Raw genomic sequence first — 141,630 nt, 5'->3', positions numbered from 1 at the left:
GAGATTATGTGGGCTGTGGAAGGGTTGCTCAAGGTTGCAGATAGTGATGGGTGCCTGTTTTCTGACTTTACTTTCTCCTGAGCACCCTGCCTGTTTCCTCCTCTGGGGCACGTGCAGACGTTAGGACATTGGAACCACTTGAACTGCCCAACTTCAACCACTTGGTCCAGGCCAGAAGCTCACGTGGGGCTCCGCTCTTGGAGCAAGCTACTTTATATGCATACTGAGTCTGCTGTTTGGTGGTCCCAGCCCTGTCAAACAACCTTGAGCTCCTTACAATTTACATGACCCCCAAAAGCTCAGCATAAAGCTAACTACCCTCCCTGATGCCATGCTCAGGCTCTAGGTTTTTCCGTTTGGGAGTTCCCTGGACACTGAAGCATTAGCTCTTAAATGCTCTGAAAGGCACCTCGCTCCCAGCCGTCTCCCCAGAGAGGACCAGTCTCTGCATGCCTAATGCTCTGCCTACACTGGTTACATTCAGTCTGAAGCTTGGCAGCAAGAGTTGGTGACAGCAGCATCCCCTTTCTATGCAGTCACCTGCTGGTTAGAGGGCAGGAGGGATTCCTGGCCCTTCTTTTTAGTTGGAAAACCATATCTTTGGGGCAGCTTTCAAATGCTGAAACTACCAGCTTCCTTATATATCTCCTGCTGAAGCTAAAGTACCACAGAGCAGGGTTTATCAGGCAAGGAGATGTTCAAAGCACAGGCAGGAGGGAGCCTGCCTCCCCTCAGCCAGGGATTTCCTCCCAGAGGGCTGGAGGCTGCGGCCCTGGAGCAATGACAGCCACACAGAGACGGTGAGACAGGCCGTGCAGCACCATCCAGGTGCTCTCCCTGGCCACTCTTCTGGGGGCAAGAGCTGGGCACCATAAGCCCACATGAGAGCAGGGGAGGGTGTCTGGTCATGTGTGGATGGCAAGATGACTCCGCTTTGCTGTGGCTCCATGTACCCTGTCTCCTGAGATGGCAGGCAATGACCTGTGCATGCTCCTTGAGTGCTAGGAGTGTCCAGATCCAGGGGCAGCAGAGGGCGGAGGCTGCCTGGTACTGGTGTGTGCCCCATGCCACGTGGTGATACTGAGGAGGAGGGCACCAGCATCCCATCCTCTGATTCCCAGTAAATCCCTTCCTGAATGCCCAGAGAAAGCCCTGCATGGTGTCAGGGTGGAAGATGTGGTAGCCCTCTCTCCTTGGATGGCTGGACTGGGATAGAGGCTACCTGTCTTCCCTCTCTCCAAGAAGACTTAGGAGCAGATCAGTTCTGGATGAACGTGTGACATCCAGGGAAATATAACCCTCCCTGAAGAGTGAGCCCTGCTCAGGCAGTGCAGGACAGGAACCAGTACCTTTTCCCACCCCAGCCTGCCTCCCGGGATCTGGCCAAGTGAAGGCTGGGCTGTGAAGTGGCACCAGGGCACAAGGCCAGGGTCTTGCTCAGATCTCAAGTGCTGGACAGCCCTTTGATATCTAAAGGCTCATTTGCAATGCCATTGCCTGGGGCCAGACCAGGGCAGTGGGCACCCAGGCTGCTCCATGCAGAGGGTTCAGACTGCAGTCATGCCTCACAGGACTCCTCCAGCCACTGCTCGGTATGCTGGGCAGGCAGTGGCAGCCTTGGCAATCCAACTGAGCCAAGGACCCTGAGCTGCTCAAATGCCACCAGGGCCATTGTTATCTGGATGTTTCCCCATGGTGACAGGAGCAAATGAGGGAGAGAACAGAAAAATGTGCAGAAGCTTTTGACAGGACTGTCAGAGCACCGAGTGAGCGCTAACAAGGACAAGTGTGGGCTCTTTAAACAAATCACTGTCATGTTGCAGGCATATCATTGTTTAACACAGGCTCCACAAGTCACCAGAAAAGGTTAAAGCAAGAATGGAAGACTTAGTCCTAGGAAATGTGTCACAGTCAGGCTGTCTCAGGAATGATTGCTTCCTCCTCATGCCCAGGCTGGCTTAGCTCTGGAGTCAGTCCTTGGAGCATCCTTGCAGTGCCCAGGGGCAGATCTGCTACAGAGCTCAATGTTGGAAAGGCTCCCCAGTACAAACAACAATGATCACAGTACGCACAGTAGCTACACCCCCTCCATCTGTTCTGTGCTGGTGAAGGGCTGGGGAGGAGGCTTGACCCTATGCAGACAGCCACAGGCAAGTGTGTACCTGCAAGAACACCCCTGGAATGGTCCAGGGAGGTGACCCAGACAGCTCTGGGAAGCACACAGTGCCTGTAGGCTCTGAGCATCCACAGTTCAGCTGAAGAGGCCTCTCTGGCTATGTTTGACTTGCAGTTGTCCAGGATCCATCACTCAGGAAGGCTCAGCCGGCTTCCACATCAGGGGCTCACTGGCTTCTCCATGGGGATGGGAGCCCTGCACACACCTGTGCACAGCTCTGCAGGACTAAGAGCTCGACTATGTGAAAACATAGACATCTTGCAGCTGGCCACGGTCCTGCTCCAGCCACCCCATCTGTGGGGAAAGGCTGTGGAGACATGTGCCAAACGGGCAGAAGGCTCCCAGGTGAGTTGACCTGCTGCAAATGCAGTCCAAGTTCTGCTGCCTGTCCGGGTGTGCCCCCCCTCCCAACTGTTCACTGAGAGATATGATAGTGTGTCTGTCCTTGGAGATTTTCAAGACTCAGCTAGACACAGCCACGGCCTGATCTGGTGCTGGAGTCCTGGTGATGGACCAGGGACCTCCAATGGCCTTCTCATTAATCCTTGTAGGATTCCGGGCAAAGAAAATATCCCCATGATATGAACCATTATTCCTTTTAAATTAAAAGAAATGAAATAACAGAGGTTGCTCGCTGACACCTAGGGTCACTGTGTGCGATTCATGAGAAACTGTTCACTGCACAGAACCAAATGTTCCTCCCTATGAAAATCGTATGCCAAGGTCACATAAGCAATCCTGACTCCGACCTTAACACTCTGCTCACGCACAAACCATTAGGCAAGGAAATATGTAACAAATAGCCCCAAAGATCCTAAAGGCCCTACACAGCTCCTACAATGCCTAGCAAGTCTTCTCTATCCATCACGTAGTGTCTCCCAGTGCAGTGCATCAAACTTTAATATCTTACTCTTAGTCACACAAAGGCTGTAACAAGCCTGGCCTTTCATGCTACACAATCCACCAAATCAAAGGCTCTCTGACAGAACAGAGCACCTGAATATAATCTCTTTCTCGCATCTAAATCTCATCTGTTTCAGGGCTCTGCATACCCCTCATCACTGTGATATACATCAGCATTGCCAAACAGCCTGCTTTCCTACTGTGTGAAACAATTGGGCATGTTTCTAATTAGACAAATATCATTAGACATGAGGCTATTGTAGGAGAGATGAAGGAAACCCCTATGTGAAATCAGAGCAAAGCCCACTGTGCTCCAACAGCAATCACTTATTCCTCCATCTCTCTTCAAATGTGATGCTATGGGGCTTTGCCTATATTTTCAAGGGTAAAAAGCACATGGAGCCCAGTCCAGTGGGGAAAAAAGCTACAGAAGATTCCAGGCTTAAAAAAAAAAGGCATTTAGAAGGATGCCAAGTAAATGCCTTCAAAATGGCTGCAAGACAATGATGCTAAGACAAGTTCCTGGCAGGCAGGAATTTCGCAGCTTAGAGCAAATTTGAGATGAAATTATGGGAAAATGACAGTGACAAGCATGTTTCCACAGCAGAGGCATGGTGTGGGGTTCTGTGTGCCCCCACCAGCAGTGACCTGCAGCCAGGGACTGCCCAGCAGTACTAGGTGGCTGGGAACCGCCAGCTCTCCACATGCCACATGAGAGACTTGGGCTAACAACCTGACCCTCAATGTCAGGATTTTCCCTGGGAACCCCAGGGGCAAAGTGATCAGAGAGGGAAGAACTGACTCAGAATAGCTACGAACTAGACAGGGGCTTTCCAAAATGTCATCAGCTTATGTGCAAAGACATGGCATGAGCAGAGAAGGGAATGGGGTAGGATTTGTGCGTTGGTTGGGATCAGGGTATACCTCTGCAGAAGGTATGTGCCTACGTCTCAGTGTGGACCAACTCTGCTGAGAGGCTGCAGGAGGGCCTCGTATCCTGTACTGGCCCCAGGAGGATGTCCAGGCTCTGTGCTTCGCCACAGGAGCATAAGATATGGCTGTCTCTGCCCATGCATTGCTTTGCTTTCCATGATGGTTTAAGGTCAGCCCCTGCTTCCCAAGTGACCCTAGCACAGGGTTGGTGGGGCTTTAAGATCCACAGCAGAGAACCAGAGGACTAGGGCCACAGTGGAGAGCGGGGAGATGTCTTTAAGATTCACCACCTGCATCCATTCCCATCTGGGTTCCTGTGCAGCAGCTAAGCATCTGGATTTGTGCAGTTGGCAGAGCAATCCCATGATCCTGCTGAATCTGAGATTATCAAGGTGGGGAAACTCAGGGCTTAGGTGGGATCAGGAGGAAGAGAGCAGGATTTGGAGCTGGTCCGATGGGTTAAGTCACTTGTACTGGCTGAGATTAGGCAGAGAATGAGTCTGATTTAGATGTGAAATCTCCTGATGCCTCTTCTCTGAGTCCTGCCCATGTACTCTGGTGTCTCACAGTGCAGGAGGGCCCCAACCTGGCCCACAACAGCCTCAAAGGGCAGGAGTGGGGGCTGGAGGATGGTCATCGGAGTCTTCCTTTCCTCCACCAGTGCTCCTGTAAGTAGTTGGAAGTGTTCCTCCCTGTACTGCCATGCACAGTGGTCCCTCCTCCAGTACAGCATCATTCTCAATGTCTGCCAGTCAGATTCTGCTCCCCGCTCTGATCTGCCTCTTTCCCCTCTGAACAAGCCCTTTGCTAAGCCTGCCGCTGAAGACAAACGCAAATAATGGGTGTTTACTGCCTTCCCTTTCCTGCAGGAATCCACCAGCAGTAATGCTACTACTTTCTTGTTCATTTCTCGAGTCCCATGCCTGGTCCAAGTAAAGGTTCAAGAGGTTCTCTAAAGGTTCTGTATGCCTGCTCTCCTCTTGTCCAGGATGTTTCCTTACTCCAGTCGGACCCAGTTAATAAGGTCTAGCATCTACCTGGAAGTACTGCCTGCTTTTGGAGACAGGCAGCATTGAATCCAACTGGGAGTGCTGGGTCTTGCAGGAGGTGCTCATCTGTTCGGGGTTGTGACTGTTTGCAACATGCAAGGACCTCTGGTCTCCTCCTGCCTGCTTCCATAGCCAGAATTTGCTTCTGAAGCTCCCCCTCTAGGAGGATTGGCCTTGCCCTGCCATGCGATCTCTGCTGGGACCCTGGGTGCTGCTGCATGGCCCTCTCGGTGTGCCAGGTCTTCTATGCCTTAGCACCCAGTGATGGCAAACTCCCTAGGAGACAAGCTCTGACACGCTGCTCTTGGCATGAAGCTGGGCCAGGATCATGGTTTTTTGAAGAGCTTTTTGAAGCAGAGCTGAGTCTGGCAGGTTCCCTCTATGCTGATAAGTGGCAGGACCCTGGCATCTTTCAAGGGTGGGGGGAGGATGAAGGAAAAGTAAAAAGAGCTAGCAATATGAAACAGAGTTGCTGGAGGCAAAAAGAGCAGTCAGTAATGGCAACACCTCCTGGCATTCTCATTTCCATGGTGCTTCCAGAGGGTTACCCCCCCTAGGCTGGCGTGCAGACACTTCTAGGAGTGAGGCCCAGGCACTAGCAACTGAACACCCACAGTGTTCCTGTGAGTGCTGGGATAGGAAAGCGAAAGGGACCCTGGGTAGCTGCAAAAGGCAGCCTGGAAAGCAGATGCAAAATTGATCCCTGCAAGCAGTCCCCATGTCTGGCCGTGGCCAAAGCTGGGAAAACACCCCTGCTCATGGTCCTCCATCTTTGGTCACTGATAAGCACAGCCGGAAGATAGCCTGGACCGTGGAGTCATCCCTGTAAACTGTCTGGAGAGGCAAGAATGAACAGAGAAGAGCCTGGTATGCTGGTGTAGGAGACTCTGGGTGTCAAATCTCCAGGTGCAGCCTTTGGCCTCCTTTTGGTCTCACTGTGGCCCCAAGAGGGTGGTGTGGACCTTCCCCTAATGCATTGGCACCGCCTGGCTGCAGAGCTCACATGAATGTGTGCAGGAGTGCAAAGAGAGCCAGATGAAGTAAAGAATCCATTTATAGTTGTAATGAAGTCCCAGAGTGCAAGATCAAAATGCCAACAGCCCTGCATGTGCCACGAGTTTCCTCGCAGCATGTGGGACTGCATGGACAAAGCACAGCAGGTGACAGTCAGGGACTAATACTGCTCCTAACTGAAGGCAGATGCCTGCCGCACCCCATCACGCAGCGGTGCGCTTACACCATGCTTGCTCCATCTGTGTGCCCCAACAAAGGGAGCTCAGGGCTTCAGGGTGCTTGAGTAGGACTGCAGTGGAATAAATACCATCTAGGCACAAGTAACAGCCCCAGAGCAGCACCCTGCTGGTGCCATCTCCAGCCATCAACTGCCTCCTGAGAAGAAAATGAATGTCTCCTTATGGGGAGCAAGAGCACTAGACCTGCAAAAGCCTGTAGCAGGAGCTGCACACTCATATAGGAAGGAGACCTAATGAGGTGCTTTATTAATTGCATTGTGAACTTTCCCTTTAATGATTCTCCCTGCAACTCCCTCTAGTTAAAGCTAATGGCCTGTAGCATGTTCAGCAGATGTATTACCCGTAGGTGCCCAGACAGCTGGGCCCAGCTGGTAGAGGAGTGCATGGGGCCCACTAGTGAGGCAGACATCCCCCCAACTGCTACCTGGTGTCCCAAGACCCCACAGTACCACTGGGGCTTTGCTGGGCCCCAGAGATGGAGGGGCTGCAGGGGCATTTTCTCCCTGCCTGTGCACCCAGCGCAGCAGCATGTAGCCCCAATGGTGGTGCAAGGATCTCTCAAGAGCCCTTGATGACTGCAAGAGCAAGCAGCAAAAGGGGCATCCCCATTGCTGGGTGTCAGGATGTAGAAGATTCCTAGAAGCCCTGGGCCACAAGCGTGGCTCTGGACCAGCTGGGTCCACGTTGCAGCCTATCCTTCTTTGCTTCTGTTCTTTGCAACATCAGTGCAGGTGCACAGGGCAGAGCTTGGCCTGGAGATGAAGAAGGTGCCTGGGAAGAGGCCCAGCTGGGTGCCCTGCTCTGTGATGGGTGTGCAGGCACTATCTGAGCAGTGGAGCAGGAGCAGCAGTCAGCAGGCATTGCTTGCAAAAGCGCACTGCACTGGGGCAGTGTGGCTGTGCTCACTTCCAGTGGCAGGGCTACCTCTTTACGGATCTCATGGTGCTTGTTTGTGAACTTTGCAAAGTCCATTAGAGTTTGAAGCAGTAATTCAGTCCTCTTTATTTAAATTAAACTATAATGGGTGCTCTCGAAAATGACCACATGCCACCAACCCGCTGCCACTGATGCTGATGCCCCCCAGCCCCTTGAGAACAGTGAGGGCAAATGGTTTGTGCTGCCCTGTCCTAGGCTGACCTTAGCAGAGCATGCTGGCCTTTCCGGTAAGTCAGTGGAGCACATGCTATCACAGAGATTATACAGTGTGTTGTGAGAAGGTATTGATTTCCATCGCCTACAGACCGTAGGGGTCACAGCGACCAGCTGCATTAAGCAGCCTGCATTAATGAAACATGCCCAGCCAGCTGTTTGCTGCAAGAGCAGAGCTGCATTCCATAAAAACTTCCATAGGTACCACGGCCGAGTTCATGATCCAGGAAAGGCTGGGGCCGCAGAGGAGCAACTTGGCCCCATATATCCACCCAAGCCCTGCATGGTTTGGCCAAGGTCTGTTCTTTCAAGGGCCTTCTCCAAGCACCTCTCCTTCAGATAACCTTGCTCCAGCTGGAGTGGCTCAGAGCATCATGGTTTGGCACTGCTGTGGTCAGCTGGGTCAGTGGAGTTGCACAGGGACGGAACAGGATTGCCTTGCTGCTGCCCATCAGAGGACAGACACCCAAAGTGGGCCGCTCAAATACAGGCATCCTGTGGAAAGTCAGAAGCTGACTGCTTCATCCTCACAGTAGCAGAGGTAGGGCCTGGCTGAAAGATGAGCAGCAGCATCTCAGGCTCAGATCCAACGCCAAAGAGAGGTGCTTTACTGGCATATGCTCCTGGAAGCCAGAAGAGGCTGCAGGCATTAGAGAAATGTCACTCTGACAGGACACCTCAGTCATCACCTGAGTGAGCACCCCTGGATCCAGCCCCCACAGCACCACAGGTCTGGTCCCCCTAAGAGGGCTTGTACGCCAGAGAAGGCACCTTGCACTCTGCCATGGGGTGCTGTGAAGGTGCATGACAGTTCCTGTCCATCACTCTGGCCTATGCCAGAGCCCTCCACTGCTGCTATTTGGCTTGGGGAAGATGCCTCATCAGGGCTGGGGGTGTTTGCTTGGAAGATGCCCATCTCACCTGCTCATCCCTCACTCTTGCACCTTTTCCCTTTGAGCAGATGGTATCTTAGAGCTGCAGCCTACCCTGTGTCTCGTCAAAGTCCTTAAATTCTTTCCATGCCCTCCCTGGTTCCCCTGCCCCTTCAGAAAAGGTCATTCCTCACTCTCCTAGCATCAGAGCAGCTCTGACTGCTCTTTCCCTTGCACAGAGCAGAGTGAGGGTGAGCATGGCAGCTCCAGAGCCGGCTGCTGGGGCTCATCACACATGCCGGGGCATGCCTGCAGGCTGAGCAGCAAGAAGGGGAATAAATTAGCAGCTTCAAGTGGAGCTGGAGGTTTCCACGTGGGAGTTTGCTTCATTCTTATAGCAAGTGCTGGTGAAGGCTCTGCATTTCAGCCTGTCCCCATCCCATTAGTGAGTAACGTGGATGTATTTGTATTTAGTGCTGGCATTAATTAGTGGCGGAAGATGGGGTGAGTGTGAGTTTCAGGTCTCCACAGGCAAGGTGACTCATCCATCACCTCTTCTTTTCCACAGACTTTCTGCTGTAGCTCTGTTAGCCTCAGCTGCCCCCTTGTACACGGGGAATCTCTGCAGACCAGCATGCATGTGCTTGCCGCTCCCCTGTGGACAATGCTACGGTGAGTGCCTGATGCAAATTCTTTCTCAGCTCTAGCCGCTACCATATGATAAGCTAAGCCTGTTGCTTTGCTGCCTGTGCAAACTGAGTGAGCCTGCACTGAAAGGTGAGAATATTTTTAGCCCTAGACCAATTTTCTGCAAAGGCACCAATCTATGCCGTGTCTCCCATGTGGCACCATGACACTGAAGAACGCTCATTCTCCTCTGGCTGTGTTGTGGTGCTGAGGACACAGACATACCCACAGCGGCACCACCTCTGAGCCAGAAGCCCTGCACCAGCAGAAGCCTGTCACATTCCTCCTCCCCAGGCGGTGAAAGGTTTGCCGCCAAGTCTCTACACCAAGTCTCCATGCTCACTGTGGTGCTCTGTGGGGACGTGTGGAACAAGGCATTGTGCACGTGCCTGCTGGGTGACTGGGGGAGGTCTGGGCACTGCTAGCATCACCACCAGGGTCACACCAACCCTTCTGTAACGATCCACACTGCAGCAGCCCATAGCCTTGGTTGAGCACCCAGACTGTGAAGATGGACTAGGCACAGGGAAGGCTGCTGGGTGCTCTGCACGTGGGAGAGTCGAGATGCTGTTGTGGAGGTGGAAAACAGGACATAGGGTATTTGGCTTCTTGTAGCTTCTTGTGTGCTAACTGTTGTGCGTGGTTCACAGTGCTGCTGCTCCTTGTGCTGGTGCTCCCCATGGGATAAGCTAACCTTTCCCCAAAGGAGAGGAGACTGTTCCAGGGAGAAAAGTTTCTGGAGGGCAGGAGGAGTTGAGGGGGAAGGAATGGGGCAGGAGAGCTCCCTCTCTGAGAACCTGCAGCTCGGTGGGGTTGGGGGATGCTCAGAAGGACAGGGAGCTGGCCTGCAGGTAGGATGCTGCAGGCAGACCTGCTCTGGTGGCAGGGAAGCAGTGTTTCAGCGTTTGCTGAGGTGGAGGTTCAGGGCCACAGTGGATAGGAGGTGGCCTTATAAACCACTCTTATCTCTGTTCTGCCTCTCCCTGAGTTCTCTGTGCCTGAAGCCAATCTCATTGCTGTTGAAATAAAGTCTTTCTTGGTCATGGAGGTGGCCAGACCCATTGCCTGGGTCCCGCCAGGCTGGAAAGGGCTAAAGGTGAGGAGCAGCAGAAGTAGGCCTGGCCAGGCTGAGAGCATGGTCTGGCATCCACACTGCTATCCCCAGAGGAACGAGCCAGGATCACGCTGAAAGCTGGGCCTGGAGAACCAGGAGTGCCTTGTGTGAGAACTACCACATGGGGCCTTGACCAGGTCTGCTATGGCAGCTAACCAGTGCCTACATGTTTGAGGAACCCCTAAACTCCTCACCAGGTTCTCAGAGACACTCGCAGCCTCCTTCTTGCCTATGCACACATGTTCTCTGTGGCTCTCCACTACCCCTGCATAGCATCAGGGGGCTGAAGGACAGCCTGATGGCTCCAGGTGGCTGCGGCCATTCCCTCCAACATTAAGGGCTGTGATGATGCTGCCCATCTCCTACACTAATGAGCCTCAGCAGACTGGTTTAGTTGACCCTACACAGTAATGAGCTAGCCAGCAGGTGAATGACACACACACTGCTCTACAGACGGGCTCCTGGGACACCTGCTGCACTTGGCTTGGGTTGTGGTCCCGCTGCTCCCTGCTGGGCACAGCCATTTGTCTGAGGCTCCCAGCACCTCCATCGTGTTGCCTCTTACTTGTCAAAGCTAACCCACTGGGCTCATTTCACTTCCCAAGTGCTGTTAGAGTAGCCATGGGTGACAACGCTACTCACCGTTGAGGACAGCTTCTGAAACAAAGACCAGCAGCAGATGTCTGGAAGTAGCAGGGTTTAAACCCATTTGAGAATTCACCCTCTCAGCCTTAGAATCATTCACAGCTCACTGGAGCTTGAAATGATAACCCCAGATATGAGCACATAGAAAAGCAGCAATGCAGTTACCTACCATCAGCCCAGTGCCACCTCAGATATGGACTGGAGAGCTCTTTTGGTGTCCCTTCACACCTTCATCCTGACCTCTCTGATGTGGTCATTGCAGAGCACTTCCCCAGACCAATTTTCTACTTGGGTGATATCCTCAGAAGAAGTCACCAAGTACTCCCTTAGTGAAACATAACTCATCTGACACAAGGATCTCCAAGACAACACTCCCTTGCCCACAGTCACCAATATCATGTTCTCTGGTGTGAAGATCCTCCATGGCAGAAAGCTCAGACTTAAACTTCCACCAGTCAGCAAATGCAGAGTTGCAGTGCAGGCCACTGCATGCTTCACATACCCTGCCAAGGATGGCCACAGGCCCAGAGGAACTCTCTGCTGGTGGCCTGAATGGATTTGGCCTTGGAAGTGTACTGCATTGTGGAAGGATCAGCCAGTGCCACCTTCAGGACACCAGGAGGCCCAGGAAAGCCAGATGCCCCAGGCTGAGCAGTTAGTGGCAGAGCAATACAGCTCTGCACAATTATTTCAGTACAAGGGCAGAGAGAAAGCAAGGTCTCGGGCTCCATCCCAAAGAGTGCAAGAGACAACCCATTCACATGCATGCAACCCATAAGGCTCTATTTCCTGCTTCTTGAATACAAAACAGCTGGGATTTTTTTTCTCCTGTCGTTGGAATTGTTTTGAATTTCATGTCCTGGATCAGCTGAAAATAATTCCAGTCAATCTTAACAATCAATTAGCTCAGTTTTGTCAGGAAGGTGTTGTTGCTGTTACTTCCACAGAAGAAGAATGGCTCCAGTGGAGGAAGAGCACTGTGTCTGCTGCCAAGAGCTTCCCTACAGACTGTTGCTCACTGGGTCCTATCTTCAAAAGCAATTTCCACAGGCTGCACTTGCCTGACCCCAGTCTGGCATTTATTATGTGCTCGTTTGATACGATGGAATCCAAGACAATTAGCTCACCTATTATCCTAGCTTCCTGTTTGAATACGGGAATGGCAGTTTCCCAGCTTGTGCAGAGGTGCTTTTCCTGGGAGACTCTTTCCATGGGAAGGCAGTCCAACACTCTGGTCAGGGTTCTTAGCATGGTGCTTTTTTGTTTTGTTTCTTTTTGTTGTTGTTTTTTTTTCTTTTTTAAGCATCTTGGTCTAATGCCATCAATTCAGAATGGGAATGAGCTAGCCCAGCACACACTTTGCTTCTGGCCTTCCATTATCATTGTTCAGCTTTGCATCCTGAATGAGCACAGCCATAGCTGATATCTTCGTATCTTCAGGTCTATGTCTCCCCATTTCCCACATGGGGAGCAGGGGTTTCGTTATCAGCAATGTCATCTCCTGCCTGCCCTTATATTTATGGCAGTACTTTTTTATAGCCAATTTTGTAGAGTGCCCAGCAGTTAGCTGAACTGCTTCCTTTCATTTCTGCATTATTGCCAATTTCCTGTTCCACAGACTAAATTTATCACATCTTTAATTGTTTGATAACTCCTACAACCAGATTAGAGTCATCCTTCCCTACACCAGCCCCATTGTCTTTGCACAGGCTTCATGCTCCTATCTCTACATGTGCCTTAGTCTCCTCCTAGCAGATAGCTGCAAGGCAAATTCCAGTTTCAGAGCCAGTTTCATCATCTCTTGGGTATTTTTGGCCTCCTTTCTCTCAATTTAATTTTCCACTCCCAGACTAGGGGACTCATGGTTTGGTCCATCTCCAGTTCATCCTGGTATTCATGGTTTGGTCCATCTCCAGTTTATCGTGGGAGTCCTTGAGGTATACATAGCCAGCAAAGTCAGGGTGATCCCGCAGGCTTTTTCTCTGACCTGTGCCCTTGTCAGCTCAGGCCAGAGGCTGTCTCCAAACTCGAAGTCAACACACTTCGACTCAGCTAACAGAGGCAGCGAACAGATGCAGCAGTTTGTGCAGTAGTGTCTGGGATCTGCTTAGAACTTCTGAGAACCTTGTTGGAAGTTGTGGGGGCTTTCTGGGGACCCTCTGAGGAACTAGAGGGTGCTGGCTGCTGACAGGAAAGGAGAGCTAGGCAAGGACAACTACAGGAGGCCTTAACTTCTCCAGGGGAGCTCTAGCTAGGTGTTGCTGCTGCTAACGAGCTCTCTTGGTTGCCCCTAGTCAGAGGGAGCTGGAGCCTTTTTTCCAGTCAGCTCTTGATTAGGGTGGGTCAAGTATCCTGCTACTTGCCAGCAGTGTTAGGCAGAGGCCTATATAAGAGCCAGGCCCAGAGTGCAGCAAATAGAGGCAGCAGTTTGTGCAGAAGGGTGCAAGAAGGCCCCTTCGTCTTCAGTCTTAGTTGTATATGCTCCCTCAGGTATGGTTTTGACACATTGCAGAGCTCATTCCCCAGTAGCTGTTGGAGTTGCTGTGTCAGAGGCGTCTATGCAGACTGACCCTCTGACAGTGGATGTAGTTCTGCGGGTCTCAGGTTGCAGAGAGCACCTGAGGCTTCTCTGTGGGGCTGGGAATGTCAGTCATCTTCTCTGCAGAAGGTGTGCTGTTGTTGATGAGTTGCGTCTCCAGGTCAAGGAGTTATGGGAGGAAGTAAGCAGGCTATGTAGCATCTGTGAAGGTGTGCAAGAGATAGATAGGATATTCTCAGAGACCCTACAGCTTTAGGAGTCTCAACCCCCCACAGCAGTGGTGATGCGGGTGGGCTCTGTGCCCTGTGAAACAGTAAATCATATGTCTGTAGAAAATGAAGACTGGAAACTGGTCACTCCTCATATGAGGAGAAAGGCTCTTGCTCCTCCTGAAGACTTGCAGTTGACTAATCGGTTTAGTGCCCTTCAAGATGAGGAGGAACTGGGCATGGCTTCAAGTGAAGCAACTGAGCCGGTGAACTCTATGCCACGCAGAATCACCAGGAAGAAGTAGTGAGTGATTGTTGTGGGTGACTCCCTGCTGCAGCGGACAGAGGCACCCACCTACTGACCTGACTACTTGTCTAGAGAGGTTTGTTGCCTGCCAGGGGCTCAAATCTGAGGTGTTACGGAAAGACTGCTGAGGCTTGTCCATGCGTCAGACTATTATATTACCCTCTGCTGCTTTCCCACATGGGCACCAGTGATACCAAGGGCAACTTGAAAACTATCAGATGGTATTTCAGAGCTCTGGGGATGGTGGTCAAGGGTCTGGGGGCCCAGATCATTTTCTCCTTGATCCTGCCAGTTAGCAGGAAGGATGAGAGGAGGAGTAGACAGATTCTCCAAGTAAGCAAATGTCTGTGTCGCTGGTGTTGGCAAGAGGGTTTTGGCTTCTATAACCATGGGACCCGATTTGAAGACTGACAACTGATGGGGAGAGATAGGATCCACCTCACTACATGGGGCACATGTGTCTCTGCCAATAGACTGGACAACCTGATAAGGAGGGCTTTAAACTAGGAAAGGTGTGAGAAGGGGAGAGTTACAGAGACCACCAGACAGCAAAAAAGGGCTCAAGTGGGGATACCTCCAGCAAATGCATGCAGCCAAGAAAATGCCTACAAGACATGACTATGGAGTACCCTCTTGCACCCCTCCTGGGAAATCGGCAGGTTCGAATACCTCTCTGAAGTGCCTGTACACCAGTGCATGCAGCGTGGGGAATAAACAGGAAGCATTAGAGATCTGTGTGTGGTTGCAGGGCTATGATCTCACTGCAGTTGCAGAGACTTGGTGGGATAGCTCGCATGACTGGAATGTTGACATGAATGGCTATATGCTTTTTAGGAAACATGGGCCAGGAAGGCGAGGTGGTGGAGTTGTCCTTTATGTGAGAGGACACCTAGAGTGTATGGAGCTCTGCCTTGGGGTGGATGATGAGCTGGTTAAGAGCTTACAGGTAAGGACTGAAGAGCAGACTAACATAGGTGACACTGTTGTGGGTGTTTGCTGCAGGCCACCTGACCAGGAGGAGGAAGTAGATGAGGCCTTTTATAGACAGCTGGAAGTAGCCTCACAATCACAGGCCCTGGTTCTCATGGGGGACTTCAACCACCCTGGCATCTGCTGGAGAAACAACACAGCAAGCCACAAACAATCCAGGAGGTTCCTGGGAAGCACTAATGGTAAGTTTCTGACACAGGTGATGGAGAAGCCAACAAGAAGTGTGCTGTTGGACCTTGTACTAGCAAACTACGAAGGACTAGTTGGAGACGTGAAGGTTGGGGGCAGCCTTGGCTGCAGTGACCACGAGATCATGGAGTTCAGGATCCTGGGAGGAGAAAGCAGGGCAATAAGTAGGATCGCAACCCTGCACTTCAGGAGAGCTAACTTTGGCCTCTTCAGGCACCTTCTGGGAGGAATCCCGTGGGATTGGGCCCTAGAAGGAAGAGGGGTCCAAGAGAGCTGTTAATATTCAAGGATCACTTCCTCCAGGCTCAAGAACAGTGCATCCCCATGAGCAAGAAGCTGAGTAAAGGGGGCATGAGACCTGCATGGATGAACAAGGAGCTCCTGACAAAACTCAAACATAAGCAGGAGGTGGAAGCGGGGACAGACCACTTAGGATGAATATAGGGATGTTGTCAGAGTATGCAGAGATGTGAAAAGGAAGGCCAAAGCCAATTTGGAATTAAATCTGGCTAGGGAAGTCAAGGACAACAAGAAGGGCTTCTTCAAATACGTCATTAACAAAAGGAAAACCAGAGAAAATGTGGGCCTGCTACTGAATGGGGCAGGGACCCTGGCTACAGAGGACCTAGAGAAGGCAGAGATACTGAATTCCTTCTTTGCTACAGTTTTTGCTGCTAAGGCCAGCCCTCAGGAATGCCTAACCCATGAGACCAAGGAGAAAGTCTGGAGAAAGGAAGACTTTCCCTTGGTGGAGAAGAATTGGTTTAGAGATCATTTAGGCAAATTTGACACCCACAAGTCCATGGGCCCTGATGGGATGCACCCATGAGTGCTGAGGGAGCTGGTGGACATCATTGCTAGGCCACTCTCCATCATCTTTGAAAGATCATGGCGAACAGGAGAGGTGCCTGAGGACTGGAAGAAAGCCAACGTCACCCCAGTCTTCAAAAAGGGCAAGAAGGAGGAGCCAAAGAACTACAGACCACTTGGCCTTGCCTCCATCCCTGGAAAGGTGATGGAACAGCTCATCCTGGAGGCCAGCATGTAGTGGACAAGAAGGTGATCAGGAGTAGTCAGCATGGATTCACCAAAGGGAAATCATGCTTAACCAACCTGATAGCCTTCTGTGATGGGACAACTGGCTGGGGAGATGAGGGTAGAGCAGTGGATGTTGTTTACCTGGACTTCAGCAAGGCTTTTGACACTGCCTCCCATCACATCCTCCTAGGTAGGCTCAGGAAGTGCGGGCTGGAGGAGTGGACGGTGAGGTGGATTGAGAACTGGCTCAATGGCAGGGCTCAGAGTTGTGGTCAGTGGCACAGAGTCTAGTTGGAGGTCTGTAGCTAGCGGTGTCCCCCAGGGGTCAGTACTGGGTCCAGTCTTGTTTAACTTGTTCATTGATGACTTGGATGAAGGGACGGAGTGCCCCCTCAGCAAGTTTGCTGATGATACAAAACTGGGAGGAGTGGCTGATACCCCAGAAGGCTGTGGTGCCATTCAGAGGGACCTGGACAGGCTGGAGAGATAGGCCTCGTGGAGAGAGGAACCTCCTGAAGTTCAACAAAGGCAAGTGCGAGGTCCTGCACCTGGGGAAGAATAACCCCATAGAGGCACCAGTTCAGGCTGGGGCTGAGCTGCTGGAAAGTCGCTCTGCAGAGAAGGACCTGGGGGTCCTGGTGGACAACAAGTTGACCATGAGCCAGCAGTGTGCCCTTGTGGCCACGAAGGCCAATGGTATCCTGGGGTGCATTAGGGAGGGTGTTGCCAGCAGGTGGAGGGAGGTAATCCTTCCCCTCTCCTCAGCCCTGGTGAGGCCACACCTGGAGTACTGTGCCCAGTTTTGGGCTCCTCAATATAGGAGAGACGTGGAGAACTTGGAGTGAATCCAACAGAGGGCTACTGGATGAAGGGACTGGAGCATCTCTCCTATGAAGAAAAACTGAGGGAGCTGGGCCTGTTGAGCCTGGAAAAGAAAAGGCTGAACAGGGATCTTATCAATGTGTATAGGTATGGGAAGGCATAGTGTCAAGAGGACGGGGCCAGGCTCTTCTCCGTGGTGCCCAGTGATAGGATGAGAGGCGATGGGCACAAATGGAAACGCAGGAAGTTCCATCTGAACGTGAAGAAAAACTTCACTGTGAGGGTGACTGAGCACTGGGCGAGGTTGCCCAGAGAGGCTGTGGAGCCTCCTTCCCTGGAGATATTCAAAAGCCATCTGGACGTGATCCTGGGTAATGTGTTCTAGGTGACTCTGAGCAGGGGAGTTGGACCAGATGATCTCCAGGCGTTCCTTCCAACCTCAACCATTTTGTGATTCGGTGATTTATGCCAGTTGTGGAGAAAAGTCTCTGGTGGGGCTAGGTCTGTTACACCCATGTGGCTGGGCTGCTGTAGCTTCCACCTGCTTCCATGTTTGGGCTGTGAGGTAAAGTGAGTAATAGAGAGGAGGAGGGGTGCTATTGAGCTGGGACAGCCTGGTCCTTCTCCTCTGGTCTCCGGTGAGGTCCAGTAAAGAAGAGTAATCCAGTCTATGCTCTGCAGCTGACAATTACTTGGTCTTGGGACCATACAGCCACTCACAGAGATGATTTTCTTATTTTAGCTCTCAAAGTCCTTGTGCTTGCTCATTTATGTGAGCAATTCTTAAGTCTCTGCTAACTGTTTTCATGCCTGCTGTCCTATGTCACTGTGCCAACGGCATCCTGGCTGCTGGTTGCATCTTCGATCTGGCCCAGCAGGGAGATTTGCGGACTGGCTGCTTGGGCTGCCTTGTGGCACATTCTGCTCCAGGAAAGCTTTCCCTTCTGACTGCAGGACGCTTTGCAAGCTTTTCTGGGAAGCGTTCACTTTTTCTTCTAGATTCAATTTTAGTTGGACTTGTAATATCTCTAGTTACTGCTTTAGTTTTGTTTCAGTTCCTTCAGCCTTCTGGCTGTTAGTGATTTATGTGACTGGTCTCGGTTGCCCACTCCCTCTCCGTGTCTCAGCACCAGTGTCTAGAGCATGGCTGGAGCTGGAGATGTGCAGCCCCTGATCCGTGCAGTCCCAAACCTCCTTCAGGCACAGTGCAAGCATCTTGGGGCAGGACACACTCCAGCCCTGCTCCCTAGTGCCACTGCCTTTTCCTAAAGACTACAGCAAGCCCTCCATTCAAGGGCTGCATGGGCTGGGGCTGGCCTGAATCCCCTCCACGTCTGAGCCCCAAAGCTTTCCGGTGGCCTGGCATCGGGGTTGTGTCTCTGCCTTGAAGAGAACTCATGAGGACCCCAGAAAGGCCAGGGATAGTTTGAAGAGCATCATCCTGAAGAGAGGCATGGGAGCAGATGCGCACAGGCCCCTGGCCCATCTTGTATTGTGCTAGCCATTTCAGGGGCTCCACCCTATCTCTATGCCTGGCAAAAGCTCAGTGATGCCAAGCAAATGCAGTGCTAGGACTTTGTGCTTGAGACATTTGGATGTTATTCAGTAGACGCTCCGTTGCCCACTTACACATCTGAAGAAAAAGCCCTCACAAGTCTGGATATACTATCGGAGAGGAGGAACAACACATCAGGATCAAATATCAGCCTCTGTGCAGAGCCACAGACAGCACTGCACCATTGCAGACAGGGTCTCTGTCCCTTACAGCACATGTAAAGAAGCCCTTCGCCTCTTTGGGACCATTTTGCTGTGTGCATCCCTGTCCAGGGAAGGAACATGTTTAAGGTTGTTGTCCGTGTGCGAGTTAGATGTCCCTCAGAGCTATGACCCATTTACACCTCATTTCACGAAATTCTGAAAGTCCATGATGAGCAACCAGCCCTGCAGAGAGGTCTAGGCCCAGTCTTTACATCTCCTGTGAAGCAGGCTCAGTCCTGCCGTGCTGGAGGTAACAGCCACCTTTTAAGGGTACTTTTGAGCCACAGAAGTACCAGGGGGCCTTCACACCTTGGGCTGTTAGTCCTTGTCAAATATTCATGAAAAAACAATCTGGAGATAATTAATTCAGCAATGATGGCAAAGCCTGACAGACATTTATATGTCAGATATGATTGGAGCATGGACAGAGCTGTGCCAAAGTCCACGAAACTATATCATCAATAATAGATTTGTCAATAGATGAAAACATCATCAGATAAACTGGCCTTGAATGCCACCTGGCCAGCACATCCCTACAATTGTCCCCAGGTGGCGGCTGAGAGATGGGTTCCAACCTGCCCGGGCAAAACAGCTGTCACCACAGCTACCAGTGCCACCCTTGTGGACTGGAGTTCTGGCGGCTGTGGCATGAACAGTGACGGGGGCAACAAGGGGACCAGGAAGAGCATCTCCAAGGTCACTCTGCAGAGCTGGCATTGGACCTGCAAATCCCCACCTTGGTGCCCTGTGCCTGGAGGGGAAGAAATGCAGAAAGCAATGTAGGGCTATCCCTGCCCACATGGGGCAACGCAGATATCCCCAGAGATGGTCACTGCTCTCCAGTACACAGCTGGAGGAGGCCAGATGGCCACAGTGGGAAGGGGAGGTGGAGTCCCAGAGGAGGGAAAGGGCAGGCATGGCCTTCGGTTTGGGGGGTGTGATGCAACAGTGGGGAGAAGATATGGGGAAACGGCCCTGGTGCTGGCTGTGTGCCATCATTCCTCTGTTTGGTGTCACCGCTGTCCTCAGGAGAGCCTCTGCCCTGGAACCAGGGCACAAAGGCGACCTTGAGCACTGGGAGGGCTGTGCTCTTTCCTTGAATAGCTGCCCCACTGCACCAGGCCCTCAGGGTATTCCTGACCCCGGCCCTGCTGCTCAGCAGCCCTGCTCGGCTGGCTGATCTGGGACTGCTGGGCCTTGCCGGGGGGACACACACACTGAGCCCATTCTTCTGCAGAGAAAGGGGCTGTTGTTCCCCGCAGACAGGCTGCAGGGGCTGGAGCCAGCTGCAGCCGCCGCGGCACACAGGCTGTGCCACCCCGGACACTGCTGGCCCCGGGTGCCTCACAGCTCGACTGGCTCCAGCAGGGCTGGCCAGTGGCCACCCGCTGTTTCCCATTCCCGGGCAGCTATGGGCAGATGTGCAGGTAGGGCCCCTGCAGCCTCCAGCACCCACTCTTCTCCCAAGCCTGAGGTAGGCTGTGCTAGGATGTACTGGCACTTTCCCCATGCACCCTCCTGCTGCTGCACCCATTAAATCCAGGCACTGAGGAGACCGCCACCTTCCCCTGGCACGTGCCATGCTGAGCAGACATAGGAGCAGCATGGCTAGGAAGTGCTGCTGGCTGACTCAGGTGGGAGCAGGATGGGTGCTCCAGGTTGTGAGGACCCCATTCAGCCTCCACGCTTAGACCCCTGCCCCACACAGCTTCCCCCACACCATTCTTGCTGTAACAAATTCTCCTCATCCCCCAGCTGTGTGGGACCCTGCCACACGCAGCAGGAGATGCATGTTCCCTTTCCTTCAGTGGGGCAGGGAGGCAAGTCTCAACTCATCGTATTGCAGCCACAAGGGTGCTGGGGAGCTGTGCAGCCAGACACCATGGCTCTGCCCTGTGTGCTCTTCCTGCACAACTGATCCTGACTCCACAGCAAGTCCTAAATCCACTCAAATGCATGGCAGGGGTATCTCCTGGGGAGATGAGAGGCTCCTGGCACCCCAGACTTCCCCAGGATGTTGCCAACTGCTCCCTGCCCACACCAGTGCTGCCAGGCTCCTCACCTCTCCTTGCCCATCTCCTGTGGGGGCAGGTGGGCAGCCCCTGCTCTGCTGGGCTCTGCCTTGCTGAGGGCAGCTGTGCCGGAGAGCAGGCAGCAGGCTGCCCCATGGCACTCAGTGACATGGCTCAGGCAGGCTGGCACAAGGCAGCCAGTGGCCACTATCCTGATGCAGCATGGATGGCTGCTCTAGGGCTGATGGGAGAGGCAGGAGGGCCTCTTGGTGCCTGGCCATTTCAGGCACTCAGTTTGCAGGCAAGGAAGATTAGAACTTGCCTTACAGCTTCGAGACAATTTCCTGGTGGTGTTAGATATGTCTCTCCTCCTGGGGTTGCTGCTTTCTGGGCAGCAGGAGTCAAGGCAGCTCAGAGGGTGCTGAGGAATGCGTGTGAAGCAGCCACTGTAATAACACTAGAGCCTGCCAGGGATGCAGGTGAGCAAGGAGAGAGCAGCAGCGCTCTGCTCCCCCTGTGCTGGGGTGTTTGGGACACATCCAGGCTAGCCACAGCAACCTGGCGCTTGCCTGGGGACGCAGCCAGGCTCAGCCATTCAGTGTATGTTCATCACCACTCCCAAAGGCCAGGCAGGTTCTCGCCCTCTCTCCCTCTCCATCTCATTGCTCAGGGCAAGAAGCAGAGCTTGAAGCAGCAGAGAAGAGAACAAGGGCAGGTAGGATGGACACCCCAGCCCCAGGGAGTCCCAGCACCCTGCTCTCAGCCCCCTGCAGCTCCTGGCACTCTGAGCCATGAATGGGGCATCTTCTGTGGGCCAGCACCAGTGCAGGAGCCGTTAGGGCTGGGCTGGATTGGGCAGCCAGAGGGTCCATGCCACCCTGGGCAAGGATGCCCCTGCTCCTGGCAGGCAGCAAAGCTCTCAAGCCGCCTGGGTCACTGGCTCAGGCTGCTTCTCATCCATCTGCTCTCCTGTCACATCCTCGTCTCCCTGATTATTTTAATGAGGATAATGATTCACACCTGGGCAATTCAAACTCGCTAACAATAACAATTTTAATTAGTTTCCACTACAAATCTGAAACGTCGTCATTAACATTTAAAATGCCTGCGACTGGCAACTCCATATAAAGACGGGCCTGGGAGGGCTGGAGATGGAGGAGAGACTGCTGTTGGGGGCAGGGGCACACACCATAGCTCTGAAACTTTCCTTTCTGCCTCCATCCCTTACAGCCAACTCCCAGGCCCTTAAGCTGGGTGAATGGCAGTGAAATGTGTCACCCAGGCACTTCAGTGAGTGCAGGAGGGGACCAGCACCAGGTACTTCATGGCCTCTTGAGCTCTTTGATGTCCCACAGGGATCAATAACAACCCAGCAAGTCACACGCTCTGTGGACATAGCAGAGGCCCATAGGTCTGGGTGCTATTTAAGGAGTCTGAATGTGCCTGTCAGCACGGTTTGGATTTTGCAGAACTCTCTCTTTGGATGCAGTGGAAGGGTTGGGGGCAAGGGGCAAGGTGGTGTGTGAGCTGCAGGCTTTAGAGACCTGCACAGTTAGGCAGACCTGCTGGCAGAGGACACTCCCCATCACCTTGGCAGCGATGTGTCCCTAGGCGGCGACATCCGTGCACAGAGCGTGTCACCGGGCCCTGCGCCATGCATGCATGGCACTGGAAGAAGGAGTGGGCTCGGTCTGACTTGTCCCGGGAGCTCAGCTCGCTTCCCCAAGGCTCTCTTGAACCTCAGAAAGCCTCTGCTCCCCCGCAAAGATTTGCTTCAAACTTCCCACTGTACCAGGGGGGTTCCAAAGGCCATGAGCACTGAGGTCAGGCCTGACTCAGTGATTACTGAGTGCCCCACACCAGCCCCTGGTGCCTCTTCCCCCTAGGACAGCACTTATCATTTTGGCCCCAGGCAGACCTGTCTAGCCTGGCATAGCTCTGCTCAAGCACCCCTGTGAAAGATGAGGGAGAGCTTGAAGGGGAGCTGGCAAGCATGTAGACATGTCCCTCTCTCAAATGAGGCTTAAGCCTCGCTTGTGGCAGCAGTAACAGTGTCCTGAAGGCAGAGAAAGGGACTTTTTTTAAGGTGGTAGGAAGAAACAGTGCCCTGGAGCACAGAGGAGGGCCTGTGTGCAGTTTATCACCTATGGGCACCCATGAGGAGGGCTCTCCAAGACCAGCAAGCCTTTCTAATTCAGACCCTCCAAGCTCATGCCATGGTATTTCTCCTGATCTCCCAGCAGGAAGAGCGTGGGGCAGGAGAGAGGGCTTTCCGCACCGAGGCTCAAGCCGTGTGCAGCGCTCTGTTCTCAGCCGAGCTGTCGTAACTGGTGGCAGGCTGCAGGGAACGCCATCGACTTTGCTCCCAGCCAAAAGGTCAGCACTGGTGGGTGCTTTGATTCTGCCGCCCTCCTCCTAGCTGCTGGCCTTTGCAATTGCCTCCTGGTAGGATGCAGAAAGCTCCCCACCAGCCAGACCGACAAGGGCCAATCTCATCTGTGGCAAAACACAGCGGAGGAAGAAGATCAGGGCCCTGAACAGACTCCTGCAGTGTCTGCAGTGCAGGCAGCTCTGGAGGCTCTGGGAGAAGTGCGCAGTTAAAAACGGATGCTAGGGAGACCTGCTGCCTTGGCAGGGTTGCACTGCCTGTTGGCCCCTTGCCCCCTCTCTGTTTCCTCTCTACACCGGGAGGACTGCCTGCTTGCCCCAGGCTTCTCTGCAGCCTGACTTGAGCTCAAGTTCATCCTTGCAGGCTAACCCAACCCCAAATTCCCGCTGCTCTTACATCTGCCTGCAGTCATTCCTCCACTGGAGGCATCTGTGGCCCTGTTACTGGGCTTTATCCTTGCTTTTGATTGCTCAGACATGTGCAGCAGGGGACCAGACTCCAAGAAGTTGCTCCAGGCACTAATGGGAATAAGGGGAGAAGCCAGCTCCAACGATGCTTTGGTTCAGCTGCTGTCTCTGGGACACAGGGCCAGGAGCCCCCTGCTCTGGGTGCATGTGCCCTAGGATCCTGGGCTTAGCTTTCTCCCTGCTAGAAGCCTCAGCACCAGGTCTGCCTTTGCAAAGCAAAGCCCTTTGCAGGCTGCTCCTGCAGCTCCCCGTGCTGATGCTCGCCTGTCCCTGGAGGAAGCTGTAGGAAGAAACACTTCCACAGTGCCCAGCTCAGAAAACCTGTCAGCGATTACATCAATCATTCAGCCAAGCCTGGCCTCGCGGGACATGTTTAGCAGGAGGATCTGGAATAATGCTGGGCAAAGATGCTGAGCGGCACATGTGAGGCCCGCGTGTGTGTCGCCCCAGTGGCAAGGCAGCGAGATGCTTTCCTGAAGGCAGCAGAAATGAGCAGCACAGCTAAAGCTGCAGTTTCAGAGTAAGGGGAGCTCACCAGCCCCTCGAGGCTGCCCCAGCTGTAGGGAAGCAGGCAGGGATCTTTGGGCCTGAGACATCTGGGAAGCTGGAGCGGCACAAGTTATGGGGGCTTGCAGGGTACCAGATAGAGACTTTGGGGACTGCCGTCAGCAGGCGATGTAGCAGCCCCCTGGTGAAGGGTCACCCACAACCTGAGCAGTGACAGGGGCAGAAACCTTGGGGTCAGGCTCGGGAAAGGACTGTAGTCCTGAGGCTGTTCAAGGCCCCTGAAGCTGTTGCCCTCCAGCCACCTCTGGCTACTTGCATGCTGAAGGGCAGTGATGGAGAGAGTTGCCTGTGTCCTGCCCTGCTGAGAGCATCCCGCCAACCTGGCAAGCCTGGAGTGGAGCCCAAACTGACGCTATTTCTTCGGTGCCTGCCCTGCCGGCTGTCATGCAAGGACCAAGGGGATTTCCTGGGGTGTGAAGGGGCCCATGGGCCTGGGGCCCATTGTAGTAGCAATGCAATGACGGGGACTTCTCTGCATTTCTGGCTGGGAAAGGGGTGGTGGCTGTGTCTCCACTCAGTCATCACAGTTCTAGGCCACCATCAGCCAGGACAGACCCTGCAGCCTCCCAGCTCCAGGACCCTCACACTGGCAGGGAAGGACCAGCCTGTGCTAGGAATTTCCCAACTCTAGCTAGGTCCTGGTGCCAGCACTCTTCCTCCTGGCATGGTTGGACCCTGCCTGTCTCATGCTCAGGGTGCAGGGTGACCCCTTTGGGGTTCAGAGGTCTCTGGCCCTAGGGCACAGGGAAGTGAAGGGCTGTGCACTTTGCCTGCATCTCTGTAAGCTAGAGGTGCTGGGTAGTGGGGCTGTGCCTTCTTGGGACACTGTTGTAGCCAGATCTCCTTGTGCGCGGGGAGTCCTGTTGTGGCCCTGATCCTGCATCCGTCTCCTGAGGAGAAATTCCCCTCTACCACTTCCTCCAGGACAATCTGCTGCCTGGAGTGTGATGACCACAAAGAATGGTGGCAGGACACATGCTGGAGGGTTTTTTTTTTACCTATTCCTCCGTGCCCTTGGAGCAGATGAGACCAGTTCTTTGGCACGGGGGATGCTGTTAAGCTTGGGGCAGGAGGGGCAGCTGAGTTCCCTGTTCTCTTGGCTGCAGGGCCAGACCACTCTCTCACTATGAGAAAGCCCTGGGCAGGGCTCTGCAGAGCATCCTCTCCTTGTCTGCCACATGTCCCACACACAGCTGGGCTTTAGGGCAGTACCTCCATTCATGGAGAAAGTCCTCGGCAGAGTCGGGATGATGAAGCCGACATGCAGGGCCAGGACAGGCTGAGACAGGGCTGTAGCACCACTAACGAGACCTCTGGACCACCTCTCCAGCCACTCCCTCTGCCTTCATGAGGGGCTGGCAGGCAGCATGCTGCAGGGGCAGAGACCGTGAGTGCAGATTGCAGCCACCTCCTCTCCCTCCCCTAGCTACACCGGCTGTTGTCTTAGTGTAAACAAGCTATTTAATATGCAGAAGCACTCATTAGCATCTCCTGGTTTCAGCAGTGCCGTGTCTGCAGCTGGACTCACGGGACATGTCACAGGAAATCTCTACACACAACTTTTAATTACAGACAAATGGGTGGACACGTTGTCATTACCAGCTCCCGGTGCTTCCTGCCAGTCCAGCTCTGCCTCACCTAAAGAAGAACAAGCAGCGAGGCCTGTGCTGCCTGAGTCACGCTGGGTGCTTCTCAGGCAGCTGCAGAAAGGAGGGATGCCTGGGGCACGTAGGCCTGGGGTGTGTGGGCTCCTGGTCCTTGGGAGCAAAGCAGGCGCCTTGCAGCAGCAGAGCTCCAGCCTGAGCACCGCTGACTTGCTGTAAAGCAGAGCATCCACAGGATTATAGGATCCATAGGATCACCCAACACGTTGGGTGGTCCTGAATCACCCACACTCTTCCTGCAAACTTCTGCCATTTTATGGCTACCCTCACCATTCAATAAAATTTGAAACGTACAAAGAAATCCCAGGGCTGCTGATGTGACCACAGACCACAGCTGTCCCTGAGCCCCTGTCGCCACTCCTCAGGTCCTGTGGTTGGGACGGGGAAGCATTCAGCCCTTTGCCAGGCCCCTGCTACAGAATCCCACGTCCCAGGACAGGCATCGTTCTTCCTGGTGTGCCGAGAGAGAGGCAGCTCTTGGATGGGCTTGAAGACCGTATTGCAGATGGATGGCCACCACTTATCCATCTTACCCAGAATCAGAGAAACTGGCCCAAATCAGACACTCTAGCATCCCAGTGACTGTGTTTCCTGGGCCCAGAGCTGCACAGACACGGCAAGATGGGCAGCCAGGGCCCTGCTGGCTGCACTGTGGGAGATGGCTGCGAGCGTGGGAGTGGTGGAGGGCAGGAGGAGCAGGGAGAGGGCAGCTGTGCGGAAAGCTTATGGTTGTATAATCCTCGTTACAGACCCATATCAGGTGGAGGAGCGTGCAGGCAGGTGTCAGGAACGGGTCACCGCTGAGTCACCTCACACAGTGAGGATGGCAGCATGTTAGGCTGGCCCCGAGCCAGCAGCCTGATCTGCAGCAAGGCCTCTCATGGGGGGAAAGCCCGGGAAGCACCCCCACAGCCAGGCTCTTTGCTCAGCTCTCCAGAGCCAGCACAGATCTCTCCTTATCTGATACTGGTGTCAAATACATTCCCAAGGCAGCGGTTTGGCCTGAGGCACGGGCAGATGTGTCGATTGCTCTTTCCATCACACAAGGAAACTGTCTGAGCTCCAGGCCTGGTTTCTAATGCTGGGGTGGTTCAGAAAGCAGCTATTGTCCTCCCAGATTCACCTCTGAGCTCTGGGCCATTAGCCAACTTGTCAGCCCCTGTTCAGGCAGGATCTGGCTGCTCTGGAGCAACCTTTGTGCAAGCCGCTGGGCAGCTGTGTAAAGCATTGCAAGGACAAGAAAACTAAGAGTGACTCCCACTTGTCGGGTGCTAGTAAAGATGGGGGCATGACACTGTTCGCCACACTGCACCTACGCGGACACCCACGCTGCCCAGATTAACATGGGGCGAACAATGCCGGTGGGGCGCCTGCGTGCCCCTCACCTCTGCCATTCATTCCCAAGGGGCATTACAATCCCAATGCTCACTCAAACCTTCTTGAAGGCATGTCTTGCACAGGTTTGCTTTTGCAAGCAACTAACAGTTAATGACTTCTCCCTTGTTTTCCCCTGGGGCTGTTTCTGTACTTGAGGGAGGGTGGAGAGGGGTTTGCAAGCAAACAACCTTTGGATGTTTTGAAGGCTGTAGTAAAAGGTGCTCAGCCAGTATAGCCACAGCAGGCTGGAAGGTAAGATGCACTGACACAGGGTGCAGCAGGCAGCTGGCACCAAAGACCCGCAGCTGCAGCAGGGCCATTCCCTGAACAGGCTGCTGCTCCCAGATGGGTACCTCCCTGGTGAGGCAGCTGAGAAACAGCAGGTTATAATATCTCTTCCTATAAAGCTGCTTATTAAAAGCTGTTTGTTGGCCATGGGAGTTTTATACTATACTGCTGTGAAATGCCCCTCCTGAGGTGGACAACACAGAGCAAACAGCGGCCCTGCCAGGTAGCTGGTGTCACATGTATAGGAGATGCCCAGCTAGCTCTGATACCAGCCCTCCCTCCTAGTTCTTTACCAGGCAGCTAATGCCAGCCAGGATGCGGGATGCAGAAGGCAGACTAGGATCAGTGGAGCACTGCAAGGAAGGAGCAGCTCATTCACAGGTGGTTTGGGCTTTTCTGTGTCACACGACACGGAGGCAGCTCTGCCTTCCACTTTGTAGCTGTGTGGCCACATGGTAGGGACCAAACTTGGGGCCACAGAAGGACCAAAATCTTAGGGCTGGGCTGGATTTTAGGAGTCTGCACTCCATACAAGCACACTAATCACCAGATCTGTAAGCTGTTAGGCAAGGAGGGAGATAGGATAATTTCTCAGTGGTGCAGCCACACACCAGAGAGAGGGGAGAAGTGAGCATCTGTAGCTGAAGTGAGGGTTCTGGACACTGAGCTTTGAGGAAGGGAGCAGGGCAGGGCTGTCACCTCCCTTGGAAGAGCCATTTGGTGAGCCCTGCAAGTGGCAGGGCTTGTGTCATCCCCCTGGGAAGCCTGGTTTGTGGATGGCGACAACCCGCTGAACCCTGCACAGCTGCAGTCTCTGGGCATGGGCAGGAGCAAATCCAGGGGCAATTCCAGGAGAGTGGGGAAATAAGGACTGGAATTTTGGATTTGACTACCCCCGTCCTGTGGGCAGTTTTGGAAACACTCTGAGCATTTGCCTTGCCATTAACACTGTGGTGAGATGGAGAGGGCCCTGTGGGGTTGCACAAGTTGCTGCAACTCCCACGGGGACCGCTCTGCAAACGGGGACTGCTGGGGTGCAGGAGCCCAGCTTAGGGCAGGCTGGCCTGGCCTGGCCTGCCATCCCTCAGCTCATCTCTCGAGAATGAGGCCTGGCTAACACAGGACTCAGATCCCACGGCACACCCTGAAACACCCGCTGTGCCAAATGGTGCCGAGTCTGTGATGGTAAAAGCCACATTTGTCCTGGGTTGTCCTCGGTGCACACACCCAAGCCCTCTGAGGGCATCTCCCTCGCTTCATCAGGGCTGAGCACACTGCCGGCACAGCTTTGGTGTGTTCTCCCTGGGGACTGCCAGGCAAAGTGCAGGCAGAGCTGTTGTGCAGCCTGGGGGTCACTGGGGGTCACTGAAGGTGAGCAAAAAGGTGATGTGCAGGCATGTTTCCTCTCCTCTTGACACAGACTGGGTGCCCTGTTCTTGCCAGCTCCCCTCTCCCAACTGCAAAGAAACCTGGGATCCCCTAAAAACATCAGAGATGCCAGAAGAAAGGACTCTGTCCTTCTGTCTGCTTCTTCCCCTCCCCAAACTGCAATTTGCTGTCCCCTAAATTGCAGTGGCCCTGGGCATTCTCACTGCAAGCCAGATCCCAAAATCAGCTGTCTTAAAAATAACTCTCCAAAAACCTCAGCTTGGTTTGGCACAAATGCAGCACAGGGGTGGGAGGGAGAGGAAGGAGCTGGGATGTAACTCAGCGAGGAGCGGCAGCTTCTGAGCCCCTGTGCCTTCTTGGCCGTACACGTGCACGCCCAGATGGGTGTGCACACTCAACCATACAACTATGTATTTATATATAGCCTGGGCTTTCTCTACTGCCACGGTCCAAAGCTGCTATTTCCTTCCCAAAATGCTGGCACTGGGGCTGTGTAGCTGAGGATGTGTCACATCAGTGCCTGGGTGACACCACCACGGGCCACAACAGGATGCACCTCTCCCTGGGGTCCATGGTCCCCATCCCAGGGGAAAGCCAGGGATGGAAGCAGCAAGGGCATGGGCCTGCGCAGAAGGAGGTGATGATACAAAGACAGGCTGTGGCTCTGATGCAGGTCTACTAGAGAGCCTGAGGAGGGATTTGGGGGCAGTGACATGGGTGTCCGTGCAGGGGAGGGAAAGGAGGACTGGGAAGCGTGAGGGCTGGCTGTGGGTGCTGTGGGTGTGAAGGGTGACTGAGCATCGTGATGGGAGCAGACAGTTGAGGCCTGTCCCAGCGAGCAAGAAGCGAGGTGGATGATGAAAACCAGGCTGAGAATGAGTGAGGGCATTTACAGTGATGCTGCACTGGGTAAAACAGCAGGACTTACAGCTGAAACAGGAAAACTGAGGGAGAGAGAGAGAGAGAAAGAGAGAGAGAGAGAGAGAGAGAGACACGGGTGGAGGATATCATCCGGAGTGGGGGGTGAGAAGCAACGCTCTATGGTGCTTTCCATGGCAACTGCGGGAGATGGAGGAGGGAGGGATGGGAGGAGGATTAAGGGCTGTGTTTTGGCCATGCTGATCCTAAGCTATTGCCTAAATGTCTGTGAAGAGCTGCAGCCAGCGGCTATCCTGCTGCTGCTTAGCAGGGGGTCCCACCACCATCTGAACTGACAGCAGAGCTAGGGATGATTCTGGGGAAAAGACACCTAGCCCATCTTGAAAGCCCAACAGCAGAACATGTCCTGCATCCTCAGGTCCATTGCCCCCAGGGTAGTCCCTGTCCTGATGGGGAATAAGCCTCCTTCTCCCTTAAATCCTTCTCAGCCACTTCTTGGGCCTAGCCTCTGCCTGATGAACTCTGCAATGAGAAGGCTCCTCTCTAGGGAGGTATTTTTTAGGCCTGGCTCCTGCAATTTCCTGCTGCTAGCAGACTTTCAGCGTCACTGCTTTCCAAAAGCACAGGCCCCTTCCAGTAAGCATGTCCCGCACGGTCAGTTCCTAGATGTGCAACCTTGTGCTGTGTGCACTAAAACGTGAGCTGTGGTCACGTGGACTCAAGTGCAAAGGGAGAGATGTCTTAGCTCGACTAAGAACCAAACAGGGAGCGTCTCCCTCGCCCCACATCACTGCCACTAGCGACCTGGATTCCTCCCTGAGACATGAGCCAGTGACCTCAACAATAAACAAAGAAGTGGAATAGAACCCGGGCAAGAGAGAGGCCCATTTTATAGGCTTTTTAAAAGCTTTTGACTCATTCTGGCAGTCAGAACTAACCTTAAATTGCTATGTGATGGAACTGGTAGAAAATCATCTGGCAGCATTGACTCTGTGCACCAATCCATCAAGTGCAGGATAAAAATAGCCAGCATGCAAAGACACCCTGGAGGTGGCAGGAGGGGTAGGACCCCAGCCTTATCCTCTGCACTCCGACACCAGTACCCTCTGTTACCCCTTGTGGCCAGGACTCACTGCTTCACAGGGCTGAGCATCCTCAGACCCCTTATGTACAGAAGCACCCAGCCTTTTGCAAGATTGAGCCCAAAGGCTGACCTCTCTCCCCCAAAAAGAGATTCTCCAGTGAAAATGTGGTTGGGTGGGAGCCCAATTCTGTGCCTTGGCCTCTGCATTGCCCTGGTTTTATTCCAGAGTTAGAATGTCTTCTCTGGAAAGGGAGGGTGCCGCTCAACTGACTCCGTCTCTACCAGGGCAAATGCAATGAGGAACATTGCTTGTCATCCTCCACTAAGCATCTGGCTGGAAGAGCTGGGCTGTAGAGACCAACTCAGCAAAGGTGGGTTCCACACACCACTCGTGCAAGAAAATCAGACAGAAATCTGACCCCGTGAGCAAGCCACATTGCACCTCTAGAGCTAGCACCAGCCGTTCAGGGCGGACACTGGCCCTGGTAGCAACAGCTCCTGCCAGCTCCCCATCAGGTTCCTGCCACCCTGCCACCAGCTTCCCCAGGCGAACTGATGCACTCCCAGCTGCAGTCGCAGGTCACGAACGCTGTGATTCCCAGATCTGGCCTAAGCCCAGTCCCCAGGGATGACTTACCGGGAGCTCCCCAGGAGCTTTCGGAGCTTGCCTTGTATCCATGTCAGAGCTGTATCCAAGCAAACATGGCAGCAGAGGCCAGGACCTGCGAGTGGCAACTGGAAAACAGGGATCCTGTAAGGAGCTGGGTGCAAAAGTGGGTGTGAGCCCCCCAGCAGTCGGCCTGGCAATCATAGCTCTTACCCAGGGTATGAGAGTTGTGCCAGGGTGCCTGGACCAGGGTGGATGAACAGTACCAGTACCTGGACAGACAGCACAGTGGCCAGAGGGCACATGTCACCCCGGGGACACGGAGCTGGGAGTGTCTGTGTGACTGCCTGTTTTGTCTGCCTTTCACCAGAGTGCATTTGCGGCATCAGATGCACTGCTCTGATCCAGAGGGCTTTGAAGCCGCTTCTAATGCATTTCTAATTCCTGCTTATCACTGGAGCCTGTCAGAGCTTGTCTCGCTGGCCCCCTCAGTGCTGTGCTCTGAGCTCAGCCTCTTTACAGGAAGACCTCAGCTTCAGACTTCTGTTTCTTGCCTGGAAAATCTCCTCACAAACCCTTACCTCAGGTCCTTCAGGGAGGGAAGCCTTGTTCTGCACTAGCTCCTGGCCTGTCCTTTGACCACTCCTTGCACCCCTGGGCACTGTGAGCATCTCTGGGCTGGCAGTGCCCCTCTGCACAGCTCCTCACACCTATGGCACTCGTATAACCCTCTCTGTCCCCAGGCCAAGTCACCTCCTGGAGCTGGAGGATGTCCTCGCATGACCCAAGCAAGAGAAACTGTGCACCCCATCTCCAACCCCAGAGTCCCTAAGAGGGCTTCCCAGAGTGACAGAAGGCCCCCAGGGGACAGGACAGGTGAAGTGCCACCCTTCCCAGCGCTGTGACATGGCCATGTGGCAGGGAACCGGGGCCCCAGAGCTGCGTGCTCCCATTTCAGCCCCTTGCAGAACCGGGGAGGCCCAGTCCTGGACATCCTGCTCCCTGCAGCGAGTGCTCTCAGGTAAGGTGTTTCTGCTCTTGTGTTTCATGTGATGGGGAAATAGGTCTGTGCAAAGTGCTCTGAGGCTGCGGATGGGAAGTGCCCTTTGCACCATGCTGAAAGCTGTTATTAGCACTAATGGCTCTTTTGCTGGGGATATTCAAATAACAACCACTCCATTTCCATTGCAAATCTTCCGCCCTCTCCCCCACACGGAAGACAAAGGCTCTTCACTGCAGAGTCCCAGCAAAGCCACTCCCCCGAGGAAGGCTCCCAAACCACCACCATCAGCCAGCGCCCTGCCAAGGGCTGAGCGCTGCCAGAGCAGGTTGCAGGCGCATGGCCTGGATGTTTGGAAAGGAAAGGTCTAAAGCAGCTGCTAACCTAGCACTGGGGGAGCAAACAAAGCTCCCTTGTGCAAGGAGCAGATGTACCCATACATGCCAGGCTGGGAGCACGAGAAAGTGGGGATGGGGAGCGTACACGCTGTCCGACGGGGGCACAGGCACTGGCGAGCACAAGAAGCAGGCAACGGCAGTGCAAAACTGCACCGCATCTTCCCTCCGTCCCCCCCTAGCCCAAGGGCCAGGGTCAGCCCTGGGCTGGCTCAGCGGTCAGTAGCAGCCTTGGGGCAGATGGCGGCTAAATGCGCGTGGCCTGCCTGGCAGTGACTGCTGTATTTGCATTTCTGGGTTTCACGGAAAACAAGAGTGATTTTTTTACTTAGTAAGCACGCAGTTTATGCTAGTTGAAAATTGAGTCAATAAATATTTCAGCCAGTATTTTAACTGCGTCCACAGGCTTCGGAGGCTATTAGGGGAACAGATTTATACAAACAGGCACTGAATCACACTGGCCAGAGCAAATTATGGACTGAGGTATGAAGACTGCTCCCAGGGGAGCTGTTCTTGCCTCTTCCCCTTGGATAATGTAAGCCCTCCTGCAAACTGCCAAGGAAAGGGACCCAGGCCTTGCAACCCCAAAACACCATCAGACACCCCTCCGAGGATGCTGGGCTGGGGCTTTGCAACATGGGGTGCTTGTCACCGTGCTGCCACTGCGTGACCCCAGAGAGAGCGGCTTCCCTGCGTTGGGAAAGAGGTTGATGCTACCGATCTCTTTGCAGCCCGCTTTGGGAGCTACTGCCAAGTGCAAGGGTGACCTGGGGTGCTGCTACATGCAGCCATCAGCTTGTGGGACTGGTGGGGCCGAGGCACCTGGAGAGCAAGGACTGGCTGCTGCCTGGGAGCTCCCAGGAAGCTGCCCATGGGTGAGGGGAGGCTGCAGAAATGAGCTGAGCAGCCACAGGGGAGGACGCGGAGCCCTGGGGGAATCATCTTCCTCCTGCCTGGTGGGGAGATGGAGGCAATTACTGCTTGCAGAGCCCTCCCTGTTCGCCTGTGCACTGAAATGGCCCCGCAGGCAGGCTGCCAGGCGTGCGTGGCCTGGCCAGCTCAGGCTCTGCAGCTCCCGGCATCGCGCTCGCAGCCTGGGCTGCGCTGAGCTGCCTCCTCCCAGCAGCCTGCAGCCAGCCAGGCAGCGCAAGCAGGGAGCTGGGTCGGGGCACCCTGCCTCCTCCTGGGTCTGGGCACCCTGCCGCCGCGGACCCTGCCTCCTGCCCACCTCGCTGCCAGGGCCAGGCAGGCCCCTGGTGCGGGCGCAAGTGCAGGAACCGAGCAGACCAGAAAATGCTCACAGCCAGCCAGACAAGTGGAAACCACTCCTCTCCATTTGGAAATTAAACGGGAACTTTAAATATTGCTTAAGCCAATCGATGGATGGGATGGACAGGAGCCCAGCACGGCCTTTGCCAAGAGCCTTTCTGCATGACGGGGAGAGGGCTCAGGTGCCAGACGGCCTCAGGCGCTATCCAAGCAGTAAATAACCCCGTGTCCCCTCGGCTGCCCCCCGTCCGATTCCTCTCAGCAAGAGCCCCAGCACAGCTCGCTGCAGGTCAGCTCGGGGCTGCCCTGCACGCGCACGCGCAGCAGCCGGCCGTCGTTTCCCCAGCCGTGCTCCGGCGGGTCAGCGCGGTGTGGGCACGTGCTCCCCAACCCTCCCTCGGGGCCACGGCGTGGGCAGGGTGGCTGTTGCCCCCCCGGGGGGTGCGCTGCCTCCCCCAGGCCAGGGGCCTGCTGCCGGTGGCCCTAGGTGCCCCCGAGCGGCCTCCTTGCCCCGTGGCGGCGACCCAGGGTGCAGATCGCTTACAGATCTGCGGGCAGGCGGGGGGCAGGGAGCGCGCCACCCGGATTAGAGCAGTTTGTTCTGGGATTAGAGCACTGTTTAGCAATAGCACGGCGAAGTTAACCCCGCTCTGCTTTACTGAGCTCCGCAGGATTAATACTTTGTTTCAAAGGATTAGGGCGATTATGGATGTCGTTGGCGGGGGGGGGGGGGGGGGGGGGGGGAGGGGGATAGGGCTTTGCAGGATGCAGGATTGCTTGCTGGTGGTACACACCAAACAAGAGCAGTGAGCCAAGATGGCTCGATCCCTCAGCCGGCAGGAAGGGCTCTGGGCACCCCCTGAGCTCATGCTCCCGTCCCTGAGGGCTGCTGGTCCCTCACGGGCTGGAAAGCACCCACCCCGGCCATCAGGGCTACGCGCAGCGCTGCAGGAGACAGCACCCTGCCTAGCCCAGGTGGTGGGGCAGGAGGATCAGTCCTGCAAACACCCCCCCTTCCTGTGCCAGCCCAGCCCAAGTCTGGCTTGACCCCATCTTCCCCATCCATGCAACTCAGCTGCCTTTTACTTCATTCCTGCACAACCTTGGTGTCACGGGCAAGTAGCAGAGGCACCGTGCGTGCTGTTCCTGGGAAGCCCTCGGAGAGCAGGGAGATGTGAAAACCAATGTCATGAGCTGTCTCCTGACGCCTGTGCCCAGCAGGGGGTCTCTCACCCCTGACTCATTGCTGTCGACTCCTGACCATTTTACCCTCCCTGCCACTCCAAAGCCATAAGCCAGCAGACCTGCCCGGGGAGGTAGCCTGCGGCAAAGGGGTTATGGCAGTGTGGCGGCTCCTTGCCGGCCCCCTGCAGCCCTGCATGGCAACGTTGCCCCCTTGGGCTGCATCCCCACGCATACCTGCCCCTGCTCACTGGGGTGCAGCAGCCGAGTCTGCTAGTCTGCTGGATGCACTGGCGAAGATGCTCTCTTTCCCCAGTTCCCCGAAGGTGCTCTTACGAGACCCTTGTTCCGCAAGCTGTCCCAGGGATCCCAGCTTCCTCTTTGAAAGGCCACTTCTGCCTAGTCCCTGGGCAGTGCAGAGGGGCAGGAACTGCTGGAGACCAACGCAAGGAGCTTGGCATGGCTAGGAGGAGCAGCCAGCCTCATCCCAGGGTAGCAGGGACAGAAATGCACACGTGCTCCTGGCTGCAGGCACTGCCGCTGATGCCCCCACAGCAACAGAAGTGAGGCGATTTGGAGTTGCTCCTTGGACAGTGCTGCTGAGGGACAGGGAGTTGTGCTGCCCATCCAGAAAACACCCTGTTCCTGCTGGAGCGCCTAGAAAGTGAGGCAGATTTCCTCGTAGGGCCTCCTGAAGCAGTGTCAGCTGAGAGCCCGGCTCGGAGCTGGACAACGGATCACCTCCCTTAACCTGTTGGCAACACTCTGCCTAATACAGTCCTTAAGTCTATCAGTGAATGAGTGAAGCTAAAATTCAAAGGTTAGAAGATGGAAAAGCCAAGGAACAGCGGCTGGAGACTTCAGCTCTGGCAGGATGAGATGTTACGTGTAACTGGGTGTGACGGCAGGCTGCTGCACGTGGCAGCAAGGCTGGGAGCTGCTTTTTGGGCTCCCACCTCCCAGCCCTCAGGCTGTGCCAATATCTCTGCTTTGCCGCGTTATGCTGCAGCCCAGATCACTGAATTGATCTAGCTTCAGAAAGCTTGGCTCCATTCCTGGCACAGCCCCACAAGCGGTGCAGCTGAGGGCACAGAAGAGGCTGCGGCAAGCAAGCGAGGGTACGATGGGATCCCCAATGCATCTCCAGCCTCCTCCGCCTCCTGCCAGCCTGTGGTCCTAGGATGACAGCAACGGAGGGAGAGCCCCCAGAGCCAGTGCTGCCTAGCGAGCCTGGACACAGCTGTGCAGCCTGGGAACCCCTCCCATCCCAGATCCTGCTGCTTAGGGGTTTCTTTCACAGCCCTGGCACTGTGTGCTGCAGAGTTTGGGGGCTGCAGGGAGCAGAGCAGCCCCCAGATCTTCCCACGTGGTGCAGTTCCTTGCCTCTGGTAAACTTTATGGATCACAAGTCCACACAAGAAAAGCCACTTTCTATCTTCTCCTTACTATGTTGGATGGACACGGAGCTCTCTGCTTTGGTCTCAACACCCTCTTCTATCCCCTCACTGCCTCACAGGTAACCACTGGAACTTTTTTGTAACCAGGTCCCCCAGGGAGCTTTCTAGATAAAAGTTCTTACTGGTCCATGACACAGAACCACAGAATTACAGAGAAGCTGGGGTTAGAAGAGACTCAAAGATCACCTGGTCCAACCCTCCTACTCAAGCAGGGTCAGCTACAGCTCGTTGCCCAGAACCCTATCCAAGATGGCTTTTGAATATCTCCAGGGAAGGAGACTCCACAACCTCTCTGCACAAGCTATACCAGTGCTCAGCAATCCTCACGGGAAAATACTGTTTTCTTGTATCCAAGTGGAATTTCCTGTGTTTCAGTTTGTGGCCATTGCCTCTCATCCTGTCAACGGGCACCACTGAGAAGAGTCTGGCCCCATCTTCTTTATATTCCCCCATCAAGTATTTATACACATTGATAAGACCCTCCCTGAGCCTTCTCTTCTCCAGGCTGACCAGTCACAGTGCTCTCAGCCTCTCCTCATGAGAGAGATGTTCCAGTCGCTTAATGATCTTTGTGGCTCTTTGCTGGACTCTCTTTAGTATGCCCATGTCTTTCTTTTCCTGGGGAGCCCAGAACTAGGCACAGTACTGCAGGTGTGGCCTCACCAGTGCTGAGTAGAGGGGAAGGATCACCTTTCGTGATCTTCTGGCAACGTTCTTCCCAGTGTAGCCCGGAATGCCGTTGGTCTTCTTCGCCGCAAGGACACATGGCTGGCTCATGTTGAACTTGCTGTCCGCCAGGACCCTCAGGTCCTTCTCTGCAAAGTTCTTTTTGGGCTGTTTGGACCTCAGGCTGTATTGATGCATTTAGTTATTCCTCCCTAGATGTAGGACTTTGCACTTCCCTCTATTGAACCTCATGAGGTTCCTCTCTGCCCATTATGACATATCAGGAGAGGCTGAGGGAGTTGGTCTGATTAACCTCACCAGGAGGAAGCCAACAGGTGATCTAACAGCAGTATACAACTGCCTTAAGAGAAGTGGCAAAGATGATGGAGCCAAAGTTTTCTCCGTGATGGCAGATGATACCGCAAGTGACAGTTGCCAGATATTGCACTTTGGGAAGTTGTGTTGGATGTAAGGCAAAGCTTCTTCTGCCCAGGAGGGGGGTCGGCCCTGGAGCAGGTCGCAAGAGAGGATGGAAGATGTCCCTCCTCAGAGGTTTTTGCCAGGCAGCGCCAGGGCTGACCTTACCTAGCACTGGCAATAGTGTGGCTCCAATGGGAGGTCAGCCTGGAGGCCTTGGGGATCCCTTCTCATTCCTGCTTCTAGGATGTCACAGCTCCATGCCTGTGCTCACATACACACACACACACAGGGCCAGCCTGGCCCATGAGTGTGCGTACACAGAGATGTGAGACAAAGACACAAACATGTGGGCACAAACCCAAGCAAGAGGCGCACACGAGCACACACATGCCTGGAAGCACACAGGTGCAACTGCCAATGTGTCACTTTACTGTGAGTCTCTCAGTTAATGGCATTTTGTGGGAGGCGGAGCTACATTCAGAGCAATTCTCTCATTTGCACGGGAGAACCTGTAAACGCTACTTTGGGCACAGCCACACTCAGATCCCAAGGCAGACCCAGCAAACCATGACTTCAGACTCCCTCTGGCCACATGTCAGTGCCCAGCTCCTGCTGAGGACCTCCCCTTTCTCAGTCACTTCTTTGGGAGGGGGCCAGGCTGTGCTGGGGGCAGGCCATGCCTAGAGGAGATGTGGGGGTCTGAGGTGGAGCTGGAGAGGATCTGCAGGGGCGGGGAGAATTGGATGGGCTGTGGGAAGATGGCTATTGCCTGCGCCCTGGGAGAATTGGGATAGTTTTCGTGCCTTCCCCTCCCCCAGCCTGTAAGGAGAGCTTTATTTTAAATCTTGTTCCGCTGCTCACTCCCCCCAGAGCTCGCACTGTGGTGGAGCGGTTTAATATTGGTGAGAGACAAACGAGTGACTCACTCACACTTGCAGAGGATAAAAATACTTAGGCCCTATGCGTCCCATGGCACAGCCCGTGTGGGGCACACAGAGCAGGGCGGCCAGGCATGCCTGAGGTGCCCAGCCTGCCCTGTTCCAGGGCAGAGGGCTCCCAAGAGTGCACCTGAGCAGGGAGTGAGACCACGCACTTTGCCGGCCCTGTCTGAGTGCTGCTGATGCTGCCTTGGCATTCAGCTAATGCTGATCCAGCATAGCTACAAGTGGCTCCAGCTCTGCTGATCATGACTGGAGGGGATTTGCGAGCCATATACCATAGAGAACTGTCTGGAGCTTGTCCCTGTCCTGTGGCTGGAGGGACCGTGCACCCATGGGCCTAGGGTCCAGGCCTTGTGGACTTCATGGCCTTCATCAAATGGAGGAAGATGCAGCTTTTGGCAATAGTTCTGCATCCCATTGCTGTGGGAGCACCAATCCAGGTGATACACCACCTAACAAAGCAGGCAGCACGTACACACAGCTTAACAGCAATGGTGTGCCACAAAGCTGTTTCTGCTGGCCTTTGGAGAGATGACACAGCCCTTCCATGCTAATCTTAGCAAGGTTTGTGGTCTGGGACTGTACCCAAATTGTGATATCACCCTGTCTTGTTAGTGGTAAATCAGCCTGGCACATATCAGGGCAGGGTCAGGCCAGAGCAGCTTACACTAACTCTGGTTTTCTAATTTCCAAGGAGAGGAATGAGACTGGAAAGCAGAGTCTTAACTTTGCATTTCTTGTCTTTTCCACACTTGTTTCTTAAAACGGGATATTTTACAATGCTTTTTGTTTTATAATAAAAGGCTTCAATGTCGGTGAGCAGATGCACTCCTGTTAAAGCCCTAAGGATCTTTCTCACCCGTCCCTCCTACAGCTTTGCCCTTGGTGCAGAATTAGACACAGATGAGTCCAATGGGTGACAGATGTGTCATGTCCACACAGAACCTGCTGACAGGTGGGTCAGTTGCAGGCAGTGGCAGGTTTGGGAGGGTACCTCATCCAAATAGCCCCATGTTGCCATCGCTCCTCACTGCTCCATCCGACGCTGGCTGGGCCTGGGAGCAGCAGTTCTCCCAGGAGAAGCACTTATTAATTAATTAATTAATATTCACAGTTATTGTGAGCAGTAGCATCCCTGTTGTGCCTCTGTGTGTAAACTCTGGTCAGGATGAGGGCCACCACTGTGCTACATGGATGAGCACATGGCAGTCCTCATACAGGAGGGGCTGATGTTCCTGCAGACCAGTCAAGCCTTGCTAAGCCACATAGTATGGCGGTACTGCCCAGAGAGCAGGAACCCAGCAAGCACAGAGGTTTGCCTGTGGACTGTTTTGTGCAGGTCTGTGCACCTGGGAATGGACAGAGAAGCATCCTGGGAACCTGAGGCATGACTCAAGTCATTGGCAGGCTGGTCCTTGGCAGGCAGCGATCAGCACTAGCTTGTGGGAGAGTAGAGGAAAAAGGAGTCAAACAAGAAATGGGAAGCTCGAGGTAAAAATAGGCAAAAAAGAAAAGCCCTTGGCATAGCATGGTTTGTGATGTGGTAATACCAGAAGTGCCCTGTGGATGAACTCTGAGACAGCCTGTGTGAGTGGCACTTGGGACAAAAGAGAGACTGGGGGGAGGATAAGGCTGTGCTGTGCCTCTTGCGGCTGCTTTTTGCAGAAGAGCTGTTTGGCTCCCACTCGGCTCTTACTTTCTTTGGCCAGAGGAGCTGTGTGGAAGACAGCTACAGTCAGGCAGGGTTCCATGACAAAGCCTGCCCTGCCAGAGTGCGGCCAGCAGGGACTGGTCCTCTGCTTCCTGCTGTCGTCTCTTCCCTGTTGGCTAAGGAAGAGGATACTGTTGAGATGAGCAGGTATCCTCACCTTGCCCTATGCCAGGCGGGCTGCAGTGGGTGTGCGGGTGCTGTGGGAGCAGGGTGTGGTGAGAGGTTGCTGGCGACACTGTGCTTCATCCCTAGCACTGCACAGCACCAGTTCCCTATTTGGTTCACTCAGGCTGCTGTCCTGGAGGTGATGTGGAGGGGCAGCGGGTGCCTTTGTCAGGACTGGGTCTGAGCACCCCTCAGTGACTGTGTCCCACAGGCCCAGACAAGTTGCCCAGATTTTGGAAATAACTTTTCCAGCTGGTGATTTTCCAAGAAGGGAGAGGACAACCTGAGTCTTGGGGTGGCAATCAGTTTGCTTGGGTCCAGAGAAGGTTTAGACAAGGAGCAGAATGAGACCTGAACTTTGATCCCCCCAAGAGATGTCTGTCAACGTAGCTATGCCAGTGGGGAAGGCTCTGTAGGCTTCCTGCCAACATGGCTTACACCAAAAAAATGCTTTTTCTATTTGGACTATTCTCATTTCCTCAGGATTTTGTGGCATTGAATGCTGATCAGGCTCATGGTTGCCACAGCCTGTCCCCCAGCCTCAGTTCTGTCCTGAGCTGGTCCAGGAGATGAGACATCAGAAAATCGGGCTTTTTTTTTTTTTATGTAGTTTTTATTTTCTGCCTGATCAGCTCCCTGAAGCACTCTGAAGGAGTGGGATATGCAATCATGTTTATGGTGGAGTGTGAGGCAACCAGTTAGTTTGCCCATCGCAACCTTTTAAAAGCACAATCTGGTGGATAAATCCATCCAAAATGGCATTAGTACTACTGCATGTACTTCCACAGTGCTGCTTCTCCTCCTCCAAGGCCCTGACTCTGCCAGATGTTCAGCACAGATCCAGCTGCCATATCTCATACCCCCGGGCTGCCACATGGCTGGAGCAAGAAGTGTGCGTGTGCTGTATGAGGTGGAGTCTCTCATGGCCAGCTGGGATGGGGTTAACTGCTTGGAGAGCATTCTGGGCCTCGGGACTTCACAGAGCTCTCTCTTCTCGTTGCCTCTCATGTAGCCTGGTTTTAATGTGACCTGGTCCTTTGTCAATAGAAAGGGCCCATGGCCTGGTCTTGATCTCAGCTCTCTTCAGGCTATTTAGGGTCCTGCCTTCTTTCTCCCAATGCTTCCGAAATGTGGGCTGCCTCTGTGTGCATCCCAGCTCCTGGTGCCTGCAGAGGTTTCCTAGGACCTTGAAGGTGGCTCTGAAACTCACAGGGCTCTGGTGGGTTTTGGTTCGCCAGACAGTTTGCAGACAGAGGAAAGAGCGGAGGCCTAGGTGTTCATGCCAGTGGGATGACTGCAGATGCACAAACATGGCGCAGGCCTGAGCTGTCGTGTGCACACCAGCCTGTAGCTGGGGATGCTGGCACGGGCCGGAGAGAGGACATGTTCCTCCCTGCAAACTGGCAGACTCCAGAGATCACATTTCTGGAATTTAGCTGCACACTGAAACTCAGAGATGGTGCTCTGGCAGAGATCTCAGCACTCTCCGCTTTACTGGTAGCAGGGCGGGGAGATGCTGTGACCCTCGGCTCCGTGGGAGGCTGGGGTGCAGGGAGAAGGATGGGGTGGCTGAGGTCTGTGGCACTCCTGCAGGCAAGAGCACAGCCCTGGGAGCCAGCAGGAGGGAAGGAGAGCAGAAAGCATGAGTAGGCAGGAAAGCAGACTGGAAAAGCCAAGAAAGAAGCATGAATTGTAAAAGGTGTGTGCACGCTGGGAGAGACAGGTAAGCTGGGGAACCCTGCTCCGCATAGGGCTGCTGTCTGCCTTGAGAAGGTGCGCAGAGCTCAGGCACATTAGCAGACGCAAATTGCTCCAGCCCTTCTCACCCACTCTGTTTAGCCGTCCTACATGGCTCTGTGCACACACCTGCTCTCCCAAAGGCAAATGTAAGTAATTAGAGGCTGTTTGTCACCCTCTTTAAACCTGTGTCCAAGTGAGCATGGGGACATGCTTCTGGGCTGAACGTAGGTCACCCCCATCACAGAGCACTGACTTGGGGAGCTTGGGGAACTGACAATAAGGGGGCTTTTTACTTTGGTGTCACTAGCTTCATGACCTGGTAGGTGTCCTGTGTTAGAGGGGTTCTTCCCTGCTGCCCACCTCGTTCACCTCACTGACAGTGGAGCCAGGGATGTCATTTCCCAACCGGACTGATCTGGAGCAGGTAGGAACCATGCAGTGGTGGGGCACTATTGTGCCCTCCTGCTCGTGGCTGTGCATTCCTGGAGCGTGCCGACCCTCTTGGCTGGGAGGCTTTGCAGAGAATCAGTTCACAGAACTGAGCCAGGTTAAAATAAATGTATATATGGCAAAAGAAAGAGCTGTTGTTAGCCAGAATTAGTTCCTGCCTCTGGATCTGACCCCTCCAAGCAGTCTGCATAGCTGCACCGGAAGTGCTGCATGGTATTGGGGCAGGAGCAAGGGGACGTGGGACAGGGATACCCCTGAGCTGGCACTGCTGCCAATACACCCGTCCGACCAGGTACACCTAGGATACAGGGCTACAGTCATCTCTCAGAATGGGCACGTACATCAACCTTCAGCCTGCCAAAATGGGGGTGCCAAAAGGGGTAGAGCTGCTTTCCTACATCATCTTCACTGCATGGTCCTGTTGCCCCAACTCGCAGTCATGCAGGGAGACAGACAGGAGTTGGTCTGGCAAAAAATGCTCCTTTTTTTTTCTTTGCTGTATTAATTCCTACCTGGATAGCTTGCTGACCTGTCTTCTCCACAGCCTCCCCATGACCAGTGCCAGCAGAAGGATGGAGTGAGACTGTCTGCTGGCAGGGTGAGATGGGCACTGCCCTGGAGATGGGAGTATCAGCCCATGGTATATTATTTCTGCATCCATTTCCCTAAGGCGGTATGCAGCAGCAACACCCCCTCACTGCTCCCATTGCTTTTTTTGCCCTTCAGGAGACATTTACTGCGTCCCACATCATGGGAACATAAACCCATCTTGGGAGTTATGATCTGGCTGGCATCCTAGCCTCAGAAATGGCAGGGAGGCTCAAGCCCAAAGGCTCCTCTTACACTGCGCCAACAGGAGGGCAGGACCCCCTTGCCTTCATGAGGCCCTTGCTGACTCCGGGATGGGCCTGCCCAGCTGGACCCCAAGGAAGATGCCAGGGAGCTGACAGTGAATTCTGTGGTCTGTTTGAAGACACTGCTTCTTGTAGCAGCTGATTGGCATCATCTATGCCCCTGCCTCTCTGTCTCACCCCATGCCCTGTTCATTCATAGCTGCCATCAACCGGTAGCTGGACTGCACATTTCCTTCAGCCAGGGCAGTGTTGCCAAGGCAGAAGCTCCTGTAAACATGCACATTGTCTTTCCCTATGACTTAAATATTTCCTCTCTGTGTGGTCCCCAAGCAGTGGGTTTGATTGGTCTGGAGCTGGATGTTGCCCTTGGGAAAGCAAGAGTTATTACTGAGAACCTCACATGCCACCTCAAGCAGGAGCTGAGGCTCAGTATTTCATTGCATATGCACAGGGGCCACCCACAGTCCTCACTCCTCTCCATCACACAGCGGGCTGGCCAGGTGAGGATGAGCTGTACCAGGTTAGGTACCAGTGCCGATGCTGTCTGCTGCTGTGCTACATAGCCCGTTGCTGAGGTGAGCCAGGGAGGCTGTGCCTGCTGGTGGCGGAGCCATAACTGCTCCTCACCTCCTCTGCTCAGAACCTCAGCTGCCCTCTTCCGAATACTTGCAGGGACTCCAACACTCGCCTCCTATGGTTCCTACATGTTTCTTCCCAAAACACCAACCCCAGTTCATCAGAAACAGCCTGAATTGCTTGTTCCTAGTTATAACTCTCTGCTGGCTGTATTAAATAGGATGATTGGATCAGCCTGTGCTGGTCTGAAGATTGCCATCTTCATCACTATTTACTGCTCTGCCAGTCTCTTGTGTCAGCTGCAAATGTTAGCAGCAAGATTTTAGATTTATTTCCAGACCACTGATGAAAATGGTGAATAGCAATGAACAGCACCCTTGCTGGGCTCCACATCCTCTTGCATAAGCTTCAGCCGTGAGCATTTCAAGGATATAGGGGTGGATTCACAAGTGGAGAGGATTATCTCGGGCTGGTGGTAGCGACTCCCTCTGCCGTGACCGTCCTGCTTGGTCTTGTGGCAGCTCCCAGTCATGCTGCAGGGTCACCCAGCTGCCTGCGTGCAGCCACTGCATGGCCATAAATCACTGCCTGGCATGCAGAGGAAACCTGAAATCTGTTTGCGGTGGCTACCTTCTGCTGAGCTATAGCCCGCAGAGGTTCAGTGCCTGCTTTACAAGTAGCATAACCAGTTTGGCAGGGGAAGCAGAAACCCTCCAAGAGCAGATAGAACAGAGAGCAAGGATAGGAAACATTGCCTTCAAATTAGCCCACTTGGGGGGTGAATCAGACCTTGGCCATTTAGCTACTAGCTGATTAAATAAACAGATGCCATCATATCAGGTCATAATCTTTGCCACTGTGGGCAGCAATCCTGATCCCAGGGCTAGACACCTGCAGAGAGCCGCTCCCTTGTTCTGTACCTGGCAAGGAAACCCTGGGCAGGTGAAGAAGCCTCTAGACAGCAAGGTGACAGTAGAGTTTGTCCCGCTCATACGGAGTTTCATAGGTTTTGCAGAGTTGAGCCTTGCCCCAGGAAAAAGCAGCCTGATTCCCACTGTGCCATCAGTTGTCTCTGCGCGTGCTTCATCACCATCATTGTGTGAAAGGCTGCATTTGAAAACCTAACCATGGCTTTTCTGTTTCATGCAGTAGCATTATATTGAGCATGAGACAGCAAGAAAGACTTTGCATGAGTCAGTTCTTTGCAATGTAGCTAATCTGTTGCTTCCTGTTTCTAGAATACTGCCACCAACTGAGGGTCGCTAGTTGATTTTGTTCTTCCCTCTTCCATGGGAACTGTAGGGTCCTTCAGGCTTGGCTTCTCCTGGACTAATTATCTGTCCTACTGGAGGAGGGTGTGAGCTTATGTGGGCCCCCAGGTCTCACAAATGTGGGCTGGGAAGGGGTGTCAGAGATGTTTAGGCTTGGTGTCATGTCTTGCAGCAAGACATCAAGGTATGCATCCATGGGTCAGCAGGGTGGATGTATGGGGGTAGATGGATCATATTGGAGGAGCAAAATGCAGTCCAAGCAAAGCCTTCCCAAACAGGAGTCTGCCTGCTCATGAGAGCCAAATGAGAACCTTTTTGGAGTGAGCCAGTGTCTCATAGAAAGAGTTCATAAAGTTGGGGAACATCCAGGGAGGGCTCTGTCTGCTCCCTGAGTTACATAGTGCTGCAGCAGCTTTCTGAAGGGCTCTGCAGTCCATTCATCTTACAGTGTGTGGTTGCTGCAGGAAGTCATGGGCTTTCTGGTGCTGATGAGACACAAGCTGCTCGCTGGGGCTTGTTTGTGTTTTCTGTGTGGCCATTCAGAACAGGTTTGCTCCATGGGTCTGGTGTGAAATGTGGCAGGCATTTTCATGCACTGATAATCCGTAACAATAGGGTGAAAATATCTCTTGCATTGTTGACAAGTTTCACATCTCCAGTGTGCTGGAATAGAGCCACAGCTCTTCTGGTCTTCTACTTTTTCATCCCTCATCATTAGGTCTGAGTGGGCAGGTCTCTCCAGAGTTAGGCAGCCAAGGAGTTGCAAGAAGATGTTTTCTGGTTTCACGGTCTTTACACTCTGAAGGGTCCTCCAGGACCTCTTGTTTTCATTTTGTCGGATGAGGCACAATGAAAGGCGGCGTCTGGCCCATCTGTTCCCCTTTATATCCATTCCCTGAGATCCTAGGTGATTACCTGAGTGAGGGACAACCAAAGGGAGCAGCTATGACTTACCCAGCCCCAAGGGAAGTTGCGCTATGTGCAGCTCCTGAGATGCTGCGTATTCAGAGATCAGTAGAACTGCAGTCTGTATAAGCCACCTCTGAGAGTCCAGGAGCTTTCAAAGAGGGCAGTGAACCTTGTTGTTATGGATGTGGTGGCTTTGTTAAGTGCTGATCAGAGGAGGTGAGGAAGGGTCAAGTTTGCAGGCTGTTTCTGGGGGATGGAGGTGCCACAGTCTGCCTCCAGACTGAAGAGGAGGTGATTGCCTGAGGAGTGCGTTTCCAGTGCAGTCAGCGAAGGGGAGAGGTTTAAGTCCTCCTGAGGCACTACATTCCAACCTGCATGCTATGAGCTCATAGGGTAATGCATCAGTGCCCAACCATGGCATCTGGCACCTACAGTGACCCAAAATCTAGCTGGCACCTAGATCCAGAACACAGGGAGGGGATAAAAATCACTGAAAGATGAGAGCAAATCCCTCTGGGCAAGGAGCCACACAGAGGTACAGAATGAGTCTGGACTAGAGGCCAGATCTTCATGCTCTGGCCTGGGGCCAGCAGTGGTGCAAGGAAATGCAAGATCCCAAAGAGCTCCCTGTTGTTCCACCACAGACAGTGCAATACTATGACTGACCCTACGTGTCTCTTCATAAGCCTGGCTCCTTCCTTCAGGCATCAGGTTCAGCCTGCGCAATTTTCCCAAGGCCCTGGAGTGACTCAGGGCTGGAACGCAGCAGCTCCTGCTCCATCTCCACATCCATGTTTCTCTGTGTCACACCCATGCTGCCCATGTCTTTGTGGGACTCTGTAGGCCACCAGTGTCTTTCCCTACATCTTCTGACGGGAAGGCCCCATCTCTACCATCTAGAACAGGTGATACTTCGGCCAAAAGTGTCGCAGTACTCTACAGATCCTGGGGTCTCCCCACTGCCCTCATCCTTATGCTTCCACCACTGTTGTCGCTGTATTTTTCTGCCTCCAGAGCCGAACAGGCTGCACCTGCAGAGCAAACAGAATGCTCTGGGGCCCACCTTCCCAAGCAGGCCTGAGTCCTGCTGACATCCTGCTTCTGCCAAGTTGTGCTGATGAGTCGGATGCTTCCCTTCATCCCACCCATCTCATCCCAAGCCTTACAATAATGTCCCTAGCCCCGCAGCAATGCCTCTACTCTAGGCCCCACAGCAATACTCCTATCCCCCCAGCGATGTCCTTCCCCCTACAGTAGTATCCCCACAGCTCGCCAGCCCCTCTGCTATCACTCCCTTTTTCTTGCTGATGCATTTCCCTCTGGCTCGGTGGTTCTTCCCTGCCACCCTTGGGGAGGAGGCAGGGAAGGATATAACCCCCCCTGGTATTTTTCAAGCCTGTTTCCTCATGAGCTGCTTCTCCTGCTGTGTCTGGAGACAGTGAGGGGACCTGCCTTCCGGGCTGAGTTGTCTGGGACCACATCGTTGTGAAGGCCACACTCAAAGCGCATGCTGGCAGCACCAGGTCATGCTGCAAGGCTCATTTATATTCCTTAGCATGTGGTTGGTGCCTGCCTCTGCTCTGGGTGGTTCTGGTTTTCCACTAGCAGTTAGCCTGCTGGGGTTTGCTGGCAGCCGTAAGGGGAGGGTATTTTTAGCTTTCCACTCCCTCTTGCTGTGGGCGGTATGTGGCATTTATTTGTCATTAAAGTATTTGTAGTTGGGGTGGCAGGCTGCTTACATGGCAGGAGTGATGGAGCTGAGCTAAACAGTGCTAAAGGTACCATTGCTAACCCCAGCAGCCCCTACCACTGCCTGGGCGCTGGGCACTGGGAAAGCAGTGCTGCAGGCTCTCTCCATTCCCATGTCTAGTGGTTCAACTGTCTCTCCTCACATCAGAGCAGAGCTGAGTGACTTGGTTAGAAATACAAAAGATTCAAACCTGCTGGTCCTGAGCTGTATGTAGAAGCACCGGTGAACTTCCAGGGTCTCAAATACATCTTCCTTTAGCACAGGCACCACCTCTGAGGCTGTTCTCAGGTTCTATATGAAAGCATCTGGGTGATCTGCCCCTCTACATCTTGTGGATATGCCATCCACAACCAGGCAGGAGCTGCCTCCTCTTTTCTAGTTTCAATGTGTGCATGCCCAGTTTGGACCCATTTCTCCTCAAGCCAGCCCCTGAGTTTATGCAAAGTTCCTCGTATTCCCAGGCATGCATCCAAGCTCCTTACCTACCTCTCCTGCTACTCCCTGCCTGCCTGCACACCTCCTGCACGCATGTTTCTGGGGAGAAAACACCTTGCAGTTGGGAAATGGTGCCCTGCAGGAAAATCCTATCAATCAGCCCTGCCAGGGCAGCTATCCTCAGGGAACCAGGTGCAGCAAAGCCTTTCCTAAAACCTCTGCAGGCTGCTGGAGCCTCCCTTGTGCATGAAGTCCTCACTGTAAGGATCACACATTCCCTGGCACGGAGGAGAGCCCTGCTGGGGGCAACTCCAAGGCATGGGGCCAGACGTGGCGTCATGCTTGCTGGGAACCCAGGTGAGGAGCACTGTGCTCACACCTGGAGCACCAGCTTCCAGCAGCACCAGCCCATGCTGGTGCAGGGCCAGGCTGCTGGGTTGCCAGCAGAGCCCTGTGGTGTGCAGCGCGATGGGGAGGGCGAGTCCAGCCTCTCTTCTGGCCGTGACTCCTTCTTACAGAGGATCTCACACCTTGGACTCCACTGACCAAATCAACATATGCTTCTTCCTCTCCGACCCCTTCTCTCCAGCCTGATTGCAGAGGCAAGTGCTTTGCTAATTCCCCGTGAGCGCTCTGAAGTATAGTATGTCAGAGCTAGACTTTCAAAAGCTGGCACCAGCCCAGGTTTGCTGCTGCAGCTCCTAGTGCTGGCATTAGAAACACAGATCAGAGGCAAGGGGAGCATTAACTGGCATTTGTGAGAGTAGTGGTTGTGGGAACTGTGTGGCAACTGAATACAGAGCAGAAAACAGAGGATGGGAAAGCATATGCCAAAATGAACCTTGGAGACATCATCCAGAGCTGGACAGGAGGGTGTCCTGGCTGTTTTGCTGCCCTGGATACACTACCATTTACCTTAGGATAAGATGTGTGCATGCACATATTTTGTGCATGTGTGTGCCTGCGCTTGCAAGCTCACGTGCTACGTGCAGTAACATAGCTCTGGGGAGTGTCCAGGCATGGGTAACTGTCTTAGAAAGAACCTGCTGAAGCACCTCCCCAGTGCCTTCTTTGCAGAGAGCAGACAGAAGGGGTCTGACTCACTGCAGGTCCCAGACACCGTGGGAGGGCTAGTTTCAAGCCTTGGCTCCAGCAGGCTCTCATTGCAAGCAGTGCTGGGATCCTGGCTTGTGTCTGCACCACCAGCCATTGTGGGAACAGGTTCAAACGTGCTGAGCTCAGTGACCCGCTGCCTAACACAGACACTGCCCATATCTGGCTCCCTCTGAGAGCGTCCACATTGCCTAGGAAAAACTGAGGGCAAAAATCTCTGCCAAACCATAGTGCATTTGGTCCCAGTACACCCCTACTGCATTTCCACATGGACGAGAGCTTGTACCTTCACGTGGATGCATGTGTGTGTTTCCTCTGAAGCTCAGCCAACACCAATGCCTCAGTGCTCATCTGCCTATACACAGTGAAGGGGCACAAGCACAGGCAGGGTCAGAGCATACAGTCCAAAAGCCAGTGCTCAGATGCTATGGGAACCACACCAGCCATTGCTGCTTTTGAGCTCCCCTTTTTATCCATAAGGCAGGGATCCAGCTTTTTCCTTTCTTACAGAGGCTCAGGGGTTGATATCTGTGGCACTGGGGTACCTCTAGACATAGTGTGCCTAGGGAAGCCGGGGGGGCAAATGCCTGCATGTTCTCAGCAAGCCAAACTGCATCTCAGGATAGTCAGGTACCAAGGGCAACCAAGGAAGAACCTCTCCCTGGGTCCCTCAAGCCTCCTGCTCTTGATGCAACTGGGTGTCTGCATCACTTGGTCCAGAGCATTGCCCCACAGGTGCAGGCTGAAAGATCAACAGCCAGAGACCTTCCTGTTGCAGGATGATGCAGTAACAGTGGATACCAGAAAAGTAACTAGTTGGAAAAGAAAAATCTGTAAAAGGCATCTGCTGCTGAATTCAGCCATCATGAAGCTCTTTGAGGTAGCTGCACATTTACACATCAAAGGAAGAAGCTGAGAAAAGCCTGCCCAAAGGTTGCGGCTAAACTATGCTCAGCTCCCCAGCCAGACAGCTACTAGCCTGAGCGGGTGGGGTAGGATCCATTTCACCTAAGTCAAACTGCTTCCCCACAGAATCTGCTCTTAGTTGTTCTTTTTTAAGTCATGGGGAAGGACAGATACCTCTTGTAGACAGTTTGTCCCATTCTAAGGCAGGGCACCCAGACAGGTCTCTAAAGTGTTTTGGAGAAGCCCATGAACTCAGATCCCAGGGCCCACAGGGTCTGACTATGTGAGGGAACGCCTAGCTGACTGAAAAGTACTGCTGAAAGGTTTTCATGGCCATGGATCCCACACGTGTGCAGCTAGACAGCCACAATCTCTGATGCCATTGCTGCAGCAGTAGGGACTGTTTTCCATTATCTTTTGTCTTGTGCTTTGCACTGTGGCCTTGTCCTCACAGTGTAAGGAGGGAAAGGCAGTAGAAGGGGCATTCCCCATCAAAGAGTCATACTAAGAAAATCCTGTGGTTCTTCTCTTGCCATCCCATCATCAAATGTTTTCAAGGGAGCTGGCAAAATCTGCACGCACCTAGCAGATCAGGATGGAGGGGGTTGCTTTCTGTGACATGGAAAAAAATTATTTTTGAAGACTTGGCTAGAACCAGCCCAATTTTGCCACCAGAGGCCATACTTTTGCAAGCCAAAGTCTCTACTTTCAAACTGAGCAGCAGATTTCGGATCATCAGCAGGAACTCCGGTTTCAGCTTTTGCTCATGGAGTTGGGCCTGGAGGAGAACAAGAACAGGGTGCAAAAGGAGAAGGTTGAGACGCTATTTCACAAGGAACCTCTTATTGGACCAGCTTTATTCGGTGCTACGTTGCTGGGCTGATAAGAGGAGAGGGAGCGGAGGCCCAGGTGCAGGCCTGGGCCCACAGCTTCGGCTGCAGTGCTCCAGGATGACAACAGCAGTTTCCACGAGGATTGTGAGGGAGGTTTGCCCAAGGTGCAGACCACATCTACAGAGAAGAGAGCACCCGTCAGCTGCTGTATACCCCAGACCTAGCTGCCACGTCATGATTTTTGTATAACCTCTCAATGAGGCAGATTGGCTGTTGGGGTTCTGCTGAAGGAGATAGGCATTGCATAGTCCCTGCGTGCTGTTAATCTTGTCTCTCTGGCTCCTGCCTTGTGTTGCTTCACTATTAGTCTCTAGACACACACACAGCTTTGAACTTGCAGCCCTGCCTTCACTGGGCTCTCAGGGGCCTGTTTTCTACCAGCGATCTGCACCGTTCTTTTCCAAAAAACAGCTCCCAGGTACAGACAGACAATAGCTTTTCTGGCACAAGGGATGAAGCCAGGAGTAAATCCCCATGAGGCCTTTGCAAGAAATGTACCTTTCCATGCTGACCCAGTGACCCCTCTCAGTCCAGACCATGGCATTTCTGGCCAGCAGGAACCAAGGAGGTTGTTTGCCAAGTGCAATAAAAACAGCCATACCCTATTATACTAGCTCAGCTTATCCTCAGGGATGTGCGAGTGAGAAATAAATGTTCCATGTCCAGCACAAAGTGCCTGGCTGTGTCACGGTGTGGGCAACCACACCGTGGGTACCCTGTAATGCCTGGCACTGCCACAGGCCTTGTCTGGCAGAAGACTATGGCAGGCTGCCCTAGCACAGATGTCAGATTTACTTTTGGTGGCAATAGAAGATGATGGAGTTGGCACTTCTGGATGCTGAGTTTTGTCCTCTTCTGCAGCCCTCTGGGCTTCTGTTCTGCCAGTCCGGCTGTGCAGAGACGTTCTGTGGGTCCTGTAGAACCATTGTTATGTGGAGGGCAGCAAAGCTGGGTCCTGACTCTAGTGAGAGCACTGAGGTGATCCCATAATCTCTGGTAGCAGCAGTGCCTTGAAGACTGCACGCCTACTCCCTAGCTGCAGCAAAGCCCTGTACCATGGGATGGCTACTGTGTTCACAAGCGCTATGCTAGCACTCACAGGGTTGTGCTGGTGTCTGGCTATTGCTTGCAGAGTTGGCAAGGCCTGAACATCAGACTCGGGGGGTGATAAATGGACAGCTGAAGCTGAGCAAGTCTATTGCAAGAGCAGGAGTGAGCTGAGACTGAGGGGCATCTGGGGTGCCAGAGACAAAGTGAGCAGAGCTACTAGGAGGGCCTACTCCTGGCAAGAGGCAGGCTGCAAACAGCGTGGTTCTTGGCTCTCGGGTCTCTCTCCTCTCCCCTTTGACAGCCCATGCCAGTCTGGACCACGGCCCTAGTTATCACTTAAAAAGGTGGATCTGCAAGTGATTCACACACCCTGAGCCAGAGACAGCCTGAGGAGCTACAGCCAGAGAGATGCAAAACCTGGCTTGCTCTGAGAGCAGCAGACTGTGATCTTTGGCCCTGTGTTTTTCCTTCTGGTGGTTGTAGGTACCCCAAGACCTACCATAACTGGCCAGAGCCAGGAGCCCCACTGAGAAACCAGGGCCAGCCTGGAAGTCTCAGCTGCTGTCAGGGAACACAGGGAACAAAGCCCTGGTCATGCAAGGCAGAAACAGTGCATGGCCGGCTGGCCCTGGCCTCACATGCAGCCCACATTAACAGCCTGCCTAGAATCTGTGTATTAGCCGTGAATTAATGTCCTGCAGAGACTGGGAACTGGGATCATGTGGGGATTAAAGAGGCATTACCCCTTTGTTAAAGCTGATGTTTTTGGGATAATCTGGAAGCTTTAGCTAATACATTATTACAGAAACTCCTTCAATCACAGCGGCAGACAGTAAGCAGATTTGGATATTACTGCATAACTGTGTGCAGGCCTGCTGCTGCTATTCTTCTTTTCCTGGGTGGCATGATGGCACAATCATGTGTGTCTTGCCCTGGAAGCTCTGGAGAGACTATGTGGTGTCCTGGCCTTGTCTTCCCAGCACAGCCATAGAAGAGATGTCTGCCAAAGGCTGCGCCCTGGCCAGGGTGCTCATGGCTCCTCTGGGGAAATTAGCAGTTTTGGAGCCACTCAAGAGACATTTGTGTCTGCTATGGTCTGTAGAGGAGAGCACTGGGAGCTAAGTTTTCTCCCGTCTAGGTAGCTTGTTCCAGCCCATTCAAGCTTTCATCAACAATGTCTTTCAGGTCATAACCAGAAGGTACTTCAGGTGGTTGGGATAGAAACTGTATATATTATATATAGACATCAGTTCCCACAACAGATGGTGCCCAAGAACAGCACAGAGCTGGGAGAAGCTCCCAGGGTGTCATACCTGGCAGCACTGGGAAGCTACTCTGGCCTGATCCCTCCTCCTGCCTCCCAGATCAGCACAGCTCGGGGATGAGCCTTGCAGCATGGAGGAAACTGAACAGCAGGGCACTGTTGAGAAAAGGCCAGAGAGGCCTTAGATCCTGGGCCAAGGCCCCAGGCTGGCCCAGCTGGTGGAGCACAGTGAAACTGCTGTTTATGCTTGCTGTACAGAATTCCCCTTAGTCCTCACATGGACTCACATGGACAACAGCACTGGGGCTTGGGGTTCAGGGCCAGCTATTCAGAAGACACTTACCTGTGCTCCCAGCGGTCCCAAATGTGCAGGACTTCATAGCTGGCTTCTCTTGCAACACATCCCCAAGCCTAATCAGGACTTTGGTGGAGACACATCTCCAGTGCTCTGTTACTCCAGCAGATCTTGTGTCTCCTTGAGCACCTCCTCCATCCTTCAGAGCCTAGGGACTGACGGCAATGCTCTCCTAATTCCAGATGGTCTGGGAAGACGCAGGAGGCTCATGTGCTCAGCAGCTCATCATTGACCTAGGTTGTGCAGGTGGTGCTGGAAACCTCAGTTGCTCACTCACTAGAGGTCACAGCAAGACACTGACACTCAGTGATGTTGCTTTCTTCTGGCCTGAGACACTGTTCAATGGCAACCTCACCTATGGCCTGGAACTGTGCAGTGAGTGCATGAGCCATTGATGGCTAGGGAAAGAGTCTGGATGGCTGAAAGCAAGCTATTTGCGAGCCCTGAGCCACCATTCCTTGTTAGCCTGCTGCTGTGTGAGCTGGTGGGAAGAGCATCCCAAAACCTGGGAGTGGGAACTAGGGGCCTCCTCCAGAGTACAGATTCAACAGATGCTTGGACTGCGTTGAACAAGTATTGTTGCCAGAAAACCACCACTACTGTGAAACTTTTGCTCTGAAAGCAATCTGTCTCTGCTGAATGCAGTCAGCCTTCCTTCCTGGGAGCCATCCTCCCTGGCTAGGCGCTTTCCTTGCAGTTTCCTGCTGCGCAGAGCTGCTGACAGACTGTCCTGAAGCTCAGCACTTCCCATCCCTCCACAAAGGCATATGAGAATGGAGAAGTCATGGGGAAGTGTCTCAAAATCCTGCTGGGACCAGTCCCTAGGCTCGCTGCACACTTTCTGCAGAGGGGCATGTGGAACAGGAGGCAGGCAGGCTTTGGCAGTGCCTGCAGAATGAGAGGGTGCTGCAGGTGGGGGTGGGAGGAAATAGCAGTTGCATGAGCTGTGGCTGCCAGGCTATCAGCTTGCTGCTCCATTACTGTCTGTGCTGGGCCTGGTGCCACCTTCTCCACCAGTGAACCCCTGCACACCAACGTCCTAGGCGTGGCCTTGCCATACCGCTTCATCTGGAAGGCCACACAGGGCGCATCATTCATACTTCTCCAAAGTTCACCCCCCAGTATTTTGCCCTGGCATCAGAAGGAGGCAAGCCCTTTCCTTTCCCATGGAGGTTCCCAGTTAGGGTATTCTCCCCTGTAGCTCTGGCACAGACCAGGGTAAGGTTTAATCTCAGTCCTTGCTCAGGACTTTGGTTCTGATTCTGACTCTCAGGGATGCTGTGACTCCCAAAGGGTGATTACAGAAACATGGAGGTGGATGATTAGAGCTGCAATGCCTGAGATTGAAGGAAGGTTAGTTCTCATTGTGACACATCCCATAGAGGAGCTGGGTGGAGATGAAGGATGCTCAAACCTGGCCCAGCAGAGCTGTGGGAAAGGCAGAGACACAAATGTACCAGTGTGCAAGGTGACAAGATGCCTGCTTAGGAGTACTATTGGGACAACTGGGAAGAGCAAAAAGGAAAATTCGTATTGCTCATGTGGCAGATACAAGGCAAGAAACTGTTTGAGCCAAATGCTGTTGAGAAAATAGATATTAACCTCCAGAGAGCTGATAGAAAGAATGAAAAAATGCAAGGGAGAAAACATGGAATGGAAATTAGGAGGCAGAGATGCCTGAGAGTACACACAGCCAATGCAATATGCACACACACAGGAGAGCCTGCTGGGGGCTGAGGCCTGAAGGGAAAATAGTGGAGCTGCAGGATAAACCGCTAAATGGGGGAGCATCCTGAAATGAATTCCCCATGCAAGAGCAGGGAGCCACGTTCCCAAACTCATCTTCCTCAGGCAGGAAAGTTGAAAGGCAAAGATCAAGATTTCAAAAGCAGTAATGCTGGGACGCACAAAAGGTAGCAGGTCCCTGAGCCCCGATGACACATCTGGAGTCCTCAAAGAGCTAAAAACCAAGTGACTAAGCTCTTCGCAATAACACACAAATTCACATCCTCCAACTATTGGACCGGGGGCAGTAAATGCTGGGCCTACATTTTAAAGAAGGCCCCGGGGTATGCTAGGAAGTATAAACCAATAAGCTTTGCTTCAGCGCGAGGAAACGGTTGAAACAATTATACAGAAACATAATTAGAAATCTTGTAGAGCAGGGGTTCCTGAGCTGCCATATCCTGCCACTTCAAACAAGTACGCATTGCCTTAGCAGCTTCTCTTTTCTAGGCCAGGTTATTCATTGATCTGGTCCCCTCATGCTATACAAGCAGTTGTGCCAGCGCAGTGGGAGGCACAATTTGGGGCCAGGATGGACCAGTTGGCAGCAGGCGGAGCCCAGGGTCTCAGAATGAGCAGGGCCTATATCAGCCACTAGAGGAGAGAGGCTCTGAGGGATTTAGTTAGACTCTGTTAGGTTGCTGGCACTGGCTCTAACAACAGCAGATCTGACCCTGAACAGCCCAGGGCACATGGCTTTCCATCCATGCTCCTGAGAGGTGCTGCTCTCTCCATTTTCACCATAGCACTTCCCTTCCCCAAGATGCTCTGCACAACATGGATGCTGCGTGCAAACAAGGGACTGTTTGCCGGGAGGAGGGAAAACAGATAACCATGGAAGGGAACATGCTGTTCGTGCATAGATGAGGAAGACGCTATGGGAGCAGTGAACAGCTCCTTCCCCAATGTTTCTGCAGGTCTGTGCATACGTTCAAGGGATCCAGCTCCCAGCTGAGAACTGGCCCCCTCAGCCTGCGCTGCAGGTCAGAGGTATTGCAGCGTGGGGAAGATGCTGGTTTGCCCTGCTGCCCTCTCCTACTGGAGCCCTGTAGGAATCAGCAATCACCTGGGCAGCAGCATCTCTGTGAATCATCTGCAAAACCCCATAAAGGCAAGCAGCAGAGCCGATGGAGCCTGGTTCCTGTAGTGCTTTTGTCCTATGCTGCTCCTTTGACATCCATGGCCTGTCCTCTGGGACCACGCTCCATGTTTCTGTCCTGTCTACATGCAATGGACAATCATATATGATACCACAGAAGTGCTTACCATCTGGGTGAATTTGTAGCCAAATACTACCCAAATTATTTCTTATTTGCAGGAGAATATGCTGCCCTCTTCTCAGAACTACCCGATCCGCTGTTCCTGTGGTGCAGCTTGACTCTCTTCTCCGACTGTGCTCCCAGCTCCTCTTGTTCAGACAGTCGATAATGTGGTCCTTGAGGGTGTCACAAGCAGCATTGGAAAGGAATCAGTTGGCACCAGCTCTTGACCATCTCTACACAACACACTCAGAGTGTTGATCCTCCTCACCATTCCTACATCCCCTCCCCCCCAGTCCCATGATTGCTGTCCATGTTTCCTAACCTTGCACTCTGCTCCCTGTCCCACAACTTTCCGCAGTGTTCTCGCTTTGTTTCATGTCTCCTCAAGCCTTGGCAGGAGGTGACTTGTGCTGTGGCTGGCCCTTTGTCTGTGTGCTCTGAGGCAATGTTGGTTAACAGGGATCCCTATGCTCCTGCCCTTGACCACTGGCTCTCTTGCACTGCTGAGCAGCACTTTCTCCATTGCAGAGTGAGGCCAGGACTGAGCAAGTGATCTGGGGAGGTCACTGCCAGCAAATGGCTCATACCATGGGGCTGGTTTGGCCAGCCACACAGGAGGCTGCCATTGGCTCATGTTGTCTTTTCCCCCTTGAAGGCATATTATGGTATCTCCCCGTATCCAGCCACTGATTTTGGTGACACTTTTAAGATGGTAAATCCTGTAGAGCTCACCCTAATTGATAGAATCAGAGTTAATGTTACCACATTTCCTTCGGAAACTGAGCTGAAATATAAAGAATAAAATCTAAAACACCCAAATGGGTAAGTAGCCATCAGCCCCCTGCAATGAGCCAGGATTTCTCAGGCTGTGCTAGTTTCACCAGCAGGGGTTGAGAATCTTGCCTTTCACTGATAGGATTTTGAATTATATTTTTTCAATGCTAACAATAGGATTGCAAAGTGAAAAACGTATTGCGGAATCTGTTTTATCACTTCCTCCTCCCTCCCTTTCCTAAATAGGTGGAGGGGTATGAAAGGGTCCTTGGGGTTTAAAGAGGCAGGCTGCAGGCTCTTAGACTGAAAAAAAAAAAAAAGCTGAGAAAGACTTTTCTGTAGCTGTTCCTGTGACAAAGTCCCCATGCAGGGAACCTTAGATCTTCAGGACCCATCAGCAGAGGTCTTGATGCTTGGAGAGTAGCTCTTTGCCTGTTCCAGTCCCCTAGGAGCATACTGTGCCCCCAGACCAGCCCCACTGAGCCCCCGTTGTCATGAGGTGGGGTTACAAGCAGATTAACTTGCACAAATGAATGTTTCTGGCCTGGATTTTTCCCAGCAAAAAGAAGAGCGAGTACCTCCCCCAAAGGACCTCCTCTGCCTGCCTTATGCCCTGGGGTGTTCGTGCACCTTCCTCTAGAGTATTTGCACAGGGCACCATGGAGACTGTAGATTGGTCTGGAGAGACGCTGGTCTGTAAATCCCCACTGCAGCTTCCCACAGCATATGCCAAGGGGCCTGAGGAAAAGAAATTAGGAGAGACCCCTTGCTCTTAAATGCTGTAAAAGTAGGACAGGTCTCCCAGGCTCCTGTCTGCTTCTTCCATCACTCCCAGCATCTTGCCAGTTCACTCCCTTCTAACCCTGCCTCTCTTGTCACGTCTTGCTCTGAGTACCTCTCTGGGGCCCAGATAAGCAAAGCTGTCCTGGCAAAGATGTATTTAGCTGCCCTACCTTGGAGAGGCAGCAAATTCAAAGATTTTGTCTGGTGGGAGACTTTCCTGGTCATGGAGGTGATCTCCATTCCTCTGCCCTGATACAAGATGCCAGGGCTTCCAAGGACCACTGTACAGACAAAGTGGAAACACTCAAGTCAGCCATCTCTTACCTCAAACTCTATACTGTGCCTGATTTAACTGCACCTCCTTTGAGCAGGGCCTGTCTAGCCATTACTCTGGACCAGGACAAACCTGGAGGACAAGGACAGGGCTCTGGCAACAGAAAGCATTATAGGAAGGATGTATACTCCTGTGGTGGTGCCATTCCCTGCAGGTAGAGGCACTGTCCCAAGAGCTTTTTCCCCCATTTTCTCCAGTCTCCATGTGGGTCTTTACACCTCTGTCACTCCCTGTTCTCAGCCCATTCCCAGTCATCTTGTATCTCCTGCACATTCTCATTTCACAGCTCTTAAATCCTGATGCATTAAATTCGTTTTCAAAACCGGTCCCTTGGCAGCTGAGCCTAGAGCTCTGACCCAGCACCTGGGGCTCTGTCCAGTCATCCCTGCAAGATGCCACTCCACGTGGGCTGTTTGCCTCTGTCTCAGGCTTCGGTAAGGAGATAGCTCCCCATCAGCCCTCGCAAGGAGCCTCTTTCTCTGGGTCATTCCACCACTGGCCCTGAGAGACGGCAGAGTCCAATACCAGGCCAGCAGCTGTGCATGCTGTAGGCAATGTCCCCAGGGACTTTGGCACCTATCCTGATCTCTCACCCCCTTGCTTGCCGGGGGAGTGCCAGGCTCACATGCACATGGGCTGTGGTGACTCTCAGGTGCTCTTGCACATTGCAAGAGAGCTTTTCTTGTCTTCACAGGAGAGAAAAACCTTTCTCAGATCAAAGTCCTTGGGTGACTTTGAAGAGTTTTCTCTGGAGATGAAACAATGCTGTTTGCCAGTATGAGTGATCCCTGCTGAAGCTGGAGCTCCTAGTGGGAGAACAGCTGAGCTGCTGCTAAGCACTGGCTCAGGTCAGTGTGTGCTCCCAACCTTAGGTCCTGGGGCTGCCTCAAGCTGCATCCGAGAGAAGCTGGGTGCTTTAGTGTCCTCAGCAGGCTTCAAATACCTCCTCGTGAGGCCAAAGAAGCCATGTTCCAGGCTGCAGTCTCCCCCATCAGACACCCACTGACACAGGGATTTTCTGATGTATTTCTAATGGTGGCACACTGACAATGGTGTGGCATGAAAGACAACCAATACAGGAACTTTGGAGAGGATTATGCCGAGATGCTATAGATGCAGATGTCCAAAGAGTATTTGTCCCTGTTCACTAGGTACTGCACAAATCCATGAGTGCCCAATACCCACAGGGCCTGTCTGGAAGGGAAAAATGAATGCACGTCCCTGTGCAACAAAGGATTCACAAGCACACACTGTACCTGCCAGGATGTCCTGGGGAGCGGAGAATGCCTAGGAAGCCAGCATGCATGTAGATTATTTGTTATTTTATATTTTCCCTTTAATGCTTTTGTCCTAAAATAAATATACAAAAGTTCAGGGCCCTGCAAGTTGCGTCTGTTTGTTAGCAAGAGAAACAGATGACTGAGTCAGTTATTGCTTTGGAGCAATCGATGCAATTTGTTTACAAAGACGGGCAAAGTCTAATCTCCCTGGACACATTTTCTTGCTCACGGCTCCACATGAACCCACCCCAACGCTGTCTCGCCACCTTGCCCACACACCCCTGCCACTTCTCCATTTCTTTGGCCTTTCTGCTTGTAGGGAAGGCACCATGCACCAGCATGACACAAAGCAACATGTCTGACACACTCCTGTATGGGCTACGGGGTCTGCTGGTCTTTGGGGACAGAGGTCCTTGTAAAGAGGCAGCAGGAGAGAAGACCCACGCTTGAACCCAGCCTTAGGTGTTTTGCTGCTTAAGGCCCAGGGGAGACAGGAAAGGGAGGTGCCATGTGCTCTGTGTCAGTGGCCTGTCCATTACCCTGGCACAAGCAGTGAATGCATCACCACCTCTGCTCTGCAGAGTCTGTGAAACCTGAGCTTTGGGGGCTGGAAGGGTTAGGCTGGGACTCCTGGCCAGGGAAGACTGAGTTTTTCCTTCTCATTCACTCTCCTGAGTTCATCCATCCCTTTTACAACATGTAGCTCAGCTTTGCCCTGAGCCCTCAATAGCCACCCTTACGAGGCAGTCAGGGCCAGCCTAGTCCACCCTGCTAAAGTGAATGCTGGTCATTAGGACATGCTTATGGGGCATAAAGAAGGTCCTTCCCAGCAGCAGAGGTGTATACCAGGGTCTTTCACTAGCATGGCCAAGCAGAGCTCAGGGGTGCAGCTCTAGTGCAGCCTGAGAGGTAGGAGGGCCAAAGCCACACAGTCACTTTGTTTCGTCTCACAGCAAGCTCCACTCACAGAGTACAGGACAGCCTCCTGTAGCCCAGTACACGGGGGAGCAGGTCTACAGCACTATGGTCACTGTCCTGGAAGGGGAAACTGTGGGATTTGTATCTGCTGCTAACCAGGCAGCTTCTCCATGCGCGAGCACAGCAGAATTGTCTGTCCATATACCCACATATTGGGGTAAATGGTGGGCCCTGGTACAGAGCACAGCAGAGCTCACTGTACATATCCCATACTCAGTACATCCCAGTTCCTGCAAATCCCAACACCAGCACAGGGATCCTGGCACATTCCAGCCCTGGTGGAGGATCCCTATGTGTCCCAGCCCTGGCATGAGGATCCCAGCACAAGGACCCCACACTCCAGGCCTGCAGACCTCCTAGTTCAGGGTTGTTCTGTCACCAGGAATGTGCCGTTTCTGCACAGAGCCAGCTCAGGCCCACTGTGGCCAGCCCTGCTTTTTAGGGCTTCCACTGCTGGCAACTGCATCCCTTGTGAGAAGATCTTGGTCAGACTCTTGCAGTGGAGCCTAGCTTGTTTGCCACTCACTTAGCGCTGTTTTTTGCTTGGAGTCTCACCCAAGCGTCTCTGGATTTTGCCCCAGAAGACTGTTGGCTCTGGTGACATTGCAAAGCAAAGAGCAGAGATAAAGGGAGCTGACAGCATTGTCCTAGCAGAGCAAACAAAGCTCCAACCTCCATCCCGACAACTGCAAAGGCCACCTAGGTCTGTGGCACTCCTTGCTCTGTCCTGCTGCCCTCACCTCCTGTCCCAACCCATTGCTGGCCTCAAGACTCTGCTTGTGCTGTTGTCTCATGGTACTGGGAGGCCACATGCCTGCCCCAGCAGGCTGCTCTTTGCACATCCTGCCCACTAACCAGATACTGTCCTCTTGGCCTTGGGGTTTCTCCATCCCCAGGTAGTGCTGCCCTGGTCTCCCTTGCCCACCAAGCTCAGATATCCCTTGCTCCCAGCACCAGGGCTCCCTCTTTCTGCCTCCATGCCCACAAAGATCTCATCTCTACCCTGCTGATGCTTATGGCATCCTGGGGTCCCTGTCTTCCACCCCCCACTTCTCCTCTGATCTCTCCTTACCGTAGGTTCCCAGGCCTTCATACCTAATCAGCCTCCCCATCTCTCAGTCTGTCGCTGGGCTGAAGGTTGCCCCAGTCTATCTCCTACCAAGTCCATGCTCTCCCTGATATCTCTGTCTTCTGGTGTCCAAGTGCATGGTGTGTCTGCCTCCACCTCATTCCCTGCCCTGCTTTCTCTACCAGCGTCCTTCCTGCTCTGCTGTGTGTCCTCTGTGCCCATGCAACCCTAAGCCCTATACAAGCATGCATCACAGCATGACTGGCAGGAGTCCTGCTGCTCCCAGCTGGTTCACTTTGTTAGAGCAGGGAGCAAGGTCTGAACCCCTGGGACTAAAGGCAACAGCTTGTCCTTTTCCCCTGCTCTCTTTCCGTCCCACCTTATTTTTAACTACTTTTTTAAAAAGCAGAGGTAAGAGTGGAGCAATGTGCTCCCATGCCCTTGCCAAGGCATCACAATGTCTGCTCAGGTGTAGCACTGGGTGATCCCCTGGCCCAGGACTCCTGAGAGCACCCTGCTAATGCAGAGGCCAGGGCAAGATGTCTCCGCCCTGCCAGGAGCAAGGGGTGCAGGGAGCCCAGCCTCTCCTTTCCTCCTTATGCAGAGCAGCTCCTCTTCTGCCCTGCCCAGTCTCACTGGGCAAGTCAGAGCGTGAGCTGACTTTTCTGCTATTGTGTCTCCCATCCCCTGTGTAAGTCATGCTGGTCAGGGCAGGTCTGATCTGGTGTCTTCTCCCCGAGTTTCCTTCTGCCTCCCTTAGATTGCAGCAAAAAGGCAGGATTTTGTGGGGAGAGGCCACAGCTGCCCTGACAGCCATTAACTCCTGTTCTGAGGACATGGAAACCTACTTCCACCAGTGTCTGTTCACACAGAAACTATCTCCAGGGCGGAACAGTCTCCCAGCCACTGTTGCAGGACAGGCCGGCTGAGGGCGGCTTGCAAGGACATCTCTGCAGACCCACAGGGGACTATCAGACCCTAACAAAAGCTGGAAATGGGTGTAATTCTCCTTGTGAAGGAGGTGTGAAAAGCAGATCCCCCGGAGGAGGCCAGGCCAGCTTAGCAAGTGCCAGGGACTTGATGGACTCAGCTGAATTCCTGCAAAGGTGTGCCTCCAAATAGCTTCCCCCTTTCTGCCCCTCTCCAATCTCTCCTTCTTTTGGGCCAGCACTGCCAGACACTTACCTGGGCCAGCTGAGGCCACTGCACCCGCAGGACATGAACCCACCAGTGTTCTGGCCAAAGCGCGGCTGAGGGCCAGTACAGACAGTAAAAGAAACCTCTGGGATGCCTGTTCCTAGGCCTCCAGCCCTGCCAGGCACAGACGTATAGAGGCAGTGAGGCAGGGAAGGGGCAGAAGGACCACACATACCTCCTGTCTGGCCTTGTGCACAGCACAGCCCATTGCTTTCTGTCTGGGTACCTGTGTTGAGCCCCATGGGCAAGAATTCATGTTTGTAGAGGACTACAGAGAGTGCCAGAGGAAGAGGATGAGAAGGATGCCACCACAGGCCAAGGCGCTGGCATGGGCATGGTATTGGGAAAAATGAGCTCTGCCTCTTCTCTGGGCTGTCCAGCCCTTGGAGGCAGCTTACAGCCCAGGTTGTAGGGGAAATTGATCATCTCCTCAGGCTGCTGATAATCTGATCTTGGGAAGTCCCTCTCAAGTCCAATACCAAAATCAGTTGTGCCTTTGAGCCCCGAACATGAATTGTCAGCCACGGTTTCAGACCAGAAGATTTTTGGTGCTCTGCTATTTCTGCTTGAAGAAATCTCTGGTGGCACAGAGGATGGGTGGATATCGGAGAAACCCTCCTGTTCTCTGCAGAAGTCTGCCTAACCCCGAAGCAAGAGATTGATTAATCATTGCCTGAATAACTTCAGGGCATTACAGACAAACCGTTCCCAATGGACTGTGAAGGGAAGGGATGAAGTGGAAGATTCACCACCTGTGAGGCCAGAGGAGGTCACTCACCCTGGCCCATTCACACATCAGCCTCAGATAGCTCCCAGAAGCTGGATTAAATGATTTCTTTTTAAAAAGAGATCTAATCTTTTTACAAAGGTTTGAGCAATGCTCAGCCCATCATCTCCCTGAGAAAAGCTCTTCCAATGTTCAAATGTTTTCACCACTAGGAAACTGGCTTTCAATTCAAGCCTCTCTTCAGCTCTAGCCCTGCTCTTGTTACACCTTGCTGTGGGATTCCACAGTTCTCCACTATATTTTCCATGTGAGAGGGCCTAGGCTGGGTCAACCGAGCACCTGAGAATGCAATTTTTAATAAGCATCACATCATCAGGCCTGGCTTTCCAGTCTGCGGTCCCATCTGTGACGCTTCAAGCTCTTCTGGTCCCATCTGTGGCACTTCAAGCTCTTCTGGTATTTCCCTACCTTCCTCCAAGTGCAGGTGCCAGATGCGGCACTCCAGGAATGACTCTACTAGTGCTCTCCTTTCTGGACATCCAGTGACCACAGCAGGGTACACTAAGTTCATACTGGGGTAACTATCTACACTCATACCTATTTCCTCTTCCGCGTGCAAGTCTTTATTGCTAGATGAAGCAGATACACCTGTGAGGGCTTCAAATGGGCTACTTGGTTACTAGTTCAAAGCTGCTGTTCATATCTCCACCCTGCATAGGCATGCCTATAGTCACTGCTTTCCAAGATCTAGCCTGCAGGCTTAACTTGCAGGCTTTGTTTTCAGATATATTCCTGTGTTTATCTGTATTCAAATGCACCCTGGCCATTTAACCAGGTGATTCAACATGAAACCCTCCCTGTTCCTCTCTGTCTCATCACTCGTTGTGTCATTTTCAAGTTTTACCAGGAGAGATTTCATATCTTCATCTACATCATTGATAAAAATATTTAATAGTAGTGGACAAAGAACTGATCCCTGGAGGGAGGGAGGTAGAAATAGCACTACTTACTGATATCTACCCATTAGCAACTACCTCTGAGATCTGCCAGTGAAGCAGTTTTAATCCATCTAATATGTGCCCTGTTAATTCCTTATAATGCAAGTTTTAATCAAAGCGTCAGGTGGAAGTAAGTCAAATGCCTTGGAGAAATCCAAGTGTACTATATCAACACAACTGCCTTTCTCAACCAGACCTGTAAGCCTGTCAGAAAAAGACAACAGGTTTGTATGACAAGCCCTGCTGTCCATGCTGCCGTGCTGACTGCTGCTCCTTCTCTAGCTCCTGATTTTGGAGACCTACAAATCATTGTTTATTCTTCGGCCCAGGAATCCATGCGAGGGGCGAGAACCCACTGGAGCCCAGCAAAATTCCCTTAGCAGCCCTTATCCCTTTTCTTCTGGCTCTTGCCCATGTTTCCTCCTGACTTGCATTTATGTTTTGGGGAAGGTGATCCTCAAGGAAGGGAAAGAGCTTTCCAGGCCAGACAAAGAGATCTGTGGTGCTCAGTCCCAGGCATCTGTCCCAGGACATCTTTCTAGTGTGGCAATGGTGGAACATAAGCAGCTCCAAGATGAGAGGTGGGCTGAGCGTTGTGGGAAGATGAGAGCTCAGGGGCTTCCCCAGTTTGCAGGATTTTTCATCCTCCGTCACCACAAAGCTGGGCCAGATCTGCATTTGCAGCAGCCTACAGAAGCTGCTTCTGTTGTCTTATTTTTGTTATTTTTTGAGAGGATATTTTAGTGCTGAGCACATTCCCTCCTGTTGCCATGGCAGCCGTGACAGGGGTTATATACCGTGAGAAAAATACCAAAATTAATGAGTGAGTGAAAGTGCAGCCGAGAGAAAAACAAGGTTAAAAAAAAAAGAGTTAAAACAGTAATAAAAACAATCTCTCAGTAATCTGGCAGCAGGCATCCCACAGGCAAGAGAGAGACAGACCATACCAAGTCGCTCAGCCCCTCCATCGATCCCGGTGTGGGGGTCTGCCACTTGCATCTTGTGGCCAACATGTCTCCCCAGCTACACCCGCTCACCAGGGCAGCACAGTCCAAGTGATGTGCCAGGCAGTGCCTCTCCCACAGCATCCCACTTACGCGCAGGATCAGGCTGAAATCTCCAAGCCCCTGCCCCCGCAAATCTGCACCCCTTCATTATGAAGAGCAGTGGTAGGCATGCGGAGGAGAAGTTCTTTAATGTGCTCATTTCCTTGCATTCGGGTGTTGAGGATCTTTTGTTTTTAATTGTAGAAACAAGTGAATTGTCAGAACATCTGTGTTATTAGCATTTGCTGCCCAATCCATGCCGCTGCTTCTCCTGTGGAGCCCAGAACTGATGAGAGAGAGAACAGAAGAGCCTTTGAACTCCTTGCAGCAGACAGCAGCCAGGTTGCTGCTTGTGTGTGTTGGGGAGGGGGTATTTATTCTCTTGTAAGGTTCATTTGCTCTCTGTGTTTCCCTTTCTTCTTGCTTTCCCAGAGATTTATCTGGATGCTCTTCCCTCGCAGGCTTTGTTCTTCTGACAAGGCCCAACTGGCCCCAAGAAGCAGCTATCACTGTGCGATGCCAGAGCAGCCTGGCCTAGGGTATCCGCTGTGCTAGGCAGGTGAGAGCCTCCAGCAGCGTCTTGAGGCTGACGGCACCAGGAACCCCAGGAGCAGGTGGGTGGGAAGGAGCTGGTTATTCTCATGAAACACCCCTGGCCAGGGAGCTGGAGCCAGAGCTGCGGTTTGATAGTTCCCCGTTGTTCAGATTGGCTCTGCTTTTCTGGGAACAGGAGAGCCAAGGCATGGGCCAGTGACTCATGTTAACACCCAAGCAAAAGAACGGGATACTGCAATGCTAGCAACTAGCTCGCTTTATTGTCAGAGGACAAGGGGCACTTTGGGAGGTGCCTGGACACTTTCAAAGGCTGGCTGGCAGAGCAGGAAGGTAGAGACAGTAATATCACTCTTAGGATGCTGGTCCCTCATTGGCACCTGATTTACGTCTCTCCTCAAGACATCTTTCCCCCATGGTCTTACAGCCCAGACCTGCCTCTCAGAAATGTGCCTGAGGAAAGATCGAAAATGGCAGACCCCAGCCCTCTACAGATGGCAGACCAGTTGGTGGCATCTAATAAACAGTGTGCATGGTGTAGTTTCCCCGGCACAGCAAGGAGCAAAGTGCACGCATATCACCTACCCATGTCCTATGTGAAATGGAAACGCACACCGTGAATGGATCGCTCACAAGCGATATCTTAAGTTCCTTCCCGACTCTACAGATTGCTCTGGATCCACAGGGGTCAGCTGGGGCAGTTCCCACCTTTACTATATCTCTCTGTTACTCTTAGGAGAACTACCAGTGCAATAATACAAGTTACTGATAAATTAAATCTCAGATTGTCTCCAAACAGTTTAATTCTCTCTCTCTCGTCCCCAGCTCATGCTGTATCAGCAGGGTAAACCCTGACAAACCCTGCATCTCCTTTCCCTGCCTCTCTATGGGTGGACTTGGATCTTCCTCGGGTTTCCATGTTGTATCTTATGCTAAATTGGCTTCATGAGAATTGATACCTAGAAAAAAAAAGAAAAAAACAAACAAACAAAAAACCAAAAAAAAACAGATGCAGAGAAGCCTACCACTGTCGAGCAGGAGCAGAGGTGGCACTGCTATATATAGGAAGGCTCAGAGGAGCTTTCTACACAGAGAGGGTCAATTCCTGTTAACTCCCCAGCCCCTTTTTCCTGTCCAGCAGGAAGAAGCCCTGCCAGGGGCTGAGTCCCCTTCTTGCAGGGGAAATGCAGGATGAGTCAGGCTGAACGGAGCTTCCGAGCAGGCCGGCGCAGCCTCTAGATGGTGCAGTGGGTCATTGCAGCCGAGCTGAGCATGTGTGCAGAGAAGGGAGGTGTGCAACAGGTTGGCGTCGCTGCGCGGAGAAGCGCTGCTCCCGTCGCTGTGTTTCTCTCCCTCATGCTGCGGAGAAGCAAAAAGGACTTTCCAGCATCCTGGCTATAAATCTGCAGTGCAATCGGCTCTTGGAGTCCAAGTGCAGGAGCAGGCTGGTTCCCCCTTGCTGAGGAGCACTGCAGCTTCACACGGTGCCTGGCCTTGGCAGGGTGCAGCAGGCGACCTGCCTGGACACAGACATCCAGGAGAGCCACCCCAGCAGCTCCATCTGGGAGTGCTTGGCTTCATGTTGAGAGCACTGAGGCCTTTAGCAGGGAAACGGGGCCAGGCTGCAGATCCAGGCAGTTGGTAGGGAGCATTGGCTTTCCTTGCAGGAACAGGGAGGCCAGTGGAGCTCAGGATACCAAGGGAAGGGAGACCCCTGGAGCACGCTGTTTCCAGGCACCAGCTTGCCCATTCGAGGTCTCACGGGGGCCAGCAGGTGAGTGAGGGCCTGGCTCAGGTAGCACAGGCCATGCCCTGCTTGCAAAGGCATTGCAAGGGCAGCCAGGAGCTTACAGGTGCTTTTGGGAGCTTGCAGGTGCTCTTTGCTCAGGAGTCCTGACACCGTGTAATAAAAGCATGATTCACTAAGGTGTAATGGGAGGGGACAGCTCCTTTTCCCGGTCCCACCGCCTCACCTGGGCAGGACTGCAGGAGCCATTGCTTACTGCCTGCCTAGAGCCTATGTTGCCCATGCTGGGGGGGCTCCGAGCAGTGGCAGCTCAGGGCCCGGGAGGAGTGGGTGCAGTCTCCAGTGGGTGCGCTCCCACGGGTGAGCCGTTCCCTTAGCACAGCGGGGCGCGGGGCCAGCCGGGCCCCCCTTTCCCTTCACAGGGGAGGCAGAAGATCCGCGGTGGGGCTGCGGCGTGGCAAAAAAACCCAAAAGCACCGGGAGGGGAGCGAAAAGGGAGACTCATCCTTCAAGTGTGCGAGCGAGGAGCGGAGGGTCCCCGGGGCGAGGCGGGGGGAAGGAGACGGTTCGCAGGCCGCCACCTCCGGCCCGGGGGTCCCGGGGGGCGGCAGCGAGCCCCTCGCCCCGGCCGGGGGGGGCCTGGCGCCGCGCCCGGTTCGCGGAGCCAGGAGGAGCCGGGCCGGGCCGCGGTGTCACGGGCGGGCGGCTCGGCCCGGCTGCCGGTGCCGCTCGCTCCGGCTCGGCTCGGGATCTGATAAGGAGCCGGAGCTCCACCTCCCCGTGGTGGCGGCGAGAGGCGGAGGCAGCGGGGGGGGGGAGGTGGGAGAAGGGGCCGTGCCTGCGCTGCGCTTCCCTTGCACATCCTCACACACACCGAGGGACGGAGGCGGGCACGGACGGAGCTGCCCACCGGGGCTGCCGCCAGCCCTGCGCGCCGCCGCTCCGCCGGAGGAACCGCAGCCCCGGCCCGGGGGAGGGGGGCGGTTCCCGACGGGAATTTTTTTTTTTATTCCCCCCCCCTCCCTCTTTTTTCTTTTTTTAAATTTGATTTTATCTGTGGATAACGATCGAGAGAAGCCGGGGGGTGGGGGGAGCCCGGTCCCGGCGGGGAGGAGGCGATGCAGACGCCCGTGGATCACCGCGCAAGGGGCCGGCACGGAGCGCAGCGCCGTCCGCATCCAAGTAAGAGCTGCGGCAGAGCCGGGAGCCCCCGCCCGGGGCCGGCGCGGTGCGGGCTACCCCGGGCGGGAGGCAGCCGGTGTGCGGGAATGCGGGGCCGGGCGGGAGCGGCGCTGGCGAGCCGCCCGCACCGGGCCGGCCGGGCTGCCCGGGCGGCGGCGGCGGCGGCGGCGGGAGGGTGCGGAGCTCCGTCGGGGCGGGCGGCGGGAGGGGGCGGGCGGCTGCCGGCGTTGCTCGCCCCGGCCCCGGCTCCGGCCCCGGCCCCGGCCCCGGCCGGAGCGCAGCGCCCGGCGCTGCCACTTGTTGTGCGGCGGGGAGCGGGGCAGTCCGCAGCCTGCCCGGTGCGCGGCGCGCCGAGCGGGGCCGGAGGGGCTCTGTGTGTGTGTGTGTGTGTGTCTGTGTGTGTGTGTGTGTCTGTGTGTGTGTCTGTGTGTCCGTCCCATCCGGGGTGGCTCTGTGCATGTGGGTGTTTCTGCGCAGGGGTGTTGGTGCGGGTGCGGGTGTGCGTGTGCCCGTCTCGGGTACGGGTCTGTGTGTGAGTATGTTTCTGTGCAGGGGTGTTGGTGTGTGTCTTCCTCCCGGTCGGGGGTGACGCTGGCTGTGTGTGAATCCGGGTGTGTCAGCGCTGCTCGGGGTGCGTTGGTGTGCGGGAGCGAGAGAAGTTGTGGGTGAGCAGCGGCGCGCTGAGAGCTCTGCAAATCTGTGCGAGCGAGGGAAGCGCTGTGTGTTAGGAGCGGGGTTTTGTGTGCTTGCCCGTGCCTGTTAGAGAGGAGCGGGGTGAGCGGCTACGGTAGGGGTGTATGGCAGCACGGTGTGTGTCACTGGGGTGTGCGTTGGAGGAACGGTGCGAGTGTGTGTGTGTATTTTAGGAGCGCTGTGCGTATTAGAGTGTGTATGTGAGGGGAGCGAGGTGTGTGTTTGTGTGTGTACGTGTGTTACAGGAGCAGCGTGTGTTGCGCGAATGGGGCGTTAGAAGAGTGGGGGGGGTGTGTGCGTCTCCCTTAGAAAAATCTGTGTTTTCCTGCGGGTACGCGAAGCTGAGTGTGAAGCCGGTGCCGGGAGAGCAGCTCCTGTGCATTATCCGTGTGTGCGTGTGTGTGTCACGGAGGGAGCCAGCCAGCCGGGCGCGGGGCGCATCTCCCCGGCCATCCCAGCGCGGCTTTTCTCGCCTGCCGAGCGCAGCCGAGGTTTGTGCAGAGAAGCCCGGCGAGCCGGGCGCGAGTGTCGGTGGTGGGTCTGGAGGCAGGCGCCCCGTTCAGCCGCGAGGCTCCTCGGGCTCGGGGCAGCTGCCGGCGGCGGAGCCGGGGCGGCGGCTGTCCGGGAGCCGCTGCGGGGCGGCGGCGGCGGCGGAGCGGGGCGCTGCGTACCCGGAGCCGGCGCCGCCGGGGCTCCGCCGCCCGGCTCCCCCGGCCGCGGCCCGGGCAGCGCCGCGGTGTGCCCGGGCGGCCCGGCGCCCCCGGCCGCGGCGGAGCGGAGCCCGCAGCCAGCCGCTGTGCTCCGGCCGGCGGGGTGGCGGGGGGCGAGAGTGGAGATGGCAGCGGGACCCTGCGAGGGATCTGCTCTCCCCGGGTCCACCCTCAAGGCCCATCCGCCTCTCCGGGCTCCAGTCTTGGAGGCGAGCTGCTTCCGCTGCTGCCAGCTTCCTGCGGCCCTGCCGGGGTGTTTCAGGCCCGTGACATTTTTGCCTTTGGGAAATCGAGCGGGCTAATGCCAGGGAGGACGGGAGCCCCACATGATCAGGGAAGGGCAGTGGCGGGGCCCCTGGGTGGGAGGATGGGGGCTGCTGCCCCGGGGAGGCTCTGACAGGTCTCTGCCTCCCCGGCTGCTGGAGTTGGAAGGGATGTGGAGAAGGAGAAAGGGGGAGGGAGGGGGGGAGGGCCCCGGCTTTGTGCTCTTTTCTTCACTGTGGACCTTTAAAGAAATGGTCTGGGGGTAGAACTGTTTACAAGTGGTGCTGTTCCTCATCGCAGGGTGCTCCAGCTTAGGGTGCTTGGGCCCAGTCTGCGTAAATGCCGAGCAGCCGCAGTGGTAGTCGGAGCCTAAAGAAACCATATATTAAGGGTGGGATGTGCTACCTAATGCCAAGGATTCAGCCCATCCATGTCTTCAATGTGAGACTGGACATTAGTGGATGGTTTTTGGACAGTATTGTCCTCAGTCTCAGCCCTTTGCATGGAGGGGAGCTAGTGGAGCCATGATTAGCATTTACTGTTTGCTCCAGTATTGCTGTAGCTCTGAGCGTCACAGCAGAGCTTGGAGGGGGTGTGTGGGGGGATTAGTACTTGTGTGCTCAGTGCAGGCTTTGGATAGACTTGTAAGCACAGCTTCAAGCCATGCAGTCAGCCGTTGGGAGGAATAAGAGGGTGGACTTTGCCTATTTCAGGAGCAGCGCTGGCTTTTTGCGAAACTGGGCCGAGGTGGCTGTGGGGAAACACAGGGAGCAAAGGGCTGTTCAAGCAGTTGTTTAAAGTCTCATCATGTTGTAACCTTTCCTTCATTAGGGGTTGTTTTGGGGGGAATGACTGAATTCTGTAGGATTTTGCATGCCACTGTCCTCTGAGAGCTTCTCAGTCATGCATTAAGCAGCGTGACTAACGCTTCTCTCATGTGGTTCAATCTCTCTCACACTCTCCCCATAGGGAGAATTGTATATGCAGAGGAGTAGTTGTTTTGGGAGGGGTTTTTATTTTTAAGTGCTCTGTGTTCTGCCAGCAGGTCGGAAAAAGGTGCCTGGCACCAGAAAAGAAAGCGTGGGATGGTCCTTAGATCCCATGGGAAAATAGTCCGATGTCTTGGACTGGCCCCTGGGAAGCCTCTGTCTCCTGCACAGACGTGCTTTTGCCTGGTGGTAGAGACTTGCACCTCAGCCTCGCGCCCTGTTTTGGGCTCTCACGTCTGCACTGTGTCATTCACATCCCTAAATACCAAGCAAGATTTGTTACCCTCGTGACCCCAGGGCATTTCATGCCTGCTCTACATTCCCCTTAGGCAGTCCCTTGTGGGGTGAAAATGCTGTGATGATCCCACTCAGGTTTCCAGCCCTTTCTTTTCCTGAAGCCTTTCTGCTTTGGAGGTTTCCTTTGCCTGCAGAGGCAAGGCATGGATGAGACACGTTGCTCTGTGGGTTCATGTGCCAGCCCCTTTTTCGAAGCAGAAAACATGGGTGCTGTCTCCTTTGGGTAACTCCCTTCCTCCTTCAGATGCCTGGATGGGACAGGCCTCCTTGCATGTCCAGCTCCTGGAGCCCAGCGCCACAGCTGACTCAGGGCCGTGTGATGGGCAGAGGTATTGCCCTGCTTTGGGACTTTCACCTTTACCTGAGATCCTTTACCCTGTACTCAGACTTAGTCAGAACGGCGCTACGTCATCGGTAGTCATGGCCCAGCCCAGTGCAAACAGGCTTGGGCAAACAGTCTCGCAGTGGGAGGCAGACGTGGGCGCCTCTTCCGGCCAGGGCTGTAGAAATAGCTTCTCCCAGGAGGCCTCTTCCAGTGCACTGGGTTACCTCTGTTCTCCTCCTGTTAGTCTGCCCCTGCTGCACAGCCATTTCCAAAGGGAGTACAAAGCAATGGGGCGATGAAACCCAGTTCTGGTGCACACACACACACACAGGCCCGTGAAGGCCTTCCTGCTGTGGACAGCGCAGGCAGTGTGAGTACGTATATGTGCTGTGGGTAGACCCATGCATGATCCTTGTGGGAGTACTCTTCATACCAGGGGTATGCACGCACATTAACACAGCGCACACACACACACACACACACACAGTGCAAATACCCCCACACATGGAGAGATCACACACACAGGCACACACAGTGGCAACACTGGCATGCACACACTCTGCCGGTGCAGATGCACACCTTGCTCAGTGCACGTGGATGTGTGCTCCATACATGAATGCATACTCATATGTAGTGGACATATTCTCCTCATGCAGATAAAGATGTGCTTCTCATAGTGTATACATATGTGTGGTCCATACACACTGCCTGTACACATGCTTGCGCAAGTACCCTGTCTCCTAGCAGAAACACACAATTGTGCTCAGTGCAGGTGCACACACACTCAGAGTGCACACACAGACATATGCACACATTCTCTTAGTGTAGACGCACACATGTGCACGTGTATTCACTGCTAGCTTTTGCCTGTATTGTTGCAGAGACACAGTATGTTTATACTTTGCTTCTTACCAGCTCCACTCCTGGCCCTGTGGAGGGGTGGAGGAAGACCAGGTTTCCTTTTCCTTTCCATCTGGCAAAAGGAAGGTCTCAGAAGTATCTGTGCATAGCGTGCTTTCCCCTACCCTGGTCTGAACAGTTGTGCTGGCCCATGCACATCTGGCTGGGCAGCGATGGTAACACCACTCGCCTTCTACCATCTGTGCCCTTTCCCTCAGCAGGGCCGGGAATGTTTCTTCTGCGTGTGAAGGCTGCAGAATAAGGGAGCAGCTCCAGAGGCATGGGGCAGAGCGTGAGCTGGGCTTTGGGGCCATAGCTTTGCCTCCAGGAGCAGAGATGTGTTTTCACTTGTTGGGGAGGGACAGCTCTCTTGCGTGCCCACCGAGGAGGGCTGGGTGGCACTCGTCCATCAAGGGAGCACAGGAGCGGATGGCCTGGGAGCTGCTGGCTTGACGGAGGTACCAGGATGGACAGTGCAGGGTGTTCCATTTGTTGAGGAGAGCTACGGATGCCAGTGACCAAGAGTTAGGGACTTGCTATGTGGCACTGCAGAGCAGAGGTGGTAGAGGACAGCTTGCCTGTCCCATAGAGGCTCCCAAGATGGGTGAAGAGTATGGGGAGAGGGAATGATGGGGTAGCAAGAAAGGGTTGCTGTGGGGCCATCACAGGTACTGGGGGCTGTGCTTGTGGTTGTTGATTTTTAGGGCATATGGTGAAGCCACTGGGCTTTCTGAGAGCTGGTGAGCTGGACTGTGTCCCTTCATGGCCCACAGTGGTGCCCATGGCTCAGCTCAAGCCGTGTGGATGTGCTTGGAAGAAGGTGTGTTCCCAGAATGGACTGGGGAGGACAGGAAAGCTGGTGGCTGGGCACAGCACCAGGCAGGGTGTTGGTCCAGAAGTGGAGAGTCTCTGTGGGGCTAGTGGTTATTATGCCTGGCTCTGCCTCTGCAATGTGCGCATACTGGAAGGAGGTATCCAGTGGCTGTGTGCCTGCAGTGCCTGCAGTGCAGCATGTGCAGTGTGTGTCTCTGCAATGCAGGGGGGCAGTATTTCTGTCACTATCTCTGCAGCGTGCAGGGTGGGCATCAGCACTGGGCATGCAACATGGGGCCGTCTCTGCAGGGCAGGATGGGCACTCGCGGGATGTGCAGTGTCCCAGTCTGAAGTGGGAGGGAGTGGGAAGGAACAGTGTATCTGCAGCGAGTGAAAGGAACATAATATCTGCTGGTGCAGGGTGTGGGGTTGCCTAGTGACTGTGTAGCGGAGGGGAGATGGTGTGCCTATCATTGCAGTGTGCAGGGGCTGTGCAGTGTAGCTGCTCTGCGGGGAGGCACAGGGTCTGCAGTGTGAGGTGTATGTCTGCAGTGCCTGTGATTGTAATGCTGGGTGGGCAGTGACTCTGTGTCCCTCTGGTAAAGGGGTGCACAGTGCCCCTCTTTCTGTGAGGAGTGCAGATAGATGGCAGTGCCCCTGCCTACAGTGCGTGATGGATGATGCACGGTACCCCTGCATCCCTGCCGTGCAGGATGGGTGGCGCCCTCCTCGCACCCTCCAGTGCGAGGCTGGCAGTGCTGCTGTGGTTGGCAGTGCAAGGAAGGCACTACCGCTGTGTGCCTGCCATGGCAGTGCCCCATGTCCCCGCACTGATGAATAGGTGGTACCCCCACATCCCTGCAGTGCAGGCAATGCCCTGTGTCCCTGCAGTGCTGGATGGCAGTGCATCCCTGTAGTACAGACAGAGCCCCTGTGTCCCTTTGGTGCTTCTGTTTCTGCAGCGCAGGCAGATGAGTGCAGTGCCTGTGTGTCCCTGCAGTGCATGGCAGGCAGTGCCCCTGCAGTGCATGGCACACAATGTCCCTGTGTTTCTGTGGTGAGAAGCTGTCTCTAAGCCTAGCTGGCTCACATCGGGTTGCTGGCAGAAGGCTGTGTGCAGTCCACCCTGTTTGTGTGCCTCACTGGGTCTAATTACAGTTTGTGTGGTGACAAAAAGGGTGGACAGTGGCAGGAGTGGCTTCCTGCAAGTGAGAGGAAGCCAGGGCTGGGGTTTCAATGACTGGGTTGCTCACTCCAGCAGGGTGTTGCAGGAACTTTGCAAGCTGGGACCAGTCCTCCTGGGCATTTTCTTGCTGGAGGCTGCCAGGAGACAACAGCTGGGGCCAAATCTGCTAGAAAAATCACTGAAGTCCCTGCCCTTCAGGGAGATGTTTTGGGACCATGTCCAATCCTGCCAGACACAGGATGTGCACCCAAAAGGATATGCCACAGCAGTGCGAAGGTGGGCTGGGGTGGAGCAGACCCAGGGGCCTGGGGATCGCACTCCCTAACCTCCAGTGTCTGTGTCTCCTTCCAGCTCCCCTGCAGTGCGGGATGAAACCACTAGCATCCTGCCTGGGCGTGTGGCTCCTCTTCCAGCTCCCTGCCCTGGTCTCTGGGACGCGTGTGGTCTACAAAGTGCAGGAGGAACAACCACCCAACACACTTATAGGAAGCCTGGCCTCTGACTACGGCTTCCCAGACATGGGGCACCTCTACAAGCTGGAAGTGGGGGCCCCCTATCTACGTGTAGATGGCAAGACTGGGGACATCTACACCACAGAGACCTCCATTGACAGGGAGAGCTTGCATGAGTGCCAGCACCTCCTACCTGGACACCCCTGCTTGCTGGAGTTTGAAGTGTCCATCACTGACCTGATGATGAACAGCAGCCCACGTCTCCTTGAGGGGGAGATAGAGGTGCTCGATATCAATGACAACACCCCCAACTTTGCCTCCCCTGTTATCCCCCTGTCCATCCATGAGAACACCAACATTGGGGCACTCTTCTCCATCCCCCTGGCCATGGACCGGGACTCGGGTCCCAATGGCGTTGCCTCCTATGAGCTAGTGGCTGGTCCTGAGGCACAGGAGCTCTTTGGGCTGCAGGTGGCTGAGGATCAGGATGAGAAGCAGCCACAGCTGATTGTCATGGGGAACCTGGACCGGGAGCAGTGGGACTCCTATGACCTGACCATCAAAGTGCAGGACGGAGGCAACCCACCACGGGCAAGCAGCGCCCTGCTACGCATCACCATCCTGGACATGAATGACAATGCGCCCAAGTTTGAGAAGGCCCTGTATGAGGCGGAGCTCTCCGAAAACAGCCCTGTGGGGCACTCTGTCCTCCAGGTGAGTGCATGCAGGAGCACGGACTTTCTTCTCCTCCTCTGCTCCCCTCCAGCCTGGCTTTGACAGGAACAACCCAGGGAGCATTTATACAGCCACTAGCTGCCACAGTGCCTTGAGGAAGGAAAGACCCTAGAGGGGTTGCTAGCTGTAAGAACCCATCGTCTTATCCCAGGGCCAAGGGGTGGGCAACATCCCTGGGATGTCACATCTCCTAAAATGAGACTGGGAAGGATGTGAGGGAAGCTGTAGCCGGGGCAGGGGCTGCAGGCCATGTCTGAGGGGCAGCAGCAGAGCTTATGGATATTAAAGAGCAAGGCTCCAGGTCTCAGGGGAGGGCTGGGACCTGAGGGCCAAGGGGAGCCTGGCTTTCTGCCAGGCTGCTTTAAATGTTGCCTGCAGGCAAGACATGGACCCTTTCGTAAATTACATTCCCTTGGCTGTTTTGTGGAAACTCAGGCTCGCTCAGGAGATGGAGGACAGGCAGCTTCCCTGGTGCCTACCTGGGGCTCTGCCCGTGGCTCCAGGGGTGTCCTGCTGTGCCCAGGGCTCTGCTGCGGCTGAGGCTCTGTCCCGTCACAGGCAGCAGCGAGAATTGGCCGAGGAAGCCCAAGGGGATGGATCTCCATGGATTTGGCTTAGAGGGGGCATTGAGATGATAGTAGCCGACATCTGTTTATCTGCAGCTGCCATCTTAATAAGCGGAGCGCGGCCAGCTCTCATCTGCTTGCTAATTCTGATGTGAATTTTAAGAATTCATTTTTCACTGTTAAGAGAATGGAAGTTGGAAGCAGATAAGGGAGCTGCATGGCCGGGAGGAGAATGGGCTGAGATGCCGCTGCTGCCATTGCTCAGCTTTTATCTTTCAGGGGGAAAATGACTTCCGCCTTTTTTGTGAGTGGAGGTAAAAGGTGGAATTTACATTTAACAACTTTCGTTCTCCATCCAAATCTGCTGAGCAAGATAACGGCAGAGCAGCAAATGGTGCAGAGAAGAGGCCGCTTGGAGAGCCGATCAGGGAGGCAAAAGTTAGACAAACCTCATCTTCTTTAGAAAGCAAATAATAGGTGTAGAAGCAGGTTTTTGTGAACACAGAGCTCCTGACAGGAGGGCAGAGAAGGCTGGTGCCATGCACTGTGTAGATGGCCCCAGCCCCTATTGGGCTGCACCCCTTAAAGCCAGGTTGGAGCTGCTGCAGCCTTGCTTGGCCTGATCTGACGTCCTGGCCACCTCCACTGGCAGATGTCAGCCTCACAGGTCACACAGGGCAGGCAGCTGCTGCCCGTGCTGTGCGAGGCAGGCCACGGCCCCTCCAGGGCTGGTCAACCTTTCGAGCCCCCCTTCCAATCTGGTTGCTGAGTTGACGGCCGGGGTAAAAGTAGAGCAGGGCTGCCAGTAATGGGAAGAGAGGGCTTAGCCACTAGAGGGAAGAGAGGGTGTGAGGTGGGCCTGCAGCCCTGCAGTCCCTCCCTACTGCTGCCTGGGCTGCCGCCCTGGCTCCTGGAGGATTCCCTGCATGCCAGAGCCGGCCGGGAGAGGAGCACTGCCTGACCGGCCCAGCCGGTTTCGCTGGAAGAGTGAGGAAAAGTCTCCCTGCCAGAGGGCCGCTCCCAGCTGCCCTTCCAGTCCCAGGCTCTTTGCCCCATAGGCCTTGGCCCCAGAAGAGGAAATCCTGGTTTTTCCCCCCAGCCTGCCTGAAAGGAGGGCTTCATGGGCAGCGCAGCGGCTTGTGGAGGGGCTCGTGCAGCTTGCCCTCCCGCTCACCATTTCTCCTTTCATCCCTCAGGTGAAAGCCAATGACTCAGATCAGGGCGCCAATGCCGAAATTGACTACTCCTTCCACCAGGCCTCAGACATAGTGCGTCGTCTGCTGCGCCTCGATCGCACCACGGGGCTCATCACTGTGCAGGGGCCCATCGACCGGGAGGACGTCAGCATCCTCAAGTTCTCCGTCATGGCCAAGGATAAGGGGGCCAACCCCAAGAGCGCCCGCACCCAGGTGGTGGTCACCATCAAAGACATGAATGACAACGCTCCCTCCATAGAGATCCGGGGCATTGGGCTTGTCACCCACCAGGATGGCATGGCGAACATCTCAGAGGATGTGCCGGTAGAGACAGCTGTGGCTCTGGTGCAGGTATCTGACCGAGATGAAGGTGAAAATGCCGTTGTTACCTGTGTGGTAGCTGGTGATGTCCCATTCCAGCTGCGGCAGGCCAGTGAAACAGGAAGTGATAGCAAGAAGAAATACTTCTTGCAGACCACCACACCGCTGGACTACGAGTCAGTGAAGGAATACACAATTGAGATTGTTGCAGTGGACTCGGGGAACCCACCCCTCTCCAGTACCAACTCCCTGAAGGTGCAGGTGGTCGATGTGAATGACAATGCACCCGTCTTCAGCCAGAGCTTCACCGAGGTGGCTTTCCCTGAGAACAATGAGCCCGATGACCTAGTGATGGAGGTGAGCGCCAGTGATGCTGACAGTGGCTCCAATGCCGAGCTGGTTTACTCCCTGGTGATGGACCCCTCCTCTAAGGGCTCTTTCACCATTGACCCCGACTCTGGGGAGATCCGAGTGAAGGCAATGCTGGACCGAGAACAGAGGGAGCGCTATGAATTCTTGGTGGTGGCAGCAGACAAGGGCAGCCCCAGCCTCAAGGGCACAGCGTCTGTGGCCATCAACGTCATGGACAGGAATGACAATGACCCCAAGTTCATGCTGAGTGGCTACAACTTCTCAGTGATGGAGAACATGCCGCCCCTCAGCCCTGTGGGCATGGTGACGGTGATCGATGCTGACAAAGGAGAAAATGCCCGCATCCAGCTGTCGGTGGAGCAAGACAATGGGGATTTTGTGATTCAGAATGGCACTGGCACCATCCTATCCAGCATCTCCTTTGACCGGGAACAGCAGAGTACGTACACTTTCCGACTCAAGGCCGTGGATGGTGGGGACCCTCCTAGGTCTGCCTATGTGGGGGTGACCATCAATGTGTTGGACGAGAATGATAATGCCCCCTTCATCACTTCACCTTCCAATGCCACCTACAAACACATCCTGCCCCACACCAGCCCTGGTCAGCAGGTTAGCAAGGTCAAGGCAGAAGACATTGATTCTGGTGTCAATGCGGAGCTGACCTACAGCATCACGGGAGGCAACCCCTTTGAGCTCTTCCAGATCTCCCCACACAGTGGAGACATCACCCTGGAGAAGGAGATCCTGCGCAAGCACCACGGCCTGCACCGCTTGGTGGTGCGCGTCAACGACAAGGGCAAGCCCTCACGGCATGGCACGGCACTGGTGCACTTCTACGTCAATGAGACACTGGCCAACCGCACACTGCTGGACACCCTGGTGGGGCACAGCCTGGACACACCTCTCGACATAGACATTGCTGGTGACCCCGAATATGAGCGCAGCAAGCAACGAAGCAACATTCTCTTTGGAGTCATTGCTGGCATTGTGGCTGTCACCCTCGTCATCGTGCTGGTTGTCCTGGTGCGCTACTGTCGGCAGCGGGAGGCCAAGAGTGGCTACCAGGCAGGCAAGAAGGAGACCAAGGACCTGTATGCACCTAAGCAAGCCAGCAAGAGTGGTAAGAGCAAGAACAAAGTGAAGAAGAGCAAGTCCCCAAAGCCACCTAAGCCCACAGAGGATGAGGAGGAGACAGGGCTGCAGAAATCACTCAAGTTCAACCTCATGAATGACTCCGTCAGCGATAGCCCCCGCATCCACCTGCCCCTCAACTACCCACCGGGGAGCCCGGACCTGGGGCGCCACTACCGCTCCAACTCGCCTCTGCCCTCTATCCAGCTGCAGCCTCAGTCACCCTCTGCTTCCAAGAAGCACCAGGTGGTGCAGGACCTGCCAGCCACCAACACCTTTGTTGGCACCGGGGACAACAACTCGACAGGCTCCGAGCAGTACTCGGACTACAGCTACCGCACCAATCCCCAGAAATACACCAACAAGCAGGTAGGCGAGCTTATCCTGAGGCCGGCCGTGGCCCCCCCTCTACACCGGGGAGCCATCTGGACAGAGGTGTGGGAGTGAGCATGGACTGGCCCTGAGCTCTGCATGCATGGCCTGGGGGGCTGGCAGAGGACTACCACAGAGTCTAGCCACGGAGCCTAATCGTGGGACAGGGAGGGTAAGGGGAGGGGGGCGAAACTATTGGAACCCTTGTCAGAGCGCCTGGGGCTGGGTCCTGGTGGCGCTATCTGGATCACAGTGACGTGAAGGGCCCTGCATGTATGTCCCTCTGCATGCAGAGCCCCAGGGAAGAAATCTGACCCTCCTGGATCCCTGTTTGGGGACTAGCTTTGAGAGCACTGAGAAGCACAGTGCTCACCCCTCTCCACCACTGAGCAAGTGCCTTGAGCTGATTCATGGGGAGGAGAAACTGGTCCTGCTCCCTGCTGAAGCTCCAAGCAACCAGTTTCCAGTCCTGCCTAGGGCTGGAGAGCACAGAGGAAGGCGATAACGTTGCTTTGCCAGCCTGGCTCTCGGTATGGCTGAGCCTTTTACAATCCCTGTGTGAAGCAGCCTGAAAGGGAATTTTGCACTCACTGTGGCTCCCTGGGCTAGGTGGGGGAGCAAAGCTCTGCCTTTTTCCCAGGCTCAGGTTCTGGCTTCCCTGAGGCTTGGGCCCTTTGCCATAGCAGAAGCGGTGAAAATCAGGCTTCCTTTAGTGCGAGCATCAGGCCTGGAGCTATGGCTCTGCGGGAGCCATGCTGCAGCTTCTGCCGAGGCCGCTGCAGAGGAGAGTGGATCCAGGTTGTCAGTGCTTTCTCCATGCGGTGCTCTTCCCTGGCAGCGTGGGGCCAGCAGACTTGGGGGGTCACTGCTGTCTGCCAGGGCTGGGGCTGGGTCAGTGTTGTGTGGGGCTGGGAGTGGAGGTCGGCCGAGGTGCAGGGTATTGGGGTCTCTGCTGTGTGCTGTGGCTGGGTCACTGCTCTTTATCTAGCTGGGGATTTCTGCTGTGTGCGGGGCAGGGCAGAGGTAGTCTTGGCTGTGTACTGGGAGGGGCTGCTCGCTGGTGTGCACTGGAGCTTGGAGCTGTCTCAGGAGGTCGTGGGGTGACTGGAGGGGTCTGGAACTTGCAGAACCCTCTTTCCTTGGGCTGTCTGGCCAGTTCAGCTTGCACGATATTTCTGCTTTGGCACCTGTCGGGCCTATCCTTAATTAGCTGGGGAGGGAGAGGGGGAATGAGTGCTGGTGGCTTTACCTACTTCCTGTAGCCTGTGGGTGAGGACCACCTGCTCCCCCAATGTACTGTATCCTCTGTGCCCCTGTGGAGACCCCCTGCTCCACTCTTTGTACCCTGGTGAGCGGCAGGCTGGGCTCCTGCCGTAGGGCTGAGCTCTGCTGCCCTGTTGGATTTAACTTCAATAAAGTTTTCTATTTTTGACCGGTTGTGCCTTATTTTCCATCATGCCCCTGAGGCTACTCTTGCTGCCTGCAGTTTCCCAGGTGTGTCTTCCATGTCCCAAGCTGCCACAGCCCCCAGGTCCTGGAGTGCCAGAAGTGATGCTCCTGTGGGCCAGCCATCACAAACCCTCCACTGTGCCCCAGCAGGGCCACTCCAGATGCCTTGCAATATTGACTCTCCCTTGACATCTACCATCTCTAGTTACTGGCTGGCTCTCTGAGGAGAAAACTTCCTCCAGGACACGGTTCACAACACACTCATGTACATATACATGCACCTGGACATGTGTAGACATGGAGTGAAACAGTCCGAGCCATAGACCAGCCAGCCCAGCTATCTTCAACCCCAGTATCCCCCTGCAGTGACTTCTGGTTCATCCCTGTGCCGTTTGGAGAACTTCCTGTCTTCCAAGGCCAGCGCATGGAGGAACAGAGCCCTGTCTCACTGTGCCTGGCTAGCATGACCCAGATCTTGCTGGTGAGGACTGAAAGATGCTTAGCTCTCACCAGCTGAATTGCTGGAATCAGGACGCTGTTGCACGTGGAGTTTCAGTGCATCAGCAGCGCTGGGGAAAGCACCTGAAGCTAGATGCTCACCTTCCCCACCCCTGCAGCCCTGGAATGCAATGGGCACCCTTGCAGTGAAGGAGAAGTCTTCCCAGGCAGGTTTCCTGGTGGCAGCAGGGCTGCGGGAGGGCAACGGAAAAAGGTGGCCACGCTCTCCAATGAGACTGTCTGCTTCTGGATGGGCATTCTGCCACTCCCTGCAGGCAGGTCGGGAGTGACACGGCTGCCATGAGGCTTCCTCAGGCTCTTATCTCCAAAGGGGTTGGAGAGAATTCCTGGTAAGCAGATGCAGCATAGCACCCCTTTCCTGGTCTCTGAATAGCCTGGATGAGGCTGTCCTACAGCAACCCTCTCTCCAGAGGTGCAGCGTGGGGCAGATCTCAGGCCTCCCCTTCCTAGCTGCCCCTCCTCCTCAGGATTCTTGTTGTAAACTGAGGCAGACATCCCTGCTCCAGTCACACCAGATTCACCTCTTCTCCAAGGGCTCCAACTGGCTGCACCAGACTTCTGGAGAAGAAGACATCTGGTACTTGGAGAGATTAGATAATGTGGGGAAACCAGCGATTCTGGCTTTGGTTGTTTCAGCCATGTGCCAGCGTTGGCTCCCACAGCTTTCTAATTTGTTTTGCTAACAGCATAAGTTTTTATCGTGAACTCTTCAGGAAGTGTCTGGGCCTCCTAGGCAGGCTGGGTCAGGGCCTGCGGGGAGGAATGTTGACTAGAAAAGAGAAAAGGAGACACCAGCAGCCACCTAAATAGCTAGTTGCTGCAGGGCTGGGCTGGGCAGTCTGGGGGCCTGGCTCAGCATTACTATCTGCTTCCCTTTGTGAACCTTCTGAAAGAAATTTCCCTTCCTTTCTTGTCCTCAGCACCTCTTTGATGAATCTGGAGTGAGAACACAACCTCTCAGACATTGCAGTGGGGAGTGTCTCCTCTTCTGCCCTTCTCCCAGGCTCCATGCTTTAAGACTTTTTTGTACTGGGGGGCTACCCAGCATCCTTTCCTCATTGCACAAATCCAGCACTGCTCAGACTTATTACAGCACCCACACCATCTGAGAAGCTGACTTGAGTGGTGGTAACTTCAGTGTGCTACAGTGAGCTGAGCAGAGGCACTTGGATCTGCCCACAGGCTCAGGGGCACAGTGCGATATTAATTACTCTCTACAGCATGGGCAAGAGGAATATTGTAACTGTAATGGACAGAAAGAAATTGTCTTATTTTAGAATTTAGCTTAGAGTGTCCATAAATTGCAGGCTTAGGTGTTGCCAGATAACTGGGAAAGTGTCCTACTGTCCTGGGTCAGTGGATTTTTTTCGAGGTCATTTATGTGGAAAGAGCTGGTAAATGGATTGGGCATTTACCCAATGCAGGTGAAGCTGAGGGTTCATGGGGGATCTGCTCTGTTTTCCCTGTTTCAGAAAGACACTGTTTTGGGAGCAGTTCCCAGACAGTGCAAATCACTGTCTTACTCTCTAATATCCAGATCAATTACAGCTAGTTCAGATTTGGCGTTGGCATGCAGCGAACAACTGAGGGAACATGCCTGTAAGGCCCCTGAGACGATGATGCAGGAGCTGAGCCCCAGATGTGCTGAGGAGAGTAACTGGGATCGGCAAAACTCCTGTGAATGTGCAGTGAGACTGAGTGCCAGCAGGGAGCTAATAGAAACTGGGGAAGTGCAAGAGGGGGTGAGGAGCAGGCCAGACACTGTGTTGGCCACTGGGGAGGTGGTGAAGCAGATGAAAGTCCCACGAACAAGACAGGAACACGTGGTGGCTCCTGGCAGTGCTGTCTGTGTTGGGAGGGCCTTGGGTTTATGGAAGGGAGCGCTCTGGGGTGTCTGTGCCTGGGATGGTACTGGAGGGTGTTTGGGACCTCAGAAGAAAGAGCCTAGGCCACAGGGTGGGGAGAAGCCCTGAGATACAGCCTGACCTGTGGAACCTGAGACAGCATGGGTGTGGAAAGACTGTGCTGCAGGGGAGGTGATGGTGTGGTGTACTCAGCCTGTACTCCAAAGAGCAGTAATACAGAGGTGTGCACAGTCTACATGGCAGGGGTGACAGCAGCATGAGTACAGAGTGTAAGTTGGGGTAGGTGGTGTATGTAAGGGGTGTGGAGTCTGTATCTTATCCAGGAGGAAATGGCACAGCGATGGGTACAAGCCTTGTGAGGTGGCAGTGGGGTATGTACAGCCTGTCCTACAGTGGGAGGAGGCACAAGGGCATACAGAGCTTGGACTGCAGGAGTAGGTGGTATGTGGTGTGCACAGCCAGTACCAGAGAAAGAGGTGAGACAGGATTGTATGTAGACTGTATGGCATGGAGAGGCGACAGTGGGGTGTACACAGCCTGTAGCCTCAGACAGGTAATGGCTCTTCTGTAAGCAGAATGTCTGCAAGGACGTAGAAGCACTTGCTGTCCCTGTCCCGTCAAGGAGAGCATCAGGTCTCTCCTCCCTGACAGTCCCTGTCTCCACTAGCACTTGGGACCTCATCCTTTGCTCCCTTGGAAGGTTTACCCAGCCTGCCTGCCCTGCATGGGGCTGCCTGGATGGCTTGCAGCTCCTTGAGCCCTTCAGCTCTGGACAGGTCCTCCTTACCACCTTGTTGAGACAGGGCCCATTCCTCCCTGCCTCCCCTTGCTTCTCAAACCTTCAAGCTCTTTCTCGCCTGTTGTCCTGGGAGCCGGTGTTGGTCTGTAGTGAACATGGGCTTTTCTAGCTTGGATCTGGAGGGCTTCTCCTTTTTTTCCCCCCAGCTTTCCCTCTTTCTTTTCAGAATTGTATCTACTTTCTTCTGTCCCTCCCTCCTGATCTGATCTCCCCCTTTTCCTCTTGCTCTGCTTGGACAATGACCTTCCCCCTTCCCTTGCTCTTTTCCCTCCCCATCAGTCTCTCCTTGAAGCACACACAGGCCCCAGCATGGCCGGCTGTCTGCTGGCCCCTCTACAGAGGGATGCTGAGCCCTCTGCAGCACAGGGCTGAGTCCCTGGGCTGGCTCCGGCAGCCGAGCTGTGGATTCTCTGTGCTATGAAAGCTCTGGCTGTGTGAGTAGCTGCCTGGTCCAAGGCATGCTGATTGATATTCCCAGCACTGCTCTGCCCGCTCGGCCAGGCTCTCAGCTGCAGTGCTGTTCTCTACGCTCGCAAACCAGCCTGGAACGAGGCCCAGCCCTGCAGCCTGGTTAATCAGTCACCCAAATCCTGGGGCAAAACCCGATTCTGTGACTCTGCTCTCTGCCAGGGTGTGTCCCCAGGCCCTTTGTCATCCATACGCATGGGTGGAAAGATAGATAGCAAGGAGGCTGCTGATGGGGTGAAGGGCAGAGGGTGGTGTCTGGAGCCCATGCCACTCTGAGATGGGAAGCAGGAGGAGGAGGAGGAATGGAGCAGAAAGGGGTGGAGGGTTGGAACCTCCTCGGTGAGGACAGAGCCAGGATGTTCTGGGGCAGGACGGGGTGGAGGCTAGGGTAATGAGAAGGCAGCGTGCTGTAAGGCAGGACAGCGTAGGGTACTCTGGGGGAGAACAGAGGAGCCTGGAGCAAAGGGATACATGGCAGCTCTGTTTCTGGGAACGGGCTCAGCTCAGGATGAGGAAGACAGCCCAGAGAGAGCATGGGGCAGCAGCAAGGAGGAGAATACCGTGTGCTGGTGTCTAAGATGCTTCTCAGCCCCTGCAACATCCTACCAAATCCCCTTAACCTCATGTTCTTTTGAAATCGGCCTCTGGACCTCAGCCCTATGCCAAGCCCAAAGCACCTTCCTCCCTATCCACCCTCCGTTCTCACACATTCTTGTCATGTGAACACACCTGCCCATTAATCCTCAGGCACAACATGTCTCCATGGGAAAGTCATGATCCTACATACTGCTCTGCAAATTGCACAGCCAAGCTGCTTGATGGAAATTACTCCAAAAAGGACTCTTCCCACAGTCTCCTGCTCCTTTAGTGCCCCAATAAGCATACACTCTGCTAAGCTGAGTTAATGTCTTGTTCAGATAGTGTTTTCCAGCCCTCTGCACCAAACTTCAGCTCTACTTTCATCACACAGAGGCAGAGCAGAGCTGAGCTCAAATGGGGTGCATGCTATTGGCCACTAAAGAGGAAAAAATCCCGAGAAGTCGAGAGCCTTCTGCTTCCTCTGTGCTACAAGGCCTGGCCTCCCTGCAAAGGTGAGGAGAAGCCCAGCTGCAGGGGCACAGGCCATCTTTGGTACCTTGATCCTGCTCTTGTTATCACCTCTGGCTCTGGCTGAGATGTTCATCAGGCAAATCTGAAAGAAGCTGAGTCTCAGTTTTACCCCTGGGAGCCAGGGTCACCTGCAAATCGGACCCACCCAGCCTCCCCCGAGTAGATCTCCCTTTGACCTTGTGTTCTCTCTGATTTTCTGGAGAGTTTTTTCTGATTTTTTTCACCCTGAGGGCCTGTTCCCCATTCCCACCAAGAGTACAAGTGTCTTTTCTTTTGAGGATTCTGTACTCAACCTTGTGGAAGAGAGTACATGAGGAAGAGGAGGTCACGCAAAGGAACAGAAAGAAAACAACTCTCCAGGATTTGTTAAAAAATCTTCCTAGCTGTTTTACACTGATGGTTTCCCACAGTGAGAGCTATTTACTGTTACAGTCCCTCAGATGCTCACAGGAAGTAGTGGGTAGGGAGTAGATTTGTGGCAGTGACCTGCTAAAAGGGCAAGAGAAAGCATATTTGTTATCTCATAATTTACATTTGCTTGGGCAGTCAGTTGTGCCAGTCACATCCGTTCCTTGTGGATCCACTGTAAATATATCTAAAGATGCCCCTGCCGCAAGAAGAAAATATCCTGCTGAGCACCTCTTCACAAAATGCCTGCCTCCTGGTCCACCATCTAAACATGGCAAGATTAGGCAGTTGCTGATCTTGGCAGGATTCATCAAAGGTGTCTTTAGAGTCGTCATTTTGGAAGGACAGCAAATTACCACCTCTCCCTTGGGACTGATCCTGTTCCTTAGAAAAGAAATGTGAAAAGAGTGCCCTGATCCAGCTCCTCTGAGACATCTCTAAAGGCCCAAGCAACTTGAAACCCTGGAGCTATTTAGCTCCCGCATGGTCTGGTTTTCACATACTCCAAAATCCCTGGTGCTCTTGAGCACCTGCAAAGCTGCTGCTAGGAAGAATCTGGAAGATATCAGTCTGTACCTGTTGTGGTGGGGAACTTCTTGTCTAAACTCACAGCTGAAATCCTGCTCTAAATGTCTTGCTAATTTGAAGTCTGATGTTCCTCCTACACTAATCAGTTCACCTCTCTGTTTTCTTCATCAAAGGCACTCAAGCCCAGTAGAAAGCAAAATCAGTATTTCAGAAGTCTGAAGAGCCCTTATTTAATATTCAGCCTGGGCAAGACCTTTAGGGTGTTGTGACATTGATTTAAGGCACTGGGAGTGACTAGAGGAGCTTGGGCTGCTTTTCCAAAGCATTTCAATAGATCAACGTTTATTAGAGACTAGCAGGATGTCTCTTGCCCAGAGAGCAGAACTCAGGAACCTCTGCTAGTGCCCAGGGAATTTTGCTTGGATCAGGATCTGCAAGGTCTGGCCCAGGACTTGACAACTTACCCAGGATTTGAAAACTGGGTAAGAGATTAAATTTAGGACAGCAGATCTTGGCAACAGAATTTGTAGCCCACTAGAGATTCATGCTGAGAGATCCTGATGCTTGATGAGGCACACACATTTCACGAGGGGTGTTCACACAGCTAACAGACTGTTGTTCTTGAAGGCTCTTGTGAGAGTCTCCATACTCTTCTTACCAGTCATGTTGGAGACAACATTGCACCAGGCTTTGTACCTTCCACTGGGTCAATTTCTTCCCTCTTCAATGGCTTACTTCAAAATATTATTGCTTTTAATGGGCCAGGCTCCAGCCTCGTCAAACAATACCTCCATCTTTCACATAGTGCTTGTGTCCTGGATTCGTTCCTGGGGCTTTGTGGTATCTCTCTTGGGCAGCTCTTCTTTCTAGAATACGGGACAGATGATGCAGAAAGAGCATCACGGGCTCTTGGTAGGGGTCTGCCTGCCGAGGTAGCCCCACAGACCCTGGGGACATACGGCAAGATGTTCTGGGAGGACATGAGACTTGATTTTTCTTGCACTCATTCTGGTTTAACACGATGTACTCGGTGAATGTTGGTGCTGCCCATGGTAAGAAGGGTAGATAGGAACAGTGGTGGTTCTTCAAGGCGTTGAGTAGGACATAGGGACAGCTATACCCCGAACCAGGAAGGCTATTCCTCTTGAACAGATCGTACTGAGCGAGGAGGAGGATTTTTCAGGATGTTGTACAGAAAGGTAATGATCAGTCACACTGGGATGAGTGGATGGGATATGGCAGAATAGGATGCACTCTACAAGAAGGGACAGAGACCTGCTTCTGGGCCACAGCAGGCTGGCAGCCCTGAAATAAGTGCTCAGGCCAGCCATGTGTCTACTGGGGACCAGGGCAGCTTGACTTTCCACGGAATTATTGCAGAGAACTGGGCAGTGCCCTGACCCATCAGTCAGGCAGATTCGGGAGTAGCTTGTAACCTGGAGCACAGCGCACAAAGGAGAGTGCTTCCCTTCATCAGACCCTTCAGCCCACACTCCTCAGGTTGCAGTCTCCTTCGTGCCCCACATCTTCCTGCATTTCTGCATTCCCTGCAGGGCCCTGATGCTCCTGCACCTCCCTGCCCTTAAACTCTCACTGCTCAACCCTACAATCGCCATTGCTTCTGCATCCCCACTTCCCAGACACCCTAGACCCTGGACCTCGCCTTACACTTCTTCACCCCCAGTTATTTCACCTACTAAAACCTGAAGAGCAGTTTGCTGGTCCCCGGTCTCGTCATTTGGAGCAAGAAGAAGGAAGACCAACCTCTTGGCAAATCTACGCCCCGTGTTCTGCCATGAGGCACAGATTTCTGTGGCCTTCTCTATCAAATCGTGGCCCAAGCCAGGGTTCATCTGATCCCTCAGCATCATGCATGTGGACCCTGAGACAAAGAACCTTCTCAGTTCATGCATACCAGAGTTCCTGTGCTAGGAGGAATGCCGGTGCCAGATCAGTGCAGGCAAGTGGACTTTACAAACCTGACAATATTACTTGTCTTACTTATTTGACTTTCCCCATCAGGGGAAGATTTTACATTTAAAACAAACAAGCAAGAATTGACAATCTTTTTTTTTTTTCAATTTGGCTCAAGTCAATCTCTCTCTCTCTCTCTGTATGTTTGCATGTATGTATGTATGTATAAGTATGTATGTGTATGTACTGTATTTCTAAGAATTTCTAAAGGCACCATTCTAACTTTGACATTTTTAATTAAACTACATAATGAGTATTTGTCTTGAATTTTGAAGTGCAAATTAGCTTTGCAAGAACATCGCTTTTTCATTTTTACATAGCAGCTAAGATACTGAATTTTGAAACAAGGCATTGACTTGATGAAAGATCTGATTTCAAAAAAAAAGATATTTTTTCCGCGCAAAGCTTTCTATTGAAATATTTCTGGTTATCTCTCTTTAAGAGGCCTGAGTCTACTGCTTGGGACCCCCTGCTCTCTCCGGAGTGCTGAATAGTCTGTCAGCTCCATTGGGTGCAACTGGCAGCCAGATTAGCTCATTATTTGCCCAACATTATTTTCCCACTCTACAGCTGTTAGATTCCTTGAGGGCTTTATTCAAGTATTTCTCCCATTCCTGGAACCTTTTTCTCCCCAGGATCATCATATGGTTTTACTGCGATTATGAGACCTCTTTCTGTGTCCCGAGCAATTTCCACTCTATAGCAACTATCTACAGAAATGGCTCTATTATCAGCTTGAAGGTGATAGACATTTCAGGAGACCACGGTCAGTTCAATTATTCCATAAAGTTTATGACCCCTTTAGATTTTACGAGTCACCCTTCAGAAGATTCATTTCCATATTTTCCTTTCCAGCCTTCATTTCAACCAAAGAAACGCCAAATTGAACATCCTTGATGGGCTTAAAGTTCTGATAGGCTGAGAGGTTAGGCAATCTTCATCCTGAGGCTGTCTAAATGGGTTTCTAATTGTGTTAAATTTTGCTATAAGTTAGATAAATTCAATTTGACCAGGCAGGCTGGCACTAGGCTTTGGCAGCTTCTTTGAGCAGCATGCAAATTTCAGGAGGCTTCAGGGCACCTGTGTGGAGTCAGCCCACATTTTCACCCAGACTTATTCATTAAAGAGTGCCTTGGGATCTAATGTCCATTTTAGGACGGCTGTTCTGCTATCATTATTTCAACAGGACTTGCAGCACCTCTCTTCTGACTGCAAGGTCAGTACTTGCTAATTGTCAGAAGTGAAGCCCACATGAGCAGTCACTCCGAAAAGTGAGTAGTTGCTTTTCTAATAATATCTGGTTTCGAGAAGTGCTATCCACATGGATTCCTTGATGTCTTTCCTGCAAATATGGATTCCTCCTGTAGCTTCATTTGTTGACAATGAAAGAGCTAAAGAGTTTTGGGGAACAACTCTCCCTTTAGAGTCTTGGAAGGGATGGATGCAAGGACCTGACAGGCAGGGTGCAGCCATCAAACAAGACCTCATGAACATGAGATGAGCCAGAACTGGCAGCTCTGCTGCTAACGTGCCTTGTGCAACCATAGTACCTATGATGGAGGCAACCTTGGCAAAATAGCTGACCTGAGTCCTGGAGGAAACCATACTGATAGATTTGAAAATTAGACTTTAAGGTCTGTTAGTCCTTTCCAGCATTGTCAGTGCTCATTTGGAGACACCACCTTCAATGTCAAAATTTTGGGAGGGGTTAAACAATTTTTTTAAAGCAAGAGGGAGCTTACAGGGGTGTGACCTTTGCTTACAGCAGGGTCCTTACACCTTCCTTTGAGTTATTTGTGCTGGCTGGAGCATGGGTCTGCTGCAGGTAGGTAGTTGTTATGCCTAATTGCCCTGTTCCCTCCTTTGCCACAGAGCAGGCGGAACCCCAGGGACCAGTTCCCTTGCTCTGCACCGTCGCTTTCCTCAGTTTCTTTGTGTGGCGCTTAAACTGAGCAATTCAGTACCGCTGGAAACTGCAGCAGCTCTGGCTTGGTCTGGTGTTCACTTTGGGATGTGATAGTTCGTCTTGTGCCTAAGAAAATCTGGGAATGAAGATGCTGGGGGCAGGGCAGGGAGGAATCTTTGGGACAGATAGGATCTGTAGGGGATCAGAGGGGCACAGGAGGGAGAAGCGTAGGTGCCACGAGGGTAAGACCAAGCCAAGGCAGTATATGCCTTTGCTGCTCATATTCAAACAACCTCCCTAATCATGCTGCTCTATCTGGTACCACATGTCATTGTGAATTCGTCATGTCGCGTGTGGACACCACAGCCCTGGGTGTGAGGGTGGGTCTGCAGTGTTGCAGGAGGAGTGGTGATGCTCATGGGGGGATTCTTCTTGAAAAGCCTGTGCAGCTGCTGGACAGTGTGCTGTCAAGGAATAACAAAGGGATCGATGGGAAAGGCTATCTGTGCTGATTCTGTCCTCATCCCAAAATGGTAACAGAAGCACGTACTACTGGAGATGCTGTTGCTCAGATGAGCTGTAAAACGGTTGATTACTCATGCCCATGAGCTGAGCTTGTATCTGGTTTCCTAGAGCGAGAGTATTACCCTGGATAGTTTTGGGCAATTCTGGTCCTGCCTTCCTAGATGCTCGCTCTGATTTCCGCTGGGGATAAGATTCTCCTCAGCTGCCTGCTCTGAAGCCTGCATTGCATTGCACAGGAGCTGTGTTCCTCTCCAGCCATGACACTAACAAGTAAAATAATTCCCACGTGCAGTAAAACTTCCATATAGGAAAAGTTGGATCCGTGTAGTTTTGCACTTTTTATCTTCTTCTTTTTTTTTTTTTTTTCCAGTAACTAGGGGCGTTTCAAAGTTCCAGGTTGATTTTAAAAGAAAGGGTTCATGAATTAATCTGAAGTTAACTAACTCGTGCTACAATGGCTCCCTTGTCAGTTATTTTTATATTCTGGGCATTGGGTCTGACATTGCCTTTCACTTTCAGCCCTGTGAGTTGCTGCATTGTGGTAGCTGTTGGGGAAGCAAGCTCCTTTGGCAGCTGGCTAAAAGGCTGTTGAGGTTTCTGGCATGTGGGGAGGCACAGGAGCAATTGGAGGCTGCCAGATAAGCACATTAGCTGTGAATCCTGCTTTCAGATCAGCACCGAGGTAGTTAATAATTTTGACATTTCTACTGCTGTAACTGCTTCAGAATTAATGCAGGTTTTGGGGAAGCAGCCCTTGACAGGTTCTGTGACACTGGAAGGGAATAGAGCAAGGAGCAATTACTCGTGCTTTCTGATAACCCTGCAGGTAGGGGAAGTTCAAGGAAATTACAAGGCAGCACATGCAAAGCCAAAAGGAAATGCTTTTCCACATAAAATATTCCCCCATGTAGGGATTTCATTGCTACAGAATGTTGTGGAGGCCAGAAGTAGATATGGATTCAAAAAGGTGTGAGACCACTTCACAGAGAACAGCCTTCCTTAAACATAAGGAGCTGGAAGTGATTCCTTTTTCAGGAAAAAAACTGAGCTGCTGCACAACAGAAACTGTGAGGATTTACCAGGAGAAGAATCTCTTCATCAGAACATCAGCCGCTGCTTGAGGCAGCAGCCAGTGTCCGTGGCCTCAAGAGAAAGCAGAAGAGTGCGGTTCAGTTTCCTCTGCAGATGTACTGGCTGGCACATGCAGGTTCCCCCATTATCATTTCCAAATGAAGATGGCAAAATTATTAATTATGTAGAATATGCAAAAGTATTCAATAAGCAGTTCTAGCAATCAGGTTTGACACAGAGCAATGTAGGACGCAGTACCTGCCAGTGCACTGCTAACTGACAAGGACGTTAGAAATAATCTCTTTGAAACAGAGATATTTGAAATAATCAAGTCAGATCACTTGCACCAAATGGTCTTCAAAGGTCTAAAGTAGGAACTTTCTGGTTCCTACTTTAGAGGAGCAGGAGAGTACTGATGTCATGGTGCCAGCTGAAATAGCAGGTGGGGTGCTGTGTGTGACTGCACTTTGTTCTTCCCTTCCCCTGGGAACAGCAGGGTTAATAGCTAAGGCAGGAAACGAAATGATGAGAATAAAATTGAGCCCAGTCAACACGGTTTGATGGAAAAGGATACTGGGCAGTGTCATTATATGGCAGCTCATGCTCCTAAACCTTTCCTCAGGCATCTGATCTTGGCCGCTGTGAGGAACAGGATCTGTGCTAGACATACCCAGAGGTCTGAAGCATCAGAACTGGTTTTAGGTTATTGTAGGATTACAGTGTGCAGCTGGTCAACTTAGAGTTTCATAAAGATGCTGAGTTGATAATTCACTATTTTTATTATTATTTTGAATTAAGAGTATACATTATAAGTAAGGCATTATTAGACAGATGAAGAGCTGGTTTATTGACAGCTTAGAAAAGAATAGCAGTTGTTAGTTGGGAATCCTCATGGAACAAGGTTCTCCTAGAGGAGCTCTTCAGCAGCAGTACTGTGCCTGCTGCCATTCAACATTGTAATCAATGATCTGGAAGTAAATATAAAATCACTGCTGATAAAATTTGCAGCTGACACAGAGATTGGTGAAGTGGGAGATCATGATGAAGATAGAGCAATCATGCGGAGCAATCCAGATTGCTTGGTAAACTGAGCCCATTTAAACAAAGTACATTTTAACACAGCCAAATACATAGCTGTACATCTAGAAATAAGGAATGCTAGTTTATATCCTGGAAAGCACTGACTCTAAAATGGATTTAAGGGTCACACTGGACGAGTAGCTCAGCGTGATGCTCTGGCCAAAGGGCTAATGCAGTCCTGAGATTAATAAACGTGAGTTAGGAATACAAATAAGACTCTGCAGAAAGCCCTAGTGAGACAGCTCCAGGAGTTCTGCTCATGGTTCCACGGATCACTTCTGATAAGGAATGGAGAAAAACTGGAGCAAGTAAAAATGAGAGTCACAAAACTGACTTGCTGGCTCAAGAAATTCCCTTGTAGGTTGAGCCTTAAGGAACTTAGTTTGTTTTACTTCTCAAAAAGAAGATCGAGGGGTACCTTAATTACAGTATGTAAGCAGCAGCTTGTATAGAAAACATTGTTTGCTGAAAGGCTCTTTAACCTAATAGAGAAAGGTCAAACAAAACCCAATTTTCTGTAACTCAGAGCCAGACAAATGCATTCACTGTCTCTTGTTGACTCCAAAACAAGGCTCTCTGGGCAGAGAGCTTCAGCCAAGCACAAGCTACTGTTATTTTTGAAGCGTATTTGTCACGACACAGGGGTAACTGTTAGGGAGGACATCAGCCTCTGTCAGTGCCATGCCGCCATGGAGGGTCAGAGGGGAGCAGGGGTGAGTGTAGATTGCCTTTGTTCTGCAGTGAAGAGCAGAGTCCTTACGAGGGCTGCCAGGCAAGATCTAACATTTAAAGTTGGTGTTTTTTAAGTAAAAGTGATGCTATTGGGAAGGAGACCCCCTCAGGGGAAGGAGAGGAGCTGTTACAAGTTGGGTTTCTGAGGCTGTTTGTTTGTATAATTGCAGGCATGCTAAGGAGGCCTAGCAATTTTCGCCTTTACAAGCACAGAGTGAAGACAGAGGGTTTAAGCTAAAGATGAACTGAGATTACGGAGGGAAGCAGTTTAGACAGGCGGACGGAGCGAAGGAGGAAGCTGGGAGCTGGCATTATCTAGCGTGTTGGGCAATGACATCCACACAGTGAAAGGTTTTGTAGGTCTTACAGAGCTGCACAATCTAGAAAATGGTCTGGGAGATGACCTCTTGAGGTCTGTACTCAATTCTCCTGCCTCAGGCAAGATTAACTTGACCTAAACTACTCCTGAGCTGTATACGAATACCTCCTAAGAGGTATTTGTCTATCAGTTCATGAAAAAGTTTACACTGTCTGCTGCTGCACCAAAGCCTAGCAGAGCAGATGGATCGCTGTGTGACTTAAAGACAAAGCTCCTGTTTATGTATCCCAGTATAGATGCATTTTTTGTAATAGTTTGACATTGTTGACAGATAGTCAACCCCTGATCTGTTTGTAACCCTCAATCCTTTAGCTAGCCTGCTGTTTATGCAGTGATTATTTTTCCCAAGTGTGCAAATGTGACAGATATATTCCATATCTGTCATCTAAGCAGTTAATGAAAATACAGGCCAGCAAAGGACTCAGGATGCAACCTAAAGAGTTTCATTTGATACACCCTCCCAGCTGAAAGACCCGTCTTCTGCAATAACTTTCTGAATACAACTTTATAAATGCCTCGCATCCACTCTGCGGTGGATTGCACCATATTGCCTAAAAACTGAAGTTCTGTACTGCACCTAAACTGTTTTCCTGCCTTACTTATGAGAATATTATCCAAAATAGTGTCAAAAAACTTTCTAAAGCCAAGATATAACATTTACTGCTCCTCCTCTCCTCCATCCACAAGACCTGATGATGTATTTTCAAAGGAAGAAGTTCAGTGGCTTGACATGTTTGTTTGTGACAAAGCTACAGTAGCTGTTACTCATTTCCTTGTTATCTCACAGGTACTTACAAAGAGATCTTTTATCTGTTTCAGTATTTTTCCAGGAACTGAAATTAAGCTAACTGTTTTGTAATTCTCCAGCTCTTCTTTTTTTTTTCCTCATCTTTAAAGACAGGCACTATTTTAGCTCTCTCCCAGTTTTCTGGAGCCTCCCTCATCCTTTACAAATTCCTTTAAAAAAAAAAAAAAGAGAGAGAGAAAAAAAAGAAACCCTAACAGCACTGAAGTTGCTTAAATCAGGTCTCCAAGCACCTGGGGTGAATTTAATCAGGTCCAACCAACCTAGAAGCAGCTAGCTCATCTGAATACTCCCTGTATGTTCCTTCCCTCTGTTAGTCTGAATTCCTTCCCCTTCCTCATTGGTGCTAGCTGTGTAGGATGCATGATTGCCACCCAGTCTTAGTAAAGACTGCAGCAAAAAAAGGCATTCAACGCTTCAGCCTAGATCATGCCATCTTTAAGTGCATTGGTTTTCTCTCTCCCCATCACCTTCAGATCCCCATCAGATAGCTCCTTCCTTGGGTTTTCTCTTATGCTTATAGGATGATTCCTTGGTGGTAATGCGTCATTCTGTGCTCTGATTATCCTGATTTTGCCCTGAACTTGTGTTACCCTTTCCAATTCCTCAGTAATCATGACAAATAAGAATTTTATGGAAGGATTTGAACAAGGATAATGATATAGCTTAATGGCTGTTTACAGGGAGCTCCTCCCAAGCATGAGGCAAAGCTGGGGAGAGAAAACATGGAGTAGGGCTTTGAAATAGTTAACAAGCAGACAAAAGAAGTGATCGTGACCCTTGATGGAGATTCTCTTAGGATGAGAGATGATGTCAGGTCACAGGCTGGTAAGGTAAGGAATGATGTCACTGGAAACTCTCTGCTGAAAGATGATCCCATTAGAGACCTCCTCAGGAGAAGTGAAGTCAGTGAGGGGGGTCTTCAGGAGCACGAATGGTGCAAACTGAGTCTGAGTGCAAAGATGTGTCCCTGCAGTGGTGACCCCAGAAAAAGGGTGGTATTTGGGCTGGGGGCCAGTCTGTGATTCAAGACACAGTGCTAATAGGTGACCTTTCCGGATCCTGTGCCTCAAGGGTCCTGAGGTGGGAGATGGTGTCTGTCAAAGGTTGGCTGTGAGATGGAAGAGGAGGTTGTTCAGGAGAATGAGACATGAGCAGTGATGTAGTCAGAGGGAGCTGTTGGGTCAGGGGTGAGTGGAAGTTGTTCAGTGTTTGCTCCCAGCATAGGGTGGTGTGAGCTGGGATGGAGCCTGGAGCTGTGCTTGTCAGGCAGGCTCTAGGGGCGGCAGGGGCTGATGTTGGACCCCATGTGAAGTTGGGAGTGCTAGGATGGAGTGTTATGCCTCCGTTTAAAGGCTGGGTCTGATGAGCACCACTTGTCTTCATCTACTGGGTGGCTGATGCGCTGGCTTTTTTCATTCCCAGTTACCTCATCGCCGAGTGACGTTCTCTGCAGCCAGCCAGGCGCAGGACCTGCAGGATCCCTCCCAGCATAGTTATTATGACAGCGGGCTGGAGGAGTCAGAGACCCCAAGCAGCAAGTCATCATCAGGGCCCCGCATTGGGCCTCTAGCCCTGCCTGAGGATCACTACGAACGCACCACACCTGACGGCAGCATCGGGGAAATGGAGCACCCTGAGAACGGTAGGAGTTAGCGGCACGTGCACCTGCCCCCTTCCTGGGGACTCTGCACCCGAGGCTCTTCAGTCTCAAAGCTGTACCTTCCCTGGTGTGGGGTGAGATGGGGGTAGGAGCCTGGGCAGGTCAAGCTTGCCACTTGTGGTCTGGTGGGGCAGGGAGGCTGGAGGAGAGGTAAAGCTCAAGGCCAGAGACCGGCCAGGATGAGGCAGGGAGGAGAGAGAGAGGTGAGGGTGAGGAAATCTAGAGAGAAACAGGAGAGGAGGGAGTGGGAAGCATCAAGGAGGCAATTGGGTTTGGCATGACACAGGGAGGCAAAAAGACTGCTCCGTGATGGCAGCACTCGTACTTACACGGGGTGTTGTAGCCCTGGCTGATGGAGAGCTTGTGTTCTGCAGTCAGGTGGTCCCGTGGGGTCCTGGACCCTGGGGCAGAGCAGGGGGCAGGGGTATAGGGACAACTGAGGTGTGATGCAACCCTCTGTGCTGTGGTGGATGTTGGAGCCGTGGGAGTTTCCCAGGGAACAGAGAGGGAGAACAGGTTTAGTGGCACTAACTGTGGTGAGAAAAATGCATGGAGCATAGGATCTGAGAGGCATGGTGGGGGCAAACCCCAGAGCACCATGCTCTGCCTTCAGCTGGTCCATTCAGATTGCCTCCTGGTCAGGTCCACCTTTGCCTGAGAACCCTAGCAGAGGTGTTTCTGCAATCTCACTGCAGGAGAGCTGGCTTTTCCATGCCCTGGCACAGCTTCAATCCCAGTTCTGCTCCTTGTGCTGCCTATGTGCTGCCTGCCTGATTACCCTCAACCAGTCACTTCCCAAGCTATCTTCTCTGGCCAGCTTAAGTTGCTTCCTCAGACTTGGCTCTGGCTGTGCATATAACATCTACTTTCCTATATCTTCTGCCTTCTGTGCTCTTGTACTGAGGGGAGGTTACGATGGAGTTGGCAAGTCCAAAAGAACCTCTGGGACAGAGAAAGAGGGGGTGCAAAGGGTCTTCCTGAATTCTTCTCCTACTCCTGGAGGACATCCTTGACTTGGGTCAGGGTTGTACATAGTGAGAAAATTGATGAGAGTGTGATCAGGTGGTCTAGGGACCTGAAAACCTTCTGGGCCCCCCTGTTAAGGAATACATAGGGCCCGAGATAATGCATGGTGTTAAAGGTCTAGCAGAACAACTCTCCCTTCTCTGACTAGTTCCTGGGGTCATGATGAAGCTAGCTGTGCTGCAGCTACTGAAGCAAGGCAGAGTGATGCCAGATCTGGCAGGGCTCCCAAATCCATCTGATGCTCTTGCAATATGAGGAACCCTCTTGTTTGGAAGTGACATACAGACCACTTTTTTCACTAAAGTACCAGCCAGGTACTCTCCAGTGTGAAGAGGCTCCCTGGGGTTCCTGGACCAGGGCTACAGTTCTCGACTTTCTCAACATCTGTACTGGGGCCTTCAAGCACCAGCCAGATGCAAGAGAGGCTTGAAGGGCATATTGAAGGATGTAGCAGGGGCACTGGTGACAATGGGACTAGAAGAGGGAAGACCTCAGGCAATCCAGAGATGAGGGACCAGCAGGGCTGAAAGGTGAAAGAGGAGAGAGAGAGCAGAGGATCTGGGAGGTCTGCAGTGGGAGATGGAGGCCAGAGAGGGCTGCCTTTAGTCCATGTGCTTCAGGCAGGCAACCGACTGCTGGGCTGGGCTGCCAATGGCTGTGGGTCTCAATTGTCCAGGACTTCTCCTGTTACGGCAGTTAATCTCTTTGAGTTCATAGCTCCATGCCATGTTTGGGGAGTGGGGCTTCTGGCTAGCCATTAGAGGGAACATCAATTTGGAGTTTTATAGGGCCTGCTGTGCCACTCCTCCCGGGAATGTTCTACTTCCTGGGCTGCTTTTTGTTTCCCATAAGGGATGGCATGGGGATGAACAGACCCTAGCAAGGTCATAGGCACTGTCCTCAGCAGTGGCTCTCACAGGGGCAGCGTGACTCCCTGCCCATAGCATCACAAAATCCATTCTGCTTTATAAGTGAGATAGTTCCCTCCCTCTGCACAGGAGACCCTTGTATGTGTTCACAGCCCAGGACAAAATTAATCACGTAGCCATCCACAAACAAGTCCATATGCAATACAGATATGCGCATCAGTTCCCAGGAGATAATCATCTTCCCTTATTCTGCTCACCATCCCCTGGTCTGTCTTGCTCCTTTTACGTGGCAGCTGTTGGGAAGTCAGGCTCTGGTGCCTCCAGCAGTTGTCCTGACCTATATAAACCCAATTCAGAGTAGAGGCCATGGCAGGCCAAGGCTCTAGGGAATGCACTGGTATTAACTCTAGCAGGTTGTGGTGCTCTGTAAATAACCTGGCAAAGACAGTTCAGTGAACTTCAGGGGCTAGGGTCATGGTTAGGATCCATTAAGCAGACTCTCAGGGGACACTGGCACCAGGCCAGGTGATTTGGAGATTAAGAGGTACTGCTTGCGTTAGATCAGCTCATCAGAGTTGTGTTTCCCATGGTCTGCCATCTCTAGTGATGTGGGACCATCACGACACTTCGGGGGACTATCTTACTGTGCCCTTACTTCAGCTTCTACAGCTGGTCAAGCAGCATCAGCACCTCAAAGAAATCAGATTTTTTTTTTTTTTTGCGAATCTTGGAAAACTAAGCAACTCTTGACCTTATATTGAACAGAAAAGACTAACTGAATCCCACACGTCCTATCTCCCGGCACGAGAGCAAGACTGACACAACTGTGCATTTTCTAGACTTTCATCTAGTTATAAATATCCAACGTAACAGGGCTTCCATTGCTTTCTCCAAGAGATTATCCCGCTGCTGAACCAATCTGATAAGAGAGTATGCAAGGCTATTTATAGCTTTTCAACTGGAAGACAGATCCATGCCTTTTCTTTGTAGATGGTTCTTCACTTGATTAACACACATATCAGCCTCCTCCTTTTTTTGACACCTTTTACTGTGCACACTGCAGTAAAATGCTGGATTGCAGGGGCTGAGCCAAGACCTTTTAGAAGGAATTAAGATGTTATTGATGAAGACTTCTCCAGTATCTTGGCACTGATATGCCATCTCCTCAGCCATCACAGACATTTGTCATCTTTGGTATCATACCTAGCTGCCCACTGTTTCCTCCCCAACATTTTACCATGCTGTTTTCACTGCTGTGGAGGATACTGAGCTAGGAACTGAGCCTTATCTCGTACTTGGCTACCAGTTGCTTTTGCTAAAGACATCTGCTTCCACTGCACCAGAACAAAAGCTCTATCATAATGCATGCGGAGTTTGGGTTATGTAAGTAACCAGTCTCTTTCCCACCCTCTTTTTTATTATCGAGAGAATTTAGTAAAATTCAAATACTTGCATTTTAGGAAATATTACGTTAAGGCTGTCTTCACTCTGTGCCTGTGTGGTACAGAGGTACCTAAGATGGTTGAAGTATTTCTGAATTGCATTCCTTAGTCCACGGGACAGAGGTAAACATTTAATCTGTTTCACCCCATTACTTGAAGTGGGACCCCATGCCACATTTAATGCATACCATTACAATCCTGCACTGCATATGTAATTAACAATCATCTCCTGAGCTTTTCCAATGCACTTAGTGCAACAGTATCTGTACTTCACAGATGTGTTAATGAGTTTATCCTCACAGCTCCCCTTCCAGGGAGGAAATTCCACCATAGGTAGGAAATGAAATAGAAAATTATAATCTGCATTTCTGAGATGTTTTTTGCTGCTTTGGGTGACCCCCCTGGTCAGGCTGGCAGTTCCTCAGTCCAATCCCTTCTGAAGGCAAGTGCAGTTGTAGGATCCCAGTGCTATTGAGTCAAAAGGCAGGTCTCCAGCTGCTCCTGGAACATGAAGCTGAGACTGCGTCAGCCGCCTCCAGGCGGCTGCTGATGTAAGAGGCGCGAGCAGCATGGCTTTGCGAGTTTGTGGCAGAGCTAGATGTAAAATTCTTCCACTTGGTTCATAGCCATAGGCTTTTGTGACAAGACCAGCCTTTTTCTCATGGTCTCCTACCTCCTCTGCACACCTCAGCACGGCTTGAGCAAGTGAATTGAGATACCATTTCCTGGGTTTGACTGCTGGACTTAAAACAGCTCTTTCAGTCCAGACTTTTCCTTTTCTTTGTTTCAAGAGAGATTAGTGTATTGATGCATTGTAAAGCCGGAAGGAGCACTTTGTCTAACCCCTTCATAATGCAGGCCACAGGATTTTACCAAATGATTTCTGCATACCACCGTGGCTGAACAGGCCTACTCCTTTAAAAAGATACAATTTTGATGGCAGATTTCAAATGTCAGAAAATAAAGATAAAAAAGACCCCTGGTGAGCTATTCCAGTGGCAGATCCTCTCCGCTCCCAATTTTATAAATCTACACTCCCATTTCCTTCCACTGAATCTTACTGCCTGATATTAGAAGACACTTCAGTTTATATGCACTTGTAGATCACAAGTAAGCAAGTTGGAATTTAAAGTTCTCTTTGATAAATTCAAAGATGGAGTCAAATCTTTTACTGTGAGGCAGGGTCAAGGCAAGACATTTTGGCAGCCGGGACTCTACCCTTTCCTTTACTCCCACACCTCTTTGGGGTCATCCCAGCAATTGTCATTGGCTCATGATACCACCACAGACCTACAGCCCTATTCCTGGGCAGCAGCAACATCTGGCAGGCCTTGAATATATCTCAGGCTTTTTGATACCCTTCACAAAGGAAGCTTGGGGAGATTTTTCCTCCTGCTGCCCTTTGCTACTCTTCTGATTACAGTTCACATCTTCCATTCCTTCTTATAATTTTTGTCTGCATGATCCCCAGTTTGTCAACATGCTTTTAGCGGTGTGGATGTGTCCAGCTGATACCCCACAGCTCTTCAGCAGTACTCGGTAGCATCAATAGCAGCACCAGGCACAGAGATAATGTGGCTGTTAGTGTTTCGCTTAAGGATCCTATGACAGGCACACATGTGCATCACATGCAAACTGAGCTTCTTCTGCCTCATAGTGACCCTGGGCCATGTGTGCAACCTACAACATCACAGTGAAGGCAGGTGACTCAGAAGAGGTCTCCACAGCCAATAACCCCTTCTCACATCCCATGGTGTTGAGATGGAGTTTCTGCACTGGGCAGCCACTACCTCCTGTCTTCTGCTTAGTTTCAGTCTGGTTGTGAGCTTCTTTTAAAGTTCTTGCTACTATGATCGTTCATTTTCTTCCAGTCAGTGGATTGAACAAAAAAAATTACTTTCCGCCTCCTCAAACACAGGTCTGCCAGAAAGAACTTTCTAGATCTTAAAACCTATTCTTCTTTTTACATTATCTTTAAATGTCCCTTTTGTCTTGGAGAAAGTGTTACAGGCACATGTTCAATCAGAGGATTTTTTTCGAACATACCCTGAAGCATTTTCACTTTGTTGGAGAGCTCTGAGGATTGCCTTTGACTAGTCTCCCTTCTTGGATGTGGGATGCTATTCAGTACTTCTGTGTTGTTCCCAGTCAAATGCCAGTGAGCTGAGATCGGATGTCTGGTAAATAGACCTCTTACTGAAGGATCTCACACCTTGTCTGAGGAAACTGAGGCTATGGTGTAGAATATGGTAAATGCTGCTTTGCATGGAATAAAGAAAGAAGGTCTCTGGCAGGCACTGCATACCAGTCTCCTGTGTGCTGACTCAAAAGAAACTGAAAGTCACGTTTCCAACCATCTGAGAGCCACTTGCTTTGGGTCTGACTGATGCTTGGACTCTTCTGGAGCTGAGATATTGTGGGTATTTTTTAGGTTTTTTTTTTTATTGGTCTGCATCCCTTTCCTCTGCAACCACTTATTTTAGATGATTTGTTATTACCAGCAGTTTCCAGGTCCTACTCGATATTTATGACATTCATAATTATGATCTCTGTGACCATCTTCAGCATCTCATCTACTGCTTCAAGTAACGTCTAGGTTTCTCACTGATCTTCAGCTCTATAGGCATCTGCATTTCTTTTTAAGAAATCATAACCCTCTATATTTTTTCAAGTAATGTTAGTTCATCCCCAAAGATAACTTCTGATTTTATTAATAGCTACTGCAGAGCAATGTGGGAAAAGATTCTTATCATGAGAGACAAGTCTGACAGATTGCAAATGGTCATGGATTACACCATCTTGGTTTCACATGGCATTTCTGTCTGAGCTGTAATTTCAGACTTGTTCTCACCCTGTTTCTTCCATTCCATATTTTCCAGAAGCTGTGTCTGGGTAAACTCTGTCTTACAGATTCAGGTCAGAGCAGGCATGGCATGTCATTCTGACCAGGTCATCTTTGTTAATTGTGTCAAGAATCCCAGGGTGCACAGGATACAGATATTTTTTCTTGTGCAGGTTTGGCAACAAACAAGTTGATACCAGCTGCAAACAATGTCTTTAATCCTTTCAAGGCCTTGTAAAGAGGATTTCACTTCCTTCAGAGGTTGTCCAAAAAAGCTTTAATAATTTATTTGACGTTCTCTTTCTTGCCTCACAGGATTATGTGGTAATGTGCATAAGAGACTGTCCTCAAGTTCTCCAGAGTCTCTTGGTAGATCCTGGACATATCTAGAAGAGTTGTCTGAAGTAACCACATTTTCTTGCTGAATTTTTTTTAGACTTTTTTTTTTTTTTTACCCTTTCTGTTCCTGAACTGTGGTTGCAGCTTATGAAAAATCTAGGCAGGACAATCCTTCTCAGTCAATGCCTGAGAGACAAAAGGCTTCATATTTCACCAGGAAGGTCTCTGTGGCTGTTTATGTGCTTCATGCATTCCAGATTGGATTTTTGAGATTTCTGCTATTTCCTGCAGCTCTGTGCTGGGCTGTGATAACTTCCATTCCCTTTTGCTGTCTGTGGCAAGAAGATGGAAAATAGTGAATGTGCATCTCCCTTCTTACATGTCCTTCATATTCTTGCTCCTCTCAACCCACTGGATTCAGAAAATCCTTCTGTCATCTTTCTTAATCTCTATTCTCTCTTCATTTGGAAGCCTTACTTAAAAAAAACAAACAAACAAAAAAACTCCCAGCACACTCTTGTGAGTGCATGTCTCGGGGAGGCTACTCCACTTGAAATTTGCTTATTTGCTGGGCAATACTGCAGAGTCCTCTGGCTTGGAGAATATGTTAAGAAATAGCTCAAAACTCACTCTGCTCTTTGGAATCACTCTTCTCTATTCATGGAATCACAGAACAGCTGGCACTGAAAGGGGCCTCTGGAGATCACCTGGTTCAACCCCCCTGCTCAAGCAGGGTCAGCTACAGCAGGTTGCCCAGCACCCTGTCCAGATGGTGTTTGAATATCTCCAAGGACGGGGACTGCACAACCTCTCTGGACAACCTGCACCAATGATTTCTTGTATCCAAGTGGAATTTCCTGTGTTTCAGTTTGTGGCCATTGCCTCTCATCCTGTCAACGGGCACCACTGAGAAGAGTCTGGCCCCATCTTCTTTATATTCCCCCATCAAGTATTTATACACATTGATAAGACCCTCCCTGAGCCTTCTCTTCTCCAGGCTGACCAGTCACAGTGCTCTCAGCCTCTCCTCATGAGAGAGATGTTCCAGTCGCTTAATGATCTTTGTGGCTCTTTGCTGGACTCTCTTTAGTATGCCCATGTCTTTCTTTTCCTGGGGAGCCCAGAACTAGGCACAGTACTGCAGGTGTGGCCTCACCAGTGCTGAGTAGAGGGGAAGGATCACCTTTCGTGATCTTCTGGCAACGTTCTTCCCAGTGTAGCCCGGAATGCCGTTGGTCTTCTTCGCCGCAAGGACACATGGCCGGCTCATGTTGAACTTGCTGTCCGCCAGGACCCTCAGGTCCTTCTCTGCAAAGTTGCTTTCAAGCTGATTGGCCCCCAGCCTGTACCGATGCAAGGGGTTATTCTTCTCCAAAGGCAGGACTTTGCACTTCTCTTGTTGAACTTCACAAAGTTCCTCTCTGCACATTTCTCCAGCCTGTTAAGTTCCCTCTGAATAACAGTGCAACCATCAGGTGTATCAGCCATTCCTCCCAGTTTTGTGTCATCTGCAAACTTAGAGTGCAGAGTGCTGAGAGTACTGCATCCTGTCATCTGGCTCATTAATGAAGATATTCACTAGGCTTGGTCAGTTCCTCTTTAAACTCTGAGACTCTTCTTACAGTACCCTACTGGAAATAAATGGATGCATATATATACGTATATATTTTTTTAATCTAAGAGCTTTAAATGAGCTTGTGCAGTAATGCAGGGAAGAAGACTTCTACTATTCCCTGGAATGGAGGATTTCCTAATCTCCCAGACCACAGAGACCAAGGAATGACATGTACCTCCTCCAGCTCAGGGCACAAAAACTTTCTGCAGCCTTTTCATTTCAGCAGGCCTGGGGCTGGGTCATAGCTCTCACCTGGCGGAGAATGCACTGCTGTAGCACTAGTAGCAATAAACAGGGAACTCTTCACATTCACAATGTGGCTACAAGGTGACCGGTATTGGCTACTGCCACTCAGTCCGCACAACACTATGCTTTCTGGTATTACCTGGTGATGATTGTATATGTCTAAGAAAACTGGTCATCCGCACCTGTCCTTATCTGGACCAAATCTAAGCACCCTTTCTTTGGTATGAAATCTATTTGCCAAAGAATAGCTTCTGTCATACTCAAACAATTTTTATGTTCAACCCAAGTTCTCTGAGCTGTGTTAAAGGAAGAAGCTTTCAGAATTATATTCACAATAGGAACAAGAGAGTGGGCCCTTTCTTCAGTTGTACTGTATTGCTCTCCAGAGAGGACATTCACTCAGCATGAGGGGGTAGGATGAAGCTTCCTCAGTCTACTTTTGTGTGCTTTCTATAACATTTTAAAATATGCATTTGAAAAGGGCTTGGGACCTGGATATCCTGCCTTTGGACAGGTGCTTGGGAGCAATTGCAGATGGTCCATGTGACATCCGTGGGAGAGCCAACAGCTGAGTTATGAGCATTTCTGATGAACCTGTCCACCACAGCCTGCACCCCATGTGTTTTTGTTGGCAAGAGTGGCAAAATAGGCAGCTGCCTCCTCTTTGCCTTGGTTTGCTCATCACTGTCCCTATGCCATGTGCTCTGTTGTGCCAACACAGCTGTTTGTCTGGCTGCATGGTAAGTTGGATCAGGGAGCTGATCAGGCTGAAGTTCTGCTGGATCATTTTCTGTCAGATTACTCCACAGTAAAAGCAGTTTTCTTATCCTGATTACTATGCAGCTCCACAAAAAGCTGAACTTGCAGAAAGCAGGGGCTATGCACAGGGGTGATGAGCAGCCGGATAAAGTTGGCATCCATATTTAGAATATGGCTAAACCAGAATAACCAACTAAATGTAAAAACAAGAGACAACTAAGATCCTTCAGCAGTCCCAGACTATTTGTTGTATTCAAAGAGCTACTTTCTTAGAAAATTCCTTTCGAAGAGTTTTGACATACCATTTCCAGCTCCTCTATGATATAACTCAGTTATTTTCCCCATCTGCCTCTATAGGCACCTAAATGTCTCTATAAATCCTACTCCTCCCATTATCTCCTCCCATGTAAATGGGCCTGCATTAGCTGGAATTTAAACCTAATGCTAGAGGTGCTTATGAAGTCTCCCGTTGGAGCTTCTTCAGAACTTCACTCTGGATTTTCTTTCTTATAAAATGAACTCCTTATAACGTGTGCCTGAGTTTGAAGGATCGGTCAGCACTAGATCTTTCAGATAGAAAATTCATCCTGTATTTATGAAACAGAGGATAAGAGATTCATTCCTATCCCTGGTGATATCAATGTGAGCTTGGCTATTGAGACAGGTCAAATGCCAGTCTCAGTCCTTTGCTCTTCCCCAGGATTTTATCCTTTGTACTCTCACTGCCAATGAATCTCTCTCTCCTCCCTACAAGCTCTCATCTATCCTAATTTGAAGTCACCTCCATTAAGTGGATGTAATGCCAGCTCTTTGTTTTACTTGCAGAGAAGACACTCCATAAATCTAACATTAGTCATGGCATCTGGCGAGAGATACCAAGGATAGGTTGCTTTGACTCAGAGGTTATCTAACCATGTCAGCTCTTGCATTTACCTTTCCTTTTGAAGAGCTGAGGTTCCCCTGCAGGAACTAGGGCTCATTTCATGTGAGCTGATGCAACCGTGCAGACTGTTAAGGGCTAGTGCTGACATGACAGCTACGCAGAGAGGCTATATAGCGATCAGCTCCTGATCAGCAATGTGCTTGGACCTGGGCTCCCTTTCTAGCACCTCAGCCCTCTATCCAACATGGACAGGAAAACGAGCAGAAATGGGGGAATGTCTTGAAGAAGAAAGCAGCATTATGTTGCACTCACACATGTTGTGTGAATATTGCCTCAGTTTCATCCTTCTTCAGTCTCTTCTTCTGAACATGCTATCTGCTGCTGGGTAACTCCAAATAGGGCAGTGACCATCTCCCATGGCTGCACTCCTCCATGGGCACCCATGAATGTAGACAGCACCTGCAGACGCTCAGATCCCTTATGTGCTTTGCACCTGGTGGGCTACCTTTTCCTCAGCAAGCACATCTAGAAAGGTCTCAGAGGCCCGCAGTGACAAGTTGTCTCTGTTGCCTGTTGTTGGAAACCACAGCAGGATGGAGAAGGGCCTGTGTGCCTTTCCACCAGATATAGGGATTCTCAGTTAATCTCTGCAACAGCCTTCAACTAAGTTCATTGTGGGAGAGGAGGGTGAAAGAGTCCACAGCTCTGGCTGCACCTTACTAATGCAAGAATGTGAGTGCTCAGAGTCTGAAGGGTACTAAAGTCCTATGAGGATGCTCTTTCCACTGCCATATCACTAAGCACAATGTGCCGGAGCCTGTTCTCAGGCTTCAAGGTCAACTGGTGCAGCACAGTTCATGTCCCTTTGGCTAAACTGCTTAGTTGGGGTGGCCCCATCCACCCTGCACATTGGGAAATGTTCCTCCACTGGGTTCACCCCCAAACTGTGCTTGGGCTCTCTTTGGCAGAGGGCTGTTAGGCATCCAGCAAAACAAGACTAATAGCAGGGCAATCTGGATAATGGGAACAGTGCTCATGCTGGGCTTTGGAGCTGCTTAGATGTGTGCTCAAAGCCCTTATTCCAGGGTGAGAGTGGCATTCTCAGGTTGAACGTGTTTCACTTTTAAAATCATTTATGGTAAAATGGCAAAATGCTGTGAGTCAGGAATAAAGCCATTCAGACAGCCTGTGTGTGAAAGGAGGTGTGCCTCTGTTTCAGTTTATTTGCGTTCATATAGTTATACAGCTAAAAATGATAAAGCATTCTTATGTGGATGACCATAAGCCCTCCGTGTAAGAAATGTTGGGAGAGACTGAGAAAGGGAATAGGAAGAAAAAAATGGGATGCTGGAGTAGCATGGATTCGAGTTCACAAAAACAGCAGTTCTCAATCAGTTACATGTCTGTGTTTGTTTTAAAATCACCTTGCCTGGAACTGAAGAAGCATGGAGGCAGAGAGAGATAGGAGAGAGTTAGCATATGATCTTTGTAAGGGATGCATCAGAACAGCATGTTATGTTGTTTTATGATTGCCGATGAAAGAGAAGATGGAGTAGGGAATGTAAAATGACAGAGAGGGAGTGGGCATGATATTTGCCTGTTATGTTTTGCTGGCAATTAGTAAAATGCTAATTAGACATAAGTAATCATTTTTTTTTCTTCAGCTGTATAAGATATTGCTTGAAAATATGCCAACTAAAACCAAGATATTAAACTTTGAGGAGTACGGAGAGCTCTGTTCCTTGAGGATCTCTATATGAAATTACCCAGACCACAGGGATCTTGACAAAAGTAAGGCTTATTATGTCTAGAAAGAAAATGAATAAAAGCAAAAGAAATTGTGTATTCCACGTCTAGCATCTTGCTGCTTATTAGCCACAGAGGATGGGGCACCCGCAGAGATGCAGATAAATCACTGAGAGAAAGCAAATATCTTGCGTTTTCTGAAAACAATGCTGCTACAACAGTATTGTTCACCTTATCTGTTTCCCTTGCCAGCAAGATCCTGAGCCCTTATGATGTTCAGGCAGTTCTCCACTGCCACTGTCAGGGTCAGCCCTGTTGCCCACATGCACTTCATTCTTCCTACTCCAAGCACTGTTTTCTTTCTTTGCTCACCCACATCATAAGACTGAGGACTTGAGTTGTTTAGCCTCTTGGTCGCTTGGAACATAAACCTCCTTAATGATGATTGATGGCTTCTTTCTGAGGGTCAGCTGCTCATTGTAGTCCTCTCAAATCACAGATCTTTTTTGCCCTTTCTTTCCATCCAGTTCTGCACTGCTCTTTCAAACAGGTACGTTGATGCTTAGCTCAGAGCTACACACATTTTTCCTATTTCTACGGACAATGAATATGCAGCAGACCTGCTGTCATTGTCTTCTTTTTGAAAAATAATCTGTAAAAATGATGCCCTTGGACTGATTCTGGAAGTTTTCATACATCTCTGGTGGACCATGAAATCAAAATCTTCTGATCTTCCTACTGTTCCCTTGTGCCATGCTTTGTGGGTCACAAAGCTGGCAAATTCCCATTGCCAATCTGCCTCAAATACAAGATGATGATGTATCCCTGTTGTCCTGTGAGGATGCTAGGTAGCAAGATTAATCCTAGCGTTCTTTAAAGCATGTGTTATTCATTCTGCGCCTTTAGGACTGCCTCTGGCAGGACTCCCTTGAGTAGTGCAAGCTTTATCGCGTCTAACCTCCAGCGCTCTGTAAACTGCAACACCCAGGGGTAGCTAGAGGTTGATACTCCCTATCTGAAGAGATTACCCCTCTCTTTCCTTGCTTCTTTTGGCAGCAGAGTCCTTTTCTGCAATCCTAATAAGAAAAATAGGGTAGAGCTCTCCTCAGTTGCGGCCATCAGCGTTGCAAAGCCTTCCAGTGCCTCAGTGGGGAATCATGCCAGCAAGACAGCAAGTGGTTTAATTCCGAAATGTTAACCACCTGGATTGATTTCTTGGCATGTGTTTTGGCTGCACCACAGAAGGGTTTGACCAGTGCATATGCTATTCCTGCCATGTACCAGTCACAAAATGTCTCTGCATTTAGCTTCCACAGTGGGTTTTCGATTTCAGAGCCTGTGGGTGTTTGAGGAGTGAATATTGCACATTTTCAGCTGGGTTCACTGTGTGGCTCTTCACCACAGCAGAAATGGATTGGGTAGTACAGAGGTTCAGGCTCTCCTGTGTGGGCTGCTCTTGATCTTGAAGAGGCAGCTGAACAATGAGGTGTCAGATACCCTCATTTGGGTGTCTGATCATTCCTCCAGATTTCTTTGGGTGCTTTTTCAGGGAGGTGTCTTTGCAGATGGGTAGATATACCCTACCTGATCTTTTCCTCTTTCCACACCTTCTTTCTTTTTCTCTGCCATAGCCCTTTATAAGACTCTCCATCAGCCAATTTAAGCCACATGCACAATCTTAGTTTCATGACAATGTCCTTGATTTAATGCTCATAAGACTGGCGTAGTAGCCTCATATACTGGTTTTCATGTGCATTTGGTTCTCTGTGGCTGGGTGTGGTATTTGTGATCCTGGGTCTATGTGTGCATACTCCTCAGTAAGTCAGACCTTTTCTCCTCAGGGCAGTCCAGAAACATCAGTTCTGAACTTGGTGCCCATCACATATCCACTACGCACTGTTGAAATTTTGGCAACGATCCGGACTCTTGCCTTTCTGAAAGCAACACATTTTTTTAAAGGCAGAGCAGACTGTAAAAAAAGTTAAAATGAGAAGTGACTATGTTCACTTTACACTTAAACAACCGAAGAATTACATAGCTCAGTGGAAAACAAATGAAGCATATGTAAAAAATCTATCCTGTCATTTCCTCTCCAAGTTTCTTTAGGGGATTGGCCTGATTCTCTTCCAGGAGCTCTTCCTTCTCCCCTGCATTGCTTCTCTGTAAGTGGTTTTTGCTTGCTTTGTTTCCAGCTCCCGTTGTTCAGGCAAGCCCTTTTCATAAAGTTGTGATTTCTTTTGTCAGTTAAACACCTATGTGATTTCAAAGGCCTTGAGCCGTGCTTTGCTGTGTGGCTACCGGCCCCCCCAACCCCGCAAGAATAATTTCCCCTGATTCATTGTCCTGAGAGTGCAAGATTATTAAATTGTTGATGGAGCTTAACAATGGTTTTGTTCAAAGGCAGACACGCGTAGGCCAGTTCTTTTCTCCTTGACACAAGAGCTTTCATGCAAGCACACAATGAATGGCAGCCAGCAAGGAGCAAACGCAGACAGTGTTCATAAAATCAAGCTGGTATTTGTAAGTCCCTGCGCACATGAACTGACGCACCTTGCTCTCCACTCATAGACTGGGCATGTGGCTGCCTGCTCACTCCAGTCCAACACAAGCCTGTAGATGAGATCAGAAAACTGATCTGGCTGAAAACTAATTTCGTTTTAGTTCTAATGGTTTAATTCTTGGTCATATAATCATACTGACATTAGAAGGATCCAGGAACAAGAAAGTGAGCAAAGGTGGGACAGGACTGCATGGTGTTGATATAAGACTGGTAAAATTATTCTATTTCTTCAGCTCAGAGCATGCCAAGCACACACACACACATCTCCCAGCCAGCCTGCACCTTCAGAGCAGCTTTTGAAACTTGCAATGAGGATCATTATATAGACTGCGCAGCCTCAGGCTGCTTGACATTTTGTATTATAAAGACTTATTTTCAATTGCTTATCATTTTAGCAGATTTCCAACACTACAGCTTAAATTTTCCATGCTGGGTTTTCCTCAGGTTGATTTCTTTTTCTTTTTTTCTTAAGTTTTAGCAAAGGTGTTCCAGCTGTTTTCTGAGAACAAGACATGCCGTCTCAGCTGTGCTAACAAACTGGTTATAAGAATTTCCTTTTAAGATGCATTAGCTTATCCACACTTTGGAACAGAGGTGTGGAATTTGGCACAGAAGCTGTCAGTATCGTTTGGGGGTTGTTTGCCCCCAAATGGCTGAGTTTCTCTTTGAATGTATGCCAGCATGGATCCCTGGGTAGCTGTGCCCACACATCATTGAAGCCTTCAAACGGCAGTATTTGTAAGGGCTGCACAACCCTTCTGCATCCTTGCCCTCCATTGGAGACCTGATATAGGAGGTTGCTGCAGGTGCTGTCGCTTGATGGATAAACCTCTTGGTGCAAGCCCCTTCCCCAGTGCTCTGAAGGTGCCCTGTTTTCTGTGGGGCTCAGGGTACCCTGCCTGCCTCAGCTGAAGTCTGATTTGCTCCTCAGCCCTCTCAGTTTTGGCTGGCAGGACGCTCATTAGGTTATGGTGTGGTGTGGGCCATTTCTTGGCTTGCTCAGCCTTATGGGAGTATTGAGATTGGCTCGCTCGGCCTCTGGGGCCTGTGGCATCCATCATCTCTTTCCTTTCTGGTGATGGGCATCAGAATGTGTCTGCATGTGTCTTGCTGGGAGAGCTTCTTCAGGCTCAGAGAAGGGTCTGAGCCCTATTCCTGCTTGGAGATGGGGCTAGGCTGTAGTGCCTCCCAGGCTGCCTGGTCTGGAGGGTGTTTCCTTCTCTCACTCCCCAGCTGAGGTTGTGGAGGACTGTCCAGAGCTCTCTGAGGCGGGGACCTGCATCCTCCACTCACAGCACCATGGCGTTGCACTGTCAGACTGGCACTGAGGCTAGGGCTCTGTTCCTCACTGCTGTCCTGTGCCCTGGAGCGCAAGCACAAAGGGATTCTTTCTTTATCTCCTCCTCCCTTTTATTGTCCTTCCTGGGGTATGTTCTCCCTTCTCCCCCTTCCCTGGCAAAGTGGCAAAGGCTGCCTCAAGCTCCAGTGCCCTCCTTGATTAGCTGATGCCAGGAAGCATGACTGCAGCTTTAATTAAATGATAAGGGCAGAGCCCCAGAAGTGGGGAGATAAGTGCAGTAGTATCTGTCACCACACTTGCCCCGGCTCTTTCTAATTAGCTTTGAGAAGCTCTAGCAAGGAAGATTAACCCTTGGAGGAAGGCTGGTGGAGCAGTGAACTGCAGCAGATGGAGGGTGCGGAGTCCAGCCTGAGTGATAGGCCACTGGAATTCACCTGGGCACTTGCGCTGGATGTGGACCGGAGGGGACTCTCCGTTTACTCCTCCTGAGCCCTGTGACAAGTGGCAGGATGCCTGACCAGAGGGGCTGGGTCAGCGAGGATTGCGCCTCTGCCTTTCACATACTCAAGCACAAGGTAAAGCTCAAGGGCTAGCAGCTCAGGTTCCTTCTGTAAGAAGCATTTGCTGCTTTAACACATCCTGTGCCTGGCAGCTGTAGGGTGGGAATATGCAAGATGCAATTGTGTAGCTATTTGGGTGTCAGGAATGTGCATACAAGGCATGCATGAGCTGATACCCCATGGGAATAGCAGGTGGTGTTCCTCTGCATATCTACACAACCATCATTAGCCACTGCAGGAGAGCCACTGAGCACTCAAAAGTCAGAAATCCTCTCTGTTCAGACCTGCCTTCTCCGCATAGCACAGGAAGGAAGAACTGCAACCCCTCTACTGCCTGGAGTGGCATGGGTCATCCGCCTGGAAACCTGCTGTCAAGACCTCTGTTCACTCCAGAAAGTATTACTGGAGTTGTTAGTCATCTGGCCAGCTAATGGGTTGGCTATTGCAGGAGCAAGCAATGACACAGCATAGACGGTTTAGTTATTGTACGGTTTGGTTATTGCATGACTCTGACTTGTCTGGTGGTTATTTTGTTCACAGAATCACAGAGTAGTTGAGGTTGGAAGGGATCTCTGGAGATCATCTAGTGCACCCTCCTTGCTCAATGTCTGTTGTTTGTAGGTGTCGCAGAAAGTTCTTGGCTGGCCAGAGAACAGGTCTGTTTAGCTATTATAGGAACCTAGATTCATTCTAGAGGTAGACTTGCTACTGTATTTTATATAACATGGCTGAGGAGGGTGGCCCAGTAATGCCTGTTACCCGATTCTGTTTTCAGTTGCTTGAAGTTTTGGCAGACTTTATCTGTAACGAAACAATTTTCCAGGCTGGACATCTGTCACTTACCAAATATTTTGAAGAGTTTCGGTAAAACCTGTCCAGATATTTCATTTTCTTCACTTCCAAAAAGAGGCAAAGTAAGTGGCTGTTTGGCTCAATAGTAAAGGGAATTCCCATAGCCCTCATCCCTACACTTTAGAGATGTTATTTCCTGCAATCTCTTGCCCTGTTCTTCAGTTTATGCAGCACATGGGGTAGGAGTCTCACTGGCAGCAGCCTCTTCCATCAGAAGAGTCTAATACACTCCCAGGTGATTCTGTCCTCTCCCCTAGGTCACAAAGGACCCTAGGGAAAAATATTGTCTGTAAGACAATACAGACAATACAGACAATAAGACTGTAACGTAATTCTGGTCTGCACCATAAAGCAGACTTTCATGAAGTGAATTAAGACTGCATGAGCAATCCTAATTTTGGCATTTCCTAACCTTTGAACCTTGTAATCCTATTAAGGTAGTTCTTAACGTAATTATTCTGTGATTTAATGTAATAACTCTGGTTTTTATAGTCCAGTGAACGTTGTAGCCCCACTTTCCTCGGTTAGGAGATCATCTAGGCAGCACTGTGAGCACAAAATCTGTTACAGAGGGTGGAATTTGTTTCCCTGGGTACTGTGAGGTTTGCAGTGAAGTTGGGTGGCTTATGGTGCTTTTGGGAGTCCTGTGGATAAAATAGTCTTTGACTGAACTGTTTGAGCGGCCTCTCTGGGCCCTGCAGGAGCACAGTCAAGCTCCAGAGCCTTTTATCTGGGTGCTCTTGTCGCTGCCACATGGTACGAATCACCTCCCGTTGCTGTGGTAATGTTGCTGAGGGATATCTACGCTTCTCAGCAAATGAGCGATTGTAACACAGCCACCTGCAGTTTGCATGCTTAACAACAGCAGAGAAGAGGTGGTCCCTCAAGCTTCTGCTACCGTGAGCAAGAGAAGAACCTGTCCTCTGGGAACTCTGAGTTCAGGTCCTTGGTGCCAAGGTGTGCTGAAGCCCGTGACAAAGTAGTTTAGTGTTACTCTACCTGTGCTGGTGAGGATGAGGCTGGTGAGTGCATCTGTCTGCATTAATTACATTCTGATTCTGCTGTGATACCCTTGGCAGGATCTGGGAAGTCATTTGCTTCAGTATTGCAGTTAGTACATGGTGCTGCAGTATACTCCAGAGGCCATTGTTTGATCCTTGTGTGCATCTGGGGGCTGACAGACCATTAACTTTAGAGGAAGCTGTTTATACTGTTGTTTAGATACTATTGTTTAGTATTTGGGGAGAGCTGTTAAGTGCTATAGGGGTCTGTGGGAGCTGGATGTGTGTGCTATATCTGTTGACTTTGGTGCCTAGGAGAAATCCATCTGTGTGCTGACATCAGTGCTGGCTCTGAGAGATCTTTTTCAGTATTTGTTGTATTAGCTGGTGTTGCTCTTTAATGCCCTGAAAGCTGTAGGTGTGATGTTGAACTGCAGTAACCACCTTTATGGGCATTTTAGGGTCGGTCTCAGATACCAGAAGCCATCTGTTTGTGTGCTGTAGTGATGGTGTTAAGTTTGGAAAGCCATCTGTCTGGGTGATGTAGTGCTAGAATCGGACCCCAAAGCCGTCTGTCTGGGTGTTGTAGTGCTAGGAGTGGTCCTTCAAACCATCTGCCTGGGTGTTTTAGGGACAGTGATAGCTCAGTCTAGGAAAAATAGGGACTGATGTGGACTGTGGGGAGCTCTCTGGTTGTGTTTTCAGCTTCCGACATTTCTCTACTCATTGATCTCTGAAACATCACTGTGGAAATGGGCATCAGTCCAGCAGCCTTTCCCAAGGGCTGGAAAGTGAAATGGTGTTGTGCTTGTGCTATTCTGGAGTAAAGTTCTATGGTCATGTCTGTGTAAAATGTGTGGAAATCAGGGACCTGAAAGCAGATGGACTAGGGAGCTGAAGAAGCAAGTTTGCTACTCTTGTCCCCGTAAGGTCACGAGGGCGTGCCGTCCCTTTTAGGAGTAAAGCACTGACCATGCCTCCTTTATATGGGAGGTGTGGATCAGGTGAGAAGAAGTAAGATAACCCTTGAAGGAGGATCTGGAGTCTGGACTTTGCAAGAGAGGTCACGGCTCCATAGCTACCTACAGCACAGCTCCCCTTCACAAAAGTCCTTTCAAAGGGAAGACGTGCTGGGAAAGAACCACTGAATTACTGTACATCAAAGGAAGCCCGCGCTGAGCCTGCCTGCACGGGTTGGAGGCAGGGCTGACTTGCTGCCCTGAGGGGACAGGCTGTTGAGCGTCTCTTGCTACCAATGTGTGGGGATTCCTCCAGGCCACTGAGCCAGGAGTGGGAATGGCTGTGGAGGAAAGGCAGAGAGGTGTGATGCTGAGGAACAGTGCAGGGAGTCAAGGAATGGCATAGCGCTAGGGACTCATCTCAGCAGTGCTGTGATGTGAAGAAATAATGAACAATGGGACTGCTGGTATGAGAAAACAGGATCTTGGGGCATGCTATCCAAATAGCTGTACTGTAAGGGAGCAATGAAGAGGGAATAGACCACAGAATACTAGTGCCTGGGGGAAACAGCACCACAGGGAAGTGGTATCTGGAGGGAACAGCGCTGTAAAACATGGTACCTGGAGGAAATGGCACCATTAGAGCAGCAGTGCCTGGGGGGAAAAGAGCTGTAGGGAGGCAATACCTGGAGGGAACAGCACCACAGAGCATGGTACCTGGAGGAAGTGGCACTGTAGGGGAGCAGTACCTGTAGGCAACAGCGCTGTGGGGGTATGGTACTTCTTGGGAACAGCGCTGCGGGGGAACGGTACCTGGAGAGAACAACACTGCAGGAGAATGGTACCTCTGGTAATAGCGCTGTGGGGGACAGTACCTGTAGGAAACAGCGCTGTAGGAGAATGGTACCTGTAGGCGATAGCGCTGTAGGGATGTGGTACCTGTAGAGAACAGTGGCGCAGGAGAAAGGTACCTGTCAGCAATGGTGCAGCAGGGGAATGGTACCTGTAGGGAACAGCACTGTAGGGGAATGGTACCCATAGGTAATAGCACTCCAGGGGCTGGTATCTGGAGGGAGCAATGGCGCAGGAGAAAGGTACCAGTAAGCTACGGTGGAGTGGGGGAATGGTGCCTACTGAAGGAGGCTGTACTATAGGAAAGTAGTCATTCGGAAAGAGCAACATCGGGGAGGAGCAGGTCTCATTACATGGATGTTGCAGGGGCAGGCAAGGAGGACACTGCCACTGCAATATGCTGTCATGGAGAGTGGCTGACATAAGGGATGTCCCAGGAGTGGTGCCTCATGTCTGCAGAGCCCTGAGTGCTCAGTGTCGAAGGAGCCATGTTTCCGGTGTCCGAACCAGGAAACAGAGGGGATAAAGCTGCCTGTGCTAGAAACACTACATCCTACCCTGACCTAAAGACAGACATTTTGAAAAAAATACCTTGTACCTCGAACCTCAGTTTGCAGGGTGGGGCATGCTCTACCCTTCTATCTTCTGGCCAAGGCTAAATGACTTTCTGGAAGAGGTAGAGTGCTTTCAGGCTCTGAACAGGGAAGGCTGGTTGAAATTTGTGGCCTGTGTTCTCTGTGCTATCACGTAGGGAAGATAAGTCTTTCTGATCTAACGCTTTAGGAATAGCATCCTGCTTTGCCCCCTGCTGCTCTCCCTATGCCATCTTAATCCACATATTTCCCTATCACTGAACCGCCCCCCTCCTTGCACGCTGTCTGTATGACGTTCTTGCTGTGTTCTGGGTTTTTCTTGAAATGCTCTGCCATGCCCTGCTGTGTCACATCCCTATACTCCCACCACCTTCCCTCGTTCCTTCTCTCCCAGAGTTGCTCCACCACATCCCCTCACCTGCAAGACCTGGCCCAGTGTGCAGCATCATTCCTGCTCATCCAGCACTGTGCATCCCACATCTAGTGCTAATGTGTGACATCAATGAAAGACAAGGGGAACCGAACCAACCTATGCACGCTGGACATCAGGGCAAAAATGTGATTCAGGCTGGCTCTCAGCTGTGCCTGAAGTTACCTTGCTTGCAGTGGATGAATGAACCTCTGCACATCCAATGCAGGAGATGGAAGTGCCTGCTGAATGAAGCTGACTCCTTTTGTCTCACATCTAAAGGTACTTAAGTGCCTTGTTGAAATCCCCTACTAAGAGCAATAATACTATTAGAGTAGCCCTTGCAAGTGTCTGCAGCAGGATGTGTTCCTGCCCTGCATGGGGATATAGAGAATGAAATAATTAGCAGCGGCACCAATATGTTCCTCTTTCCAAAGGAGACAGCCGTGCACGGTCTCTTTCACAAAGGGAAGAGGTGCCCTGGATGTCAGGAGAAGAGAACAGCCGCTCCAACATTGCTCATAGAGCCATGGCTGAAGAAAGCTTCCCCTCCTCCAGCCAGAATAGGGACCCAGAATGCATCTCTGAATGTGTCTCTGTGTAAAACCCCAACTGTGCCCCCTTTTCATCGGAAAAGTTCAAAGGGTTGTGACTTTTATTACACCAGACTCATTCCTATGCAGTGTGCTGAGGCTGAGCAGCCCCGAGGCAGCTAACAAGAGGATGCCAGAGAAGTGCAAAGAAATAGTAAGGAGGGATCCAGAGGACTTGAGCCATGGGGACTGTGAATGCCCAGAGAACTATGCATCCCTCCTGGCTGTGAACTATAGCCTTCTGACATGGAAGTATTGACAACAGAATGATCTGGCCCTCCAAAGGAGCACAGACAGCAGGCAAAAGCTCTGGAAAACAGCATCTGCACTGGCATCGCATTTACGTTGCATGATGAGAACACCATGGAGGAAAGAGGTGCTAGAGAGGTCACTGCTATCCTCTTCATCACCAGGGGACTTTGTCAATCCTGCCACAGCTTCCATATCACTCTGGAGAAAGACAGGCTTAAGGACTGATGCACTGACCACATCCCTCTCTCAGGAGTGAGGGATGGGATAGTCATGCAGTGAGACAGTCACGCAAGTTGGATGCTTTGTTATGCCCAGGGAGCAGGGCTCTATGTGTGCCCATTGCTCAGGAATGTCAGGAGTCCAACCTCTTTCAGGAATGGTTATAGGCTGACATATCTCACTGCTTTGCTCCTCTGATCTGTGTCCAATATCTGTTTCTGATTCCTAAGGAGCTGTTGCTCAGACTACAGGCATCGTTTCTACTCCACCGTAGATTTCAGAGTCACAAAAACAGATCCCCTGGGTTGGAGGAAGGATGTGAAGTCCTGACTACACTTTATAAGGCAAAGTAGGAACCTAAATTCCAAGGCAAGGTTGGCTCTGTCTCCTCATGATATCACAGTTCCCCTTGCCTGTTCCAGACTTCACAGGGGCACTTGTGATCCAGAATCAGCACTTTGTGGGCAAGATTTCCGTAAGTGTTTACCCCCAAAGAAAGATTTAGGGCTGTCTGTAGTGATACATCCAACTCTCTAGCCTACTGGCATATGCTGAGAATTAGGCCGAAGGGTTGTGTTTGTTCTAAATCACAGCTATTGAGAAGTTATGCCCTGTCCCATTCCTGGGCTCTTAAAGCTGAGCTGATTGTCCTCATGGCACATAATACACTCCTTTAGCAGGAGAGGTTTGATGCCAGCGTCTCACTGCAAGAGAAGGGACAACACTGGAAAAAGACTTTTGTGCCAGAAACAGACAAGGATAAAACTAGAATAAAAGACCCTGAACACTGAGTTCCTGCTTGATCCTGTGATTTCTAAATTGCTGCTGAGGCAAGAAAATCACTATAACTTTGTTCACTGGAGAGGTAGCTTTTCTTTTAGCCATGCCAGTAACCTCCATGCACTCAGCAAAGCACCTTCCATCAGAGCAAGAAACAGTGGCATTCAGCCACTCCTCAGCCTGGGAGTGTGCAGTGCCAAGGCCTTTCTGGAAGTGAAAATTATGATGAATCCTCCCTTTTGTCCTGAAGGAAAGGAGATGAGAAGAGAAAGGGATATTACTTCTCCAACAAAAGGAGTGAAAGAAAGTAACAGGACCTCAAACTGACCAAAGCAGTAGTCACCGGAGCATCCTAGTGCCATGAGAGAAAGAACTGGGAGATCGCCTAGGACATGGATTCCAGACTCTGCTTTGACTTGCATAGAGTAAAGGTGAAAACTGAATTGTTCTGCATCTCATTTTGTGTCTTGCTTTCTATCTGAGGCTAAGAGAAAGACATGAGGCAACTTTGCATGTGTTTAGGAAATAGGACAGCTGTTCTGTGACCAGCCCTGAGAATGATCCCAAAGACCTGTACTGTCAAGCTATGGTCTCACACCATAGCTTGGTGTGTGGGCACCTTGGCACCTGCAACGCCTGAGCTCCTACTTTTGCACCTTGGATGTCAGCATGGCTGTCCCAGGAGCCAAGTTCATTTGTATGTGCCCGTCTGTGGTGCTGAATGTTCACATAAGCAAATTGGCACACATTCATGTGGGACTGTCTGCGTGTGTGTAGGCACATTGCTGTGTGATGCACAGAGCCCATGTCTCTGCATAAAGGGGCCTTGGGCTTCATGAACCAGGTGGGCTCAAGCTCTTCTTCAAGTTCCAGTACATCAGAGACTTCATCATAATTAAAGAGTAGAAGTCAGGAGAGTGAAGGAAAAATGTAGGGAAAAATGTGGGTGTCAGGAGCTGATGTGACAGTGCTGGGAACTGGTGAAGGTCAGAGAAGTAGGAAGACTGCTGGATGGGGATCTCAGATGCTAACTGAGTCCTGTGAGAGCTAGTGGGTTTCAGAGAGACTAGGATAATGCAAGAGAAACTATTGATTGATTGGCAGTGGTGGCCAAGCAGCCTCAGGAAGGCTGGTGCAGGGCCAAGAGACACCTGGGGACTCTTGAAGGCAGGGGGTACCAGAGGAGGATTATGGGTCTCAATGCAATGTAAAGGGAGGGCTGGCAGAGGCTGAAGGGGCCAGGCAGATCCTAGGGTGGGTGTGGAGGCTGGGAGCTGTGCAATGATGTGACCCTGTCATCCTTTTTCTGCTCCTCATTAGAGTCCCCTGAGCGGAGCAGGCTGTGAAGGGGTCTGCACTGAGGTATGTCCTTATGGCTTCCACCAGGATACCACAGCTTATGTGTGCGCCAGGGGATGGGACATGGGAGGAGGCTCCCAGCACAGGGAGCGGAGTGGGTGCCATAGCCTCTGCAGTAACGAGGGTGAAAAACTGGGGTGCCTCTGCCCCCAGAGGAGTTGAGAATTTGGAATACGGTCACCGAGGGTTATTTTAGAACAATATTTCTTCTAGCACGCTGGTTCATTGCTAACTTTTCCCCTTTCTTCATGCCCATCCCTTTAGCTCTCCCTTCTGATCCATGTCTACTGTGCCCAGCACTGTTTGAAGCTGTATGCTGCGGAGACCTTTCTTGCATCCTCATGGGGTTACCTGTGTGTGAAAACTGTGCCACAGTTACCTGGGGACTCCTGTGACCTAAAGCTGTGAACTGGGGGCAGGAGGGACCTGCTGACAAGGGCAGGGCCCTCAGTACAGTGTGAATGGGTTTTTGTTCGCTTCTTCTTCCAGGAATGAGGGACTGACACTTGGTCAATTTGTTTTCGAAGGATGGGGCTATATGTGCCACTGTATATCTAGTGGGAAGGCGCAAGTGTGGGGACATGCTCTGAGCTGAATGACCCCTTTACAGCACCTGAAGACAACGTGGTGGGCTCCAGAAGGGTAATTCAGGCAGTTTGTGGGTGATCCAGAAGTTAAGCATGGTTGTGAGATGTCCCGACTCAGCTGCTATGAAAGGCTTGAGTTTGCTGTAGGTCCTGTAATAGCCCCATAGCTCTCAGATCCTCGGAGCACCTGAGTAAGTCCTTCTGTTAGTTTACAGGTCTCTTTGGGGAGTCAGCAGTGTAGTGGAGTGAGCGCCTGGATGGAGAGGTATAGGGACTATCCTGATGCTGAATTGAGTGCTCCTATGTGCTGAGAGGAGAACTTCCAAAAGCCTGTTGGGAGGAAACAGGATGGATCTGAACATGCAGCTGGCTGAGGGCTGCCTCACTCCACTGGATGCCACGCATTCCTTGGGAGGAGGCACCGCAGAGCAGAAGCCAGGACAGCCTGACTGGCCCAGAAAGAGGACTCCCTTACTGGGAAGAATTCTGGGGCCTGACTCAGTGCAGTTTCTGTGCTTTACTTTTAGTTTCAGCAATAAGTGTACAAGTAGTTCCTGGCCCTGCAGTGGCTATGAACCGGAAGGGAGATTTGCAATTGAGAGTCTCAGGGTGGACTGAGGTCATGAGAAACCCTCCCTTCATCTCAGCATCAGCAGCCGGCTTGATCTGCTGTCACGTACTGATGGCAGTGGGCAGTGATGTGTCCCAGGTGGTGGCAGTGGGCTGTGTTGTGGCCCAAGCAGTGACTAGAGAGAAGCAGTAGGTACGTGTCAGATGTCTAAGAAAGCTTCTGCATTGGTCACAGGAGAGCAGATAGCACACAAGGCAGCCCATCTGCTGGCTGGGCAAGGGTATCACTTGGGTCTGTGATGCCTGTTGGAAGGACACTTACTTGTGCTTGGCAATACTTAGTTTTGGCCTCTGGAGACTTGTGATAGATACTCCCTGTGTAAAGAATATGTGGCTGAGGCTCAGGAAGGCCTTGTAATATCCAGGTAGAGAGAGAGGCCAGTACCTGTAGATTCCAGGGCATGACGAGAATGGGGAGTAAGTGGTGGTCAGAGTTTCTTGGCTATGTCAGAAGCAGGGAGTTATTGATGCTCAGGGATACCTGCTTCTCTCAGGGGTAGGTGCTTGATGGGCAGAGAAACTTGGGCACTTCTAGGACAGGGATTCATTGGTTTCAGATACATCCAACAGCACTGGGGGGTAGAAATGATTTTGCCACTATGTTCAGGCATGTCAGACTGCAAGGGAGACCAGCTGATGTCTAAGGACTTCTGATTGGGCGTGGGGAAGGATGTCTCCTGTCAATGCATACTTGGGCCACAGGCTTGCACGTGGCCTATGATGCCTGATGGTGAGGAGGGTAGGACTGTCCAAGATGACTGGGGAGGCAAGAGCTAGGACATAGCTGATATTGGAGAAGGCTGGCTGCTTTCTGGACTTATGCCTGTTTTTTTCTGGAACACAGAAATATAAGTGCTTGGGGAGATCTGGCAGTGCACAGGCACAGAATGTCTGAGGCTCAGGATATCTGGCTGTACCTCAGGGCAGTGAAGAGCCTGACTGTGGCCAGGGAAGGGAATGGCAGTTCCCTAAGGATTCCTGCCTTTGCACTGCAAAGCTTTCACTGGTGCCCAAATGTGCCTGGACCAAGGAGATTCCCAGAGCCTGGGAAGGCCTGGTGGTACCCATGGTTGCAGGCTGACCAGTCCTGTGGCGGCCTGTTTCCTGCTGTGCAAATCCAGCCTGTAAAGTTCCCACTGTTTAGACCTCATCATCAAAAGAGGTGGGGTCAGTGAGCTCTGTACCACGCTGTGCCTGATCAGTTCTTCCACACTCACCCACTGCAGGGAGGGTGCTTAACCAGAGAGAGCTGGAGCTGCGACCTTGAATAGGAAGCAGCAACTGTCAGGACTCTTGGGTTCCCTTCCCAGCAATTCTTCATTCCCTGGGTGGCCGTGGGCCTGACTGTGTCCCGGGCACTCCTTCCTTCCATTGGCAGAGGGTGCTGGTATGATAGAGCGATCCCGGCTCTGCTGGTCATCCTCTGTGTGACAGTTCATTGTTTCCCAAGGGGCCACGGATGTGAGCTCCCAGGAGAACAGAGATGCTGCTATAGTCTGGGAGACTGGTCTGCCTGATCGTCTCATGGGAAGGTCCCTGGGGAATTGAAGAGGGCTCATTGTGCCCCTTCCCAGGGGTGCAGTTGTGGTGGGAAGCCCTGTAGAAGCACACTCTCCAAGAATGCCACGTGCCCCACCTTGTGGAGTCAGGACAGCCCAGTGCCCCCAGCTTGCTCCAGCTTCACATCCCGATGCTGTGGGGCCCGGGCATGTGTAACGATACTCTTGCTTGCTTCTCTACAGATCTCCGGCCTCTGCCTGATGTAGCCATGACTGGGACCTGTACCCGGGAATGCACAGAGTTCGGCCACTCCGACACCTGCTGGATGCCTGGCCAATCCTCCCCCAATCGCAGGCCCAAGAATGCCCTCAAACTCTCCACTTTTGTGCCTTACCAAGATAGAGGGAGTCAAGAGCAAGTTGGGAATGGCAGCCCCAGACTCTCAGAAGAGCGCAGCACCAAAATGGCCAACCTCCGCCTGCTCCCCACGTACAGTGCCTTCTCCAATAGTAGCCATGAGCCCTGCAAGGACTCTCCCATGGAGGAAATTCCTCTCACCCAGACCTCGGACTTCCAACCAGCCACTACCCCCTCATCCCAAACCACCAAGAGGGAGATATACCTGTGAGGCTGGGCCTGAGGGGCAGGGAGCAGATGTGCTTCTGAGGCCAGCGTCCAGAGGAACATTTTAAACTTTAATGCTTTATTGCTCCTGCAGCTGGTTCTCCAGGTCATGGGCGAGATGCCCCAGGGGCTCTGAGGACAGCGGGGGGGCAGGGCAAGGCAGGGATGAAAGGGACGCCTTTTTAACCCATTGTTTTCTGGGGTGGGGTGGGTGGGAAGGATTAACACATCCAAAACCTAAGGAATTTCCAAGCACTTGAGGGTGCATGTCTCTGAACTGCTGCCTCGGGGAGGGCTGGGCAGGCTCCTAGTGCAGAGGGCATGTCTGGGGAGAGGGCTTACTTACCAAAGGTCCATGCAAAGCTGGTGGAGTTCCTGGGGCATAGGACGAAGTGTGTCTCCACGCACAGAGAGTGAGCTGCCTGTCTTTTTCCTGTAGACTCCTGTAAATATGAATCTTAGGAATGACATTCAAGTCCTGCCTGACTGAAACTTTTATTGTTCTTGAAACAAAAGACATTTAAACAAAAACAAACCACAGGGAGCAAGTTCCAGCTTTGAATGGTTTGCTGCGTGGAAGAGCCCATTGGAGCACAGCTTCCGGCCCACACTCATGTTCTATATTGTAAATAGAGATGTGACCAGTCCCTGAAACAGCAGCTGGGGAGCTGGAGATGAGGGGCAGTGTCCTAGTGGGACTGTAGGGACTTTAATTTTTTTCAGCCTGGATCTCTTTCCGTACGTTGTCACTGTGCCCACAAGCTGTAGGGTCCCTAGAGACTGCCCAGTGCCACAAACGGGTTCTGCATTGGGGATTCCCTTTTGGCTCTGTGCCCAATGGGTGGAGGAGGGATGGGGAAGCCCCCCTTCAAGGGATTGGCTCGGTCCATAGAAGCCCTCAGTCCAACTCTGCTGGCAAGGAGGTCGTCATTGGCTGTGGCATCTCAGCCTATCGCCTTGTGCCTCCTCCGGGGCAGGGGATGCCCATGAGGCCGGCTGTGCCACGCCTTCGACCTCCGTCCTGTCCGCCTGTAAGCCACCATTGCCTTTGTGAGGAGGAGCTTTGTCTCAGGGTCACATTGGGGGCCGCTAAGCCCCTGTCTGCTGGAGTCCCGCTGCCCTTAGGCCACAGGCCCACTCTCAAGGGCTCCAGCTTTCTCTTCCATTGTCAAAGGTCGACCAGTCTCACCAGGCTGGTCCCCTGCTGCCCTTCCTATGGCGCTGCCCTGCCAGGTGCCAGCAGTCTCAGCTCCCTTGCAGAGTACCAAACCAGGGCGACGCAGCACATGTGACGGGGATAGTGCGCCTACATGTCTCCAGAGAAACTCACCTTGCTCCCGAAGGTGTAAGCCCAAGGGGGAAAGCCTGGCGATGCCTGGGTGCTTTTCTGAGTCCCTCTGATCACTTGGCTGCCTAAGAGCTGAGCTGGGAGCTGGGACACAGTCCTGTTTTGGGGGGCTCTGTGTGCCACCCAGCTCTAGTCACCTGTGCCCTGCTGCCAGGGCAGCAGTAGGAGGGCTGGGCACTCACGCCTCATTCTCTCTTCAGTAGCCCTTCCCAGTCCTCGTCTAGCAGGGATGCTGGGAGGGGCTGCGCTGCACCATTGTTCTTCCCATACTAGCTCTTCAGTTGTCTTCATCTCTAGGATCTTCCTTAGGGAGTAAGGCCAGTGGTAGCTGTAGGACAATGTCCCCTCTTGTTCATCTTCAGTCCACATCAGACCTTTATACACAGGGGACCAGCCAGGGCCCCAAGGGTACCCACCTGTGTTAGGGCATTGTGTGTGTGCAGGCAATGGCCTGCAGGTGGCCTTTTCACTGTGGGGCTCACAGATGGCTCTGCAGGGCACGACCAGCACTGGGGGCTTACAGTAGGGCAGGCCACCCCAGCATCCACCCCCACCAGTTGCTGAAGGTCAGAGACAGCCCTGCCATAGCTGTAGTGCCTGTTAGGGTGTGGAGCACCAGGGGACTTCCCTGCCCAGCATCCTCCCCTCCTCCAGCATGCCCCTCACTGAACCACTCCTCTCCCTTTGCTTTGACCGTGATGGTAGGATGTGGCCAGCTCCCTCGTATAGCTTCCTCAGGTCTCTGAGACCTGAGGAGACTAGGTAAAAACTGAGCCAGGCCTTGAGGTGACAAGGGACAGGGAAGGGCAGCAGAAGGGCAGCAGCAGGCCCAGCTTCCCACTGCCTGGTCTCACCTGCTCCCATATGCCCTAGTCCTGCTCCTTGCCTTCCTCGGGCAATGCAGTGGAAGGCTGTCACTCACAGCCCCAACATGATGAGATGCCATGCAGAGGAGGCAGGACCCTCCTCCCAGCCTCCTGTTGCTGCTCCCTCCGGATCGGACACAGGTCCGGCGATCCCTGGGGGCAGGTGCGTTGCCTCCAGGTGGATATCCGTCCAGGAGTTCCTGCTCTACCCTTCCCCGTGGTAGCCTCACTGTGGGGCTCATGTTCCCCTGGCCTGGCTGCCTGAGCAGGTCACGTTGCTGAACATGTTTTTATTGTAGCTCTGTAGTTTCAGGGCCTAACTGGGCAGAATGTGCAATTTGGCCATACAGGCCAGGATCTTTGACTCCACTGCCAACTCGACTGCTCATGCCTCCCCTCGGCTCAGGCAGAGGCAGTGTCCAATGTTCCCCTTGGGACCCCCCCCCCCCCTCAGAAGAGCTACGTAGTCCAGATCTGAGGGGTGCTTGTCCAAGACTAGCTTCCCCAGGCTGTTGCCTGCAGGTGGGCAACCTACCTTCTGTTCAGGGTCACCAAAGGGACCCTGAAGCTCAAAGCCCTTTGGTTAGGGGCTACCCAGGGTGCCCCCACAGTCAGTCTCCTGGAGCATCTGGCTATGTTTCTCAGTGCGAGCATGTTGCAACTGGGTTGAGTGAAGAGGGGATGAGTCCCCAAGGGAGTACAGAGGGAGTGGGAGGGTGGGTCTGGGAGGAGTGTGCAGAGGGCCAGTGGGCATGGGGATGAGTCCCTGGGGAGTGCACAGGGGGGTGGTGGGGCTGAGTAGTTGGAGGGGAGCACAGCAGGGAAAGGGTATGGGTTTTAGGGGGATGGAGAGGGAATGGGTGTCTAAGGGGAACATAGCAGGGGTGGTAAGTATGGGTCTGTGTGGGAAGAACAGAGGGCACAGTGGGACTCGGTCCTGGCGGGGGATGCTGAGGGGATGGATTCTTTGGGGGGGTTCAGTGGGGACACGTCCCTGGGGAGGAAAAGGTGTTGGACATTGGTCCTGAAAGAGGGGGCACCGGGAATTTGTCCTGGGGTGAAGCTAGAGATGTCACTGAAGATCAGTTCTGGAGGAGGGCAAAGAGGTGCTGTCAGAAAGAAGCTCATTTGCACAATTATAAGCCAGAAGGATAAAGCCTCTGTGCACGTAGTGGGAGGAAGTTCCCCACGGGCTCCAGTCTAGACAAGCACAGTGAAGAGGAGGGGGAGTTTTAAGCCTCTGTGAAGGGGTTCACTGTATCTAACGCTGCACTAGGACAAGCCAGGGGTAAAACCAAAGGTGGGAGCCAGGGAGCAGGCGGGCTGCGTGGGAAGGATCTAAGCGACCCCTTTGTAGCTCTTCAGTGTTGGTTCTATTTATACGAGATTTCATTTCCTTGCTTGTGATGCCTTGTTTTTTGTACAGTTTTATGTACATGCAGGTGTAGCTTTTCTAAAGGAGAAATCCTATGGCAGAGTAAAGTACCCAACTATTTTTCAGATGGTGACCCATGTCTAAGGCAATGCCTCTTGCTAAGGTTGTATTGCTCTCAATGTGTGATGCATTTCCCTGTGCGGGGAAGGCTTTGGGCCTTGGGCTTGGTTTTCCCCGGGCGCTGTGAGCACAATTGATTCCCTTGTAATTCTTTCTGTTCAGAGCAGTGAGCATGACACCGTCGTGATCCCCTTTCTGTTCTCTCCTGTTCTGTTTGTTTGCTGAGCTGTCAGATGACCAACTCCATTGTAATTAGCCCTTCCTAAAGCTTTACAATAAAAGTGTGAAAACCTGAGTGCCTCTGCCTGCCGGATTCTTCCCACTTGTCACAGCCTTGGAGGTGTCCTGTGGCGTCACCAGAGAGGAAAGCACGTGCAACAAGTGAAGGACAACCCTGTACCTCATGTGCCCCAGAGCCTCTAGCTGCTGTGGGGAGATACCTGCTCCTGCTGCTCATCTCCTGATGCAAGGTGCTCTGCCTTGCCCTCTCTTGTCTTCCCTGTTCTGTTTTCCAACTCATGGGTGTTGCACGGATGAAAGTGAGATAATCTTTCAAAGTAACTTAACACAGACCCGCCTCCTTTATTTAAAACCAAAATGTTGCAGGGAAAAATTATCTTCAGCCCCAAGCCAGCCTGCACCTCTGTTTGCATCCAGCTACGCTGGGAACTGGAGAAGAGTCCCAACAGCCAGTTCCAGACTTCCTCCCTCCTCTGTCACTGCTTCTTGGAGATTTGATGCGATTCTCACCCTTCCACCATCTTCTTTATCAAGTGGGGTTTTTTTAGGTTGATTAGACCCTTTCAAAACAGCCATGCCACTTCAAAGCAGGGCATGTTTGTGGCTACTCCCTACGACAGCTGCCAGGAGCTTGCTCAGCTGTAGCTAGTGGGTTTTCCTGCTTGTCTTTTTGCACAGACTCATGTTAGACAAGATTGATGACCGTACAGAGTAGTTTCTTAGTTCAGAGTAGAGAAGCTTCCCCTCATAGGTCAGGTCATATATGGGTATTATTATAAGTCTCAGCCATCTTAGGCTCTTGCACTGCACTGCACCTCCATTGCCCTCTTGTCCTTCTGAAGCTGTGCTGTAGGGGCAGAGCTTGCCATGGTCTTAGCACCAGGCAAAGGCAAGAAGCACTCCTTGGAGCTTGGAAGCCAATTCTAAGTGTCCCTGGGAAGGAAGAGTTTCCAAATGAAGATACAGATGATTGTTCCCATGGTGGGATTTTGTAGAAATTCCTTTCCTACTATCCTTTTCTCCTTGGTCTCTCCTCTGGGCCATGCAGAGGGGAAACAAGTCTCCCACACTCCTCCTGATGCCTGAAGAGTCATGGCCAAGCTGCTCTGACCCTGTGACCCAGAGTTCATGGGTGGTAGTGTCCTGGCAGATGTCCTCTGGCTCTCAGCTGCCTCTCTGAGCAGGCACACAGCAGTTGAGCAGCAGGGATCTGTCTCCAGGAGTCCTAAATAACCAAGTGGCCTTGCTGCTTGCTGATGCCTCATTCCAGGGAGGGAGCATCCAGATGGTAAGTCCAAGAGGATGGTGGCAGAGTCCCACAGCTGGCATAGGGGGACAGGTAGCACAGATAGCTGCACTGAGCTGTCAGTACCCACCTGCCCCCAGGTGAACTGGGATGACCAAAGAATGTTTTTCTAAGCAGAGGCACAGTACCAGGACCTCTCTGTCCCTCCTGAAAATGTTTGGCCTTCTGCTGTGCCCTACATTCGTTCCCCATTCTCCCTTTCTTCTCCCCACACTCAGCCCAGCCTGTGCCCATGCCATGGCCCGTTTGTTCTTCCCATTCATGCCTCCTTCCCCTCCTCTGCTCTGCCCTTCTCTATGTCCCCCAGCATGCAGCATCCTGCCTGCTCCCAACACCGCCTCCATGCCCTTCTTGCCTCTCCCACCGTACTCTGCTGTGCTCCCTCTTGTACCCTCATGCCCTTCCCTGGCTCCCTGCACTCTCCCCACTCTCCACCCCAGTGTAGCAAGCCTTCCCACTCCCTGTGCTCCTTTTCTCCCCAACCCAGCACAGCTCTGAGCACCGAGCTCCTCTTTGCACTGGTCTGGAAACTGTATGGTTTCCATGGCAGCAAATGTGGATTGCTGGGGCTGGAAGGGGCCTTGCAGATGCTGCTGGTGAAAGAGGGCTCTGTGGGGAGCAGGATGCGTGCTCTTGAGCAGCAGTCACTGGTGTGCAAGAAGAACATGGGCCGCTCCTGACTGCAAACCTGCTGTATTACCCCCTGGGGCATGCCAGCCTGGGCCAGATATAGGTTCTGTGACAAAGAGGGAATCCCATGCCAGAGCCTCATGGGGAAATGTGCCTGCCTCTCCCATGGCTATGAGCAGGGACAAGTGTGCCTGCAGTAGCTCCTGCCCTTCTAGAGGCAGCAGCTCTGTTCCTGCTGCAGCAGCACAGACCCAGAGCCACAGCTGCCAGCCAGTCCACTCACCTGCACTGGGCCCATTGGATGGCCAGGCCCAGGCATTTCCACCCATAACGCCACCTCTGCAGCTGCCCTGCATGGCTTGGCTTCACCACCATCTTCCCAGGAGGGTGTTGCTAAGACAGGCACTCACTGCCCGCTTGATACTAACCACTCCTGTGTGGGGATGTGTGGGCTGTGTTTAGGTAGTAACTGTTTCAGCTGAGTCCTGGGGAGACTTGGGAGGGGTGTGTGAAACTTTGGAAATTTCGCACAGATGGCTGCTGGGCCAGCAATCCTGCTCCTGTCTCACAGTCTCCCCCCTCCCCAAATCTCTATCTAGGAGGACACAGTGGGATCATAGCACAGTTGCAGTGTGGGTGAGTGCTAGAGGACCCTGGCCAGTTATGCCGCAGGGGCCTGTACATGGCCACGGTGTCCTGTCTGGGGTTCCCTCAGCCAGTCCTTGGAGGTTTGCACAGCCTGGTGCTCCACAAACATCTTTCCTATCTTAAGGTGCAGACGGAGGTGGGAAGCTGCTCCTCTTTGCCTGTTCCTTGGCGACATCCCCTGGGGCATCCTGCTCCATGACTGCTCCATCCTGCTCTTGACTGTGGAGCCTCCAGGTACCCAGCCTTCCCACTCTGCAAAGAAGGGCAACGGGACTGACTGGCCTGTCAAGTGGGGACAGTGCATGAAAGTATGTTCTCTGCCAAGAGGGGAGACAGGCTGGGCAGAGAAGCTGCCTATCACATAAGCTTTGGTCTGACCTGGCTTCTTCAAGTATGTCTGGTTTAACAGAGTCCTTTGCTTACAAGCAGGAACTTGAAATGGGGAAGATGTCTGGCCAGGGACATGCATTTTGATGGAAACCCTAATTCTGGTGTCTCCTAAAGGCTTGACCTTGCAGCTCCAGCTGTGCAGTTAACCTGCACATATCTGGCAGATTCATTATCAGTGTTTGCATAGGAATATGGCTTGGGACCTCTTCGTGCCTTTTACCAGGAGTGACCAGGTGCAACAGCCCCATCTTTCAAATAGAGGCTGCCTGTCCTAAAGCTTTGTCCCAGAATGGCTTTACTCGGTAAAAATTACGGTGGACTAAAAAGCACTATTTTCAACAACCAGAGAAGATCTGTGTTTATTTGGTTCAGTGCCTTATTTACTCACTTTAAAGTAGTGGGCATTTCTGCAAGCCAGAAACAGGGAATCAGGTAGCTGGAAATCTCAGAACTACCTGATCCATTTTCACTAAATCTTTAAAGAAATAAAACAATCCTGAGATTTTTCCTGGACCAAGCAGGTCTGCAGACAGGGCAAAGTGAGTCCACAGTGCTTGAGCATCAGACTTGGCACAGGAGCAGCAAAACTCCCTGGTCCTGGGCTAGCAGTGCGTCTGCAGCTACCTTTGCAGTGCAGCTAGACAGCAAAAGCTGAGCTGTCCCATAGCTCAGCCTGGGTACGTAAGCAAGAAAGCCATGGTGTGGGAGAACATTACCTTGCCACTTCAGCCAGGTCTGCGCAGAGCTCTGCTGCTCCTGGGCCAAGTCTGATGCTCAAGGTGGAGATTCAGAAAAGAACTGAAAGCGATTTAAGAGCTGACCCCTTCTGTTCTGGAGGCGGGTCGGGTCTTTTTTATGCCCTGATGCCCACAGACAACTGTATGCACAGGCCTGTGGGGCCACAGAGCCAGGCTGGCCTTAGGGAGAGCAGTAAAGGGCTTCGACGCTGGCACTGGTGCATATGATCACTGGTGTAATCATAACCCTACAGTGAGATCCTGTGAGGAACAGAGTCCAGACTGCAGGAGGAGTGGGACTCTGCTGCTGGAGAAGCTGCAAAGCCCTTCTTCCCCAGCTGGCTTTAGTCTGCGGGGAGGATGTGCCTGCCATGTTCATCTCCTTCCTGTGTACTGCTGGTAATAGGATGAGCAGGGCGCTGCCACTGTTCTGCAGCAGCTATGGAGCCTGGCCCTGCATATGTTGCTGTGTCCTCTGGGGGAGATTGGATGTTGTGCTACAGGAGAAACTCCTGTAATCGCCCACAGGATGATTGGGATTTGCAAGCAGCTTGGGGGATGCAGGGGGGCTCAGGCCTAGGCAGTTTACTGTTGTATCTCTTGTCTGGCAATGTGATGTAGGGGATTAGGAGATTTAGAGCAAGCCCAGCCTCCTCTCCAGGGGGCTCTCGATCTGAAGCCCCAGCAGAATATGCAGCTCAGTTTATTCCCAAAGGCATATTGATAGAGAGAAGGCTGGGGTGCTGCTAAAAGCAGCTAATCGAAGAACAGAGCTTTCCCCCCACCCCGCGAACAGGGAATTGACATCGTCCAAGACAGGGACAGCCTATCAGTTTCCTCCTCGGCCAGATGCTTAGCCCTTACCAGCTCCGCTTTAGCCCAGTTTACACCCCACATTGCTCTTCTCATCCCCATCTTGAGCTGAGCTCAGCCACGATCCCCTCTGCAGTGCAGCAAACATGCTTCACCCTGGGATGAACCTCAGAGCTCTAGTTCAGTGCGATCCTGAACCCCACGCTGGGATGGCCTGGCACCATGTTTTACTCATACAAGAAGGCACAGGTGGTTGGATCATGAGGTTCTTCCCCATCTGCTCTTGGTGGTCGTGGACCTGAGCCTCGCCAACACAAAGACACACACTCTGTCTACAGGGGAGCTGTTTGTAGGGGCTTAGCGCAAATGGACCTAATGGGATTAGTGCAAATGGGAGCCACATTCCGTTATAGTGGAAAGGGAAGAGCTCTGCTGCTCTCTCTCATCAAACTAGCCTCTCCCTCCCGACCTGTCCATCAACCCTGACTAGGGTGCCAATCACTAAATTATCTTAGCACGGATACCGCTCATAAAGAGCAGCTTGTTAAAAGTTGCTGTCCTAGGCTTCTCCAAGTTAATAGATGCGGTGCATTAGGTATCTTAACTCCCTGAGCCTGTCTTTCCACCCTGATCTCATTATGGACAGCCAGCTTCTGTTGCAGAACTCATTTGGGTCCCACTTTCGCTTTTGAAACAGCCTCAAATTGCTAAATCCATAGATTTACCTCTGGAGGAAGAATGCTTTCCCAGGGCTTTAAAAGGAAGATTTGCAATGTCAGCGTGGACACCAAATCCTTTCTCAGTTCTTTCTCAGTTCTTTCTTCCCAGCAGCGTTCCCCAGGTGGTTGTTGTCACAGCTCCAATTCTGCCGGGAGCTGGGGTGTTTCGGAGCCTTAGGATACTGTGCCTGTCTTTCTGGGCAGCGTGGGAAGGCTCTGGAGGACCATCAGCACTTACCGTTGTTGATTAGTTAGCTTTGCAATAACATCGAGGTTTCCACCATAAACCACAGTGCTATTATGCTGAGCACCATGCAAACACCGACCAGAGATGTTTGCTTCTCTGGCATTCCCACATCAATATGATTTATAATATGCTAGCACCAGGGAGCAGGAAGGCTACCAGCCCAAGTGGCCATAACCCTGAGCAGATACCTTCTGGCCAGCTACCCCAGCTGGGAAGCACAGCTGTATGCAGGCAGGCAGGCTGACTGCATGCGTGGACGGAAACTGGGCAGCAGAGTTATAATTCTGTAACTGAGACAAGCCCTTGGAGATGGCACAAAGATGATTATCAGCTGGAGGAAGACTGTAATTAGGCAAAGTTGATAGTGGCTGTCACACAAGGCCACTGTGGGCAGGGTGGTGTCCTGGCAGTGCGGAGCCGGCCGCCCTCTCCTGGCTGTCTGCAACTAGGAAAGGGCAGAGGGACGTGTTTGCAGAAACTGCTTGGGGTCTTCCCAACATGCAGGAGAAGGTGTCTGCAGCAGCCAGCACTGGGCAGAGCACGTGCTGTGCAAGCGAGAGCATGTAGGTGAGCTGGAGCAGCAGCTCTATATCTATCTGAGACGAGCTTTGAGCCTCTTCGTAGCCAGTGCAGGACCAGGATAGGAAATTCCCTGGTGCTTTCATGCTTTATCTCCCAGTCTTGTCCTTAGCTGATTTTCACTTCTCCTCCTGTCCTACTAAATAATCTCTGAGCTGAGGAAAGGGCTGCACAGCCCAGTTTCCAGACTCAGAAAGGTACCAGAGAGTGGATGACTTACTTAAATGACTTTTCCAAAGGCCACACAAACCTGGGATAGCCCCTCATCTCCGGCCAAGCAGGTGAAGGGCTCTACCAAGTTGAGTGGTCTTTGGCCCACATGTCTAGGGTTAGGTGAAGTGGATCAGACCTTAATTTCTCCATGAATATATGGATCTGATCTGGAGAAGCTCTTAGTGCAGGGTGCTCTGTCCGCTCCCAGTCTGGCGCTGTTCTCGCCCGCATGGCAATGTCACAGCTCAGAGGCACTGCCTTCACCTAGGCATATGCAAACATAAACCACTCTCAAAGCTAGGGAAATCCAAGAAACACAGGGCTTTATACCCAAGCACGGTGGAGGTTTGCAAACAGAGGATGTTTGTCATTTGAAAATGGATAATAAAGGTCATCTTACCTTGCCCATGTACTAAACACACTATCCTGACTGCACCATGTGTATTCCAGTTCCCACAAACGCTTCCACCTGCTCCTGCACAAATACTGCCTTGCTGCAGCAAAAATCAAAACAAACAGGGAAAGCCTTGAAAGGAAACGCCTCTGTGTTAGTACTCAGCTATAACTGCATTAGGCTTGGGCAGGACAGCAGGGCAGGTGTGCAAGCTGCTGGGACACAGCTGGCTCTGCAAAGTGCTGGGGTAGGGCTCCTATGCAGGGGTGGGTGAAGAGAGGAAGCTAACAGTCAGGCTGGCGATGCAGAGCAGTGAGGAAAGGGGGAAGGTGTCAGGAGACATGGAGCCTTCTTCCTCTACAGATTTCTCCCCTTCACCTCTGTTTCCCCTTGGATTAAAGTCTCTCCCCTGTGCTCTCCATCTTGTCCCACTGACTGCTCTGCTCCTGGTTTGCCGCTGGGCCTGGCCAGCTTTTCTGCTGTCTGGCTTTCTGTCTGGCTTTCACAGAGGACCTTCTCCTCTGGCTCTGGCAGGTCAGACTTCTCCATGAACACTCAGCACACAGACTGAGCAGCTCCCATGCACCTTGCTTGCTCTTTGCAAGTAGACCCATCACCCATGCATGGGACGCCCGGCAGCACCACACCCCCCGTGTTTTTTATAGCACAGCCCAGCAGTTACCTCCAAGCATGGCTGCAAGGCCATTGCTTGCCTTTTCTGAGATAAGCTGTACTCATCTCAGCCCTCTCAAAGCCTGCTGGAAAGGATGACATTTTCCAGGGCGTCTTTGGTTGTCAAAGTAGGTCCTCACCACCTGGATAAGCTCCTCAGAAATGCCAAGGTGCACCAGCTGCAGGATGGAGAAGGATTGACCGCCTCCAAAGAGCAAAAGCAAAGGAGATGCTGTCTTCCCCTGCCTTGCATAGCTGCCTGAAACCTGCTGAATTGCACTCACGACTCAAATTTGCAGGAGCTGAAGAGATGATAAAATCCTACTTGCTGTTCCGAAGCTCCACCTCCAGCCAAATGCAACACTGGCATATGCTCCAATAGCACAGCCACAAGCAAACATTGGGTGCAGTGGCACCCTGGAGAAAACACTTGAACCCTTTGCAGATATTGTCATTCAAACACCCTTTGGGACACAGTGAGATAGCAGAATGGTCACATACATGAAATAAAATTAGATACACTGAGCTTTCTGGGAGCTGGTGGCACATCAACTTCTTTCCCCCTCCCCACTCCTGTGAAAGCTGAGCACTCGCTGTGAGAACCTCATCCTTTCTGTCAGGTGAGCTATCAGGAAACATCAAATACCACAGTTCTTACGCTGAAATTGTGGACTGTCTCATCTGGCTCTTTTCCCTCCTCGTTCTCCCTTCTTTTCCTTATTTCTTATGTTTGTCTTCCCATCTCCGCACATCTTTAGGCTAAATCCCATTTTCCTTCAGGGCAGCTCAGCACTAGTCCCTGAGGATGGTGAGCGCCTATGTTTGCATTACCGCGTGTGCCTAGACAGAGATCCTGGTCATCTTGGTTGGAGTGTGTCCAGGCACAGGTACCTAGAATGAGTCACAAGTCAGAGCCCGGCCAGCCTGAGGTCTACTGTTCCTTATTCCTGTCTAGTTGGTCTGTGATACTAGACTTTTCTCAGCCAGTCTAATATCAGTATTCCACTTCCTCAAACCAAGACAAGAAAGAGGTAACAGTGATCTCACATGTTTCTGAACTGGACTCAGCTGACCAAATCCTACCCTGTCTGGAATTGGCCACTACCTGGGAGTTTTCCAGTGCCAGAGGTCAGTGGTGGCAGAAGGGAATCGATGCAGACGATACACTGCTCTGGGAATAACTCTTCACTTACCCTGTCCGTTCTCATTTAAACAAGCAGCTTGCAAGGCTCAGTGGAGATGGCAAAGGAGTGGGACGCTAAGCCAGTCCCTGCCAGTAAACACAGCATGCAACCTTTTTTGGGACAGTTTTCTGTAGCCTGTCACTGAGAGGGGTGACCGGCACCCATCTCTTCCTGGGCCCATAGTGTCCCTAGGGCAGAAAGGTTGCACAAGGAAGGACTGGGGCTGAGGGAAATACAGGGAGGCTGGCTACGAGGATGGAAGAGGAGAAGGGGCTATCTTCCCTCAACATTTCAACCTATAAAGCAAACAGAGAAGTAATGCCAGGCCCAGTCAGAGCATGTACCTTCTGCAAAGGTGGGTAGAGACCAGGAAGCATGCATAGATCCACTGTAGAAAAGATTCTTTAGAGAGTGAACAATGCAGGATAGGATTTATGGGGTCCTGCATCCTGATGTTGTGCACCTGGATCCTTACGCACATGCATGTCTTTGTCTTTCCTTGCACGGCCAAGAGCGCTGCGTTTCCTTTGGCAAGCGCATAGGGCTTTGTGTGCATGCATGCTTGCACTGGTGGGGCTGTTGCGTGGGTGACCATACGTCTGTGGGGGAAGATACGTCTGTGTAGCTGGTATCCATAGGGCATGCCTTTGTGTGTCCTGCTGCTCCATGCACTCTGCATGTGGGGCGAGGGTACGCACTGCCTGTGTTAACACACACGGCCACGGGCAGGTGTATGTGCTGCATTTGGCCAGGGGCAGCTATTATTCTTTATTAGTTTTCCTGTCTGTCTGACATATTCTTTATCATTCTGTCTCAATCTTTCACTCGTTCTCCTTCTCTCCCTCAATCATCCTCAATTAGTTTCTCTGTCTGCCTCCCCTTCCTGTATTCTTCATCAGCAGCTCCCTCTCCCTCCCTCCCCCACTTTGCCTCTCCTCCTCCCTTCTCTCTTTTCTCTCTCCGTCTCCCCCTCCATGCGGTTTCTCTCCCTCCCTGTCTCCCTCGTTGCTGTGGGAGCCCAGTGAGCGTGGAGCGCTCAGGAAGTGCCGAGCCATCGTGGCTCTTTTCCAGGAGCTAGTGGCTGCTCAGCCGCCGGCCCTCTGAGCGCTCCTGCTCCGTCTCTGTCGCTCTACACAGGCTGCTCCATGCAGCCCTGGCTGCCAGGCGCTGGGGATTTTCCTAGCTGCCAGGAGCAGCCTGTGGATGCTGAGTGCCTCTGGCCCACCCAGTGGTGCAGATGCTGATAGGCTGCTGAATCAGTTGCAGATTAAGCCCCTGGCTCTAAGCCGCTCAGGAGCCAACATCTCCCTCAAGACGGAGCAGATTCCCCTGGATGACTGTGCCTTGCTGCCCACTTCCCCTACCCTTCTGCTCCTCTTCCAGTCCATCCTGACAGAGGTGCTGCATCCTCCCACAGGGAAGACACGTGTCTTTTGCCTCCTCCCCATTCCCCTTCGAGGCTAGTAGTAAAAGTCCCCAAATGGGCTAGTGCTGGAGGACTTGTCTCTCTGAGGCTGATGGCAGCTTGCCAGTTGCCAGGAGAGGCCCTGGCTGACAGCCCCAGACCGATTCACAGCCTTTATTGCCTTTTATCCTGATGTCTGTGCGATTCCTGTCACAGCGCCTTTTCCTGTGCAGGTCTGCAGTCACCAAACATGTGGGGGAGCCCAGAGCAGGGGTAAGGCTATGGGGTGGGTTGGGTACTGCATGACAGGGAGGCCAGAGACTATTGAGATGAAACAGAGGACACAGCCTTTGGAGGAGATTAGGCATGGAGGAACTGGGGAACATGTGAGTGGCAAGGCATAGCATGGAGGGATGCCCTAGAAGATGCCTTTGGCTGAGGACAGGAGATGGGTAAAGACATACCCTGCATCCTCCAACAGAGAAGGCATGGATATTTTGCCTCATTCCCTTCTTATTGGAGGCTAGAAGGTGAAATGCCTCAGAGGAGATGGTGCTGGAGGACTCCAGTGAGACTGACTGGCAGTGACTGCCATGCCTCAGGCAGCCAGAGGTATTGATCCACCCTGAACTGACTGTAGCTGTGCATGGACATGGTATGTGTTCAATCACTGCCCTTCCCTCACCCTAGAGGAAGAAGATGCCTGTAGAGCTCAGTACTGGCTGCAGCTGGCAGCTCTCTGCATCCTTGTCTGTACTTTCCAGCCCGGAAGCAATCTGAGCTAATATGCAGTGAAGACCCTCTGAGCCACGGCAACTCCTTCTCCAGTGCATGCAGGCCACCTGCATGGCAAGGGTCAGATTCCTGATGAGTCGATCTGGGCAAGCACAGGGCTCCGGCTGCTCGGCCCACCGTGGGACTGTGTGCTCAGCACTGGAGACGAGCTGTCCTATCTAGGGGTCTGATTCCCTGATGCTGCGCTTGCTCCTGTTGCAGACTGAGAAGGCTTGTCACTTTCCAGCCACAGAGTCACATCTACTCTTGGTGACAGTGATAAAAGTGCACCTTTCAGTGGGTGGTGGGGAGCTGTGACTGCAGCTGGGAAGCGATATCAAATGGAAGGCCTCTTATACAGCGCTCAGCAAAGCCCCCAGGGGCCTTGCGGTATACAGCAACAAGCTCCCCTCTTGGCAGAGGGGTGCTGCAAGAGACGATCAGTCCTGCATTACATCTAATGCTGATGCTGATGTATGTGACAGGAGCACAGGGCTGCTAGGCAACAGCATCCTCCTCCTTGGGCCACTGCGCAGCCAATGCTGCTCTGCTTCAGTGACGTAATGCTCCTCTGGTGTATCTCATTGCCAGGCTGTGCTGTCTCTCTGTGCCAGTGGTGGAGGGGAAATGCAAAAGGCTTTACAAATATTCCTTCAGCTTTCCTCAATTTGCGTTTCGTGTCTTTTTTTGCACTCTCCTCTTATGATTGCAGCAAGCGGCTATCCTGCTGCAGTGTTTGCAGAAACCATTTTCAACGCTGGCACCAGAAGTGCTCTTGTGCCCTTCCAGTTGGGGATGACAAACACCATCTTCTGATGTGCGAGGTCCGTCACAGTCCCTCACTCACACTTTTTTCTATATGCAATCAAACCACAGCAGGATCTGCAAAGATCTCCATAGCTTATTCAAAAGAGGGATGAATGTGGGGGGACAGGGAGAGTCAGAGAGCCACTCACATATAGAGAGACTCATTGAATAAATATCTGGCTACAAACTATCTGCTGATCTAATAAAAAAGATATTACCTACCTCTACAAACCTAGTTTCAAATTATTCCTTCTACTCTGTTCAGTAGCCTACTGGGAGATCACTGGCAGGTTAATTTGCTATTGAACGGGTCCCAACTGG

The 141,630-nt window shown here is 52.1% G+C and overlaps 1 protein-coding gene across 4 annotated transcripts; it reads left to right on the top strand.

Moving 5' to 3' along the window:
- The first annotated feature begins 69,521 nt into the window (after window positions 1–69,521).
- Window positions 69,522–129,846, top strand: PCDH1 (protocadherin 1). 4 transcript variants are annotated; one of them, XM_068959423.1, is made up of 6 exons: window positions 69,523–69,842; window positions 76,371–77,185; window positions 78,969–81,161; window positions 98,208–98,427; window positions 122,463–122,504; window positions 125,461–129,846. In XM_068959423.1, the coding sequence occupies exons 1-5, from the start codon at window positions 69,779–69,781 to the stop codon at window positions 122,486–122,488; spliced, it is 3,318 nt and encodes a 1,105-aa protein (XP_068815524.1). In that variant the 5' UTR covers window positions 69,523–69,778; the 3' UTR covers window positions 122,489–122,504; window positions 125,461–129,846. The 4 variants fall into 4 exon arrangements, with proteins under 4 accessions (XP_068815521.1, XP_068815522.1, XP_068815524.1 ...); XM_068959420.1 differs by lacking the exon at window positions 122,463–122,504 and having other exon boundaries at window positions 69,522–69,842; XM_068959421.1 differs by lacking the exons at window positions 122,463–122,504; window positions 125,461–129,846 and adding an exon at window positions 119,284–122,410 and having other exon boundaries at window positions 69,522–69,842.
- The last annotated feature ends 11,784 nt before the right edge of the window (window positions 129,847–141,630 follow it).

Source organism: Struthio camelus, chromosome 13 (assembly GCF_040807025.1).
Source record: "Struthio camelus isolate bStrCam1 chromosome 13, bStrCam1.hap1, whole genome shotgun sequence".
In the NCBI taxonomy this organism is placed as follows: domain Eukaryota; kingdom Metazoa; phylum Chordata; class Aves; order Struthioniformes; family Struthionidae; genus Struthio; species Struthio camelus.
Note: the sequence above shows the minus strand (reverse complement) of the source record. Positions and strands in the feature narration are given on the sequence as shown.

Excerpts from the sequence above, each read along its gene's own strand:
- PCDH1 (XM_068959420.1), top strand. The coding sequence starts at position 69,779 with ATGCAGACGCCCGTGGATCACCGCGCAAGGGGCCGGCACGGAGCGCAG. Across the intron at positions 77,186-78,968 it reads TGGGGCACTCTGTCCTCCAG|GTGAAAGCCAATGACTCAGA; the intron begins GTGAGTGCATGC and ends TTCATCCCTCAG. Across the intron at positions 81,162-98,207 it reads AGAAATACACCAACAAGCAG|TTACCTCATCGCCGAGTGAC; the intron begins GTAGGCGAGCTT and ends TTTCATTCCCAG.